Here is a 104,207-nt window from a genome sequence, read left to right as displayed (position 1 = left end):
TGCATTCTGCAGTGCTTACATGTCACCGTCTGCAGGGTGGACTGTCTACTGCCCCCTCAGAGGAGTCTATCAGCTCCCCCACCCTGTTTCACATATATTACAGTGATAGACACCATAGCTTTGCTGTGTATGTTACTTTTCAGTATTTGAAGGAAAACAATTTTAAAGTCTTATGCAGATGATGCCTTTGGTGCACTGGGGGTGGGCTCTGACCCTGGGAGGAGGGTACATGCCACAATGGAGTGTGTAAAATCAGGTGCTGCTTGGTATGCTTAGGCGCTAATAGTTGGCGCTACGTACCTCGCCTGGGACAGTGTGCGCCACAATTAATTAAGCTCCACCTACTCTGACTCCACCCATACCCATCCATTTCTCTCTGTGCCTCCACAACAGTATAACACACACACAATATTACGTCACTTTACTGGTATTAAACAAACATAACAAAACCTTATACCTCCCATTGATCCCCTGCTGTTTTTGTTACTGGATCCATCAAGGAGCTGCAGGCGCATTGCGTGACGCCACTAGATTGCGCCTCGTACTCCGACTTTCTACTTCACCATTCTTGTATTTAACTCATCTGCATGTGAGTTGATACCAGGACATACCTCCTGCAGAACAGCACTCTGAGTTTGGGACAGTCCCGCCGAATGCGGGACAACTGGGGGGTACAGTGCTACCTCATTGTGACTGTTAGTGTGTTGCAGCACCTGCTGTATCCACATCAAACTAGGCTGGTTAGTGTTGTATACAGGAGAAACAGTTAGTCTCTATTTGGACCACACAACACGCAAAAATGCTGAGGCTCCTGGTGTATTAGCTGTGAGGTGGTGATGGCTGCAGATCGCCAGACTACACAACTAACACTGCAGGAGACAATGCAGCACCACCTACCGGATCCACGTCTGTTTTTGTGCATTTCACTCTACAGAAACATCTCTTACAAAAGTCTCCAACGATCTCCTGACAGCTTATTCTTCTGGATCTCTCAGCAGCATTTGACAATGTATTGAATAAACCATCAGCAGATTTGGCTTTCAATCTCATATTTATGCTGATGATACCCAGCTATATACCTCATCCCGTGACATCACTCCTACTCTACTACAGAACACCAGTGACTGTCTCTCTACTGTCTCTTACATCAAGTCTTCTCTTTATCTGAAATTGAGTCTTTCAAAAACGGAACCTCTTGTGTTCTCCTTCTACTAACCAACTTAAAGAGGACCTTTCACCATATCCGGGCACAGGCAGTGTTATATACTGCCGGAAAGCTGACAGTGCGCTGAATTCAGCGCACTGTCGGCTTTCCCGATCTGTGCCCGGTGTGAAGAGCTTACGGTCCGGTACCGTAGCTCTTCTATGGTCAGAAGGGCGTTTCTGACCATTAGCCAGAGACGTCCTTCTGCCTCGCGGCGCCTATCGCGCTGTGCTGTGAGAGCTGGGAGGAACGCCCCCTCCCTCTGCTCACAGCGCTCGTCCATAGACGAGTATTATCAGGAGAGGAGGGGGCGTTCCTCCCCGCTCCACAGCACAGCGCGATAGGCGCCGCGAGGCAGAAGGACGCCTCTGGCTAATGGTCAGAAACGCCCTTCTGACCATAGAAGAGCTACGGTACCGGACCATAAGCTCTTCACACCGGGCACAGATCGGGAAAGCCGACAGTGCGCTGAATTCAGCGCACTGTCAGCTTTCCGGCAGTATATAACACTGCATGTGCCCAGATATGGTGAAAGGTCCTCTTTAACCCTGATATCTCCATTTCTGTCTGTGGTCTGACTACAACACCAAAGCAGCATGCCCACTATCTTGGAGTTTTAGTTGACTCTGATCTCCCTTCACCACACATATTCAAACACTTGCACACTCTTGTCACCTGCACCTCAAATACATCTCTAGATTTCCATCTTTCTCACTGTGGAAACATTCAAATCCCTAATTTTTGCTCTGATTCTCCATCTTGACTATTGCAATTCTATTCTAATTGGGCTTCCTCTTACTAAACTCTCCCGTCTACAATCTGTCCTGAATGCAGCCACCAGACTCATCTTTTTGTCTGGATACACAGACGCATCTACCTTGTATCAGCCACTGCACTGGTTGCCCATCCATTTCAGAATACAATATAAAATTGCCGCACTAACTCATAAATTCATCCATAGTGTTGCATCCCCCTACATCCTTTATCACTATCTGCCACCCTAACTGTCCTCTCCGTTCTGCTAATCACCTTAGACTTGTGACTTCTGTTATCTGAACATCCCACTCCCGTCTCCAAGACCTTTCTCGAGCTGCATCGGTGCTCTAGAATGCTTTACTCCGGGCAATTACATTAATACCCAACTACAGCAGCTTCAAAACTGCCCTAAAGTTACATCTGTTTAGACAGGCTTATTACATGACCTGATCACATTGTTCTACACCTTCACACACGACACTAACATTTGTTATCCTAAGCTATCCTTCCTATTCTATTCCTCAGAACCTAACCCCTCTATCTAGAAGTTGCCCTTTACTTCCTACATTTAGTATCTGTATATTCACAGATACCAGCTGGTGACTGATTCAAACAGCTTCAGTTACATAACCTTATTTATTAAAAGATGGCTGGATCATTGTACCAGGCAATCCCTCTGACCTCTTGTGTCTCCTTATTTCCTCATAGATTGTAAGCTCTTGCAAGCAGGGCCCTCAATCCTAGTGTTTTATAGTCTAATTTATTTGTCACATCGTAACGTCTCATTGCTCATTGAAGAGCAAGCAAACTTACCAGGTTGCCGTCTGTAAGTCACTTTATGTGTTGGTCACATCCAATAAAAAAGGGCATGGAAAGCAAAGGTATTACCTAGTGGTATGATGTGGCCACATACACTGGGGCATGGCTTTGCCTAGCAATTTTAATTTTCACTGAAATAGCCAATCAAATGTAGGCAGGTATGGTGAGCACAGCTTTCTCTATTGACCACACGCCTCTGTACAACTTTATTCCATCTCTTAGAACAAAGCAGTACAAGGACATGTTTTCAAAAGAGAAAGCTGTGCTCAGGAATCACTGGGAATGGCTCCTGTGCTCAGAGTACCTAATTTGCATAATTAAGAAAACATCTATTTTTCTGCATCCATGGGACTGTGAAACATAATCAAGGTATGATATGTAAGAATGTTATAGTGCCTACAGCACTACGGTGGCAGCCTGAAAGGATTCAGCAAGGTGATAGATTCCCTTAACTGCATTTGTTGCTCAGGAATGGCAGAAGCTAGAGAAAAATCAGTAGAGTTGCGCCTTTGAACAGATGCTAGGAATTAAAATTGGTGGAGGTGGTGAAAAGTCAAAATATGCAATAGTTCCCCAAAAGATATAATTGTCTAACAGTTCCTGCCAGAGAGACAGCTTCTAAGGATGATATCTTCCATGTTATTTGTAGCTCATCTTAGACTTATTTGATATATATAATATCACACACATGCACAGGGGAAAAAAGTAATTGACTGTAATTGACATCATAGGTTGACCACAACTATGACGGCCCCTTCATACGGCGTAAGCGCGCCGCTCATTTAGACACGTATACATATGTCCGAGCGCGGTGCTTCAAAACAGAGACCATTGATTTCAATGGGAAGCGCATGTATATCGGCATATACGCACGCTTCCCATTGAAATCAATGGGCTCTGTTTTGAAGCACCGCGCTTGGACACGTGTATACGTGTCTAAATGAGCAGCTCGCTTATGCCGTGTGAAGGGGCCCTAAGAGACAAAATGAGAAAACAAATCCAGAAAATCACATTGTTTGATTTGGAAAAAATGTATTTGCAAATTATTTTGGAAAATAAGTATTTGGTAAATAACAAAAGTTAATCTCAATTCTTTGTTATATATCCTTTGTTGGCAATGACAGAGGTCAAACGTTTTCTGTAAGTCTTCACAAGGTTGGCGCACACTGTTGTTGGTATGTTGGCCCATTCCTCCATGCAGATCTCCTCTAGAGCAGTGATGTTTTGGGGCTGTCACTTGGCAACACGGACTTTCAACTCCCTCCAAAGGTTTTCTATAGGGTTGAGATCTGGAGACTGGCTAGGCCACTCCAGGACCTTGAAATGCTTCTTACAAAGCCACTCCTTTGTTGCCCTGGCGGTGTGCTTTGGATCATTGTCATGTTGAAAGACCCAGCCACGTTTCATCTTCAATGCCCTTGCTGATGGAAGGAGGTTTGCACTCAAAATCTCACGATACATGGCCCCATTCATTCTTTCATGTACACGGATCAGACGTCCTGGTCCCTTTGCAGAGAAACAGCCCCAAAGCATGATGTTGCCACGCCCATGCTTCACAGTAGCTATGGTGTTTGATGGATGCAACTCAGTATTCTTTCTCCTTCAAATACGAGTTATGTTTCTACCAAACAGTTTTAATTTTGGGTTCATCTGACCATATGACATTCTCCCAATACTCTTCTGGATTATCCAAATGCTCTATAGCACACTTCAGACGGGCCCAGACATGTACTGGCTTAAGCAGTGGGACACGTCTGGCACTGCAGGAGTCCCTGGCGGCGTAGTGTGTTACTGATGGTAGGCTTTGTTACATTGGTCCCAGCGCTCTACAGTTCATTCACTAGGTCCCCTCATGTGGTTCTGGGATTTTTGCTCATCTTTCTTGTAATCATTTTGACCCCACAGGGTGAGAACTTATGTGGAGCCCCAGATTATCAGTGGTCTTGTATGTCTTCCATTTTCTAATTATTGCTCCCACAGTTGATTTCTTCAATCCAAGCTGGTTGCCTATTGCAGATTCAGTCTTCCCAGCCCGGTGCAGGGCTACAATTTTGTTTCTGGTGTCCTTTGACAGCTCTTTGGTCTTCACCATAGTGGAGTTTGGAGTCTGACTGTTTAAGGGTGTGCACAGGTGTCTTTTTATACTGATAAAAAGTTTAAACAGGTGCCATTACTACAGGTAATGAGTGGAGGAAAGAGGAGACTCTTAAATAAGAAGTTACAGGTCTGTGAGAGCCAGAAATCTTGCTTGTTTGTAGGTACCAAATACTTATTTTCCACCATAATTTGCAAATAAATTCTTTCCAAATCAGACAAAGTGATTTTGTCTCTCATAGTTGAGGCCTACCTATGATGTCAATTACACTGCTCAAAAAAATAAAGGGAACACTCAACACATCCTAGATCTGAATGAATGAATGACTGAATGAATGAATGAATGAATGAAATATTCTCATTAAATACTTTGTTCTGCACAAGGTTGAATGTGATGACAAGAAAATCACACAAAAATCATCAATGGAAATCAAATTTATTAATCAATGGAGGCCTGGATTTGGAGTCCCCCCCCCCCCCAAAAAAAAAAAAAAAAAAAAAAATTACGGTGGAAAAACACACTACAGGCTGATCAGACTTTGATGTAATGTCCTTAAAACATGTCAAAATAAGGCTCAGCAGTGTGTGTGGCCTCTACGTTCCTGTATGACCTCCCTACAACACCTGGGCATGCTCCTTATGAGGTTGTGGATGGTCTCCTGAGGGATCGCCTCCCAAACCTGGACTAAAGCATCTGCCAACTCAAGGACAGTCTGTGGTGCAATGTGACACGATGGAGGCTCTACCAAGAGACAAGCCAGTAAACCAGGAGACGTGGAGGGGGCTGTAGGAGGGCAACAACCCAGCATCAAGACTGCTACCTCCACCTTTGTGCAAGGAGGAACACGAAGAGCACTGCCAGAGCCCTGCAAAATGACCTCCAGCAGGCCACAAATGTGCATGTGTCTGCACAAACGGTTAGAAACCGACTCCATGAGGATGGTATGAGGGCCCATCGTCCACAGATGGGGGTTGTGTTCACAACCCAACACCATGCAGGATGCTTGGCATTTGCCACAGAACACCAGGATTGGCAACTTTGCCACTGGCGCCCTGTGCTCTTCACAGGTCACTATTACCAGTAAAAAACTGTAGCAGCGAATTTAGGTACTGCAGTGCTGTCCGATTGAAAACTATGCGGCAGCGCTACAGCAGTACCTAGACTCACCCACACAGTTTATACAAGTCAGCAGTGTGACTTGCAATATGTAAACAATACTGCAAACTGTACTGTCTAGGTACCAGTGACTTGCGTGGGTCTCAAGAATCACACCCTGCAGATTTAATATTGATGGCCTATCCTAAGGATAAGCCATCAATGTTAGAAACCAAATAACTCCTTTAACACTGGTGTAAGAAATGGCAGTCTTAATAAATTCTCCCCACTATTAACACTGTCCCCAGTAAGACTCACAACCTAAATTCCCTATCAGTATGTCTTTGGAGTGTGGAAGGGACCCGGAGTACCTGGAAGAGACTTATGTAAACCCAATAAGAACATACAAACTCCACACAGGGGTTGCAGCAGCAGAAAATTGCCCTCCAGCGTAATGATGGCCGGGTCTCTACTGCTGTGCGGTTCTACTTCCTCTGCAGACACTTTGGTATCCACCACTGTTTTTTGGTGTAACTGTTTCTATGGCCGGCCATGCCACCCTTGCATGATGACTCCTATACATATTTTCAGTCTCCTCCTCCCTCATATCCATACTGAATGGGCTGCATAATTGTCCTCCTCCCCTGGTGGTCTCTGCACTGCGGTTATTGCTCTTTCTGAGCCATTTTGGAATCCACCATTTTTTTAGGGGGTACATTAGGATCTGTGCTCGGCCATGCTTCCTTTATACAGTACCCTACAGGAGTATTCATTCCCTCATCTATGTCTTCACTTATGGTCTCTGGTTCTGCCTCCATGATGTTCTCTTCCTCATTTGTATCTGGATCAGAACAATCTTGGAATATTATCTGGCCACTGATCTTTTCTCCAATCTCCTCTATATCCTCCATTATAAGCTCCTCATCTTCCTCCTCAAATATAGTCTCTAGGTTAGGCCAACACGAAACCTCTCTATACCGAAAAGGCTTGAATGCTGGCTCAGCGTTCTTCACATTTTGTTTCCAAATGTCATCTGGAAAGTCTCCAAGCTCCTCCATACTGAATATTTTGTCACTATTTCCTCACCAACTCTGCAATCTCTGCACCATCAACTGTAACCCTCAAAGGAATGTCAGCACGGTGCCCCCTTATATAATGTGCATGATGTCATAACATTCTGCAGAACTAACAATCCGCAACATTCCATGACACCTGCAGCTTTTTTTTTTTTTCAACATATCTTTATTAGAGATGAGCGAACACTAAAATGTTCGAGGTTCGAAATTCGATTCGAACAGCCGCTCAATGTTCGTGTGTTCGAACGGGTTTCGAACCCCATTATAGTCTATGGGGAACAGATACTCGTTAAGGGGGAAACCCAAATCCGTGTCTGGAGGGTCACCAAGTCCACTATGACACCCCAGGAAATGATGCCAACACCTCTGGAATGACACTGGGACAGCAGGGGAAGCATGTCTGGGGGCATCTAACACACCAAAGACCCTCTATTACCCCAACATCACAGCCTAACAACTACACACTTTACACACTCAATACCACCTCTCTGACAGTAGGAAAACACCTTGAAACATGTGTATTTGGCACTTGCAGTGAGGAGAGCTTGTCACCAGCAGTGAATTTGGCCCTTGTAGTAAGTTGAGGTTGGCACCAACATTTGTTTTGAAAATCAGGGTGGATTGAGCCTCTAACCAGCAGAGTTTGGGCAAATTCATGGTGGAGGGAGCCTCTAAAAACCCCAGTTTGGACCAATTCATGGTGGAGGGAGCCTCTAACCAGCCCAGTTTGGGCAAATTCATGGTGGAGGGAGCCTCTAAAAAACCCAGTTTGGACCAATTCATGGTGGAGGGAGCCTCTAACCAGCCCAGTTTGGGCAAATTCATGGTGGAGGGAGCCTCTAACCAGCCCAGTTTGGACCAATTAATGGTGGAGGGAGCCTCTAACCAGCCCAGTTTGGACCAATTAATGGTGGAGGGAGCCTCTAACCACCCCAGTTTGGACCAATTCATGGTGGAGGGAGCCTCTAAACAGCCCAGTTTGGGCAAATTCATGGTGGAGGGAGCCTCTAAAAAACCCAGTTTGGACCAATTCATGGTGGAGGGAGCCTCTAACCAGCCCAGTTTGGACCAATTAATGGTGGAGGGAGCCTCTAAACAGCCAAGTTTGGACCAATTCATGGTGGAGGGAGCCTCTAAAAACCCCAGTTTGGACCAATTCATGGTGGAGGGAGCCTCTAACCAGCCCAGTTTGGGCAAATTCATGGTGGAGGGAGCCTCTAAACAGCCCAGTTTGGGCAAATTCATGGTGGAGGGAGCCTCTAACCAGCCCAGTTTGGACCAATTAATGGTGGAGGGAGCCTCTAACCAGCCCAGTTTGGACCAATTAATGGTGGAGGGAGCCTCTAACCAGCCCAGTTTGGACCAATTAATGGTGGAGGGAGCCTCTAACCACCCCAGTTTGGACCAATTCATGGTGGAGGGAGCCTCTAAAAAACCCAGTTTGGACCAATTCATGGTGGAGGGAGCCTCTAAACAGCCCAGTTTGGGCAAATTCATGGTGGAGGGAGCCTCTAAAAAACCCAGTTTGGACCAATTCATGGTGGAGGGAGCCTCTAACCAGCCCAGTTTGGACCAATTAATGGTGGAGGGAGCCTCTAAACAGCCAAGTTTGGACCAATTCATGGTGGAGGGAGCCTCTAAAAACCCCAGTTTGGACCAATTCATGGTGGAGGGAGCCTCTAACCAGCCCAGTTTGGACCAATTAATGGTGGAGGGAGCCTCTAACCAGCCCAGTTTGGACCAATTAATGGTGGAGGGAGCCTCTAACCACCCCAGTTTGGACCAATTCATGGTGGAGGGAGCCTCTAAACAGCCAAGTTTGGACCAATTCATGGTGAAGGGAGCCTCTAAAAACCCGTTTGGACCAATTCATGGTGGAGGGAGCCTCTAACCAGCCCAGTTTGGGCAAATTCATGGTGGAGGGAGCCTCTAAACAGCCCAGTTTGGGCAAATTCATGGTGGAGGGAGCCTCTAACCAGCCCAGTTTGGACCAATTAATGGTGGAGGGAGCCTCTAACCAGCCCAGTTTGGACCAATTAATGGTGGAGGGAGCCTCTAACCACCCCAGTTTGGACCAATTCATGGTGGAGGGAGCCTCTAAACAGCCAAGTTTGGACCAATTCATGGTGGAGGGAGCCTCTAAAAACCCCAGTTTGGACCAATTCATGGTGGAGGGAGCCTCTAACCAGCCCAGTTTGGACCAATTCATGGTGGAGGGAGCCTCTAAAAAACCCAGTTTGGACCAATTCATGGTGGAGGGAGCCTCTAAACAGCCCAGTTTGGGCAAATTCATGGTGGAGGGAGCCTCTAAAAAACCCAGTTTGGACCAATTCATGGTGGAGGGAGCCTCTAACCAGCCCAGTTTGGACCAATTAATGGTGGAGGGAGCCTCTAAACAGCCAAGTTTGGACCAATTCATGGTGGAGGGAGCCTCTAAAAACCCCAGTTTGGACCAATTCATGGTGGAGGGAGCCTCTAACCAGCCCAGTTTGGACCAATTAATGGTGGAGGGAGCCTCTAACCAGCCCAGTTTGGACCAATTAATGGTGGAGGGAGCCTCTAACCACCCCAGTTTGGACCAATTCATGGTGGAGGGAGCCTCTAACCAGCCCAGTTTGGGCAAATTCATGGTGGAGGGAGCCTCTAAACAGCCCAGTTTGGGCAAATTCATGGTGGAGGGAGCCTCTAACCAGCCCAGTTTGGACCAATTAATGGTGGAGGGAGCCTCTAACCAGCCCAGTTTGGACCAATTAATGGTGGAGGGAGCCTCTAACCACCCCAGTTTGGACCAATTCATGGTGGAGGGAGCCTCTAAACAGCCAAGTTTGGACCAATTCATGGTGGAGGGAGCCTCTAAAAACCCCAGTTTGGACCAATTCATGGTGGAGGGAGCCTCTAACCAGCCCAGTTTGGACCAATTAATGGTGGAGGGAGCCTCTAAACAGCCAAGTTTTGGGAAATTCATGGTGGAGGGAGCCTCTAACCAGCCCAGTTTGGACCAATTCATGGTGGAGGGAGCCTCTAAACAGCCCAGTTTGGGCAAATTCATGGTGGAGGGAGCCTCTAACCAGCCCAGTTTGGACCAATTCATGGTGGAGGGAGCCTCTAACCAGCCCAGTTTGGACCAATTAATGGTGGAGGGAGCCTCTAACCACCCCAGTTTGGACCAATTCATGGTGGAGGGAGCCTCTAAACAGCCAAGTTTGGACCAATTCATGGTGGAGGGAGCCTCTAAAAACCCCAGTTTGGACCAATTCATGGTGGAGGGAGCCTCTAACCAGCCCAGTTTGGGCAAATTCATGGTGGAGGGAGCCTCTAAACAGCCCAGTTTGGGCAAATTCATGGTGGAGGGAGCCTCTAAAAAACCCAGTTTGGACCAATTCATGGTGGAGGGAGCCTCTAAACAGCCAAGTTTGGACCAATTCATGGTGAAGGGAGCCTCTAAAAACCCGTTTGGACCAATTCATGGTGGAGGGAGCCTCTAACCAGCCCAGTTTGGGCAAATTCATGGTGGAGGGAGCCTCTAAACAGCCCAGTTTGGGCAAATTCATGGTGGAGGGAGCCTCTAACCAGCCCAGTTTGGACCAATTAATGGTGGAGGGAGCCTCTAACCAGCCCAGTTTGGACCAATTAATGGTGGAGGGAGCCTCTAACCACCCCAGTTTGGACCAATTCATGGTGGAGGGAGCCTCTAAACAGCCAAGTTTGGACCAATTCATGGTGGAGGGAGCCTCTAAAAACCCCAGTTTGGACCAATTCATGGTGGAGGGAGCCTCTAACCAGCCCAGTTTGGACCAATTAATGGTGGAGGGAGCCTCTAAACAGCCAAGTTTTGGGAAATTCATGGTGGAGGGAGCCTCTAACCAGCCCAGTTTGGACCAATTCATGGTGGAGGGAGCCTCTAAACAGCCCAGTTTGGGCAAATTCATGGTGGAGGGAGCCTCTAAAAAACCCAGTTTGGACCAATTCATGGTGGAGGGAGCCTCTAACCAGCCCAGTTTGGACCAATTAATGGTGGAGGGAGCCTCTAACCAGCCCAGTTTGGACCAATTAATGGTGGAGGGAGCCTCTAACCACCCCAGTTTGGACCAATTCATGGTGGAGGGAGCCTCTAAACAGCCAAGTTTGGACCAATTCATGGTGGAGGGAGCCTCTAAAAACCCCAGTTTGGACCAATTCATGGTGGAGGGAGCCTCTAACCAGCCCAGTTTGGGCAAATTCATGGTGGAGGGAGCCTCTAAACAGCCCAGTTTGGGCAAATTCATGGTGGAGGGAGCCTCTAAAAAACCCAGTTTGGACCAATTCATGGTGGAGGGAGCCTCTAACCAGCCCAGTTTGGACCAATTAATGGTGGAGGGAGCCTCTAAACAGCCAAGTTTGGACCAATTCATGGTGGAGGGAGCCTCTAAAAACCCCAGTTTGGACCAATTCATGGTGGAGGGAGCCTCTAACCAGCCCAGTTTGGGCAAATTCATGGTGGAGGGAGCCTCTAAACAGCCCAGTTTGGGCAAATTCATGGTGGAGGGAGCCTCTAACCAGCCCAGTTTGGACCAATTAATGGTGGAGGGAGCCTCTAACCAGCCCAGTTTGGACCAATTAATGGTGGAGGGAGCCTCTAACCAGCCCAGTTTGGACCAATTAATGGTGGAGGGAGCCTCTAACCAGCCCAGTTTGGACCAATTAATGGTGGAGGGAGCCTCTAACCAGCCCAGTTTGGACCAATTAATGGTGGAGGGAGCCTCTAACCACCCCAGTTTGGACCAATTCATGGTGGAGGGAGCCTCTAACCAGCCCAGTTTGGACCAATTCATGGTGGAGGGAGCCTCTAAAAAACCCAGTTTGGACCAATTCATGGTGGAGGGAGCCTCTAAACAGCCCAGTTTGGGCAAATTCATGGTGGAGGGAGCCTCTAAAAAACCCAGTTTGGACCAATTCATGGTGGAGGGAGCCTCTAACCAGCCCAGTTTGGACCAATTAATGGTGGAGGGAGCCTCTAAACAGCCAAGTTTGGACCAATTCATGGTGGAGGGAGCCTCTAAAAACCCCAGTTTGGACCAATTCATGGTGGAGGGAGCCTCTAACCAGCCCAGTTTGGACCAATTAATGGTGGAGGGAGCCTCTAACCAGCCCAGTTTGGACCAATTAATGGTGGAGGGAGCCTCTAACCACCCCAGTTTGGACCAATTCATGGTGGAGGGAGCCTCTAAACAGCCAAGTTTGGACCAATTCATGGTGAAGGGAGCCTCTAAAAACCCGTTTGGACCAATTCATGGTGGAGGGAGCCTCTAACCAGCCCAGTTTGGGCAAATTCATGGTGGAGGGAGCCTCTAACCAGCCCAGTTTGGACCAATTAATGGTGGAGGGAGCCTCTAACCAGCCCAGTTTGGACCAATTAATGGTGGAGGGAGCCTCTAACCACCCCAGTTTGGACCAATTCATGGTGGAGGGAGCCTCTAAACAGCCAAGTTTGGACCAATTCATGGTGGAGGGAGCCTCTAAAAACCCCAGTTTGGACCAATTCATGGTGGAGGGAGCCTCTAACCAGCCCAGTTTGGGCAAATTCATGGTGGAGGGAGCCTCTAAACAGCCCAGTTTGGGCAAATTCATGGTGGAGGGAGCCTCTAAAAAACCCAGTTTGGACCAATTCATGGTGGAGGGAGCCTCTAAACAGCCAAGTTTGGACCAATTCATGGTGAAGGGAGCCTCTAAAAACCCGTTTGGACCAATTCATGGTGGAGGGAGCCTCTAACCAGCCCAGTTTGGGCAAATTCATGGTGGAGGGAGCCTCTAAACAGCCCAGTTTGGGCAAATTCATGGTGGAGGGAGCCTCTAACCAGCCCAGTTTGGACCAATTAATGGTGGAGGGAGCCTCTAACCAGCCCAGTTTGGACCAATTAATGGTGGAGGGAGCCTCTAACCACCCCAGTTTGGACCAATTCATGGTGGAGGGAGCCTCTAACCAGCCCAGTTTGGACCAATTAATGGTGGAGGGAGCCTCTAAACAGCCAAGTTTGGACCAATTCATGGTGGAGGGAGCCTCTAAAAACCCCAGTTTGGACCAATTCATGGTGGAGGGAGCCTCTAACCAGCCCAGTTTGGGCAAATTCATGGTGGAGGGAGCCTCTAAACAGCCCAGTTTGGGCAAATTCATGGTGGAGGGAGCCTCTAACCAGCCCAGTTTGGACCAATTAATGGTGGAGGGAGCCTCTAACCAGCCCAGTTTGGACCAATTAATGGTGGAGGGAGCCTCTAACCAGCCCAGTTTGGACCAATTAATGGTGGAGGGAGCCTCTAACCAGCCCAGTTTGGACCAATTAATGGTGGAGGGAGCCTCTAACCAGCCCAGTTTGGACCAATTAATGGTGGAGGGAGCCTCTAACCACCCCAGTTTGGACCAATTCATGGTGGAGGGAGCCTCTAACCAGCCCAGTTTGGACCAATTCATGGTGGAGGGAGCCTCTAAAAAACCCAGTTTGGACCAATTCATGGTGGAGGGAGCCTCTAAACAGCCCAGTTTGGGCAAATTCATGGTGGAGGGAGCCTCTAAAAAACCCAGTTTGGACCAATTCATGGTGGAGGGAGCCTCTAACCAGCCCAGTTTGGACCAATTAATGGTGGAGGGAGCCTCTAAACAGCCAAGTTTGGACCAATTCATGGTGGAGGGAGCCTCTAAAAACCCCAGTTTGGACCAATTCATGGTGGAGGGAGCCTCTAACCAGCCCAGTTTGGACCAATTAATGGTGGAGGGAGCCTCTAACCAGCCCAGTTTGGACCAATTAATGGTGGAGGGAGCCTCTAACCACCCCAGTTTGGACCAATTCATGGTGGAGGGAGCCTCTAAACAGCCAAGTTTGGACCAATTCATGGTGAAGGGAGCCTCTAAAAACCCGTTTGGACCAATTCATGGTGGAGGGAGCCTCTAACCAGCCCAGTTTGGGCAAATTCATGGTGGAGGGAGCCTCTAAACAGCCCAGTTTGGGCAAATTCATGGTGGAGGGAGCCTCTAACCAGCCCAGTTTGGACCAATTAATGGTGGAGGGAGCCTCTAACCAGCCCAGTTTGGACCAATTAATGGTGGAGGGAGCCTCTAACCACCCCAGTTTGGACCAATTCATGGTGGAGGGAGCCTCTAAACAGCCAAGTTTGGGCAAATTCATGGTGGAGGGAGCCTCTAAAAAACCCAGTTTGGACCAATTCATGGTGGAGGGAGCCTCTAAACAGCCAAGTTTGGACCAATTCATGGTGAAGGGAGCCTCTAAAAACCCGTTTGGACCAATTCATGGTGGAGGGAGCCTCTAACCAGCCCAGTTTGGGCAAATTCATGGTGGAGGGAGCCTCTAAACAGCCCAGTTTGGGCAAATTCATGGTGGAGGGAGCCTCTAACCAGCCCAGTTTGGACCAATTAATGGTGGAGGGAGCCTCTAACCAGCCCAGTTTGGACCAATTAATGGTGGAGGGAGCCTCTAACCACCCCAGTTTGGACCAATTCATGGTGGAGGGAGCCTCTAAACAGCCAAGTTTGGACCAATTCATGGTGGAGGGAGCCTCTAAAAACCCCAGTTTGGACCAATTCATGGTGGAGGGAGCCTCTAACCAGCCCAGTTTGGACCAATTAATGGTGGAGGGAGCCTCTAAACAGCCAAGTTTTGGGAAATTCATGGTGGAGGGAGCCTCTAACCAGCCCAGTTTGGACCAATTCATGGTGGAGGGAGCCTCTAAACAGCCCAGTTTGGGCAAATTCATGGTGGAGGGAGCCTCTAAAAAACCCAGTTTGGACCAATTCATGGTGGAGGGAGCCTCTAACCAGCCCAGTTTGGACCAATTAATGGTGGAGGGAGCCTCTAACCAGCCCAGTTTGGACCAATTAATGGTGGAGGGAGCCTCTAACCACCCCAGTTTGGACCAATTCATGGTGGAGGGAGCCTCTAAACAGCCAAGTTTGGACCAATTCATGGTGGAGGGAGCCTCTAAAAACCCCAGTTTGGACCAATTCATGGTGGAGGGAGCCTCTAACCAGCCCAGTTTGGACCAATTCATGGTGGAGGGAGCCTCTAAACAGCCCAGTTTGGGCAAATTCATGGTGGAGGGAGCCTCTAAAAAACCCAGTTTGGACCAATTCATGGTGGAGGGAGCCTCTAACCAGCCCAGTTTGGACCAATTCATGGTGGAGGGAGCCTCTAAACAGCCAAGTTTGGACCAATTCATGGTGGAGGGAGCCTCTAAAAACCCCAGTTTGGACCAATTCATGGTGGAGGGAGCCTCTAACCAGCCCAGTTTGGGCAAATTCATGGTGGAGGGAGCCTCTAAACAGCCCAGTTTGGGCAAATTCATGGTGGAGGGAGCCTCTAACCAGCCCAGTTTGGACCAATTAATGGTGGAGGGAGCCTCTAACCAGCCCAGTTTGGACCAATTAATGGTGGAGGGAGCCTCTAACCAGCCCAGTTTGGACCAATTAATGGTGGAGGGAGCCTCTAACCAGCCCAGTTTGGACCAATTAATGGTGGAGGGAGCCTCTAACCAGCCCAGTTTGGACCAATTAATGGTGGAGGGAGCCTCTAACCACCCCAGTTTGGACCAATTCATGGTGGAGGGAGCCTCTAAACAGCCAAGTTTGGACCAATTCATGGTGAAGGGAGCCTCTAAAAACCCGTTTGGACCAATTCATGGTGGAGGGAGCCTCTAACCAGCCCAGTTTGGGCAAATTCATGGTGGAGGGAGCCTCTAAACAGCCCAGTTTGGGCAAATTCATGGTGGAGGGAGCCTCTAACCAGCCCAGTTTGGACCAATTAATGGTGGAGGGAGCCTCTAACCAGCCCAGTTTGGACCAATTAATGGTGGAGGGAGCCTCTAACCACCCCAGTTTGGACCAATTCATGGTGGAGGGAGCCTCTAAACAGCCAAGTTTGGGCAAATTCATGGTGGAGGGAGCCTCTAAAAAACCCAGTTTGGACCAATTCATGGTGGAGGGAGCCTCTAAACAGCCAAGTTTGGACCAATTCATGGTGAAGGGAGCCTCTAAAAACCCGTTTGGACCAATTCATGGTGGAGGGAGCCTCTAACCAGCCCAGTTTGGGCAAATTCATGGTGGAGGGAGCCTCTAAACAGCCCAGTTTGGGCAAATTCATGGTGGAGGGAGCCTCTAACCAGCCCAGTTTGGACCAATTAATGGTGGAGGGAGCCTCTAACCAGCCCAGTTTGGACCAATTAATGGTGGAGGGAGCCTCTAACCACCCCAGTTTGGACCAATTCATGGTGGAGGGAGCCTCTAAACAGCCAAGTTTGGACCAATTCATGGTGGAGGGAGCCTCTAAAAACCCCAGTTTGGACCAATTCATGGTGGAGGGAGCCTCTAACCAGCCCAGTTTGGACCAATTAATGGTGGAGGGAGCCTCTAAACAGCCAAGTTTTGGGAAATTCATGGTGGAGGGAGCCTCTAACCAGCCCAGTTTGGACCAATTCATGGTGGAGGGAGCCTCTAAACAGCCCAGTTTGGGCAAATTCATGGTGGAGGGAGCCTCTAAAAAACCCAGTTTGGACCAATTCATGGTGGAGGGAGCCTCTAACCAGCCCAGTTTGGACCAATTAATGGTGGAGGGAGCCTCTAACCAGCCCAGTTTGGACCAATTAATGGTGGAGGGAGCCTCTAACCACCCCAGTTTGGACCAATTCATGGTGGAGGGAGCCTCTAAACAGCCAAGTTTGGACCAATTCATGGTGGAGGGAGCCTCTAAAAACCCCAGTTTGGACCAATTCATGGTGGAGGGAGCCTCTAACCAGCCCAGTTTGGGCAAATTCATGGTGGAGGGAGCCTCTAAACAGCCCAGTTTGGGCAAATTCATGGTGGAGGGAGCCTCTAAAAAACCCAGTTTGGACCAATTCATGGTGGAGGGAGCCTCTAACCAGCCCAGTTTGGACCAATTAATGGTGGAGGGAGCCTCTAAACAGCCAAGTTTGGACCAATTCATGGTGGAGGGAGCCTCTAAAAACCCCAGTTTGGACCAATTCATGGTGGAGGGAGCCTCTAACCAGCCCAGTTTGGGCAAATTCATGGTGGAGGGAGCCTCTAAACAGCCCAGTTTGGGCAAATTCATGGTGGAGGGAGCCTCTAACCAGCCCAGTTTGGACCAATTAATGGTGGAGGGAGCCTCTAACCAGCCCAGTTTGGACCAATTAATGGTGGAGGGAGCCTCTAACCAGCCCAGTTTGGACCAATTAATGGTGGAGGGAGCCTCTAACCAGCCCAGTTTGGACCAATTAATGGTGGAGGGAGCCTCTAACCAGCCCAGTTTGGACCAATTAATGGTGGAGGGAGCCTCTAACCACCCCAGTTTGGACCAATTCATGGTGGAGGGAGCCTCTAACCAGCCCAGTTTGGACCAATTCATGGTGGAGGGAGCCTCTAAAAAACCCAGTTTGGACCAATTCATGGTGGAGGGAGCCTCTAAACAGCCCAGTTTGGGCAAATTCATGGTGGAGGGAGCCTCTAAAAAACCCAGTTTGGACCAATTCATGGTGGAGGGAGCCTCTAACCAGCCCAGTTTGGACCAATTAATGGTGGAGGGAGCCTCTAAACAGCCAAGTTTGGACCAATTCATGGTGGAGGGAGCCTCTAAAAACCCCAGTTTGGACCAATTCATGGTGGAGGGAGCCTCTAACCAGCCCAGTTTGGGCAAATTCATGGTGGAGGGAGCCTCTAAACAGCCCAGTTTGGGCAAATTCATGGTGGAGGGAGCCTCTAACCAGCCCAGTTTGGACCAATTAATGGTGGAGGGAGCCTCTAACCAGCCCAGTTTGGACCAATTAATGGTGGAGGGAGCCTCTAACCACCCCAGTTTGGACCAATTCATGGTGGAGGGAGCCTCTAAAAAACCCAGTTTGGACCAATTCATGGTGGAGGGAGCCTCTAAACAGCCCAGTTTGGGCAAATTCATGGTGGAGGGAGCCTCTAAAAAACCCAGTTTGGACCAATTCATGGTGGAGGGAGCCTCTAACCAGCCCAGTTTGGACCAATTAATGGTGGAGGGAGCCTCTAAACAGCCAAGTTTGGACCAATTCATGGTGGAGGGAGCCTCTAAAAACCCCAGTTTGGACCAATTCATGGTGGAGGGAGCCTCTAACCAGCCCAGTTTGGGCAAATTCATGGTGGAGGGAGCCTCTAAACAGCCCAGTTTGGGCAAATTCATGGTGGAGGGAGCCTCTAACCAGCCCAGTTTGGACCAATTAATGGTGGAGGGAGCCTCTAACCAGCCCAGTTTGGACCAATTCATGGTGGAGGGAGCCTCTAACCAGCCCAGTTTGGACCAATTCATGGTGGAGGGAGCCTCTAACCAGCCCAGTTTGGACCAATTCATGGTGGAGGGAGCCTCTAAAAAACCCAGTTTGGACCAATTCATGGTGGAGGGAGCCTCTAAAAAACCCAGTTTGGACCAATTCATGGTGGAGGGAGCCTCTAAACAGCCCAGTTTGGGCAAATTCATGGTGGAGGGAGCCTCTAAACAGCCCAGTTTGGGCAAATTCATGGTGGAGGGAGCCTCTAACCAGCCCAGTTTGGACCAATTAATGGTGGAGGGAGCCTCTAACCAGCCCAGTTTGGACCAATTCATGGTGGAGGGAGCCTCTAAACAGCCCAGTTTGGGCAAATTCATGGTGGAAGGAGCCTCTAACCAGCAGAGTTGTGGGAAAGCAGGGTGGAGGGAGCCTCTAACCAGCAGAGTTGGTGGAAATCAGGGTGGAGGGAGCCTCTAACCAGCAGAGTTGGGGGAAATCATGTTGGAGGGAGCCTAGTATTAGCAGAATTGTGCAACGCTTATGGTGGATGAGTATGAGGATGCGGAGGAATTGGAGAGGTTGAGTACAGACATGGAGTTTCATGTTGGGGTGCTTTACACAGGTGGGCACAAAAATGAAGGCTCTATCCAGTGGTGGTTCATTTTTATCAAAGTGAGCCGGTCGGCACTCTCAGCTGACAGACGGGTGCGCTTGTCAGTGATGATGCCACCGGCTGCACTGAACACCCTCTCAGATAGGACGCTGGCGGCAGGACAGGACAGCACCTCCAAGGCATATAGGGCAAGTTCAAGCCACAGGTCCAACTTCGACACCCAATACGTGTAGGGCGCAGAGGGGTCGGAGAGGACAGGGCTGTGGTCGGAAAGGTATTCCCGCAACATGCGCCTATACTTCTCACGCCTGGTGACACTAGGACCCTCCGTGGCGGCACTTTGGCGAGGGGGTGCCATCAAGGTGTCCCAGACCTTAGACAGTGTGCCCCTCGTTTGTGTGGACCGGTGAGAACTTGGTTGCCTACTGGAGGAACTGCCCTCCCTGCCGCCAACGTCACATGCTGGAAACATCTCCATCATATTCTGCACCAATTGCCTGTGGCAAGCATTGATGCGATTGGCCCTCCCCTCTACCGGAATAAAAGACGAGATGTTGTTTTTATACCGGGGGTCAAGGATAGCAAAGATCCAGTACTGGTTGTCCTCCATGATTTTGACAATACGCTTGTCGGTTGTAAAGCACCCCAACATGAACTCAGCCATGTCTGCCACAGTGTTAGTTGGCATGACTCCTCTGGCCCCACCGGAAAGTTCAATCTCCATTTCCTCCTCATCCTCCATGTCTACCCATCCGCGCTGCAACAATGGGACGATTCGAAGTTGCCCGGAAGCCTCCTGTATCACCATCACATCATCGGACAACTCTTCTTCCTCCTCCTCCTCCTCCTCCTCCTCCATTAAACGCAGTGAAGCGGACAGATGTGTGGACCTACTCTCCAGCTGTGACGGATCGGATGCTATCCCTAACTCCTCTGTGTGATCTGAGTTATCCCTGATGTCAATCAGGGATTCTCTCAGAACACACAAGAGCGGGATTGTAAGGCTCACCATCGCATCCTCAGAGCTCACCCTCCTTGTGGACTCCTCAAAGACCCGTAGGATGTCACAAAGGTCTCTCATCCATGGCCACTCATGGATGTGAAACTGAGGCAGCTGACTTTGTGGCACCCTAGGGTTTTGTAGCTGGTATTCCATCAAAGGTCTCTGCTGCTCAACCACTCTATTCAACATCTGAAACGTTGAGTTCCAGCGTGTGGGGACGTCGCACAAAAGCTGGTGTTGTGGCACATGCAGGCGTTGCTGGAGAGATTTTAAGCTAGCAGCGGCTACTGTCGACTTGCGAAAGTGGGCGCACATGCGCCGCACTTTCACCAGTAGCTCTGGAACATTGGGGTAGCTCTTTAGGAAACGTTGCACCACTAGGTTGAAGACGTGGGCCAGGCATGGAACATGTTGGAGTCCGGCAAGCTCCAGAGCTGCTACCAGGTTCCGGCCGTTATCACAAACGACCATGCCTGGGCCCAGGTGCAGCGGCTCAAACCATATTGCCGTCTCATCGAGGAGGGCATCCCTCACCTCGGAGGCAGTGTGCTGTCTGTCCCCCAAGCTGATCAGCTTCAGCACAGCCTGCTGACGTCTACCAACGCCAGTGCTGCAACGTTTCCAACTCGTAGCTGGGGTCAATCTAACAGCGGAGGAGGAGGCGGTGGCGGAGGAGGAGGCGGTGGCGGAGGAGGAGGCGGTAGAGGAGGAGGAGGAGGGGGGTGTTCTTCTCGTGTCCCTGCCAGGAATGTTAGGCGGGGAGACGAGGTACACCGGGCCAGTTTGGGAAGCAGTCCCAGCCTCAACTACATTCACCCAGTGTGCCGTCAGTGAAATGTAGCGTCCCTGTCCGCATGCACTTGTCCACGCGTCGGTGGTCAAGTGGACCTTTGTGCAAAGCGCGGAACTAAGGGCCCGCCTGATGTTGAGTGACACGTGCTGGTGCAAGGCGGGGACGGCACACCGGGAGAAGTAGTGACGGCTAGGGACGGCATAGCGAGGTGCCGCAGTTGCCATCAGGTCCAGGAAGGCGGGAGTTTCAACAAGCCGGAACGCCAACATCTCCTGGGCCAGCAGTTTAGCGATGTTGGCGTTCAAGGCTTGCGCGTGTGGGTGGTTAGCAGTGTATTTCTGCCGCCGCTCCAATGTCTGAGAGATGGTGGGTTGTTGTAAAGAAACGCCTGATGGTGCCTTTGATGGTGCAGGAGAAGGAGATAAGACAGGACCAGGGGAGGATGAGGTAGAAGTCAACAAAGTGGCGGAGGCAGATGAAGTGGTGTCCTGGCTCGTCCTCTGGAGTGCATCGCCAGCACAGTCAGCAGTGGCAGTGGCAGAGGCAGAGGCAGTGGCAGAGGCAGTGGCAGTGGCGTGAACGGCAGGCGGCCTTTGTCCTGCCGTTGCTGCCTGCCACTGATTCCAGTGCTTGGATTCCAAATGACGGCGCATTGAAGTGGTGGACAGGTTGCTCTTCTCAGAGCCCCTAATCAATTTCGAGAGGCAAATTGTGCAGACAACACTATATCTGTCCTCGGCGCATTCCTTGAAAAAACTCCACACCTTCGAGAAACGTGCCCTCGAGGTGGGAGTTTTTCGGGGCTGGGTACGAACTGGAACATCTTGGGAGATTCCGGGTGTGGCCTGGCTTCGCCTAAGCTGCTGACCTCTGCCTCTGCCTCTAGCTACCCTTTTTGGTGCTGCACCTGCCTCAACATCCACACTACTTTCCCCGCTTGACATCCCCCCTGTCCAGGTCGGGTCAGTGTCCTCATCATCCACCACTTCCTCTTCCAACTCCTGTCTCATCTCCTCCTCCCGCACAATGCGCCGGTCAACTGGATGCCCTGACGGCAACTGCGTCACATCATCGTCGATGAGGGTGGGTTGCTGGTCATCCACCACCAAATCGAACGGAGATGGAGGAGACTCTAGTGTTTGAGCATCTGGACACAGATGCTCCTCTGTTAGGTTCGTGGAATCGTGACGTGGAGAGGCAGGTTGAGGGACAATGAAAGGAGCGGAGAACAGCTCTGGGGAGCAGGGACAGTTTGGGTTATTGTTCTGTAAAGCTTCGGAATTTTGGGAGGAAGGAAGACAAGACTGTTGGGTAATAGGAGGAGAGGAGGCAGAGTCTGACTGGCTGCTGGACAATGTGCTGTAAGCGTTCTCTGACAGCCATTGCAAGACCTGTTCCTGGTTCTCGGGCCTACTAAGGTTTGTACCCTGCAGTTTAGTTAATGTGGCAAGCAACCCTGGCACTGTGGAGTGGCGCAATGCTTGCTGCCCCACAGGAGTAGGCACGGGACGCCCTGTGGCTTCACTGCTACCTTGCTCCCCAGAACCATTCCCCCGACCTCGCCCACGGCCTCGTCCACGTCCCTTTCCGGGAGCCTTGCGCATTTTGAATTCCTAGTTAGAAATTGGCACTGTATACCAGTAGTAAAAATTGTGGGTGCACGTAACCCCAATATATTCTTTGAATTCCCAGTCAGACACTGGCACTATATGGCAGTAGCAAGAAATGAGGGTATTTATAACCCCAATATATTCTTTGAATTCCCAGTCAGACAATGGCACTGTATACCAGTAGTAAAAATTGTGGGTGCACGTAACCCCAATATATTCTTTGAATTCCCAGTCAGAAACTGGCACTATATGGCAGTAGCAAGAAATGAGGGTATTTGTATTCCCAATATACTCTTTGAATTCCCAGTCAGACAATGGCACTGTATACCAGTAGTAAAAATTGTGGGTGCACGTAACCCCAATATATTCTTTGAATTACCAGTCAGAAACTGGCACTATATGGCAGTAGCAAGAAATGAGGGTATTTATAACCCCAATATATTCTTTGAATTCCCAGTCAGACAATGGCACTGTATACCAGTAGTAAAAATTGTGGGTGCACGTAACCCCAATATACTCTTTGAATTCCCAGTCAGAAACTGGCACTATATGGCAGTAGCAAGAAATGAGGGTATTTGTATTCCCAATATACTCTTTGAATTCCCAGTCAGACAATGGCACTGTATACCAGTAGTAAAAATTGTGGGTGCACGTAACCCCAATATATTCTTTGAATTACCAGTCAGAAACTGGCACTATATGGCAGTAGCAAGAAATGAGGGTATTTATAACCCCAATATATTCTTTGAATTCCCAGTCAGACAATGGCACTGTATACCAGTAGTAAAAATTGTGGGTGCACGTAACCCCAATATATTCTTTGAATTCCCAGTCAGAAACTGGCACTATATGGCAGTAGCAAGAAATGAGGGTATTTGTATTCCCAATATACTCTTTGAATTCCCAGTCAGACAATGGCACTGTATACCAGTAGTAAAAATTGTGGGTGCACGTAACCCCAATATATTCTTTGAATTACCAGTCAGAAACTGGCACTATATGGCAGTAGCAAGAAATGAGGGTATTTATAACCCCAATATATTCTTTGAATTCCCAGTCAGACAATGGCACTGTATACCAGTAGTAAAAATTGTGGGTGCACGTAACCCCAATATATTCTTTGAATTCCCAGTCAGAAACTGGCACTATATGGCAGTAGCAAGAAATGAGGGTATTTGTATTCCCAATATACTCTTTGAATTCCCAGTCAGACAATGGCACTGTATACCAGTAGTAAAAATTGTGGGTGCACGTAACCCCAATATATTCTTTGAATTACCAGTCAGAAACTGGCACTATATGGCAGTAGCAAGAAATGAGGGTATTTATAACCCCAATATATTCTTTGAATTCCCAGTCAGACAATGGCACTGTATACCAGTAGTAAAAATTGTGGGTGCACGTAACCCCAATATATTCTTTGAATTACCAGTCAGAAACTGGCACTATATGGCAGTAGCAAGAAATGAGGGTATTTGTATTCCCAATATACTCTTTGAATTCCCAGTCAGACAATGGCACTGTATACCAGTAGTAAAAATTGTGGGTGCACGTAACCCCAATATATTCTTTGAATTACCAGTCAGAAACTGGCACTATATGGCAGTAGCAAGAAATGAGGGTATTTATAACCCCAATATATTCTTTGAATTCCCAGTCAGACAATGGCACTGTATACCAGTAGTAAAAATTGTGGGTGCACGTAACCCCAATATATTCTTTGAATTACCAGTCAGAAACTGGCACTATATGGCAGTAGCAAGAAATGAGGGTATTTGTATTCCCAATATACTCTTTGAATTCCCAGTCAGACAATGGCACTGTATACCAGTAGTAAAAATTGTGGGTGCACGTAACCCCAATATATTCTTTGAATTACCAGTCAGAAACTGGCACTATATGGCAGTAGCAAGAAATGAGGGTATTTATAACCCCAATATATTCTTTGAATTCCCAGTCAGACACTGGCACTATATGGCAGTAGCAAGAAATGAGGGTATTTGTATTCCCAATATACTCTTTGAATTCCCAGTCAGACAATGGCACTGTATACCAGTAGTAAAAATTGTGGGTGCACGTAACCCCAATATATTCTTTGAATTACCAGTCAGACACTGGCACTATATGGCAGTAGCAAGAAATGAGGGTATTTGTATTCCCAATATATTCTTTGAATTCCCAGTCAGACAATGGCACTGTATACCAGTAGTAAAAATTGTGGGTGCACGTAACCCCAATATATTCTTTGAATTCCCAGTCAGACACTGGCACTATATGGCAGTAGCAAGAAATGAGGGTATTTGTATTCCCAATATATTCTTTGAATTCCCAGTCAGACAATGGCACTGTATACCAGTAGTAAAAATTGTGGGTGCACGTAACCCCAATATATTCTTTGAATTCCCAGTCAGACACTGGCACTATATGGCAGTAGCAAGAAATGAGGGTATTTGTATTCCCAATATATTCTTTGAATTCCCAGTCAGACAATGGCACTGTATACCAGTAGTAAAAATTGTGGGTGTATATAGCCCCAATTCTATTGCTAGGGGACTTGCAGGGTATTTCTGGGGTGAAGGTGGGGGGGCACACCGTTGGAACGGGTATCGGGGTATATATCGGGTATACGGGAATACACTGACAGTGTATTCCATTCAGGATCCTGGGAAAGCTGGGTTGCGGCGATTGAGCCCGTCAGTGCCACGTTACACTGACAAGCTTCTCCCTGGAATTTAGCTCTTACAAGAGCTGTTGGTTGTCTTCTCCTTCCTATCCTAGCCTGTCCCTGCCTACCCAGAATCTAAGCCCTAGCTAGCTGGACGGAAACCTCCGTCCTCGGTGAATTGCAAGCTCAGAATGACGCGAACCTGGGCGGCGCTGTTCTTTTAAATTAGAGGTCACATGTTTTCGGCAGCCAATGGGTTTTGCCTACTTTTTTCAACGTCACCGGTGTCGTAGTTCCTGTCCCACCTACCCTGCGCTGTTATTGGAGCAAAAAAGGCGCCAGGGAAGGTGGGAGGGGAATCGAGTAATGGCGCACTTTACCACGCGGTGTTCGATTCGATTCGAACATGCCGAACAGCCTAATATCCGATCGAACATGAGTTCGATAGAACACTGTTCGCTCATCTCTAATCTTTATATATATATAATAAAAGCACGTCAGTTACATAATACACAAAAAAAAAAAAAGGATTTTGTAGTGAAAGGACACAATGAAGACAACAGATCATATCAGTGCAATAAGTAAAGCAGTCAATGAAATTTTATTAGATAAAGGTTCCAGCATTTAAATGGCTTGTCATATCTATCTATCTATCTATCTATCTATCTATGCATATATAATAATATATATATATATATATATATATATATATATATATATATATATATATATATATATAAAGAGCTCAACGGAAAAATGGCCTAAGTCCACATTTTGTCATATTTCAAATTATTACCTAGAAAGCTTCTTTGTACCTCGTTCTATGCATTGGGTTTACAAGGTACCTAGGATTAATGACCTAAGTCCATATATTTCAATGCAGAAGAATTTACATTCAATGGAATAATGGCCTAAGTCCAATACAAACTTACTTACTTCACTCTCGTTGGTCATTTTTTCATTGAAATCGTGACTTCCGGTCTGTTGTTTATATTAGTGTAAAAACTTTGTCTTATTGTTTAAAAGGCTCTAAATCGACTTTTGCACATATTTAGCGCCGAAAAGGGAGGCAGGTAATTATTATTCTTCATCGTTTAATAATAGTAGTAATTAATTAATAATATTAAATAAATAATATTTATACATGAAGCTGCAATTTTTTTAATAAATAATACAATTTATGATTAGGATTAACGGTGTTCATTAGCTGATTACATTGGATAGATATATTCCACAATAATGCCCGTTTGCTTTAGGCTAAAACTTTAAATTTCGTTTTTCTCACAATATTGATTTTTGGACTTAGGCCATTTTTCCGTTGAGCTCTTCATATATATATATACAGTGGGGCAAAAAAGTATTTAGTCAGTCACCAATAGTGCAAGTTCCACCACTTAAAAAGATGAGAGGCATCTGTAATTTACATCATAGGTAGACCTCAACTATGAGAGACAAAATGAGAAAACAAATCCAGAAAATCACATTGTCTGATTTTGTAAGAATTTATTTGCAAATTATGGTGGAAAATAAGTATTTGGTCACCTACAAACAATCAAGATTTCTGGCTCTCACAGACCTGTAACTTCTTCTTTAAGAGTCTCCTCTTTCCTCCACTCATTACCTGTAGTAATGGCACCTGTTTAAACTTATCAGTATAAAAAGACACCTGTGCACACCCTCAAACAGTCAGACTCCAAACTCCACTATGGTGAAGACCAAAGAGCTGTCAAAGGACACCAGAAACAAAATTGTAGCCCTGCACCGGGCTGGGAAGACTGAATCTGCAATAGGCAACCAGCTTGGATTGAAGAAATCAACTGTGGGAGCAATAATTAGAAAATGGAAGACATACAAGACCACTGATAATCTCCCTCGATCTGGGGCTCCACGCAAAATCTCACCCCGTGGGGTCAAAATGATCACAAGAACGGTGAGCAAAAATCCCAGAACCACGCGGGGGGACCTAGTGAATGAACTGCAGAGAGCTGGGACCAATGTAACAAAGCCTACCATCAGTAACACACTACGCCGCCAGGGACTCCTGCAGTGCCAGACGTGTCCCACTGCTTAAGCCAGTACATGTCCGGGCCCGTCTGAAGTTTGCTAGAGAGCATTTGGATGATCCAGAAGAGTATTGGGAGAATGTCCTATGGTCTGATGAAACCAAACTGGAATTGTTTGGTGGAAACACAACTCATTGTGTTTGGAGGAGAAAGAATCCTGAGTTGCATCCATCAAACACCATACCTACTGTAAAGCATGGGGGTGGAAACATCATGCTTTGGGGCTGTTTCTCTGCAAAGGGGCCAGGACGACTGATCCAGGTACATGAAAGAATGAATGGGGCCATGTATCGTGAGATTTTGAGTGCAAACCTCCTTCCATCAGCAAGGGCATTGAAGATGAAACATGGCCGGGTCTTTCAACATGACAATGATCCAAAGCACACCGCCAGGGCAACGAAGGAGTGGCTTTGTAAGAAGCATTTCAAGGTCCTGGAGTGGCCTAGCCAGTCTCCAGATCTCAACCCTATCGAAAACCTTTGGAGGGAGTTGAAAGTCCGTGTTGCCAAGTGACAGCCCCAAAACATCACTGCTCTAGAGGAGATCTGCATGGAGGAATGGGCCAACATACCAACAACAGTGTGTGCCAACCTTGTGAAGACTTACAGAAAACGTTTGACCTCTGTCATTGCCAACAAAGGATATATAACAAAGGATTGAGATGAAATTTTGTTACTGACCAAATACTTATTTTCCACCATAATTTGCAAATAAATTCTTACAAAATCAGACAATGTGATTTTCTGGATTTGTTTTCTCATTTTGTCTCTCATAGTTGAGGACTACCTATGATGTAAATTACAGACGCCTCTCATCTTTTTAAGTGGTGGAACTTGCACTATTGGTGACTGACTAAATACTTTTTTGCCCCACTGTATATATATATTAGCTGGTACCCGCGACTTCGTCTGCGGTGATTGTAGAAGTGGGTATAGACAGGCATGGGTAAGGTTTTCGTACTGTGTATAAGGGATGGGATATGAAATGTAACTTTGTATCTTGTTTTTACTGTAATTCAGAGAATACGTGAGACTTTTGTGTTGAAGTTAATTTGTATTTGAGCTGCTATACGGTGTTGTGAGAAACTTTACATAGTGACTTTGGGACAGAAGTATTTGAAGTTAACCCTTTCCCGCCGATGGCATTTTTTGATTTTCGTTTTTGACTCCCCTCCTTCTAAACCCCATAACTTTTTTATTTCTCCGCTCCCAGAGCCATATGAGGTCTTAATTTTTCCTGGGACAAATTTTTCTTCCTGATGCCGCCATTATTTATTCTATATAATGTACTGGGAAGCAGGGAAAAATTCAGAATGGGGTGGATTTGAAGAAAAAATGCATTTCTGCGACTTTCTTACGGGCTATGGTTTTACGGCGTTCACTGTGCAACCAAAATAACATGTCCCCTGTATTCTGTGCTTCGTTACGATTCCGGGGATACCAAATTTATATGGTTTTATTTACATTTTGACCCCTTAAAAAAAATCCAAAACTGTGTTAAAAATTATTTTTTGAAAAGTCGCCATATTCCGACAGCGGTAACTTTTTTATACGTGCGTGTACGGGGATGTATAGGGCGTCTTTTTTTGCGGGACCGGGTGTACTTTGTAGTTCTACCATTTTCGGGAAATGTTATTGCTTTGATCACTTTTTATTCAAATTTTTAGCAGAATCAAAACAGTGAAAAAATGGCGGTTTGGCACTTTTGACCATTTTTCCCACTACGGCGTTTACCGAACAGGAAAAATATTTGTATAACTTTGTAGAGCGGCCGATTTAGGACGCGCGGATACCTAACATGTATGTGTTTCACAGTTTTTAACTACTTTTATATGTGTTGTAGGGAAAGGGGGATGATTTGAATTTTTAATCCTATTTATTTTTTTTATATTTTTTTTACTTTTTTTAAACTTTTTTTTTTTGCATTTATTAGACCGCCTAGGGGTATTGACATGGGTGGGCGGTGTCGCGGATTGTCAGAGTGGTGGGGGTCGGCAAACATGGCTGCTCCGGAGCGTTAAAGAGAGCCTCCTGGAGAATCGTTAAGGTGAGGGGCAAAGTGGTAAAGTATATGTATATAAGATTGTGTGGGGTTAGGGGCGAGGCTGTAGAGGGCAATATGAATTTTGTGGCTTGCTATGGTCCAAAGTGTGTGAGATTGCAGAGATGGTGGTGTGAGTTTGGGTTTTGTGGGAGTCCTGGCACAAACTTATGTGCGCTATTGTGACGAAAAGTAGCCTATTGTTTAATCGGGTGTATTAACTATGTTTGTGGAAAATTTCAGCCAAATCGGTGGAGCGGTTTTTCCGTGATTGAGGAACAAACATCCAAACACACAAACCCACAAACTTTCACATTTATAATATTAATAGGATATATATATATATATATATATATATATATATATATATATATATATATATATATATATACACACACACTGTACATGTAATACAGAAAGTGAGTATGAACAGCGTTACGTACAAAAGGGAGCATAGACACCTGTAAAGGCATTGTTATGCCTTGAAACAAGTCAGGCTGGGGGCTATAAATGCTGGGTCTATACTGCTTTACTGCTCAGATTGAGCCCCTGCCTGTTATATTTAGATGCCAATATGGCTCCCTTGCAGCAAGATCCTGAAGCACGGACTGCCGGGAGCCTTTGGAAAAGTTCCCTTGCCTTTGGTTAGCCTCAAGAGTTATTCAGTGATTTTTCCATAGATTGCAATATAGTTGCATCTATAATCATTAGTATGGAACATCAGAGACCCCCTCGGACAGCACAAGGGGCCTTTTGTTTCAATGTATAGCCTATTGACTTGCCTGAATATTCATGTTCTTGGTGGGTGTCTGTTCTTTTATTATATATATAGACCGAGAATGGGAGGTGAGGTCAGTGTTTGAGAGAGGATGTTGTTCAATCCTCTCTCCCACACTGACCTCACCCTCAGGGAGGGTTCACACAGTGTAACGTGCCGCGGGATGTGGCACGTCAACGCTGCGGGACCCTTTGCGGGCCGTACACGCTCCCATTGATTTCAATGGGAGCGGGGATCGTATGCACCACGCTAGTTTGTGGCCGTGATGTTGCGGCCGCAAAATCACGGCCGCAAACTAGCGCGGCGCATACGATCCCCTCTCCCATTGAAATCAATGGGAGCGTGTACGGCCAGCAAAGGGTCTCGCGGCGTAGGCGTGCCACATCACGCGGCACGTTACACCGTGTGAACCCTCCCTCACAGAGCAATAGCTGCTGCTGTGAGGAAGGGCGTTCCTGACAGACTATCAGAAATGCCCTTCTGACAGTGAAGAGCTACGGTACCGGCACTGATATCTCTTCACCGGGGGTGGGGCACAGAACGGCTTTCTAGCGGTGTATTAAACCGCATGTGCCCCAGGAGGTGAAAGGTCCTCTTTAAGCACAGTGTAGTAGTGCCACGTTGCAATTACTTTCCAACTTGAAACCAATTAATTTATTCACAAAAAGTACTGTCAGTATCATTGCAATATGACAAGCTTTTAATTCACCAAACCTATTCGAGAAAGCTTACCTGAGAATTGCACCAGCTGTCATCGTGACCAACATTTTGTGCTCCATTAAATGACTTTGTAGCCAATTTACTTTATGGGAGTCTCAGTTGTAACTACACTGGGAACTCTTCCAAGCTGTGCAGGCATCAGACTTTGACCTCAAGAGCTAGCAAACTGGTTTGATATGTAGATAGGAATAGATAAAACTGAACTAGCAAAGAAGATACAGTTGCAAAAAAAAAAAAAAAAAGCTCAAAGTATAAAATATATGTATATTTTGTTCCTGTGAGTTGTGCCAGACTGTCACATTGACCCTGTAGTGACATAATGTACTTGTACCTGTACATTATGGAGCAGATAAATAAATATGCAACAGAATTCTTGGCATAATTTGAGCTGAAAACTGGTGTACATGCTTTACACCTCATTATCTATTTCTAATTAGTCACTAACTGTGTAGGTGAAGCTAGTTAGAAAGGCGGGGTGGCTTAAAGGGGCTCTATCATTGGCAAAAGTCATATTTAATCACATCCTTGCATAGCCTTTAGAAAGGCTATTCCACACCTACCTTGTGTATGTAAATTGCCTCAGTAGTGTTTGAATAAGTTTATTATTTATATGCTAATTAGCTTCTCAGTGCACAGGAAGTTGTCAGCCAGCTCTTCTCTCTATGCTGTGTGCTGTGTGTGAGAGCAGGGAGGAGGAGTCAGCAGCAGCCTTTGCTGTATATACAGAAGACAGTACACAAAGAGAATTCCGGGGTGCACAGAGAGGTTAATTAGCATATGAATAAAAATTGACTTATTCAAAATTTACTGAGGCAATTTACATACAAAAGGTAGGTGTGGAATAGTATTTCTAAAGACTATGCAAGGATATGATTAGTTAAAAATGACTTTTTCCAATGATAGAGTCCCTTTAATATGCAGGGAGACAGAAATTAAACCAAATTTTAGAAAGTTGAAAACGAAGGGTACGTTCACATTAGCATTGTGTGACCATTCGGGGACTCTGTTCCCATTCTGCGTGAAAAATGCAGAGAGAAAAGTACTGTAAGCAGGACTTTTCTCTCTGCCGATTTTGGTGGGAAACAATGGCAGACCCCATGGGATTTCACAGGTAACCATTTTTTAAGCAGATAGGGTTGCTAGATAGGATGGACCCGGTAAACGATAACTTAAATGATAGTGTGTACCTAGCGTAAAGCCTACTAATAAATCTGGTTTAAGATTGTCTAGTTAACTTTGCACTGTCTAAAAGTTAGACGTTTTTAGTTGCTGCCCCTATATGTGCACAAGGAGGCTCAAGAGCTGAGTCTGCTCTTGCATCAGGGTGTCAGCTAAGTTATACAGTTCATACCCACTTGCAATGACTGGGATCAGAGATAAATCCAATCCTAGCCACGTCACCCATTAGGTTCCACAGTCAAGAGCGACTAGGACATCTATGCTGTTTGAGGGAAGTTGCTCATGTGTCACTCCTTCACCTCTTTCCGAGAACAAAACTGCAGGTTACAAATCGTTTGTCATAGTTATAGGTATTCCTGTTATGGCCTTCTGAAGGCAGAGCTTAAAGAGATTCTACCATTAAAACAACTTTTTTTCTAATTACCACGTCGGAATAGCCTTAAGAAAGGCGATTCGTCTCCTACCTTTAGATGTGGTCTCCGTCGCGCCATTCCTTAGAAATACCGGTACACTAATGAGGTCTCGGCAGCTACGGGGGCGTCCTCATTATATATATATATATATATATATATATATATATATATATATATATATATATATATATATATATATAAGTGAAAAAAGGACACATTTATGTTATGGTGAACACTTTAGCAGGAATACAATTTTAAGTTAGACTATAGTGTTTTTGGCCGATTCCTCTCTTAAAGAGGACCTCTCATATCCTCGGACACTTGCGGTTTTATATACCGGTAGAAAGCCAACATGGCGCTGAATTCAGCGCACTGTCAGCTTTCCAGTTATGTGCCCCGGGGAAAGAGTTATTGGTGCAGTTACCGATATCTCTTCACTGTCAGAAGGGTATTCTTGACAGTCTAGCTGGGCTGTGAGGAACACCTCTCCTGACAGTACTGTCCATAGCCCTGTACTGTCTGAGGGGGTGTTCTTTACCGCCCAGTCATGACGCTGAACTATGAGGAACGCCTCCCCCCCTCCTAATAGTACTCCTCCACAGAGTACTGTCAGGAGGAGGGTCCTCATAAGTTTCCTGAAAAACCTCTCTAAAGTTCCTGCCACTAAAAGTCTCCTTTCTAGCTAATTTCATGTTCACAATTTTGTTACCAAGGAAGTCCGTCAGATAAGGGCAAGATGGAACGAGAGTGAGTGTAGGGGGCCATCCTTTTTTCTTTTGAAAGTGTTCCTTTTCAAGGTTCCTGGATCTCCTATATTATGGTCACTTGGGATTTTCTCAGCTATTTGTTTGCAACTGTATAGTTACTCCTGGCAGAACTTTATCAGTTTTGGTTAGGGGAGGAGGAAGGGGAAACAGACTACTCTTTATTGTACACACCCATGCTTGAGACACAAATGTAAAACGGTGTTTTAACCATAATGTGTTTATTAGCAGCAGAAAAAAAAAACGTGAAAAGGACATCATGTATGGAAGCCTATACCTAATAGCTTGAAGCTTACCTAAATGTTCAAACAACTTTTGTTTTTCTGCCAGCGTTTGTGACATTAATAAGTTTTATATTACACTGCAATGACAGATTTTAACTTCTTTTCATGAAATCCTGTGGTGAAATCCAGTTTATGTCTTATTCTATCCTGTTTATTGCCACCAAAAAATCCTCACACTCCTTCTGTGTATGGGCAGGTTGGCTCCTGTGTAACTCATAAGAACTAAAGCTCGGGGGTAGATGTACTTCAGATTCAGTCATATGCCACCAATATCCCTGTTCTACAAGCTGAAAGCAGTCGGGATAAGGGTTTTATAATGCCAGAGACATAATCTGAAGTGACCCTCCTTCGGTCTCATGGAATAAGCAGATGGATATGAACTTATAAAGCATAAGAATGACAGTGAACAATTGTTGAGAAATCAAAATGTCTTTATTAGAAGAGATATTACATTGTGCAGGAATTGCAAGTTTTATTCACAGTTTTCATAGCTTTAAGCTGGTGTCACAGGTATTCTAGAAATGTATGCATTTCCAAAATGAAAACTCAGGATCCCAAGCCTAGCCACATTCAACAAGGGTATGCACCCACAAATACAAGCATTTTTTTAAAAACTTTTTACGGCTGCGTTTTTTTTGTTTTTTTTTTATATTCCTACTTCGTACATAAACAAAAAGATCTTGAAAACTGATTGATAGCAGCTTTAAGGTCAGCAGATCATACTTTACTTCAGAGGGTCTCTCACTAAGCCAAACTAAATGGATGTCTATTTTTTTTTATCGTAAAACTCACAATCCAGAAATTTGTGACTTTTTACATTCTATTTGCATAAAACTTTTTCACATAAATGGCATTTTCTTTTTAGATCATCCTTGTTCCTTCCTCAAAAGCGGTCCTGGGCATAGCCAAGGCCATCAGCCCCAGCAGATTTGTCATCATTTACAGTTTCCTGTTGTAAATGTTGACTTAGGCTAGATTCACACCTGCACCCTGTCTTTGTTTTGGGATTTCGTCCCCTACCTCCTTTAAAGATGTGGAGAGAAAAGTCCTGCAAGCAAGACTTTTCTCTCCATATTTTTCTGCCCTTTTTGGGTGGAAACCCAGCAGGCCCCTTTATAGTCTATGGAGTCTGCGGGTTTCAGCGGCTAACCACTGTGGTGGAATATTGGATATCAAGACCAAAGATAGAGACACTGGTCGGTGTATGAATTTCAAATGCTGTCATAATCTGAATGAAAAAACAAAGACTGATAAAATATCCAGTATATCCTCCTCAGCATGCATACAATATTTCCATGCCGCCAACATGGTTTGGATTATATTTTGAAAGCTAGCCTACAGAAAAACTGTTATACCTAGCAAGAAGCAATATTAGAATGCCTGTACAATACATTTCATAGTTACAAGTTAGAAAGCATTCCTACAAAGGTTGTCTAGCCATATAAAATTCATTCACAAAATTGGTAAATTAATAGAAGTAGTAATAGCTTACCAGTCTCCTGTTGCTGTGGTTCACCCACCAGTCTCTGTATCCTGGCCTCCAGTGATGTCCCACAAACTAAGATGGCAGCAGTGACTTACCACATACAGTACAGCGGTTCACTTATCTGGTGTCTGATCACCTTTACATGTCAGGATTTCATAAATAGAGACCAGGATATAAAAACTGTCCGGAAACTAGGTAGTGATGTAAGAGGAGTTTAAGGCCAGGGACACACACAGGGTAACCCCCGGGAGTAGCCTCAGTGAAATTACATTTTCAGCATAATGCATGGGATTCAAAAAATCCCATCCACATGCTGCATGAAAAAGGCTACAATGCAAGTTGACCCACAGCATTTTAGTTATTTAACCCATAAATTTTGCTATGTGTGCCTAAGGGGGTATTCCCATGTTGGCTATACATGCCCAATATGGAAATAAACGACTCCTTCTCCAGACCAGCTGGCTGACAGTTGCAGGAACAGCTGAATTCAGTTTCTATAACTCTTATAGTGGTAAATAGGAGTTACAGAAACATCATAGTACAGTTCCTTATAAGGGTTGTCTGGGAATAAAGGTTTATTTTACAGGAGACCGGAGGTGAATTTTTTTCTTTTTTTTAAAAAAAAAACCCACACTCACCTGTCCCCAGTGTGGTCCTGTCCTACTGCTACAGCAAATTCATGACATCCAGTGTCCTTTCCTGAGTCAGCTGATTGGCCTCAGCAGTCATGTCTGCCAATACAAGACACTGGAGCAGAAGGACCAAACCACACTGGGAGAAACTGGAGCACTTGGGGAAAAAAAATGTCACCTTCTACAGCCTCATATAAAATAAACATTTATCTCAGAAAAACCCTTTAACACAGTTACAGAAACAAAGTACCGTAACTTGCTGTACTATGCTGTTTGCATAACTCCTATTTATATATAGTAGCTACAGAAACAGCATAGAGCAGCCATGTTTGTCTGTCTCTGTAAATCTTGAACACCTCAGGGATGCAGAGACAGGGCAAACATGAAAGTGTGAGACTGCAAAAACTTTCTTTGAAAAAAAATTACATGCCAGGACAATGCTTTTAATCCAGCATAAATCTTTCTGAAAACAATGCATTTTGTAATTTCTGTAAGCAATTTTAAATTTTTCATCATACCCAGACTAAACTAAAAAAAAATTGATAAAAAAAAGCCTTCCAATAGGAAAAAAAAATAAAAAGATTCTTCAATTTATGCATGCCTGTAAAATTGCAGTCAGTCAATCTCCCACATTATCATGGCCACAAATTCTGGATATACAGATGTAACAGTTCCCCCGAACTTGATTAAACTGCTGCAGGAGAAAATACAAAACAATGAAAAAAGTCATTGAAAAATGTTTTCGCAATGACTTTTCATTGCTTTTTGTTTTCTTTTATAATGTGATCTCATTCTGTAGCAGTTTAGCTCTGCTACAAATGTTACATGGGAGTAGAACTGCACAAAATAATCTGTACCTTGTTGAGAAGGTGGTGGTCTTCTGTAAGAGCAAAAAAAAATAGGCAGTGTAAACACACACTTTTGCTACATCAGCAATGACATTTTGGATACTTGGATTTTTCAATGGCAAAGAAAATGCATCAGACTGTAATAACTCAAATCCTGAGACTGAAGAAATGTATGATAAAATACGCAAGCTTTGCGTTTTAGAAATAAATAGAAGCCCCACTTTAATTGTACCCTTTCAGCAGCTAAATACATTATATTTCACATTTACTAAGACAAAGGAGGTAAATTACATATGACTATCTGCATGGATCTACCCAGCTCTAACATAAAAGCAAACCCGTCAGGTCATTGTTGCTGCCCTATTATTCTCTGTTCTTTGTGTAACAGAAGGAGAACAGCTGATCTGTATGACATTTAACTTCTGTATTATTTGAAGTAAAGTGAGTTTCGACAGGGATCCTGCTTACCCCACTCACAGTGAATGACAGCCTTCTGATACACGGAAAACTGTCAATTACTGTGTGGGCGGAATAGTTAGGACTCTCTCACCCTCTATGTAGGAGTCCTATCACGTTTTTCTCACCTTTTACACACAAACGCTCGGCTCCAAATTATATTAACAAATATAGAGACCAGTTTCTCTGTCTGAATCATAAGATGCTCCCAGAATCGGCAGCAGAAGTCACCAACAGGATAACTTTTATACATGCAAGCAGCTTCATGCTCTCTTCTTACAGAAAACCTCTAGTTTATTATGGGAGTTTTCATAAAATATTGCAAAAATTTAATAATGAACAGCTTCTAATATACAGCTGTTAGGAGAATCATAACAATTGAAATGGACAGCTAGGCAAACGTCAAAATTCTGGTGGTAGCCTCAAGTTCCTATTACGAAGCAGACTACATACTGACAGTTCTAGAGATAGAGCCGTTTAAAGGGATTGCTCCCTCTGCAGTTTCACTGAGCGTATCCTACTTAGGGTAAACTGTAATGTACTTTTCACAAACTCTGTGCAGGATAGATTAAGAATTATCAAGGGGTTAAAGAGAACCTATCATGTTGATGTGGGACACTAAGTTACCCCAAATCCTAATAGAACAAGGAAACTGTGTCTGAAATTACCCTGTTGCTGTATTTATATTATTTTTTTTTTTTTTTTTTTTTTTTTAAATCCTTTATACTTAGAGATGAGTCCCATGAGATTCATCAGACTCCTCTCTGGTGCTCCCAGGACCTGACCTGCACAGTTCTTCACTGAAGCAGAGAACGTACCCCCAGCTTCACTGCCCAAGGTATGGCGCATGTGCACTGAGGTCGACTACTCTGGCTTCAGTGAAGAACTGTGCTGGCACAGGAAGTACAGTAACAGGGTGCGTATAAAGCTTTTTTATTTTTATTGCGGGCACGCATGGCTTTGAAACAGGGTGACTTTGAACGTTAAGCCACAGACACATGAGCACCTGTGGGTGGTTTAGGGTGTCAAATCGCATTGACTAGTTCCCTTTAAATGATGGAGAAAATAGGGTGCATGACCACTGCTACATTGAAACATCTCCTCACTGCATGACTGGGGGCTTGGGTACCTTTTTGTTTAGATAAGTGGAGTATTCCAGTCATCATTTATCCTGTGGATAAGTAATAAAGGTTTATCGCTGGATAACCAATTTGAAGAAATTCTGCTCATACAGTTCCCTAAATATTGTGAATAAAGTACCTATAAACTGGAGAACTCGAGCATACGGCAATTTCTTCATGTTGCTCAGTGACATGAATACCAGTTAAAGTAAACTACTATATAGGTTTGTGATTATAGTGAATAGAGAAAGGTGCTTTGTTGTGTGTGTGTGTTTTTTTTAAAATAACCACACAGACATAAGACAGAATAAATAAACCGAATAAGGTGGTCAGTAAAATATCTACATAATCTGCTAAAAGATCACTTTGTACCAACACTAGACATACCTTCAGACTAGACAATCAGCAGTATCAAAGCTTACAACAAAATAGCTGGAGTGATTCACATACAAACAAAGAATATATGTAGAGAACAGAAGTAAAAACATTGTAATTAATGGTAAATATTTTCTAAACCAGGCTACAAATCATTGCCAAGAACCTCCCCAAGAATCTGCTTCCATCGGACACAATGCTGTGTTTAGAATCCCAACCCTAATTCCTTCTCTTTAATTTATAAATTCAATCCCTATCCTTAGATCACTTTATAAAGATACATATCTGATTCATATACATTCTTTGGTTTACCTCAAAATAGGCAGAGTAACATAATGCCATAGAATAAAATACATTCCTTCTCAGTTGCTTTAGAAATATTGAAGTAATAAAAAAAAAATCTGCAAATGCATTTTTTTTTTTGTACATATTGTTTTTTTTTGGCCATGGCAAAGGAAGAGAAATGCCATCCAGGAAAAACATTAAAACATCATATAAATTAAAGACTATACAGTAAACAGTTGTAAGAAAGTGTGCTGTGCAGATTGACTTCTCCTTAAATACTGCCACCTGATAGTTAAACAGGCACTCTGTTTTTTTTACAGTTTGTATAGACATTTAGGTTCCAGTTTCACAAAGACTTAAGAAAATAAAGACATAAGGAGTAAAAATTGGTAGTGCAAATACGGAAAGTATAGAACATTAGAACTACCGAAGCCCTGACCAGCTATGAAGATAAGAAGCCCATCCAGCTGGACGCGCTGCAGTCTCTTCTTCGCCTAAAGGACACAAAAAAAAAAAGAAAAGAGAAGAGTATTACAATAAAATTACTAACCACACATTTGTGACTGGAGGAAATAAGGACAGAAGCCCATAAATATTTTGGAAATTTATAAAGCATGTGCCAAGTTACAAATGTTTCCAAGTTACACAAAATGTGGCAAAGACTAGGATGCACTGCCTGCAAGAAGGTAGAGCAAGTTTCAAAATGCACCAAATTTCATAAGATATGCAGGATTTTATATTCCTGCACTCCAATAACATAAAAGAGAAATGTGTGTAAAATTCATAAGTTGTCTCACTCACCATTTTTACAAATATTACATAATTTGCATTAAAAAAATAAATAAATAGGAAGCCAAGCCTAACTTCCCATCTGCGCACAGCTCTGCGTCATTCAAGTCTGCTGGGGGACCCAAACTACGAAGAGCAAGACCACTAAAAAGCCGCGGTTACCTGCGGACTTCTCTCTCCACTGATTTCTGCGGCAGATTCGGAGGAAACGGAGACTGTGACGCAGAGTTGAACTTAGACTTCTATTTACAAATCTTTCCTGCCCCCCACATATCCTACACCACTCGTAAAATTTACGATTGTTATCACACTACTGTCCTACCCTGAGCAATGGCAAACAATTTTCCTTTCTCTTCTGGACTCAGTTGCAACATTGTATCGATGACTGGAAGAAGACGCTGCCTTTCACTGCCCGCTTTGAGAAAAATGAATTGTAGTAGGACGTTCTTGAGATACTCCAAATTTGCAACAGATTTTTCTCTTTCCTGATTCCTTTCTAGACGCCGGATTTCATTCTTGAGGAGCTATGACAATAAAATTTGGAATGGAATTGGTATAAATGTATTAAAGGACAAAAAAAAAACAACCACCTTGTTTCAGAATATCACCTGATTTGGAACCATCTGCAGAGAGGCAGACTGCTACTATTACCAGGGTCATGGTTTGCTATACATTTCTGCTGCACCAACATTGCAATGTAGTACTACATGCCATCCATTCAAAGTAATTGTATACCTGGACAGGAGATCAAGTTTTCACAACATAATGGGTGCTCTGAATGGTGGAATTTTCACTATGATAGTTGAAATGTAAAGATTGAGAGTCCTCAGTAGTTGATACCTTTGTTAAAGAGGACCTTTCACCATCTGGGGCACATGCGGTTTAATACAACACTAGAAAGCCAACAGTGCGTTCTGTGCCCCCGTTCAGGGAAGAGCAATCTGTGCCGTTACCGTAGCTCTTCACAGTCAGAAGACGCCCCTTTCTCACAGCAGTGTCTATAGCGCTATACTGTGAGGGGAGTCGTTGCTTACCACCCAGCGATGGACACGTACTATCAGGAGGGGAGGAGGCGTTCCTCACCACTCTCACAGTACAGCGCAATAGACACTGCTGTGAGGGAGGGCGTTCCTGACTGACTATCAGAAACGCCCTTCTGATGGTAAAGAGCCATGGTACCGGCACCAATAGCTCTTCATCGGGGACACAGAACGGTAAAGCTGATAGTGCGCTGATTTCAGTGCACTGTTGGCTTTCTAGCAGTGTATTACATCGCATGTGCCCCAGATGGTGAGAAGTCCTCTTTAATGGCTATCAAAAAGTGATGACAGATTTGCAAGCTTTTGGGACTGCTAGGTCCCTTCATCAGGCATGGTATAACACAATATCTGTGCTTGCTGTGTATTGTGTTATACCATGCCTGATGAAGGGACCTAGCAGTCCCGAAAGCTTGCAAATCTGTCATCATTTTTTGTTAGCCATTAAAAAAGGTATCAACTACTGAGGACTCTCAATATTTACATTTCATATCCACTGGCTAATACGGTACAAAGATATATTTTTTCTTATGACAGTTGAGGCAGACCATTTAATGAACACAGTCTACTTTCCAATGAACCTGAAATACCAACTTAAATAATAATTTAGGATATCAACTTCTAGACAGTTTAATATCGGTATTTCAACAACATAGTATGTAAACCAGCTAGTGTGACCAACACTTTTGCCATGTAGCTTTACTACTAGATATTTAGATAGGGCAGGCTTCCACATTTTACAGCTACCAATAAACTTTCTACAGAAAAATTCAATTCAGATGTGAAAAAACCTACTGTTATTTGCTCCATCAGCATGGCATTGGTTGCCTCCGTTTCATGCAGGAGACAACTCAGATGTTCAACGCTCTTTGATGAAGTGTTGAGCTTCTCGGTTAATTCTTCCTTAGAAAGTTCTGGCTGCCACTGAGGAATGTCTGCAGCTGAAAACAGGCACAATTTAAAAGCAAACAATAAAAAAGCATCAGTACTTAAAAGTAAGAAGTTTTCAGAGCTGCCAACACAGTCAAAAGGAATAGATCTCAGGTCAGCAACTGGAGGGGTGGGGCCATTTAACTTAAAAGCATTCAATGGAAATGCACCCTTTTATAGCCAACATAGAAAATTAGCCAAGACATAAAACAGAGATCCTTAAAAAGTGAATATAACATAAGATAAAACTCTCCTTTTTGTGGAGATATAGATAATTAATATATATATATATATATATATATATATATATATATATATATATATATATATATATATATATATATATATATATTATTTATTTATTTATGTGTGTTCTGGCTCTTCTGACATGTCTAATTCACTAACTATTCCACCTTAAAATATCAATTCTGGGGCATATTTTCAGTGTGTTCCTCTGTTATTCCTCCTAACCGTTAGAAATGAATCCACAACTGTTCATTACCTGTTGGGGGTTTCCCTACACACTCTCTCATATATTATTCAGTATTATGTACTATGAGCTCCACATGTTAGCCATTACAAATCGAGAATGCCATCAGGGGCATCTTCCAGTTTCTGTGTTCCCCTAAGATGGGATTGGTTCAAACTGCTGAGATAGTGACACTCCATGTTTTTGGCTTCTCCTGTCTTATGTCATTTATGTAAGTTTAGCAGTCCAGTCCTAGCAAAAATGAAGACTTAAGTTTTATTTGTGTCAGCTCTTGAACAGAAACACAATGGTTACCTGTTTTGGATTCAGGACTACTGAGGAGTTGTTCTAATGTAGCTACATGTGTGCTGGCAGAAGACACAGATTCATTATCTGTGGTCTCCATTCCTTCTCCTTCCTCCCTGGCAATGGAGTATAAATCCAGGATATGAAGATCAGCTGGTCTTCTTTCCCGTGAGTTTTTCAGAGGCTGCTGAGAACCTGAGGGACCTTAAAAAAAGAAAACAAAGAATACATGTTGGAATGCATAACTAATAATAACAAACATACAAAGTACAGCAGGGAAAGGTCTTTTCCTTCCTACACCTCTCCTCTTGACTTTAGAATTAAAAGAAAGAGCACACATATACTTCATATTAAAGGGTTGTCCATTATTTTTTTTCTCTTAGGATAGGTAATAATTAACAAATACTTATGGGCAAACTCCTTAATTCACAATATGTTAATCCCATAAACTTCTTTGAAAAAAAAAAAAAAAGCAAAACGGTAGTTACAAATATATTTTTTGGTTAACATTTCATCCAGGAGGGCTCTATGTTGAGGTTCTCTATTGTTACATGTTTAAGGACACAGTTCATGCTGGTTCTTGCAGGGGTGTAGCTATAAGGGGTGGAGAGGTATCAATCGCTACAGGCCCAGGAACTTTAGGGACCCAAAGACCTCTCTACAACAGAAGACAAGACCAGTATAGTAGATATAACATGGTAAATAGGGGCTCTATCGCAGATTTTGCATAGCGGCCAGGAGCATCAACTTACATCTTTGGTTACAAGGGAACTCCTTATACATTTGATTCTGAACATTTCATCTCGTCAGCCACCATTAATTTTTGATTATGGATTTAACCGTAAACTACTTGATTTTTCTTTACAATGTTTTTGCTAGAGCACATATTAAAAAAAAAAAAACACATGCAACTAACTTGCCATGTGCAAGTGACACATTTCTGAAACAATCCGCACACACTTGTGAAATTTGCTAATCTGTATGTCTGCAAACATATGTTTGTTCTCATTTGTCTCCCACACAGTCCCCAGCTGAGTACACATGTTACTACAAGAATAAATTATTTTACTGACAAGGTGAGAAAATTCAGTTGGTACAATACAGAAAATAAGAGCTAGTGAAGAAGATTTATCGATATATTTAGATTAGCGTTCTGGAATAAATCCAAGGAATTTTTCAGGCTTTTAAAATTGTTGACATAACCTTAAAGGGTAGAATACCAGTTTGAATGGGCCTAGGACTTGGTGAAATCCACAATTGGAAGGGTTCCACAACACTGATCCCCACTAATCTAGAATTGATGGTCTATACTAAATATAGGCCATTCATTTTGAAATGCTGGAAAAACCCTTTTTGCATTAGAAATAAGGCTTACACCCAGGTACCATATCTATAAAGTTTACAATACTTTTCATACACATATATAAAGATGTTGAAACACATTTCTATTTTCTAAAGTGACAGCTAACAGTGCTAATTTAAGCTCTGCACCAGTGGCGTAACTTTAAGTCTTGTAAGCCCTGGTGCAAAATTTTGTTCAGGGCCCCTAACCCCTTCCCTACAGCGCATTCTTGATAATGACGGTTATGGTTACTACATCAGTATCTCAAACACTTAAAGGGATATAACTATAGTACTTACAACTGCAGTTATCAAGAATACGGTGAGTGATCAGTGCATTACCCAGCATGTAAACAATACTGGGAGCTGCATGCTCTGGGAAACAGGTGATTTGCAGGATCATAACAGTCTTAGGCTGCATTCACACGGGGTCCTATGGTGAGGCATTTTTAGGAGGAGGAATTTGAGTCAGTTTCCTGACCAAAAAACTCCATGTGTACGCAGCCTAAGAGATCAGTGTGGGTCCAACACTCAGGCTCCCTGCTGATCAACTGTTTGAAGGTACTGGGGTGATTTTGCATATATTCAGTATTTCAGGGTTTATATGAAACTTACTTGTAATAGCAACCTCATTCTTAACTTGGAAAAGTTGAGCTTCCACTTTAGACAGCTGCTGCTGTAAAGTCTCCACAGTCTTCCTATGATCATCCTGCAAATGTCTAACTTGGTCCCTGAAACTGTTCCTTTGTGCTTCATTTTGGGCACTCAACTGACTGACTACTTGAGCATGTTCGGTCTTCAAAACCATGTTCTCTGACTGTAAAGTGCACAGTCTGAAAAAGAAAAAGTCATATAAAAGGGAAATGTCTATAGATTGCAAGAAAGGTCTGAAGTGCTGAGAAAGTGACAATAGGCTTAAAAGGGTTCTCACATGAAGACTAAAGTTACTTAGGTTTGGAAACAGAAAATGGTACTTTAACGACATTTGCTTAAGAAAATCTCTCAAGATGTATTGTAACATGCAAGACACCTTTCATGATACATATGTACAGTATCATTGTACTCAATATTCTAGCATTACAACACAGCTGTATGTTTATGTTGTCAAACCGCTGAGCATGCATGTGTATTGGCAGGCAGCTGAACTCTATCTAAACTGCATAGTCAGCTTTAGGATAAGGCTCCACGTTGCAATAAAGCTGCTTTTTTGTTGCAGGATTTGCTGCGTTTTTTTGAGTCAATACCTATTTGAGGGTACTCAGGGAATGGGAAATATAAAGGAAACGCTTAGACTACTCCAATCCTCTATATTCTACATATTGGACATATAATTTATTGATTACAAACTACATAATCACAAAGCATGGCTCCAAAATGTCTACTGAATTTTTTCTATTATATATCTGCTGACATGTCGTATTGAAAAGCTTTTCAGAACTCAATCTTCCATCTATAAGCCCAAAGAGTCAGTGGGGACCCATGTATAAGCAAAATTACCCCATTAATGTTACCCTGATATGCCACAAGACAGCTAAAAGCAGGAGGTATACACTTTTTAGACACAGTCTGCTGTAAAATGACGAAGCTTACAGAATAACTGGCTCAAATTTTTTTTTTGTAAATGAATAGTTCAGATGACTATAAGAAACTTATATATCAGAGGAAAGTGCTCTGAGATCTGCTGTTATAAGCTGCTCTCCTGCCTGATAAACTGTTCAGTTCACTGATCAAAGCTTTCTTCCTTGTAGATGGGTTAGAGACCATAAGGATGTGTTCACACGGAGGAATTTTCTGTGGATTTGAGGGTGGATTTTGCGCCCAAATCCAGAGCAGATTCCTCCTGGAATCTGCTTCCCATTGTTTTCAATGGGAAGCAGAGATCACAGCACGATGCAGAAAAAAGAAGCTTTCTGCTTGATCTTGCCGCAGATTATGCCCGTGGGGTCTGCGGTTCGACACGCTCTCCTGATTAGGCCCATTCATCCGGGCCTAATCAGGAGCCAAATGCAGCAATGCAATGCTGAAGCACTGCATCAGCATCCCGTCACGGCTAGACTGCAGTGAAAATACTGGCGGTGGAAAATGAAGAGGAATTCATTTTCATTTTCCGCCGTGTGAACATACCCCAAGACAGATCAGGTTCCATCTATTGAGAAGGGGGGCGGGGGGGGGGGGAGAGTTGGAGGGGCAGCCCAGTGAAAGAGAAGCAAGCACAGACACAGAAGTTGCCAGGCACAAGATAACAGTGCTTAGCAGATTTCTAGTAGTTTTATAAGTGTATGTTTGTATGGGGAAATCCACCACAAAATCAGCACCAAATGACTCACTTTTCCCTCAGTTCTGCCTCCTTTGTCACAGTCTCCTGCAGCATCTTATTATGCCTTTCCAGCAGCATGTCATGTTCTGACTGAAGTGACTGGAGCTCCGCAGTATTCATCTGTAAAGTGTGCTGAGTCTCCTGGAGCTTGGTCTTCACTTGATCTAGCATGGTTTGCAGGTGCTCTCTAAAAGGCAAGCAAAGAAAGGGCTAATATGTGCAAATACTTCGAAATACGGTTATAAAAATTGTGTAAATATACTTCTTTTCTTCTCTAATAATTTTTACTTCATTTTGTTCTAAAGCTAAACTTAGTGTCATTTTGTTGAATATCCTTTATATTTAAAATCGCTCCTAAAGGAATTATTCCTATGTAAAGTTCCCTAAGGGCTGGGAATTCTCTCTAAAATGGCCCTTAATAGAGCATACTGTACTTGTGCTGGTCAAGAACATGTAATAACCATACTACATAATATGGCCACTTTTTTGCACTTATACAACTCTTACATTCTTTTTGTATTCTTATACATTAAGTGCAGTATCTCTATTTGTGCTAGGAGTTCTCAACCAATAACTTTTGTATTCTTTCCATTTATATATAGGTTCCAATCCTTGGAGCATGAATAAAAGGAATTTATGTTAATTTCACTAATAACTAATTCATTCCACACTGTGGCCTTGCTCTGTAGGTGCCCCCAAAGATTTGTCCTGTGACCCCTACTATTCTTCATCTATACCAGTGGTTCTTAACCAGGGTTCGATCGAACCCTAGGCCATATGCACGGTTCATTTTGTGTATCAGTAAAAAAACATATACCTATGTCTTCAATTTGGAAATCATATTTGATTTATCACTAAAGAAGGGTTTGGTGAATGTGCATATGAAACTGGTGGGTTCGGTACCTCAAACAAGGTTAAGAACCACTGATCTATACCCTTTTTCTGGGCCAACTCATTGAGTTCCATGGCTTTCAATACCACTTTTATATTGAAAACACTCAAATATATCTCTGGCTCAAATACTACAGCTCTGCTATTCAGAGTTCAGAATGTGTGACAGCTATTTTTTCAAACTTTACATGGAGAACTTCAGCATTCCCCTTCCCCCCACCTCACACAGCCCCCCTACTTTCCAAGTCCTACAAGCTTGTTGTCTTAGGGTAACCTTTGATTCTGCACTGTCCTTCAACACCTTCTGCCACCTCCAACTCATTTATCAAATCCACTCTTTCCACAACCCAAAGACTACAAAAAGACTACATAAAGGCTAGTCTATGCTCACATCATCTCCCGCTCAGACTACTGCAACACCTTTCGCTGACGCCTCCCAGCAAGTACTGTCGATCCCCTCCAGTCCCCCCTCAACTCTTCCGCTTGCACAGCGATTGGATTTTAAATGAAGACATATGATGCCATCCACAACCTGTCCACTCTATACACTTCTGGCCTAATTTCCCAGTATTTCCCCACATGTAATGTGCAATCCTCTCACCATCATCTTCTTCACTTACCCCGTTCTTTACACAAACGCCTTCAAACTTTATCCTGCAGTCTCCCCTATACTATGGCATGCACTGCCACGATACATAAGACTGTCCCCCACAATCACAACCAAGCCTACAACATTCAGTAACCCTGCTGCCACCACACCCCCATCTGAATGGATTCTACCCTTATGCATGGTCTCTGTCCCACTTCCCTTAAAGATTGTAAGCCCTTGCGGGTAGGATCATCCATCCCACTGTACCAGTCGGTTGCTAAGTGCTTGTTTTTGTACTAAGCATGTAAAGCCTCTTCAAATGTGTAACATCATGGAATTAATAGTGCTCTATTAAGGGCTCGTTCACATCTGCGCCCGGTCTCCGTACTTTAGGTTTCCGTTTCCTGCCTAAAACAGAGGCAGGAGACGGAAACCTGCAGGAGACTCTCTCACCCATTCATTTGAATGGGTGAGAAAGCTGTCCGGCCGTGCGCGGCAGTGAGCGTTTTGCACCCTCCGCCGCGAAACCGGGTTTTATAATCCGGACACAGAGTCGGACATGCAGTACTCTGTGTCCGGATAAAAAAATCCGGTTTCGCGGCGGAGAGCCTAAAACGCTCACCGCCGCGCACGGCCGGACCCGGTCTATGGTTTCCGTCTTCTGGCTTGCAGAAGATGGAAACCATAGAACGGAGACCAGAACGCAGGTGTGAACCTAGCGTAATCAATAATAATAATAACAACAACAACAGCAACAACAACTAAGAGCTTAGTTTTTCACTGAATAGCCTTAAATTTAGTTTAATGTATGAGAGGACAGAAACATTACCTTTCTTTTTGGAAGGCCTCCTGTTCAGCTTGTGATGCAGATTTATTCTTCTGTTGCTTCAGTACATTATGAACACGGACTTTGTAGCTTTCGAATTCAGCAGAAACTGCAGCTTGTTCAGCCTTTAACACACAGAAAGAAATGAGAAATAATGTGTCAAAAATCACTATTTTTACCTTCTAATCAAAACATCTACACCTTTGCACACATCATAAAGAACAACTGTGACCTCTGCTTTGTGTCTTTTTTTTATATATATATATATATATATATATATATATATATATATATATATATATATATATAATGTTCTGTTTGGAAACATGACCAACTTTCACATATATATTTAAAGCCTTCGAACATGCCTTCTTGTATCTACATTATTGATAGGTTTTTACTGTGTTTATTTTGATTGACCATTAGAGATGAGCGAGTAGTATTCGATAGAGTAGGTATTTGATCAAATACTACGGTATTCGAAATACTCGTACTCTGTCGAATACCACACGGTAAACGCAGTAAAAATTTGATTCCCCTCCCACCTTCCCTGGCGCTTTTTTTGTTAAACGAATAACTATGCAGGGGAGGTGGGACACGAAGTAGGACAACGCACGCATTAAAAAAAAAAAAAAAACGTATACATTAGAGATGAACGAGTAGTGAAATATTTGAAAATTCGATTTGAGTAGTCCTCAATATTCGATCGAATACCTATGCGATCGAATACTACTCGCTCATCTATATTGACCATTTTAAGATACTGGAGGTTTTGTCTTGAGGGTCAACTTATACATTATATTCATTTATCATTTCCTGAATGTTGTTCCCTAAATGGTTCTCATATGTGTAGTTGTGTGCCTGGCACTTTAAGTCTTTTAGACTTTGATGAGCTGTTTTTATGGCTCAGCCAATCATCGCCCACTATGGTGCTACCACAATGGATGTCATGTCACTGCAACAGGCTGTGGCTGGCTGGTCTGCTTATGTGACATGTGGTTCCTATGGACTGTACAGCATGACTTTGCCATAGAAACAAAGATATGGCTGGGATCTTGAACATAGGTGATGGGTAAATGGTGAAGATACCCAAACATTAAGTATCCTGACATTATTATTGTAACAATCTGTGTTCTGTATCAGTATGGGCAGCCACAACTAGTTATCTATACAAACATTAGTGGGCCCAAATTCTGGAGCAACATACACACAATTTTCTCTTCAACAGCTACAGAACCTCATAGCATTCTACAAAATCCCTCACCAATATACCAATCCAGCAATTAAGCTAGTTATATACTTTAGCCAATCTGTCTCTCACTCAACCCTGTGCACATGCACACTCTGCCAAGTCTGCATGTGTTTCAAATGGGAAGAGGAGAGTAAACCATTGCCAGACAGAGTTTTGGTGGCTGCTTAGCTCCTCAGGAACAACAGAATCAGGCCTATTGAAATCCAAGTGCCCAACCCCATGTCCACTGACTTCTGCCCTTACGAGAAAGTAAGGAGTCGCCTCATACACATTAGTAATGAGGGGAAAAAAAAAAAAAAAAAAAAAAAAGATTGCTTTAACCTTTCAGTTTAAATATCCATCTAGGAGTTTTTTTTTTTCTTTTAAATAGATAGGAGTGACATGTAATATGTAACAGAGAAACTCAGTGTCTTGGTAAGGGTTCACATTCTTACATGGGGGAGTGGAAGACAGGAAGTGTCACTGGTTCAAACAAAGCAGTATACAACAGGAAGCATAAGGTCAATGGGTAACAGATGTGAGCAGTGGGAAACTGCAAGCACAAGTTACTTCATTCAGCTCGCCAGGCTGAGCGCCAGCATCACAGAGGACTTCCAATTATATGTACTAGATTTCATTTTGAGAGGACTCATCAGAAATCCTGACAAGCTTGTTTTACTAAATACATTTATTTCTTATTATATAACTATTCTACAGCATTTTTTCTGTGTTGTAATGTTTTTGTATTATTCCTCCTAGAAATGTACGGATAAAATGACAGCTAGAGGTTACCAATTTCCAATCAGTGCTGGCATTGTGACTGTGCCAGACTGGTAGAAACACACCCCTTTGACAATGGGAATGGTAACATCCAGATGTTAATTAGTGCACATATTTCTAGGATCAAAGGATCACAATGCAAAATAGTAAAAAAAAATATATATATATATATATATATATATATATATATATATATATATATATATAATTTTTTTTTTTTTTTTTTTTTTAAACCCACAGGTAAATATGCATTTACTAAAACAGACATTTCTAGGATGCTGACAGATCCTAAGACTGGATGATGCAGTAACTACATAAAAATACAAAACAACCTAATGCTAATCTAAAGCTAAACTAATGCCCTAAGTATTTGTCAGAGAGAGTCTGCTGTATACCTCTACTCAATGCAGTATGTAGAGATGCAGCATTTACAAGAAAGGGGATGGCCAAATCAAATGACTATCTCCGGTTTTATAAAACTAAACAATGGTTCTAGTGGACTTCTACATATTCCAGACAGCGATATCTTTAGGATATTTTAAAGCTAATACTGCAGAATGTCAGCTTTCATATGATACTATAGCAATTTTCCTAGGTTGTATAAAACTGGAGATACAGCCAAGTGACCATCCCCCTTTGGTAAGTGCTACAGCTCTACATATTGGAACTACAACTGTGTACAGATTTCCCTCATATCAGCTCAGTTAGAGAGTTGCTAGGAAGAATTTTAGAACCTGTTTTATATAAAAGAAAAAAAAAAAAAAAAAAAGAAAGGGAAGGGAAGGTAGACAGGTTAACACCTTAATGCTGGTGGCATTTTTTGATTTTCATTTAGGACTCCCTGACTTCCAAACCCCATAACTTTTTTATTTTTCACGTTCCTAGAGCTACATGAGGGATTAATGTTTGCGGGATAAATTGTTCCTCATAACAGTACCATTTATTATACTATACAATCAGTGGCGTAACTAGGAGTGGCGGGGCCCCATGGTGAACTTTTGACATGCCCCCCCCCCTCCTCGACCGACCCCTCCTCCGCATTCCTGCGCGCTCCATTATGTCCCTTAGTGGCCCCTGCACACAGTATTATGTCTCTCAGCGGCCCCTGCACACAGTATTATACCCCATAGTGGCCCCTGCACACAGTATTATGTCCCTCAGTGGCCCCTGCACACAGTATTATGTCCCTCAGTGGCCCCTGCACACAGTATTATGTCCCTCAGTGGCCCCTGCACACAGTATTATGTCCCTCAGTGGCCCCTGCACACAGTATTATGTCCCTCAGTGGCCCCTGCACACAGTATTATGTCCCTCAGTGGCCCCTGCACACAGTATTATGTCCCTCAGTGGCCCCTGCACACAGTATTATGTCCCACTGTGGACACCCATAAACAATTATTATACTCTGGGGTCTTTTCAGAAACCAGAGTATAATAATCAGAGACCCGGGGGAATAAAAACATAAAAAAAAACCACTGTTGCTTACTTGTCCCCTGGCTCTGCCGCTGTCGGCCTTCTTCAATGACGTCGGACGTCACATGACCCAGGATGCAGGCCGTGTTCATGTGACGTCAGAGACGTCAGACAACTAGGCCTGAGGCCTGCCCGGATCGTGGAAAGGTAAGTAACAGTGTTTTTTATATTTCTTACCTCTCCCAGGCCTCCGATCATTATACTCGGGGGTCTGAAAAGACCTCAGAGTATAATAATAGTCTTTGGGGGCCCGCGGTGTCACTTACCAATCCTGGCCCAGCCAGGATTGGTAAGTAAATAGGGCCTGTTACCGGCTGGAGTAACTTCAGCCGGTAACAGCCTATTCAAAAAACAAAACTGCAGCGGTAGTGGCTGTCACAGGGCCCCCTAATGTCCCGGGCCCTGTGGCAGCTGCCTCTGCTGCTATGGCGGTAATTACGTCCCTGTATACAATGTACTTGGAAACTGGAAAAACTGAGGGGCCAGGGCACTGATCGCGGGCATTGGCGCTGGGTCTCTGCTGTATAATACAGCAAGGACACGGCAGCAATGGCGGCCGATAATTTCCTGAGCGGATGCCATATTTAGGGTGCATTCACACTACGTTTCCTGAAGCTTATTCTGAACGTAAATCACGTTCAGAATAAGCGGCGTATAAAGCAGCTCCATTCATTTCTATGGGAGCCGGCATACGAGCGCTCCCCATAGAAATGAATGGGCTGCTTCTTTCACTGCGAGCAGTCCCATTGAAGTGAATGGGAAGTGCCGGCGTTTACAGCAAGCTCTGCTCATGCCGAGCCGTACACGCCGGCACTTCCCATTCACTTCAATGGGACTGCTCGCAGTGAAAGAAGCAGCCCATTCATTTCTATGGGGAGCGCTCGTATGCCGGCTCCCATAGAAATGAATGGAGCTGCTTTATACGCCGCTTATTCTGAACGTGTTTTACGTTCAGAATAAGCTTCAGGATACGTAGTGTGAATGCACCCTTAAATATCCGATATCCGTAGTACTATTATGATAGGTGTCTGGAAGGAGTTAATTACGTATACTCCTAAAATGTTCTTCAAACAATACTGACGCTATAGAAATAAATATAAAATGAAGCTACACTTTAAATTTTCACTCCAATTCCTAATAAGTACATGCAACTCTCAATCAGAAGACATTATAATGTAAATTCACACAAAGCAGATTTTTATCCGGAAATTTATCTCACAGTTAAGTATCTGTCAAAAACACTATACTATGACTATACTTTGTTTCCTATCATGGCTTAGGATTGCACGCAGCATGGTCTAGCCTCTCAGTACAATTACATTTAATATTGAATTCTTATGGCATACTACACAAGGAAACATAATTATACTTCAGAGAAAAAAAAAAAAAAATCAATGCTAACAGATTTTCTAGTTGCTATGACCTTGGGAATACATTTCAGTCTGAACACAGAAAATACCAAACAATGAGAAAGAAAACACACAAGAAAAATAGCAGAAGAATTTAGCTTTCCATCCCAAATCAAAGCATTATTCTTCAATAGTCATGATTTTGTCAGTTGTTTTTGTAATAAAACACAACAGTACACTGGTATGAGTTTCATTTTATATTACATCAATGCCGGTAAAGGCTATGGACACCTATGTGGGCATTTTCTTTGCTTAAATGCATGTGGAGTCAGAGTTCAGACCAATTTTGAGTGGAATCTGAAAAAAAGTTACAGACTACGCCATCAAAATAAATGGCTACAGTGCGATGGGAACATGGAGGTAGGTGTCGCAAATGTTGATGACCAACCGGAATACTTCCGTCTCCAAGGATACCACCACTGTCCGCAGAGATTCAATGAGGAACCTGCGAATATGGATGAACCAGATGAGCCCCTTCAGTTCCAGGATGGGGTAAAGGCAGATGAAGGGGCTCATCTGGAAATTTGATGGAATAGCCTGTCAATACCACTTATAGGAACCAGGTGTCACCACTGGCAAGCAAGATCCCTGGGAAGAGAGCAGCCATCTTCCCCACCCTAGGAGCCCCGAGTGGAAAAGACCTTCATGCAGAGGAAGGCTTGGGAGCAGGAGGCTTGGAATGCTTGCTGTGGAACTGCCAGGCAGTTCTAGTCTTGATGGAGGACTTCTTGGAACAAGAGCCTCGGGAAGACTGCAGTGAGAGGTTGAGCAACAAAATGAGCGAAACGCTGAGAACGGCTGAAGGAGAGAGGCTAAGACGTAGAACACCTCAGAGGATGCCCCTTTCAGTGCCCCAGGGGTGGGCAAATAGTTGAAAAATAATCGGAATTGAATATCAGCTCAATTAATTGATATGAACTTGCTGATATCAATCATTTCAATTATTTAGCATCTGTGCAATCCTGTTTCACACTGCCACTGGCTAAAGGATATCTCACTAACTTTATGGTATCTAATTAGAATAGTTGATAAGTGAATAACCAAACCAGTAGCATCACGTGGCGTGCCAGTGGGTGTAATATGTAAAAACAGGAGTAACCTAAAATAAATCCATCATCAATTGGAATTTCAGTAAAGGGTCAACTAATGGTGACTTTAATTTGGGTCATAATTGTCCAACCCTAGATAAGAAATAAATGTCTTTAATGGCACAACTCCTTGAAGCCAAGTGAAGTGTTTTACACACTACATTGCTTTATCTATTTTCTTCCATTTATCACATACATATGAATAAGTCTCCTCATACAGCCCATTGCCTCGGTTTCAGAACAACATTTTGGTCGAGCCAATGACTCAGTCCGTGTTCCCAGTCACCTATATTCTCTGCCTTTTCTGTCTGTCTGCAAAGTGTTCTGAACTGTTGAGCCCTGATAAGAGCTAGAACAGTGTCTTGATCAACGACCTCCATTATCTCTGGATGCAAGCCCAGGCAAAACTGTGCAATTTAGGACAAGCACACTATTGATAGCAAAGTACCTACAAGTACTGGATCCCCATATTGAGATACTGTCAACTATCCCAACAATATATAAGTCCATGATTTTTTTTTTTGTTTCTAAAAATAATAATATTTCTTATAAATACCCATTTTTATATCCACAAAATACAGTTTACTTTTACTTTACAGTTTACTTACAGTGGGTAAGTAAAGAGCCTTCTTACCTTTGCAGCAGTGCACTCCTCTTGAAGAGCTAGTACTTTTTGTTGGTACATATTAGCTGCTCGTTGATGCTGCTCAGTTAATGCCCGGAGTTGTTCTTGTACTTTGTGCTTCTCTGATGTCAGTTCTGCTACCTGAATCTAAATAAAAGATGTAAATCAGCTGAAACACTGCAGAAAGGACTTTATCATAGATTGAATGTGCCACATGTACAGGTCCACTGGAAGAATGGAATCTAGATTCTGATTTGTTGTAATGGGCAACAAGGGAACTACTCTTTATATAGGATGCATAGTATATACTAATGGATAATTATATTAAAAGGGTCTAACAAGTCCTTTTGTTCGAACATGCCATATTTACATTGGCGAGATCCTACTCTTGGCACCCCCAGCAATCCGCTATGTGAAGAGGTCTTACACTCAACTGAGCACTGCAGCCTCTTCAAAGTTTACAGCAGGTTGTAGGCTGGTCTATACTCAGCAAGTATGGGGTGTTCAGTTTTCAGCTTTGAAGGCATGCTATTCAAGTGGAATTAGTTTATTTCCTATAATACAAACCACATGTAAAGGTCATCTATAGGTCATCTAAAGGCCTAAAGGTCATCTTACAGGAATAACAAGAATTCATGTCCAGGTTAATCGCTACCTTATAAGCTTCCACATGTTGCTGACTCGCCTCCAGTTCCCCTTTTAGTGAAGCCTGGAGTATCAAATGATCTGATTCCTGGGACAGACAGTAAAATAAGGTAAAGGTAAGGTTAAGATAAATACATGACAAATTCTAAATACAATATGCAACACCAGTATTTGTGTACTTACTGCCTGTTTAGAATCGGAAAGTTCCTTTTTAGTCTTAACCAGCAATTGCTTCATCTTTGTAATTCGCTCCTCATTATGTATCAAGGTTGACTGTAATGTCGCTAGAAATTAGAGACAAGAAATCTAATTTTATATTTTACACGAATTGACAAAAAATAAAATAATGCATCAAATGAAACTTTGTATGTGTGAAGGTAATGATGATATATGGAATTACAATATTAAAGCGAATGGTTTAATGGGGAAAACTGTACAACTAAAAGAAGGCCCTAGTACCCTGTTACGCCACCTCCAGCTTGGATACAAGATGAGATACGATTGGACCTGGAGGCTTACAATTTCAATATGGCATCCAGCAGCACATTTACCCACCAATGTTGTAGAAGGGCCTGTAGATCCTGCACACTTGTATGTTGCCAAAGCTTATATTCCAGCTAGTCCCCATAAATGCTCGATTGGCGACAAATCTAGCGACAGGGCAGGCCAAGGAAATGTCAAATGATTTATTCTACTGCTGGTCTGTCTGGGCCATCAGGAGCCTGTTTGCCGTGTCTGTAAGTATCCTTCCAACCATTGTCTAGATCAGAATGGCTTAGATAACATTCAGTTTGTCAAAACAACCATTAAACTTCTCTCAATGATGTGATATTCACTGATGTGCCTCTTCTCAAACTGGGCAAAATGTCTTTGTGAACTGCGATACATCTGAACGAACCACTCAATCACTCACCAATAGGTACACTACCCAAAAGTAGTCTTTGAGAACCTTTTTATAGGGGGGAATCACTTTTACACCCTCTTGGGGCAAGATCCAGTATCTAAACGTATAATCATTTACATATTTGTCTGAGACATAACTGTATACCATGATTTGCAGCAATGTGACACCTCTAGCTGGGTGTATTCAATAAGTGTAGCTTAAGAAAATAAAATGCAGCAACTAGTTCATATATTACTACAATTTACTGACACACTTAAGAAATGTAAAGTAAATGGTCACAGGTCTGTCAAAGGGAATTAGAATAGGTTTTGTACTGTAGTCCGCTATGATGATGATCGTAGTATAGCATGTGACCAGAGGCCAAAGATTAGCTGCTGCAGTCATGCGCTATAGATGGCCAGTAACCTGTATCAAAGATCAGCAGGGGACTACAGGAGCATCATCCCTGCTCATCCGTGCAATCACAGATTTATGACCTATCCTAAGGACAGGTCATAAATTAAAAATTCCTGGATAACCCCTTTAATTCTTTGATATTGTGTCTATTATGTATAGTCGCAACCAGGCAGTCGCTCAAAATCTATCAATGGGTGAAAGAACAATTGAACTACAGAATAACCTGTATCTTGCTTTGTACTGGAGACAATAAATGGTTTTTTTTTTTGTATTTAGTTTATTGAAACTATTCAGTAAGCAATAAAACAAAAGATAAAGATGATCATGATTCTATGCAAAAAAAAAGTACATATGGCATATGCTTTCCACACAACAATATGCAAAGATCAATGTGTAACTGTAAAGGGTAAGAAGGAATGGCTTGTCATAACAGGATGAGATGATGCCTAATGTAAACAGTGCATTTGTCTTCAGATTAGGAAGAATATGCTTACATATTTCTTCTTGTAGAATTTCCTGTTTCTGCTTCTGAACATGGACCTCCTGCTCCAAGTCCTGCAGCTGGCTGTTCTTGTTGGTAATCTTTTGGTTGAGCTCTTTGACCAAGCGCTCGTAATCTGCTATTTCCATGTCCATCAGTGTGCTTTTTTGTGCATCCTGGATTAAACAAAGACAGTCAAGACAAGAAATATATTTTTATAAAACCCTTAACGGAAAAGCTATTTGCTGATAAATACCTTGCTGATGGGGTTTCAGTAAGGATGACTACTTCTCTTCTACACCCACAATTTCATTTTCCTTACACATTTTTTAAAAAAAATCTCTTTACATTCCTATTTATGGCGTTTCTTAAAGCAACACTCCAACTTTTGCAAGGCAGTCATCAAAATATCTTCAAAACGTGCTAATGCACCTGCACCCATGTCTAGTACTAGTATTTGTCTCTATATCATCTGTCTGCAAAACAGTGCATAGCTAACACTAAAATGCACCGTCCAGGACCTTGCACTGTCAAAAGTCCTTGTAAAGCTGCACCAACTGCTACTGATAACATTGTTGCAAAAACATTGACTTGAGGCGACCCCTGTGTCATTCCGCCAGGTTTCCATCCCAAGCCCCGGAGAAACTGGACAGGGGGCAGCTTCCCGGCGGTCAGTTTTAAAACCCATTTATTTGAATGGATTTCAAAAGCAAACCGCCGGTGTCCACTTACAGGCTCTCTGCAGGGAAACAAGTTTTTGGCCGAACACAAAGTCCAGGGCCGAGTACAGAAACCTGGCGGAATGACACAGGGCGCACAGGGGTGCAAGTGTGAATGCCCCCTGAGGCCCGGTTCACATCTGTGTTCGGTATTCCCCCCCCCCAAACGGAATACTGAACGCATTAAAAAAAAGCAGTGAGCAATGAGAGCACACGGACCCCATAGACTATAATGGATTCCTTTTCAATGCGGTGTCCGCACGAATCAAGCGGAGAGAAAAAAAAAAAAAAAAATGATTTGTGCGGACACCGCATGGAAAACACACGGACCCCATTATAGTCTAAGGGGTCCCTGTGCTTTCAATGCTCACCGCTTTTTTAATTCATTCGGTATTCCGTTTGGAGGGTCCCCAACCGAATGGAGATGTGAAGCAGGCCTAACTCATGTAATAAAAGTAGATAAATAGTCACAATTCAATACATAAATATAATCACCTAGGAAACTTTTTCAAGAATCAACAATGTTTATCTGGACACTGAGGAGCAGCAAGACATTTCAGATGGAGAGATTGTGCTGTTACGATGTGCACGACACTTTGGAGGCAATGCTTCCTTGTCAAGCTTGAAAATGCTTTGTCTATCTGGAGTGATGTTTTGCTGATCCTCAAGAAGATAGAGACTGTAATTCCAATGGACTCCAATGATTCTTGAAAAAGCTTCCTGGGTGATCATATTTATACATTCAATTGCGACCATTTATCTACTTTATTACATGAACAAGTATGGTGAGATATTATTGCAATAAACATTGTGGAGGTGTGGGAAGTGAGTAAATGATCGACACATATATAGGGACTACCAATTCTGTGTTGGCCAACCTGCAATACTTGTTGATTAATAAGAACGTCTTACACTATATTAAAATAAGAATTGATTTCCTTTATAACTGTAATGCATCAAAACTTGTATTTGCATTATTTTATATTCTATAATGTCTGCTGCCTCCTAATGCTGAGTTATGGCTTTTCTTATAGCCCCAAACAGCACTCACAATACTTTAGGGTAGGTTTGATGTCTGCAGAAACACAAAAACTAACAATCATTGCTGCAGATTTTATATCTTATGCATTGCAACGGGTAAAATCCACAGTGAAAATCCTAAGCATGATCTGACATCTTGTGCATTTTGCTGCTACTGCAAAAGCCCAAATCTAAAAATCAGCAATGTGTACGTACAAATATACCCATGTAAACATACCCATAAACTTCAAGAGTTGAAAGTATATGTTACAAAATGGAGAAACGCTTTCTGTTAACTTAACAACATTAGTACAAAGATAAAAACTATACTAAGGCTTCCTACATTCTAGATCTACAAAAGATTTACCTTTCTCACAAGTTCAAATTCTTGAGACACTTTCTCAAGCTGTTTTTTCTCTTTCTGAAGCTGCATTTGGAGGTCTTCAACTTGTTTTAGGGTACCGTTATGATCCTAAAGGGAAGAAATGCAACACATTTTAATCATTGCTTAAACTGAAGAGGACTCTCGGCAAGAATATTTAAATAAACCAATATTATAATGTAATCTTGCATTCCCACTCTGATTTCATAGCCAAATCAAACTTGAGTGACAAGACTGAATTTCATATCAGTGAGGATTTAGGTTACACGCTGCCCAAAGAAGTCTATGAAGAGAGTCAGCTGCAGGAGGGAGGCACAGAGACAAACAGGGATTTGGCTGCAGCTTCTACTATGTATTCCTTACTCCAGTGCTCAATTCATATCTGTACTGAACAGTATTTATCTATAACGTACTCCAAGCTCCTACTGTTTCTCTCTGTGTAAGAGTATTGCCTCTTCCCTATGCACTGTGCATTGGAGATATCATAGGACAGTGACGGCGAACATTTTAGAGACTGAGTGCCCAAATCTACAACCCAAAACCCAGTAATTTATTGCAAAGTCCCAACACAGAAATTTAACCTTAATACTGTATGGATGCACAATTGAACAGGTACAGACCTACAAAATAAGGTCTTGTGAAAGGAACTTTATATAGTTTTCAATGATACAAACAACTTTGCAATGAAACGTAGAAAACTGCATTTGGTAACTTTTGAACAATTGATGTTCACTATTTACATCGCACAGGATCTGTTTTATAGTGACAGTGCAATGTTATTACAGATTGTACTAATACCATATGTTTGCTATACAACAGATACTGTGTGATATAAATAGTGAAGGGCCCCCAACATAGTACAATTTGCTCCACAGTGGCGGCCAACACAGTATAATGTACTGTGTGGGGCCAATGTGGAACATAATATACTCACATGCTTCTGTACTTATCTGCACTCCCATGAAGAGCAGCCAGACGGCCTATTTCTACCGCAAAGCAGGCGCTGATGAATGACGTCATCGCGCCTGCATCAGGGAAGGGGTAAAATCCTCTGTTAGTGTAAGGTGCCTGTACATTTGCACATACAACTGAAAATATCGCTGGATGATCTGGAACAGCTGTTCTGGATGCCCCGTTGGTGAGTGATCCAAGAGCCTGGCTGGGGTGATGGTACGTGCCCACAGAGAGGGCTCCGAATGCCTCAACTGGCATGTGTGTCATAGGTTCACCACCAAGGTCATAAGAGCTAGTCTAGTCCACATATATTGAGCTTTGTGGAAACAGGACCTTGCAAAGGGGAACGTTTGTGAAAAACATCATATCATATGAAAGTCATATTACATTCAGATATAGCTACTTGTTACACACACACACACACACACACACACACACACACACACTTATTCTGGAAAAAAGACAAGCACATTTTAAATTCTTCCAATGCAGACTAAGAGATTCGGCAAAACCAAATAAAATGATTCATACATTTATTCACCAATAACTAAATAATTCACTTCTTACATTTTAATACATTGCACACACTTCAACTGTACCTTTATTTTTTGCTCTTTTATTAATCTTTCAGCTTCTAGCTCTTTCTCTAATGTGGTTTTAGCTTTCTGAGTTTCCAGTATCTGTGTTTCAAGTAACTTGTTATTGGACAGCAAAGTATCCAAGCGAGCGACTAGGTCTTCATGTGCAGAGCTCATTTTTTCTTGCTGAAATAAAATATGAATTGGTTTACAAAGACAAACCTATGTACCTTTTTAGCCTTGATATCTAATCTAGATCCAATTCAACAGGCCTTCTGTGCTCGAACTAGGAGCTGGCGCAGATTTGAGCTATAATTTATGCCAGTTTTGGTAGTAACTATAATAAATCAGTCGCCGCACACAGCCACAACATAACAGCTGCGTTCTAAAAATTGTGACATTTTTATGCCTATTTCTAGCATAAAGGCTTTACTAAAGGCCTCCCGATGAGTTAATAAAAAAATAATGACAACTGGTAATTTAACTTAATTACAGAAACCAAAAGAAAACATGGCATTGCCTTAAAGAGGACCTTTCACCAACTCCAACTCTTTACATCATTTAACCCCTTCCCGCCGATGGCATTTTTTGATTTTCGTTTTTGACTCCCCTCCTTCTAAACCCCATAACTTTTTTATTTCTCCGCTCCCAGAGCCATATGAGGTCTTAATTTTTGCGGGACAAATTTTTCTTGATGATGCTACCATTAATTATTCTATATAATGTATTGGGAAGCAGGAAAAAAAATTCAGAATGGGGTGGATTTGAAGAAAAAATGCATTTCTGCGACTTTCTTACGGGCTTTGGTTTTACGGCATTCACTGTGCAGCCAAAATGACATGTCCCCTATATTCTGTGTTTCGGTACGGTTCCAGGGATACCAAATTTATATGGTTTTATTTACATTTTGACCCCTAAAAAAAATTCCAAAACGGTGTTAAAATTTTTTTTTTCTAAAAGTCACCATATTCCGACGGCCGTAACTTTTTTATACATAGGTGTACGGGGATGCATAGGGCGCCTTTTTTTGCGGGGCCGGGTGTACTTTTTAGTTCTACCATTTTCGGGAAATGTTATTGCTTTGATCACTTTTTATTCAAATTTTTATCAGAATCAAAACAGTGAAAAAACGGCGGTTTGGCACTTTTGACTATTTTCCCTGCTACGGCGTTTACCGAACAGGAAAAATATTTTTATAGATTTGTAGAGCGGGCGATTTCGGACGCAGGGATACCTAACATGTATATGTTTCACAGTTTTTAACTACTTTTATATTTGTTCTAGGGAAAGGGGGGTGATTTGAACTTTTAATACTTTTTATATTTTTTTATATATATATATATATATTTTTTTTTTGCATTTATTAGACCCCCTAGGGGTGTTGAACCCCAGGGGGTCTGATCACTAATGCAATGCATTACAATGCTAATGCATTGCAAAAAATCATCATCTCTTTTGCAGGCTGCATACACCAGCCTGCAAAAGAGAGAATTTGCAGACCGGCTGGGAGCCTTTAACAAGGCTCCCGGCTGTCATGGCAACATGACGTCGGCCCTGGAGCATGCTCCAGGAGCCGGCGATCCCTGCCAAAATGGCGGCGCCCATGCGCCGCCAGGAAAATGGCGCCTCCGGCGCCTTTGACAGCAGCGCCGGAGGGGTTAATGAGGCATTAGAGCCGGTTGTCTACTGCTTAAAGCAGTAGACACCCGGCGGCTATGACGGCCGCCCGGCTCCCGGGCGGTCGCCATAGTTACAGACCCGACACGCGCCGTACTATTACGGCGCATGTCGGGAAGCGGTTAATAGATGCTGTTACACCAATTCCAGAACTGTTGGCATTTTTTCCCTTACCCTCCCCGTTTCCAAGCAATGACCAATATGTTATTTTTGCTGTGTACCATGAGAAGAATGGTGTCAGACAGGAGCAGACAATGGGTGCGATTCTGAGCTCTGACACTGGCTGCCTCTAACTGGAGCTCTGAATCACGTCCCCTGCCTGACACTGCCCTTCTGACAATACAGGGTTAGACAGCATAGCAGGCATCAAAAATAAATGCACTTGTTACTTGGGAATGGTGGGGGCTAGAGAGACAATTCCAGTAGAGCAGCACCTATTAACAAATGCTAAGAACTTGAATTGGTGGAGGTGGTGAAAGGTCCTTTTTAATATATTTTTACTAAAATCAATTTAATAAAATTATCTTCTAAAAGTATACTGTAAAGTGTCCTCACATGATGTTTTCAATCCCAGTCTTAATCCATTTGCCTGCTTGCATATCTCCAGATATTCTGTGTGTCTAAACTGAAATATACGCTAGCTAGGGGCAGGCATAGATTTCAGGTATAACTCACAATGGCTTCTTTTAAGCCCATCTTTATCATCCATTCTAAGATTAGAACAATAGACTGAAAAACTGGTATAATGATGGATGCACACAGGGCATACACATTTCAGTGAATGAGGGCTGTTAAAGGCAAAATGTGCCCCATCTGTATCCATCATTCTGTCAGCTTTTTAGTCCATTGTTCTGATACTATGGCAGATAAGAACAATGGACTAAAATAAACCAGTGTGACAAACCCATAAAATAAATGGAAGGACTGAGGTATCCCCGCTCAACATTGATGCCCACATTGCTCTACTCAGTACATATGGTAAACAAGATGAAAAAAAAATATCAAAGTGGTCAGATTCATGCCGACACAGTGACGCATCTTTGCCACAATATGAGCAATGCACCAAAAATGAAGCCATTTCAAAACAGTTTTCTGGCATAGAAAGCTTACAAAATTCACCCCAACGTGTTTGTTTCAGAGTATTATAGATGGAAGGAGCAAATCACTTGCACTCAAGCAAGTGGATTTCTAGAAATAAACTGTAGAACCAAAGACAACATAAATTTTGCATCTCAAGATGGCTCTGGATTCAGTCAGCAGTTTACAGATTATTGGTTATGACAGTTTATACTCTGCATATAGGACACAAACCAAGCCTCGGCCAAGACATAGTGCAGCAACACTAAAGAGAAAACGCATTTTCAGTCTCAGGAAACATCAACAGACAATTTTACAGACAATTTTGCTTCATCACCACTAATGGACTAGAAGCAGACAGTGTATAACATGTCTCTCACTCAAAATGCAGTGGATGTAGGAGCACTTGGGAGTCATCTGTAGTCGGCTGCTTGAGTCTCTGGTTCAAATACATTACGCGTACTTAGCCAATGAGTGGGCCAAATAATTATTCAGTAGGAAGTATAAAAGATAAGTTATAAGTAATATAATTATGTGTATCAAGAGAAAGAGCTTGTGTGCACACAGAAGCAAAGAAACATTTTGAAACAATTTAGTTACAAGAAACACAGTTTTATAGTCTCCTTCTCCACCGCCCAATTTTATTCCTTTCACACATTTGGCTCCTCTTAACCTTTTTTAATTGTTAAACTGACTACAAGAGGAGCCACTTGTGCAGCTGAACCCATGGCCCAGACATAAGTATATTTAGCCTGCCAAATTACACAAGCTCAGGCCGTTCTGTCCTCGGGTCTGCATGGCTGGATTGCTTCCAATTTATTGCAGTTTATTAGCACATGATATAATGAGCACATGATAAAGAAGTTATGTAAATTCATTCTTTGTTGTGCTTAATGCCATTTCTTCGTTGTAATAGGATCATTACTGTGCACACTGACAGTTGTTTTAATGAACATTATATGCTCTAAAGCAAATAATGTAAAAAATATAAGTATGTAGAATTTACAGATGCTCATATAGTAATTTTATATAATATTCAATATCTATATGAACATAATGTAAGATTACGTGTTAGGCTCCAGCATCATGGCTTCTGTTTTTGGTAGAGCCTCATCCTTTTTAACTTACCTGCTAAATTCACAGACACCCCAAATCTGTGAACATAGGCAAACCTCTCTAAAGCCAAGAATATTGCTGCAGAATATAGTAATTAATGCAAATAGAAACAAATGCAAATGTGAACTAAGCATTGGTAAAATTAGTAATGTTTACAAAGGCTTCACCTCTAGAGCGGCACTTCTCAGCTGACATGACAGTTCTTCCAGCTGGTGCTCTGCTGATCTGACTTTCTCCTTCTCCACTTCCAGCAGCTCCTCTTTTTTGTCATACTCTATTAACAGATTCTACAAGAATACAGGTATAAATGAAATGGAAACTTATCCCCTGTTCTGCAAATGTTTTAACATCATACCGATTGATATTAGAGGTCCTACGACCCTGTTTGAAGAGGTGGCGGTTGTGCATGTGTGCTGGTGCTCCATTTATCAGGGCACAACACTCAGCTCGCACAAGCAACTAGTTCCACGGAAGCAAATGCCACTCCATTCAAATGGGAGCTTGTAGGACCCCTGTTCTCATGCTCATTGGTGGTTCCAGTGTTGGACCCCCCACCCCTCTGCTAATCAGATAACACTTATTTGCTATCTTATAGGAATTTACAGAGCAAATCAATACTTATTAAAATAAAACATCAGAACTTTATATACTCTGAAAAATGAAACATTACAAATATATGTGTGTTCTATACCTGATAACTCTCCGCAGATTGAACCACATCCTTCATGGAAGACGACAGCTGTTGCTTTTCTGCTCTGACCCGCTCTAACTCATCTTTAATTGACTGGACCTAAAAGAAAATCAGTATAAAGCAAGAGAACAGGTTTCCGGAAGATCAGAACATTATATTAGGTTAATATTGTTTATGCTGGATTTCATATCATGCAGACTTTCTGTCGAAGAGGTACAGTGGTACAACATTCTCAAAGCATTGAATAAACATGACAAGTGGTAAATTTTTTTCTGGGAACTAGAGTGGCACATTTTCTTGCCAAGTGACATGCCTACTAGCTCTCATGACCCCACTGTGAAATTTATGGTTCTCCTGTATGACCCAAGATCTCTCAACATCCTCATGCTCAGATAATGTTCCTGGAATAATCAACTATCACTGAGAAAATAGAAACCTTTATTGCAACATCTAGAATGAGCAAGAGAGCAACTACTTTCTTGCAGCCACAGATGCTAGAAGACGTCTGGGATATCGACCTGAAGGGGTCAGTATGGTCTACATTCTGGCTTGCAACTAAACCTCCAACATATGTGTAAATATGGATTAGTTATTCCAATAAAACAAGCGCATAGCAGTAATCAGATTAAACAATAGAACTGAAGTCACCAGCATGCACCAACTCTACACATATCAAACTGCATAGAAGTCAAAATGGGAACAGAAGAAAGCATTAGGTGTAGCTATAGCACACAGGGGAATCGGTCAATATCAGGGAGATCATAGCAGTATTAAGTCACCCAGTAAGTAAAACCCCAATATTTGCTTGTGGTTACACATTCTTTACCTCCTTTTTATTGGCATCCAGCTCCTTCTTTGCTTTAACAGCAACTGCTTTAATCTTATTACACTTCTCATCTTTTTCCTTAGATTCTCGCTCTAGATTTTCTAGGATTAAAGAAAAAATATTAATGTCTTGGAGATACCAAATAATTGGGATTTCATATAAGCGTAGGCTGTGAAATTGGCATCTGCAAAGTGAGAGCCACTCTAAGCCACCAACTTACCTCATCAACTGAATAATGCACATCGTTATTAGATAGCTTTAATCCTATAATTATTATTTATTACTATGTAAGATCTATGCAAAACACATGATTGTACAATAACTCTGATTCATTCTCTCTTTCTTTAATTTTTTTCATAAAACCTACTATAAAATCTTCTTTTTCTATCTTCACAATCTTCCTCGCTGTCTTGTGTCTGTAAAACAACTGACTACAGCAGGAGCCTCCCAACTCTGCTCATTCTATAGTAGGACATATTAAGGATTCATTTATGCTAGTTTTCTTGCATACAAGGCATTAAAAAGCAGTTTGCTGGCCTGAAATCTAAGCAAACTCCTAGTAGGCAAGTGCATGACCATGCTGGAGACATAGGGATTATCAAAACTGGAGTACTAAATACGGGTGTTTATAACTCTCACCCTCCTCTACAACTGCTAATGGTTATTGTTAATATCTTAATATCAACCAAATATGAAGAGTGAACCAGAGTTTGACAGTATAAATTCATGTTGGATGTTATAATCCGCAGCATGATGCAGAATTTACAGCTTCAAAGGGAGAAACTGGAAACTTCCACCAGGAGAAGATAACTTAGCAAAGAAGGATTAAGAAAGAAATGTGAGAGTCTATAAGATTTTATTTTAGATGGTTTCTGCCACTAACTTATGATACCTAAAATTCCAGAACATTTGACATTCTGGCATGAGGCACACCTCTCAGTTAATTTTTATGTGTATGCTTTTAGATTCAATTTCATTTGGTATAGCTAGGAACACACGCATAAACGAAAACTAAACACTTGTAAACAGTACGTAGTCCATTGAACTCAGCATGAACAAATAGCAAGTGCATTTCTGTACCTATTTTACTTTGAAGATCTGCTATAAGAGATTTCTGCTGAAGATCCAATGATTTTGAAAGTACATCCTAAAAGAAGAAAAACAAAAATAATTTCTAAGAGGTTGAGACAGGTGTTAAAATGAATGTGAATGTAAATCTGCAGCTTTTCAATAAATAAAACCTGAAAAGCCATTAACATTTAGACTTTTTGAAACAAGCAATAAACACTATCTCTCAGCTTTTAATAGCTTAGAATGCATTCACACTGCAGTAAGTGGTAATGAATTTATCCTTGAAGTAAGTGGCATTCATAATTCCAAATGCAGGGACTTGTCTTGTGCTTTATCTTATACAATAAAGAGGACCTCTCACCAGGTCTCAAAAGCCCGATTGGTACTGTCCTCCATTCAGCTGTTACAAAGACATGCAGTAAACCCGCTTAGTGTTTATGCAAATTAAGCCAGGGCTACATGTTGAATTGGAAGCAACTTAAATATTACCAATCCTCCCCCCCACAATAAAAATAAAACTAATCACTCAATATCTTGCTAACAGACAAGGCACACACAGAATTCACGAAGCTACATAAATTAAAAAAAAGAGTCCCACTGCAACCTAATCATAACATTTTTCAATATTAATGAAAGTGGCATAAATACACTGACAAAATTCCCTTTAGCCTTCAGTTTAAAAAATTCACTTCACTAAAAAAAAAAAATTTAAGCATCTGCAGCCATCACTAGGGGGAGCTCAGTGCAAGGGAAGTTATACATCTGTCATACAAGTTGTAAATAAATCTTTATGTAATGAGATTATGGAATTATGTATCTGAGATTATGTTATTTATATAAATCTCTATGTAGCGAGAGCCCCCTAGTGGCAGCAACTAGAATATATTTTCATTTTGCTGCAAAGCAGAAGTTCAGAAACAGGCCTCTTGTCGAGCACGGGCCCCATATCAGCAGTCAATGTTGCCTTGTAGCCCTATCCTTAGAGCCAAATAGCCAAGTGGGCAATAACATTGTGGTTTCTCTCAAGGTGGAGTCTCTGTGTGCAATATGTCATTCATCCAGTGTTATGACCCACTTGGCTAGTATACCCTAATTTGCACCAACACTAAAAGGGCTTATATCTTTCTAACAGCTGAATGGATATGGATAAACAAACCACCAAAATACTCAGTATGACAGTGCCTTTAACCCCTTCCCGACATCTGCCGTACTAGTACAGCGGATGCTGGTTGTTTAACTGTACCATACCTTTCTTAGGTTTCAGAGCCCCAGGGATGTGGAGTAAAAGCACTTTTATTCTTTATTCAAATGAGGATCTTGGAGCACAGGGGGAGTTTTCTTCTATCACTGAGCACTGCTGCATCATCACTAAACACGCCCATCCTGCATTCAGCTCCTCTCCCTGGGCAGTGTGATTTGATCCTCCCAGTTCCAGTTGATCCTCACACTGCCCAGGGAGGGGCTAAATGCAGGATGGGCATGTTTAGTGATGATACAGCAGTCATTACACCTCTTACCAACAACGATCAAAAAGCAAATGAAAACAGCAGCAGTAATGTAGATGCTGTACTGACAAAGAGATAATGGAAGAAGCATTAACCAACAAGCTTAAATTATAGAATTTTACAAGTAACATAGATATGTCTTACCTCACTAGTCATTTCTTGAGTACCTCCTTCATTCTCCACCTTTGCATCCTCTTGTGCTTGCTCAATAGATTCTGTGTCATTCTTCTGCTGTGCTTGATTCAGATCAGAAGTTAAACTTTCTATACGAGAAAGCAAGTCTTGGTTATCTAGTTTAGATTTTTCTAGTGCATGCTTCATCTCTAGCAGGTCTTTTTGGAGTGCTTCCTTGTCCCTAAGTGTTTCCTCCAGTTCTTCTTTCAAGAGTACCTTTTCTTTAGAGTGGTCACTTATCAAAGCTCTTAGATCTGAGCACTGCATTTCATATTCTTCATGGAGCCTCTCTAGCTGCACAGATGTCTCCCCTTTCTGTGAAAGTAGATTTTCCTTTTCTTCCTTTAGCTGGAGAACAGATTTGTTAATATTTTCAAACAGTAGAACAAAATCTTCACCTGTGCACTCAATGGTCAGTATATCCTGAAGAATACGCAGATGTTGTTGAAAGGTCTCTGTATGTTGCTCTTTACTCAGAAGCAGTCTTGTTACTTCATCCTTCTCTTCTGCCATCAGTTGTACTTTTTTTCTCAAATCACCTAACTCCTCACTAGAAGACAGACAATGATTGTGTTCAGAACCAAGTCGATCAAATTCTTTAGAAAGAACTTCCTTTTCTTCGCTGAGTTTTAACACTTCATCTTGCCACCTTCTGGAATCTGCCTCAATCTTCTGTTTGTCAAGTAGCAAAGAGTCTACCTGCTGCTGGAGATTTTTCATCTCCTCTAAACCCTGCTCAGTGGTGCTCAGTTTCTGTGTCAATTCCTCAACCATGTGCTCCAACTGTGCAATGAGCTTAAGATGACTTTCTGCTTTCTGCTGGAAGTTTAGTGCCTTTGTCTGCTCACTCTTGAACATTTCCTGAAGTTCAAGAAGTTCTTTACTTGCATGCTGTATCCTAGAAGATATCTCAATGTTTTGCTTGGTTGTCTCCTCTATTTTTAGTTGGAGATTTTCCAACTGTTCTTCCTTTTTACGCAAAGTAGCTGTGACCTCTTCATTTTTCTGTTGCCACAAAGTAATCTGCAGTTGAGGATCTTCACAGTCACTTTGACTGGCTGGCACAGAATCTTGGAGCTTTTGTGTGAGTTCTTCAATGGTTTTCCTCAGTTGTGCGTTAAGCCCAGCCTGGCTCTCCACCTTTTGCTGCAAAGACTCCACATTGACTTGCTCACTCTTATACATTTCTTGAAGCTTACGGATTTCTTCATGAAGAACAGATATCTCAGCAGTTTGTTTGGAATTCTCACTTACTTTAAGTTGAAGCTCTTTTACAACCTCCTCCTTCTGATGCAGGGATGCTATATACTCTTCATTACTCTGTTGCAAGTTGGCGATCTTAAGTTGAAGTTCTTCATATTCAGTTTCCTTTGAGGACAACAAATCAACTTTATTCTGGAGCTGATTCACAGTTTCTTGGAAATCATTTTTGTCTTTGTACGCAGCCCTCAATTTTTGTTGAAGTTCGTGGACATCTGTGGCCTGCTGATGCTTCATGGACTGAAACTCTCGACTGATCTTACCAGCAGAATCTTGAAGTTCTGCCTGGAGGCTGACAAATGTCTCCCGCAAGTTCTCATAGCTACTTACGGCTTCCTCTTTTTCTTGATGAAGCTTTTCACACTGCTCTTTTAAAATCTGTATTTCATGGAAAAAGGCCGATTTTTCATCCTTATAATGGGATGTTACTGCTTGTTTAAGGTCTTGGATCTCTTTCTTGTGCTGATCTATCATGCTTTTAATATCTGTGGCTTTTTGCTGGGCCAGCTGTTTACACTCGGTTTTTGTAGACTCAAGCTCTGCCTTTAATTTTTCTATTAGACTGTTATATTCTTCTATTGCAAGCTGGAGTTCATTTATCTTAAATTCTAATTCCTCTCGTTCGTGGAAATATTCACTTTTTAAGTGTTCGACTTCCCTCTCCAGTCTAATCTTTATGTTGTTGGTGTAGGTGAGTTCATCTATTAGGAGGCTTTGTTGAGACTCTAATTCTTTCACAGCACATTTTAACTGCTGAACTTGATCATCCTCATTTTGAGATGTAACATTAGGTACATCACTACTAGCCTTTTGGTCTGATATATTATCATCTTGCAATATTTTCTCTTTTTCAATATACTGATTAATTCGATCTTGCAATGCAGTTTTCTCTTTATCAGATTCCTTGCTGGAAGTTTCAAGCTCATGCATTAAGTTTGTTACTTCATCTTTGTGCAAAGCCTGTAATTCCAATATTTTTGCATGAAGGTCTTGGATCTCGCTAAAGTATTGCTCTGAATCTGCTTGAGCATCTTTAAGTTTAGTCATGGCATGATTCTTTTCTTCTGTAACAGAATCTAAGCCTTTCTGCATATTAGATAGCCTTTCCTCATAGTCTTGACGCATATGTTGAAGCTCTTGCACCAGTTTTTTTGTGTGTGCATCTTGCTCTTCTTGTTGGCTCAGTCTTTCAGTAGACTCTTTCTGTTTCATAAGTGCATCTTGTAGTTCTTTCTTTAAAGTATCTACATCTTCTTTGTGATTGCTGTGGGACTGTGAAAGCTTGTTCTTTAATACGGATATTTCTTCTAAAAGATCCCTGTTTGACTGTTCTAGATGTAGTTGTACTTCACTTGCTTTCTTGGCAGCAGTCTATAAAAATAATTGCCAACATGGTTACTATATCGTATTAAATCTATTTTTTTAATTCATTGAGAGGTATCACAGAATATGTGTGGTATAACAGTGTTCCAGTTTGGAACACTGGAGAGCTTACTACACAGATGTGAATGGTACAATTTAAGGGTAACTAGTATGCATCAAACCATTTTGTTAATAAAATAAAATCCCGAGAAACCCTTTATCCCCTCCCATACAAACCAGTAAATGTATTCCATCATTCCAGAAAAACTATATTCTAACAGGATGAGAGAGATCAGATGCTTATCTCCCGTGGGGGCTACCCGATCCTTAATTTGACAAGATTAAAGAAAATCTGATCCCATTCATTAACATGTATGGACACGTTACCAGAAGACGGCACCCTCAGACTGCATAAGTGTATGTTAGGTCAGAAAAAAAGCTATTTGAAGCCAACATTATACATAACCTGGACATCTAAGGAGGTTTTCTGCATTTTTAGAGAAAGTTTAAAAAATAAACACCGCTGTGTAATGATATAAGATGGCAATTATTTTTTTTCAGATTCAATTATTTTTAATATTATTATTTTATTAATATATTATTATTTTTTTTTTTTTCAGATTTCAATTATTCATTTCAGAGATAACCTTACCTGAGTAGCTCCCTTACCTGAGTACTCCAAGATGGCATCTGTGCCCACACAGGAACAGTTTCAAGAGGACCTTTCACCATCTGGGACACATGCAGTTTAATACACCGCTAGAAAGCCGACAGTGCGCTGAATTCAGCGCACTATCGGCTTTCATGTTCTGTGCTCCCGGTGAAGAGCTATCGGTGCTGGTACTGTAGCTCTTCACTGTCATCCCTGGGCAGTAAGCAACACCCCCTCTCACAGTGCAGCGCTATAGACGCTGCTGTGAGGAAGGGCGTTCCTGATTGACTGTCACGATAGCTTTTCACTGGGGGCACTGTATTACACCGCATGTGCCCCAGATGGTGAAAGGACCTCTTTCAATGCATGCACAGTACATAGCACTGCCACCATCATGGAGCACCTATGAATGTGTAGCTCTGCTACAGTGTTACCCAGAGGATGGGGTTTTTCTGTGATAGATAAAGAAAGCCTAATGTAAATAATTAGTTTCTTATGCCATTGCTCAGCAAAATGTATGGCATTTAAAGAATTTGAACAGAAAGCAACCAACCCCTCAAAAGGAGTTGCCCACTTTCAGAAAAAAAATCTTATTGTTTGTATAATGAAAAGCCATGCAATTTTTCAAAATACTTTCTGTATCGATGCCTCATCGTTTTAGAAATCTCTGCTTGCTATCATTTATTCTGTTTTCTCCCAGTGGATAAAAATCAGTCCATGGTCATGTGATGGATACACAAGTGCACAGCTCGTTACATGACAGAGCTCTCATTACTGTGTTGTGACTTCAACATGCTGTGCACCTTTGTGTCTTCTTAAATGTATAAACATGTAATACTATATAGCAGTGTGATTGGTGAAGTTATTTTCAGACTGCTGCACCTCAGGTCTGATTTCTTTATCACCCGGGGAAGCTTCATGTACCCAGTGATTAGCAGCAGAACATGACAACCATTCAATTGTAAAAAGTTGACCATGTAATAAATTATGGGAAGAATATGCAAATCTGCCTTCCATGATGTAATTAGGAAGACAGTTGCTGCCTCAGTATTGCAAACCAATAGAGGGCGCTCACTGGAATGTGCAAGCCTGTCTTAAGACAGGATTCCAGTGAAATAACCCAATAATGGCTGCTCCCTTTAGCCTCATGCCCGACCTTCCAAGAGGCCTTTGTTTTGCAATAAGGCTGGGATTATTACCAGGTATAGTCTCTCAATTGAGGACAGCTGTTTCGATCTGGTTGGATCTCTTCAGCCCGATGTAGAGAGGACTATAACCTGGTAGAGGTGAGAGGCTTAGACAGGGTTCGGGGGATATTGACGATACCTGGTAATAATCCCAGCCTTATTGCAAAACAAAGGCCTCTTGGAAGGTTGGGTATGAGGCTAAAGGGAGCAGCCATTATTGGGTTATTTCACTGGAATCCTGTCTTAAGACAGGCTTGCACATTCCAGTGAGTGCCCTCTATTGGTTTGAAATACTGAGGCAGCAACTGTCTTCCTAATTACATCATGGAAGGCAGATTTGCATATTCTTCCCATAGTTCCTTGCAAAGTGGAGTGCTAAAGGCTTAACAAGTCTCCACACACCTATATGGTGGTCTCTCCCTAAGGAGTGACAATATCCCCCGAACCATGTAATAAATTGTAATACTGGGTCTGCATTACTCCTCCTTCCCCCTCCCCCCAACACTGACTCTCATCTAGCTCGTACAAAAGGTTCCTAACAGGGCATGCGGAAAGGGTTTGTCAAAACTGATCAATGCACTTAAAGCATAGACTTTTCGAGTTTCTTTATTTAAAATAAATAAATAAAAAAATTACCTCAGATTCTTCTTTTGCTTTATGTAACTCTTTCTTCAGAGAAACCAGCTGTTGATGAGTCTCTGCTTTTTCCAAAAGAACAGCATCTAATCTCTCAGTAAGAGCCTAAAAAGGAAAATAAATACAAGGTGATTTCTACTCACATAATTAAGATTTAGGTTAGAAACCTTGCATTTCCAAATGTGTTTTTTCCAAAACACAAGATGCACAGGAAGAATCACACTTCAGATGAACAAAGTTACTACTACCACTAAACTTCACTTTCAGTAAGACAATAAGGTCCTTTATTTAGCCTCCTGGTCGCACAATATGAACACGGTATCATTTTGACTTATATGCCTTCGCATTAAAACCAGTAGGCACAGCATCATTACTAACTGTGGCACCCATAGAGTTACATGGGGGTTCACAGTTGCCCTCTCGTGATTCCTTGCACAACCACTGAACTTGACACATACTATAATGTGTTTATGTCAAAGAGACTAACGGGATCGGGCAAGGTTTTATTGTATTTTTTTTTACTGTCTAGATGCTATTCTGCCCAGCAAAAAAAAATACCTTACAAGACAGAAGCAGCCATATATAACAAGAATCAAAACGTCTTTACATTGAAGTCTATGGGCAACGGACATATAATGGACAATAACCGATAGTCATCAGTTACTGTCCGTTTGTGTCCGTTAAGTTAGGTGTCCGTTTTTTTTACCAAGCGGACACCCACGGTAGTGTGAACCCTACCTAAGAATGCTTTTAAAAAAATGGAACTGTTACATTATTTTTGTCAATTAATAAAATGCACAGTGAATGAACCAAAGGAAAATATAAATCAAATCAATATTTGGTGTGACCATCCTCTGAGGGAGGAATCCTAGAATCGATGATGTGGCCCTCAAAGAGCTCCGATTTCAACGTCATCCAGTCTCTTTGGGATTACATGAATAAACAGGACAATCTGTGGTTAGTTCTCTGAGATGTCTGGAACAACTTCCCTGCGGAGTTCCTTCAAAAAGAGTATAAGGATACCTAGAAGAATTTATGCTGTTATGAAGGTAAAGATTGGTCACACCAAATATTTATTTGATTTAGGTTTCTCTTTGGTTCATACACTTTGCATATTAAATTATTAACACTTCTATTTTTTAAATAACTTTTACATTGCAGCATTTTTTTCACACCCGTCTAAAACCTTTGCACACTACTGTATCAACACATGTTCACTTGTGCGTAGAATACTCCATTAACCATGATGTAATTAAAATATACCTGTACAACATCATCTGCCCCTACTGGAACTGGCTTAGCTTTCAATTCTTCCACTTCCTTTTCTAAATCTGCAAATAAGTAACAATGATAAGACATGACAATCACATTAATAGCCAAAGAGGAACAAATGGACAAAGTGATCAGCTAAGAACTTCAGCCTCTTTGTTTTAGAAGTCAGGGAAGGTCTCAGCACTTAGAACTCCACCAATCAAAACCTCTTTAATTGTTAATTCTAGACCTCAATGACCAAGTGACTTTTTTTTGCATCCTAACAATTATAACTTTTTTTATTTTCCCATAAAGTAGCCATATAAGGGGTTGCTTTCTTGTGGGGCAAATTGTATATTAAATGGAATAATTATAGGGTAAACATAAATATATCAGATTTTCTTTTTTGGGTGGGGATGGGATAAAATCTGTCTATTTAGTTTTGTTTTATGGCATTGAATGCAGAGACAGACACAGATAGTAGAGGGTTCTTATGAAGGAACAATATATGGACCCACATTTATTCCATATTGTATCACAGAGAACCACAGTTATTTCCTTCTAATTGTTATTTTATTAGGGAAGTAAGGTGGATAGTTCTTCTGGATATAACAGTCCCATCAGGCCTTAATGAGGCTGTCAGTTTTAAGCCCTTTTTATCTATATATTAGCGCAACTTATAGATACGGGGTATATTGTGTTTTATTATTCTAATTTAGTCTTTTGTATTGTGCTTTGTTTCATATTTAGGTTGGCGCCTCTTTCTATGTGTGGCCTTGCCATGATTTGTGATCCCTTACAGTTATGCCTGGATTTGTCATCCTCATTATCTTCTTAGGTTATGAATCTATGAACATTTTTTTTTGTCACATATAATATAATAGGTTTTGGGGGGGGGGGTTTGTCACTAATTATAGTGATTTGTCACTTATTATCTCACTATTTTTTAATTAGCTCATTTGTATTACCGTATATACTCGAGTATAAGCCGACCCGAATATAAGCCGAGGCCCCTAATTTTACCACAAAAAACTGGGAACTTATTGACTCGAGTATAAACCGAGGGTCAGAAATGTAGCAGCTACTGGAAAATTTCAAAAATTAAAATGGTCGGAGTTTTTGGGTGCAGAAGATGCTGGGAAAGGGGAAAGGGAGGGGGTGTTTTGGTTGTCTGTGCCTGCAAGGAGGACTTTTCTTTCCGCCAATTTGAGTATAAAAAAACGACAGAAACAGGGTCAACTCCATTATAGTCTATGGGCTCAAAGAGTTTCCACAGGTAACCTCTTTTTAAGCAGATAGGGTTTCCGTCTTTCGAGTCCCCATGCGGACCTGAAAAACAGAAACCCTAACGCTAGTGTGATCCTGGTGTTAGTGTGTTATTTTGGTCTCTAGTGTTCTGCACTATTAGGCTCTGTGCTAGTGCTTAATATTGCTCCCAGGTACGGCAGACCTGGAAGCTATTGTTATGATTCGGGTTGTCATGGCACTCTATGATCTCTCCCGCTACCTGCCCACACGTAACCTCAGATCTTCCAATGACCTCCTACTCCGCTCTGCTCTCATCCACTCCTCACACAACTGTCTCCAAGATTTCTCCCGTGCATCCCCCATACTCTGGAACTCCTTACCACGACACATAAGACTGACCCCCACAATCACAGGCTTCAAGAAGGCCCTGAAGACTCGCCTATTCAGGAAGGCCTACAACCTCCAATAACACTATCACCACACTGCCATCTGTACAGTCTCCCCCTCTCCTTCTGTCTCTACCCCCCTTCCCTCACAGACTGTAAGCCCTTGTGGGCAGGGCCCTCTACCCCACTGTGCTAGTCAGTCATTGTTAGAATTATATCTACCTGTATATTCTGTGTATTGTATGTAACCCCCAAATGTAAAGCACCATGGAATTAATGGTGCTATATAAATAAATAATAAAAAATAAAAATAATAATCATAACACACAGGTGCCAACTGGATGTAGATTTGGTGTTCTGTGCTGAACTCCCTGAGACATGTCCTTGAAAATGTGTATTAGGAAGTTTTATCTCCTTAGTGACCAGGGATAACAGGCATATGACAGTCAATATGATAGGTACATTTCAGCTATACACAATATGCATTCAAGTCAATGGGTTGTCTGTGTAATACAGCACAGGTCATGTCTTCCATAGATACATGTATGCAAAGCACATGAGATCTCTGTGTTCCCTTCTGTCCCTATATACAGATCACTGGTAACAGTGACCTAACAAACAGTTCATTGAATTATTTGTATTAGTTATCTGTATACACAGATAAGCAGAGACAACACAGATCACATTCAAAGCAGTTTTCTGGGGTGTCAATATTGATAACCAATTATTAGGACATAAATGACAGATTGGTGAGGGCACCACTGCTGATAAGCTGTCTGAAGGGACCACGGTGCTCATGTTCGTGGGTCACATGGACTTTCTGCAGATCAGTCCTATTCCAGTGAATGAAAATCAGCTGTAATATGAGGCAGCGCTGCTACACAATGTATAGCACTTTGCCTGATATGGAATGAAAAGGATACAGCACTGCAGCCCCTTCAGGCTGACCTTCAGGGTTCCTGGGAGTCCAATGCCCACCGAAACTGATACTGATGACTTAAAGGGAAGTATTCAATATTTAAGTTCCATACAATCCCTTTAAACATGTAACGTTGGTACGCTCATGTAGTACAGATTTCTGCCATGATTTGTAGGTTACTGACAGCAGAACTGAGAAATACTTTTTTTAAATTCTGCTCTGTTTGCCTATCTTGTATATCCTTTGTTTCAGATCCTTCAGCAAATAGCTGAGGAGATACTGCTGCCAGAATAAATGCTAAGCATCACTGCAGGGTAAAAACAGCATTACACAGCATCCATTGCAGCCGCCTATGTCATGCTCTCCAACATGGTGTCCAGCATATAGTAATAATTCATATTCCCTGTAGCTGCCCAGCAAATCCTTTAGCAGACTAGAGTATACAGAATTATTCCTATTGCAGAGCATACAAGCTAACATATGATATTCCTTAATATGCCAACAACATACCTGTACATCTTGATTTGACTTTCTGAATAAGCATCATCTGCTTCTTTGCAAATTTGATGAGATCTTCTTTAGGCAGAGAGTCCAGCTATAAAACAGTTTATATGAAACATTATTGTGATCTGTGAACATGTAAAATATATCCCATAGCACTGAAAGTGTAAATAGCAATAGCTGGCGCAATAGAGGTGGTGTGTTAACTACAGCACAAGGCAGATGTCACAGAAGGTAAAGGAGCCGTTCCCCGCAGGAGGAAGTCTGGAAGGAAGAGCGGTAAGTATGATGGGATGGAGAAAGGGGGTAGTAGTGACGTTCCGTTTCTGAAACAGGGAAACGGATCGTCACCGGATAATCAAAAATTCTCCCTGGGGTGGTCACATGACCGCCCTACGGATATGGGTAAACATACATTTTTGCTATATTAAGTAATTTAGAAAGTAGGTAGGGGGAGGGTGTTTAGATTAGTGTAGGAATTCCTATTTATCCTGGACAACTCCTTTAAGTATTTACAGTAAAAGTTAAAACCATTTAACAGTGTGACCACCAGGATCCTGCCGTGTGGATGTTTGGAATTATTCAATTATTCTTGCTGTTGAGGCTGAATATGTTACCTATAGTACAAACACCTTGCTACAGGAAGTAGAAAAATATGAATGTGAGTCAGCAATAATTTACACAACAGATTAAGGTCACACATTTTATGACTACACTCAATGAACCAGTTTCTGTTAATTGGATTGTAGAGTGGAATGTAGAATAAAATGTAATCCTATTGACAGCATGTACACACATACCTTAGACTTCCCTGTTCCTGGGGTGGCTGGTGATGAGGAGACATCTTGTCCAGTGTCCTAAAATAAAGTAGCAATCCTAGTATACATTTATATACAACAACAAGTTATTTTATATTGATTTACTTTGACAGTTGTTATTCAATAAGCATATACTGGTTTCTGGAATTTTTAGTTTTTACAATTCTACAGGCTTGAGACCTTAATTTCCCATTAATTGTTACTTCAAGTCTATTCAGAGTGCACTATGGTGATCTGCATTATTGGCACTGCCATCTTGGCACCTGACACTAGAAAAGCAAATTGCCTGCCTCATTGCACTGTAGGAGCACAGCCCATCTATCATGCTGTCTCTGACAACAAGCTTATTGTCTGACAAACAATGGAATTGTCAGGCCATTCATGCTTCAGTACAGATGGTGCTGATGTCAGAGGCAAATAAGGGTGGATTTACAAGTTCCTTAGATACACTGGCTCAGCATTTCATATCATATTTCGTTTCCACTTCAGAAACCTCATGTATTTGATTGTCATATAGTGCTGAGCAGTGTTTGGACATATCACCTTCTAGTAAAGTTTTGGCTTGCTTGGTAACTAGTTTAGACTAAGTCCCCACATTGCAGAAATGCAGCTTTTTTTGTTGCAGATATTGTTGCTTTTTTTTTTTTTTTTTAAAGCCATAGCCATGAATGGCTATGAAAGAAATGAGGAATACATAGGAAGCTTTTATACTTCTTCCTTAGGCTCAATCCACTCCTGGCTTGGGCTCAAAAAACCTCAGCGAAATCTGCAACAACAAAAAAAAGCTGAGTTTGCGCAACGTGGGGCTTTAATCTTAAAGCAGGAACTAAAGCAGGCCAAAGAGAGATGAAGTGATCTAGTGCCATGGAATGGAAAAGGGATTTTAGATAGCTCTCCCAGTGGTTTCATTCATTATATGTCAGGCTGTGGTGATCTGCGCTCCTCTTACAGTGCATCACACATGACAGGCTTAGATACACCAGCCCAGGACGCTGGCACTTTGTTTGTCATCTGTGTGCTGCTCATGTCTCCACCGAACCACTCACTGAGCTAACTGGCCCGAAAAACGAACAGGAATAGGAGCTGTCCTGAGCTTTGCCCCAGGCTCATGGCCTCATACACAGGACCTTGAAATCACACGCTCATGTGTATAGTGCCTTAGAAATGAATGGATCATTGTTTAGCCTTGCACAGGGACAATGCATAAGATTGTGTGCACGAGGCCTTAGATACATGTCCCAGCATTCCAGTGAGGACAGTCAGTACATGACAGTATCTATGCTGCTGTGTGCCCTCTTTACACAGTATTACACGACAGGTTTAGATACATCTGCCCAGCACGTTAGTAACAAAAGTTATTACACAATAAGGGGATGCATTTAATGCTGTGTGCTCTAGTCAGAGCATCACACATGACAGGCTTAGATACACCTGGCCAGCACTCCATGTCACTGAGCGCTCTCCTCACAGAGTATCACACACGACAGGCTTAGATACACCTGGCCAGCACTCCATGTGACTGAGAGCTCTCCTCACAGAGTATCACATATGACAGGCTTAGATACACCTGGCCAGCACTCCACATCACTGAGAGCTCTCCTCACAGAGTATCACACACGACAGGCTTAGATACACCTGGCCAGCAATCCATGTCACTGAGCACTCTCCTCACAGAGTATCACATATAACCAGCTTTACTCTGCCCAGCCATCTCCAATATAATACATGCCAGGTGATGTATGAGGCACTATGAGCTGTCCTCACAGAGTATCACATATAACCTGCTTTACTCACACCTGCCCAGCACTCCAGTAATACAATAGAATATATGGCAGGTGATGTAGGAGCTGTCCTCACAGAGTATCACACATGGCAGGCTTAGATACACGTCCCAGCACTCCTGTGAGGACATTTATTACATGGGGAGCCTGTGCTACGTTATAACATCACTGACAACTATGAGAAGCAGGATATACAGCGCTTCCTGGATAGAGATGTAAGAAGTACAATATAGTATCCACACAGCACTGAGAAGCCACCATCGCCCCGGCATATGTGCCCGCTATACTCGTACATAACTCGGGTCCTGTGTGCTGTGAGGTGACTTCCCAACCCCCCAAATTCTCACCTCCATTTCCGCAACTATTCCAACACTATAACTGCTAGATCCTGGCCAGGTGAAGGACCTTTGATGATGTCATGATCATGTGATCAGTCACATGCTTGGGAGGAGTCTGGCTGAGTGCTGTGCTGGATAGTGAAGTGTCAGCTGGTGAACAAACAGAACCGGTGACACTGCATGATCCCGGATACCGGGGAGACTGGTTACCGCTGTGTGTGTGTAATATGACCGCAGCAGAGATGTGTGTGTGTAATATGCCTGCAGCAGAGATGTGTGTGTGTAATATGCCTGCAGCAGATGTGTGTGTGTAATATGCCTGCAGCAGATGTGTCTGTGTAATATGCCCGCAGCAGAGATGTCTGTGTAATATGCCTGCAGCAGAGATGTGTGTGTGTGATATGCCTGCAGCAGAGATGTGTGTGTGATATGCCTGCAGCAGAGATGTGTGTGTGTGTGTGTAATATGCCCGCAGCAGAGATGTGTCTGTGTAATATGCCTGCAGCAGAGATGTGTCTGTGTAATATGCCTGCAGCAGAGATGTGTGTGTGTGTAATATGCCTGCAGCAGATGTGTCTGTGTAATATGCCCGCAGCAGAGATGTGTGTGTGTAATATTCCTGCAGCAGAGATGTGTGTGTGTAATATGCCCGCAGCAGAGATGTGTCTGTGTAATATGCCTGCAGCAGAGATGTGTGTGTGTAATATGTCTGCAGCAGAGATATGTGTGTAATATGCCTGCAGCAGAGATGTGTGTGTGTAATATGCCTGCAGCAGAGATGTGTGTGTGTAATATGTCTGCAGCAGAGATATGTGTGTAATATGCCTGCAGCAGAGATGTGTGTGTGTAATATGCCTGCAGCAGAGATGTGTGTGTGTAATATGCCTGCAGCAGAGATGTGTGTGTGTAATATGCCTGCAGCAGAGATGTGTCTGTGTAATATGCCCGCAGCAGAGATGTGTCTGTGTAATATGCCCGCAGCAGAGATGTGTGTGTGTAATATGCCTTCAGCAGAGATGTGTCTGTGTAATATGCCCGCAGCAGAGATGTGTCTGTGTAATATGCCCGCAGCAGAGATGTGTCTGTGTAATATGCCCGCAGCAGAGATGTGTCTGTGTAATATGCCCGCAGCAGAGATGTGTCTGTGTAATATGCCCGCAGCAGAGATGTGTCTGTGTAATATGCCCGCAGCAGAGATGTGTGTCTGTGTAATATGCCTGCAGCAGAGATGTGTCTGTGTAATATGCCTGCAGCAGAGATGTGTCTGTGTAATATGCCCGCAGCAGAGATGTGTCTCTGTAATATGCCCGCAGCAGAGATGTGTCTGTGTAATATGCCTGCAGCAGAGATGTGTGTGTGTAATATTCCTGCAGCAGAGATATGTCTGTGTAATATGCCCGCAGCAGAGATGTGTGTCTGTGTAATATGCCTGCAGCAGAGATGTGTCTGTGTAATATGCCTGCAGCAGAGATGTGTCTGTGTAATATGCCCGCAGCAGAGATGTGTCTGTGTAATATGCCCGCAGCAGAGATGTGTCTCTGTAATATGCCCGCAGCAGAGATGTGTCTGTGTAATATGCCTGCAGCAGAGATGTGTGTGTGTGTGTAATATGCCTGCAGCAGAGATGCGTGTCTATATATGTAAGATGTCTACAGCATAGTTGAATATCTGTATATGTAACTCCTAACTTTCAAAGGACTGAACAAGGGTCAGAATGTGCGGCGTGCTATGAACGGTGAGGTGACTTTAGCTCCAACAAATTTCCAATTTGAGCCTGTCCATCCCATCAATTTAAATTTTCCTTTCGCAAAGTATAATTCCCCTATAATCACCCCGACAAGGTAAGCCCCCGCATTATAATGTCCCCCTCCAATTGCTCCTACAATATAAAGTCACCTTGTAGTGGCATACCACAGAATAAACACCTTCTCCTGGTGTACCCACTGTATAATGTCCCTCTCCAGCTACCCCCATAGAATAATCTTCCCCTCTGGTTGCCCCAACAGTTTAATGTATCCCTCCAGTTTCCCCCAGTATACTGTCCCCCTCCAGTTACCCCACAGTCTATATCTGATTTAGCCAAATTTCACTAACAACATGTTGGAATAGCCTTTAGAAAGGTTATCCTAGCCCTACCTTTCTTCATCTATTCTTCAAAGCCGTTTCTTACTAAAACACTGTATTCTTATGAAGCACAGGAGGACATTCCCCCTGAGCTCCGAGTACAGTACCGTCATCTCCAGTATTCTGCCTCCTCTTGCTTTGTTACACTCCATTCTTCCCTGCGTCAACTGCAACACTCCTCAGTACAGTGCATGCAAATCCCACACATGAACTGTACTCTAGGTCCGATTACATAAAGCAAAAAATAAGAAGAGAAGGATGCCTTCACATGAAGGGACTTGTAGGAGGAGGTGGAATACTGGGGATGACGGTGCTGTGCTCAGAACACGGGAAACAAACATAATTTGCATATATGAATAAAGTATTTTATTCAAAAACGACTTTGATGCACACATGGAGAAAGGAAGGACTAGAATAACCTTTCTAAAGTCTAGTGCAACATGTCATTAGTAAAATTTCTCTAAATCAAATGATAGACTCCCTTTAATGTTCCCCTGCAGTTGCACCCATAGTGTCAAACAAAAATAAAAACCACTGATACTCACCCCTAACCGCTTACTACTCCTGGAGCAGAGACAGGGGCCAAATGGTTAAGCATTGAGTGGATGGCTCTCTGCTTCACCATTGTATTCAGGGCGCAACTGACACTAGGTTCACACCTGCGTTCTGGTCTCCGTTCTGTGGTTTCTGTCTTCTGCAGGTAAGAAGACGGAAATCACAGACCGGGTGCGGCGGTGAGCGTTTTATTCTATCCGCCGCGAAACCGATTTTTTAAATCTGGACACGTAGTACTGCATGTCCGACTCTGTGTCTGGATTAAAAAACCTGATTTCGCGGCGGAGAGCACAAAACGCTCACCGCCGCTCACGGCCGGACATCTCTCTCATCCATTCAAATGAATGGGTGAGAAAGACTCCTGCAGGTTTCCGTCTCCTGCTCTGTTTTATGCAGGAAATGGAAACCTGCAGAACGGACACCTGGGCACAGATGTAAACGAGCCCTAAGTTGAAACCGAGACAGCACTGAAAATCTGGTACTGTCTCGCTGAATGCGGAACAGTTAGCAGGTATGTCTGTATATGTGAGATGTCTACAACAGACGTGTGTAATTTGCATGTAGCAGAGTTGTCTGTCTGTATACTTAAGATGCCTGCAACAGAGTTGTGTAAGATACTTATGTTTCCATATTTAGGTTTTTCTTCAGTCCTCTCCAGTTTTAGCTTCAAAAACTGCATGCAATAAATTAATTATTTAAAAATACCCTAAGGAGATAGTGAATTGAGTTGAAATCAGGACATAAAATATTTATGTGCCAGGTCAGGAGGCACTGGCCTTACCACTGACATACTTTGTCGTTTGAATGGATTGCAGTTGGAGAGTGATATGTATTTGGTAACATGCGACGTGGAGTCCCTTTATACATCGATCGACCACGACCAGGGCCTCCGAGCATCCCTTTATTTTCTGCGTTTTTTGGACTTAGATCCGGATTTAACATCATTTATTATTGAGTTACTGGATTTTGTTTTGAGACGTATTTTTTTTATTTTCAAGGACCGCCTCTTCCTGCAGCTCCAGGGAACAGCGATGGGGGCGGTATGTACCCCATCATATGCCAACTTGTTCCTGGGGCTGTGGGAGAGGGAGGTGGTCCAGCATATTGAGGGATGTGAGGGGGTCCTGATGTGGTCGAGATATATTGATGACATCCTGTTTATCTGGCAGGGCTCCACGTCGCAGTTGGATTTGTTTTTGTCCTCTCTTAACTGCAATGACCGAAATATACGATTGACTAGTGTGGTCAGTTTTTATCAAGTGGATTTCCTGGATATTTCCATTAAACGGGATAGTAATGGTTTTATTATTACTGATGTCCACAGGAAGGAGACATCAACCAATTCTTTGCTTCACGCCTCCTCCTCCCATTATCCCAAGGTCAAACAGGCCATCCCAGTTGGCCAATTCCTAAGAATGAAACGTATCTGCTCCAATGACACGATGTTTGAGAAACAGGCCTCAGATCTGACCACGAGATTTTTAAATCGGGGATCTTATCGAAAAACTATATCAGCGGGTTATGAGAGAGCACAAAGTACTCCCAGAGATCAATTACTGGTGAGTAAACCTAAGAATAAAAACGATAGGACTTTCTTGCATGATATACGTTTTGTTACGAAATTTAATTGCCAGTGGAGAACTCTTCGAGATATTTTATGTAAACACTGGAATGTTTTGCATACAGATCGTCATTTATCACAAATTTTACCACCTTATCCCCAGATCACGTGGAAGAGATCTAGAAATTTGAGGGACATGTTAACCTCAAGTCATTATGTACCAAATACCTCAAAGTATATTTTCGGAAGTCGGGGTCCCATTTGGGACTCATTTTGTTGTGGGGGGTGCACCGCATGTAAGTACGTGCTGCGCACCTCCACTTTCAAAAATTCTAAGGGGGACAAAGAATTTAATATTGTTCAGCATATTACATGCAATACAGAGGGAGTCATCTACTATGCCACATGTCCCTGTGGACTAATTTATATTGGAATGACTAGTAGAGCTCTCAAGGTTCGCATTTTGGAACATGTTGGCAAAATCGCGGCATCTGCCAGGTCCCGTGATTTTGAGAAGCTACAACCCGTCCCCAGACATTTCAAAGAAGTACATCAAAGTGATCCACGAGGCTTCAGAGTACGTGGTATTGACAGGGTACACCTAGGAAGTAGGGGTGGTGATTTGCGCAAGGCATTATTGCGCAAAGAAACCCGATGGATAGTAGAATTGGACACTTCAAGCCCGGCTGGGCTCAATGAAGCAGTCAGCTTTAAGTCCTTTTTGTAATTATTTGTTTTTGCGCAAATTTTAATGATTTTTTGTCTTTGTATATGTCCTTTGTTGTTTACTAATTTATATTTATAAATATATTTCTTAGGTTCATCTGTATTTGGATTTTCTTTGCCTCATCTGCGATTCGCTTAGGATGTTTGGAGAATTGGGAGCAGCTTCTTGGTGCTTTTTGGATCTTCTGTTTTTTCACGTTTTTTTCACATTTTTTTCTTATTTTTATATTTCCCATTTTTTGGGGGATCTTATTCACATACATTTATATTCTCTGAATAATTGGGGATCTTATTAATATTTTTTCACTGTGTGTAAATGTCATATGAATAAAATTTATATATGTGTATACTCTATATTAGGGGTTATTTTATTAGATTGTGTGAATACCTAGATGTATTGCCTATTTATTTTTAGCTATTTTCTTACTAATATTTGTAGCTTTCCCTTTAAATTAACTAGCAACATCCTATATATGCATTTTGGCTATTCTTATTTATATTAATTGGTAGCCCTTTGACTGGTCATTTTTTGTGTATTGTAACATGAGATTATCTTTATTATTATTAAAATTGTTATTATTTGGGGGTTTCCTATATTTATATCTTTAAATTTTACCTTTGGGTAGTCACATGATTTCCCGGTGGCCATTTTAATGTAGTGCAGCATGAGAACAGCTGCCTCTACCTTTTGGATTCCGGCCGATGCGTGTACGCGTGCGCATTCGGCTGGCTTTATTTATTTAATGATGGGCGTGGTGGCGTCACCGCGTGACGCGTGCGTGGTGACGTCATCACGTACCGACGGCTACATGCGGAAATGCAGTATTACACAGGGGCTTTACACATGAATCGTTTTACAGGTGAATCTTGTTTTGTTTGATATGTGGGATATATATATCGCATCATGGCTTAGAATTTCTTGCCTCTGATGAAGCCACGCTAGGCGAAACGCGAGTCAGGCATTCTTCTTTTGTCCCACAAGTGGCACCCTGGGAGTTCCCCTGTGCATAGTATTACGCTGTCAGCATGTCAATTGGTATGTATTGTTATTTATTATGACTGGCTTCTTTGTTGTAGATATTCTTATCAGTGTTATCTTTGTCTGATCCTTTCGGTGTACATATAATGCCGTGGCAAACATTATTTATAATTCGGACTAGTCACTATATTATATTGTGGATATAGGATACCATCTGAATGTTATTTCTTTAGGACAGTGTATATATGGACATATCTCCATTATAACCTACAATTGTTGGGGTCTCTATATATATTGTGTCATTTTTTTGGGTTACTCCCAGTTAGCCATTTGTGGGAGGGTTGCGGTATTTGTCCACCTAAAAACATCTAGGTGGATCCTCCTCTGTTGTCCTCCAGTGTCTTATATGTTTTTTTTATTTTTTGGAGTATTTAATAAAAAATTTCTGAAATTTTTATGTTACTTTATTTGGTTCTGTGTTTTTTTGTTTGTACTTATCAAGTTGCCGGCCTGTAGTAGCCTGTCTTAATGCTACAGCCATAGTTATGCGTAGGCATATAGACCTTTGGTTTCGCTAGCTGTACAGCTTCAAACTGAGCTTTTAACCTCTAATCGAATTTTTGTTCTCATGATCTATCCACAGGACAAATCATCTGTTCTTGCAGTCTGTGGGTGGCAGAGCTGCTAGTGGATGGGTGGAGCTGTCATGGCTGGCTTCAACACCCGGGCAAGTGCCAGGGCCCCAAGCTTCTGAAGGTCCCATTCGGTAGTGGTGTAAGGCACGGGGCCTGCAGCCAGCTAGAAATGGCTGGGGACCTGTACCACCATGATGGCGGTTGAGGAAAGCCTGGTTCCCCATATACATACTGCTAATGGAGAGGGGTCCTGGCGATCGTCAGGCCCCTTTCCATTAGATGTCAGCCCAATAAAAAAAAAAAAAAATGCTTATACTCACCAGTCCTGGGCTCAGCATCCACTCTGGAGCTCTTCCAGCTGGAGACTGAAGTCCTACTCCCCAGGCCTCACTGCTGGGGACTGTGATTGGGCCCCAGCAGTCACATGGAGCGCGCCAGCGTAATTATGTCATCGCGCCTCATGTGACTGCTGAGGTCCAATCCCAGGTCAGAGCAGTGATGTCTGGGGAGCAGGACCTCAGTCGCAAGGAAGAAGAGAAGCAAGGATTCCCAGGAGATGTGAGGTAAAGTGAGTATAAGTGTTTATTATTTTTAATCACTTCCCCTGGGCCTCTGATTATTATACTCTGGAGTCTGAGGAGACTCCACAGTATAATAATAGTACCAGTTCTGGGAGTGAGGTCTTTGGAGTATAAAATATAGTTTTTTTTCTGTTTAGGTTGTGAGCCCCATATAGGGATGTACATTTTTCCCCCTATCAGTATGTCTTCGTAGAATGGGAGGAAATCCACGCAAACATGGGGTGAACATACATACTCCTGTTGTTCCTGGCGACATTTGAACCCAGGACTCCAGCGCTGCAAGGCTACAGTGCTAACCACTGAGCCACGCGTTGCACCCGGAGCATATAATATTGTGTGGAGGTTACTGTGGATCATATAAAACTGTGTGGAGGACACCCGGAGCATATAAAACTGTGCTGGGGCCACTGTGAGCATATAATACTGTGTGGGAGCCACTGTGAGCATATAATACTGTGTAGGGGCCACTGTGGGCATACAATACTGTGTGGGGACTTCTGTGCAGTATATAATACTGAGTAGGGGCCACTGCGGAGCATGTAATGCTTTGCGGGTGCCACTGAGGAGCATGTAATGCTGTGTGTGGGCCATAGTGTAGCATGTAATGCTGTTTGGGGGGCACTGCGTAGCATGTAATGCTGTTTGGGGCCACTGCAGAGCTTATAATGCCATGTGGGGCCCACCGCAGAGCATATATTGCCATGTGTGGGGCCACTGCAGAGCATATAATGCCATGTGGGGGCCACTGTGGAGCATATAATGCTGTGTGGGGGCCACTGTGGAGCATATAATACTGTGTGGGGGCCAATGTGGAATGGTACTAAGGCCCTGTTCACACAGTGGAATCTGGCACTGATTTTGCAGTGGATTGGAGCAGGAAGCCATAAAAAAAAGTGTCCTGCTGAATTTTGGCGAAAGACCTAATTTTATTTAATAAGGGGAAATTGAAAAAGGGAATAGTAGTGGAGATACACTGACATGTAAAAGGATAACAAAGTTTTGAACTGTTGACTTTCAGGCTGCATATCTCACCATGCACTACATCTTCAAATGTGAGAATACCATAATTTTCTAGACAATCATCTACTGTTACTCCTGTTACTGTTATATCTGAAGAAGAAGCCAAAGAGCTTCGAAACGTTATATTCTGTCATCATTATTAGTTAGCCATTAACCGGTTAAGGACCAGGCCCAAAAGTATGTTAAAGACCAGGCCTTTTTTTTCAAAATTGACATGTGTCACTTTAAATGGCAATAACTTTGAGACAGTTTAACTTACACAAGTGGTTTTGAGACTGTTTTTTTCGTAACACATTATACTTCATGTTAGTGGTAAATATTAATCAATATTTTTGTATTTATTTATAAAAAAAAACTAGGAAATTTGATGTAAATTTGGAAAAAATTGCAATTTTCAAAATGTGAAATTCTCTGCTTTTCAGGCAGATAGTCATACCACCCAAATACATAAATAAATATTATCTCCCATATCTCTGCTTTATATCGGCATCATCTTTTGATTGTCTTTTAATTTATTTTGGACGTTACAAGGCTTACAAGTGTAACAGCGATTTTCTAGATTTGCAAGAAAATTCCCCAAACCAATTTTTTAGGGACCGCTTCAGTTCTGTAAGGAATTATAAAGGCCTGTATAATAGAAACCCCCATAAATCACCCCATTTTCAAAACTACACCCCTCAAATTATTCAAAACAGCATTTGGGATGTTTGTTAACCCTTTAAGTTTTTCATAAGAATAAAAATAATATGGCAGTGAAATTTAGACATTTTATTTTTTTTCATTAATACATTCATTTAGACCTAAAATTAACACATTCACAAAGGGTTAAAGGAGAAAATGCATCTCACATTTTGTTATGCAATTTCTCCCGTGCACAGAAATACCCCACATGTGGGTGTAAACTGATTTTTGGGTACACAGCAGTGCATGGAAGGGAAGGAGCGACACTGGGTGTGTGAACAGCAGATTTTGCTGGAATAATTTTCAGGCACCATGCCTCATTTGCAGAGCCCCTAGAGTACCAAAACAATGGAAACCCCCCAAAAGTGACCCCATTTTAGAATCTACACCCCTCACAGAATTCATCAAGGGGTATAGTCAGCATTTTGACCCTACAGTTGTTTCACAGATTTTACTAACATTGGGATGTGTAAATGAAAAATTACTAAAATGTCACTTTATCCCCAAAGTTTTAATTTTCACAAGGGGATAAAGGACTAAAAGCCCCCCACAGTTTGTTACACAATTTCTCCTGAACACGGCAATACCCCATGTGTGGCCATATTCTGCTGTATGGGTACATGGCGGGGCTTGGAATGGAAAGAGCGCTATTTGGCTTTTGGATGGCAGATTTTGCTGGAATAATTTTAGGTGCCATGTCTCATTTGCAGAGCCCCTAGAGTACCAATACAGTGGAAACCCCCTAAAAGTGACCCCATTTTGGAAACTACACCCCCCACAGAACATATGAAAGGGTATAGTGAGCATTTTGACCCTACAGCTGTTTCACAGATTTTATTAACATTGGGGCATGAAAATGAAAAATTACTTTTTTTCCAATAAACTGTCAATTTAGCCCCAAATTTTTCATTTTCACAAGAGGATAAAGGGGAAAAAGCTCCATAAAGTTTGTTAAACAATTTCTCCTGAACACAGAAATGCCCCATATGTGGTAATAATCTGCTGTATGGGAACATGGTGGGGCTCAGAATGGAAAGAGCGCTATTTGGCTTTTGAAGGACAGATTTTGCTGGAATATTTTTCAAGTCCCATGTCGCATTTGCAGAGCCCCTAAAGTACCAATACAGTGGAAACCCCCTAAAAGTGACCCCATTTTGGAAACTACACCACTCATAGAATTTATCTAGGGGTATACTGAGCATTTTAGCCTCACAGCTGTTTCACAGATTTTATTAACATTGGGACGTAAAAATGAAAAATTACTTTTTTTCCCAATGAATCGTCCATTTAGCGCCATATTTTTAATTTTGCAAGTAGTTAAAGAATTAAAAGCCCCCCACAGTTTGTTACAAAATTTCTCCTGAACACGGCAATACCCCATATGTGGCCATAATCTGCTGTATGGGTACATGGTGGGGCTCAGAATGGAAAGAGAGCTATTTGGATTTTGGAGGGCAGATGTGGCTAGAATAGTTTTCAAGTGCCATGTCGCATTTGCTGAGCCCCTAAAGTACCAATACAATGCAAACCCCTCAAAAGTGACCCCATTTTATAAACTACACCTGTCAAGCAATGAATCAAGGGGTATTATCATTTTGTGCCTAAAATGCTGCCAAAAAATGAATGTCCAAAATGAAAATTTAAATTTTGAAAGAAATATGCCATTTCGGTGCCCAATACGTTGCACCCACTTTGTGTTGTCAGAGACCTGCACTCCTAAAACTATTAAGGGGCCATCCCGAGGGGCAAAAAATATATATATGTGGGTGTAAACTGCTGCTTGGGCACACAGGAGGGCTCAGAAGGGAAGGAGCACTGCGCTTTTTAGCTTTTGGGGTACAGATTTAGAGGGACTTTCTGGGGGCCATGTTCCTTTTGGAGAGACCTGGAGGTAACTGTAACCCCATTTTGTAGGGGCAAGTTTAGGGTCTCTGCAAAAGTGTCATGGCATCCAAAAACCAAACCTTCTGCGCTCCAAAAACCCAATAACCCTTCTTCCCTTCCGGCTGTGCCCTAATATCAGTTTATTCCCACATATGACATTACGTCCGATATAACGGGTACACCAGTGTCATACATGTGCCCTAATATCAGTTTATACCCACATATGACATTACGTCCGTTATCCCGGGTACACCAGTGTCATACATGTGTCATACATGTGGCATAAACTGCAGTTTGGGCGCACAGCAGGGCGCAGAAGGGAAGGAGCGCGATGCGGCTTTTGGAGTACAGATTCAGATGTTTGGTATCTGGACGCCATGTCATGTTTGTAGAGCCTATAACATACCAGAAAAGTGGATTCCCCAAAGGAGTGACCCCATTTTGAAAACTGCACCCCTCAAAGAATTTCTCAGAGGGTGTAGTGAGTATTAGTATCCCAGACATGACTGCACAGCGGATGGCGAAGAGGGAATGTGTAAGCGGTGCGGAGTACATTGCAGACACCAAATTCCCTACTATGTCCCAGTAGCTCCTATGATTGGGGGAGTCACTCTGGGGTCATTTTGGGGGTCACTTCTGGTGTCTTTCCCTTGTAAGCTGTAAATCTGGGGTGTCTCCTGAAGTACACTGACACAGCTTATACATTCCCTTCCTGACGCCGCCAGTTGTATTCTAATAATTTGGCGATTTTGGTTTTTTTTGTCTTCACATTGGTAGATGCTATATTTTCTTTATTCTTTTGGTGATGCGGCCATATAAGGGCTTGTTGTTTGCGGGATGTGATATATTTTGTAATTACACCATTTTTGGGTGCCTACAACATACTGAATACATTTTATTAACTCTTTCTTGCTGGATTTTAAAAAAAATAAATCAATCCTGGCATTGAGTTGTACCCTTTAAATTTTTTGCCATGCAGCGCACAGTAAAAGTAACATGTTCCCTTTATTCTGCGGGTCGGTACGGTTACGGCGATACCTCATTTATACTATTTTTTTATGCGATACTAATTCTGCACAACAAAAACACATTTGGGGACATAAATCAGTGAGTTTTGCATCGCCATCTTATGAGAGGCGTAACATTTTTATTTTTCGGTTGACAGTGTTGGTTGAGGGCTTATTTTTTGCGGGACAACCTGCGCTTTTTATTGGTACTGTTGTGGGGTGCATATGATTTTTTGATCACTTTTTATAGCATATTTTGTAAGGTGATATGGTGAAAAATCACTACTTCTGGCGGGTTTTTTCCGTTTTTTTTTTTCAGATGTACACCGTATACATTAAATATTATTTCAGTTTTATTGTACAGGTTGTTATGGACGCGGCGATACCAAATATGCATTGTTTTTATTAATTTTTAGTACTTTTTTTATATAGTTCATTTTGTATAGAGAAAAAGGGATTTTTGGGCTTTATAACTTTATTACTTTTTTCATACACTTTACTTTTTTTTAACTTTTTTTTTTTTTACTTTTTCATGTGTCCCTTTAGGACACTTGAATCAGTTGATGCTTTGATGAAAGCACCAACTGATTCTGTATAGTAGCTTGCAGGACACGAGCAGGACATGAGCCTGCTCGTATCCTGCAAGCAGCAGAGGAAGTGAGACACATCGCTCACTTCCTCCATCGGTCGGCAGGATCAACCAGGTATGTGGGGGCTCCGGTAGTCTGGGGTCACTGGCCAGACCCCAGACTACCTTTTACTGACATCGGCACCCCCCAATCTCGCCGCGGGGGGTGCCGATCAGCTTCAATCTGCGGCGGATCCCTTTCGATCGCGCCGTGATGTTTCACGGCACGATCGAAAGGGTTAAAACGTTCAGTCGGAACTGAGTCTGCCCTCCCCCCGCCCCACCCCCTGCCTAGAGCGTCTCTGAAGACCGGCCGTAAATTTACAATCGGCTGGTCTTAGAGACCAGGACTGCTGCCCGTAAATTTACGGCCAGCGGTCCTTAACCGGTTAAAAAAGGTATCATGTACTGAAGACTCTCAAGTTTTTTGTTTTTTTTATATTTCATACCCACTGGCTAACACGGTACAAAAACAAATATTTTCTTCTTGTTACTCCTCAGGCAGGTCGTTATAAAATAAGCGATAAACACTGTGATAATCGTTATGTAGCGATTCTTTGTTTACCTAAACAGCTGTTTCAGTAACGCACCCTTAGGGTATGTTTACATGGCGGAAAATGGATTCCGTGTGTGAACATACCGCACGGCTAGCCACATGCCACATTGAAGTAACTTGTTTATAATACATGTGACAATCATAGAGTACCTATTGCTTATTTTATAGCGATGGGTTTATACTACCTTAGCCTCTGGTGAGGTCTCCGCAGTTTATTGAGACTAAACTCCACCATATATGAATATTTATAACATCATATATGCAGTTTATTGAAGGTCAGAAATTTGTAGTGTTCACCCCTTGAAACTCTCTGGGGATACTGTCCCTACTATCCCCATACTTTTATCTGATATCATCATTTTTGTCTTTTTTTTACCTCAATTTTTGTTGTGATTTGTTATGTTGGTTGATTTTAACCATAATCAATAAAATATGTGTTAACCTTCCTGCCTGAGGAGTAACTCTCCTACATGTTTATACTAGCTTCCTTTTTGGGTTTGCTAATTTATTTTTGTATCTTCAATACTGATCCTTGATTTGAACCAGTGACCAGTGAGAGGTTGTAATTTGTAGAATACAAGAAAAAAAGATTTTTCTACCACCAGGAGCAAAACAGTAACAATTCAGTTCCATTACGAGACTTGGTATAACTAATCATATGCTAAATAGTTGGAAGTCAAATTTATGTATGAGATAGCCAAGATGATTTTATTTTACTAATATTATAAATGTGAAAGTTTGTGTGTTTGGATGTTTGTTACTCAATCACGCAAAAACGGCTGAACCGATTTGGATGAAATTTGGCACATAGATAGTTTGTAACCTCAATTAAAACGTAGGCTACTTTTTTATGTTCATATACTACTGTATATTAAACTTCTGTTGCCAGCAGGACACTCTTAGCTAATTGTAGGTTTCTGATAAAGCTGCTCTGTTATCTCAGTATGTAAACACACAGATAATCACACAGAGTCCATTGTGAACAAGTATTTGCATATTATCTGATCTCCTCTAAGCAGCTCCTTTAATCCAAATTGGCATTTTCACAATTTTAAACATGTTGGGGAAAAGAAATTCAAATTTGTCACAAAATTCTAAAACCACAAGAACTATGAAGTTAACCAGAAGTCACAGACTTCTCCTCAAGTGGAGCTCAGGGGGATTAAGCAAACTAGACGTCAAGTGGCTCTTAGAGCAGCCAAAACGCCGATGCAGGCGGATCATCGAAGCCAACAACACACTCATGATATGGCGTCCCAGTGAGCTGCTGAGATGCCGGAACAATCACAGGCACGGCACCAAGAACATGTTCAACAGCAGGACAGCTTGAGAACTGCTAAAATGCCGTAGCAGACAAACTGTCAAAAGCAGCAATTTGCTGAATATAGGCGGGTCACCAACGCCAACAACACGCAGACGAAGTCGCGGGCAGAGACTAGTTGTCTATAAAATGATGGTAGTCTCACATCCGAAGCTGTAGTGGATGGTGAGATATGGAGCCTTAAAGTCACAAGTTCAAGACATTGTTACCCTTTTGCTTGTCAGTGTAGAGTGCTATGCTAGAATTGAATGGGGACTCTTTATCCCCTATGTCCTAGAATCTGAGAAAATATAGCAGATCGGTAATGCTGTTATGCAAACAATTTTGGCAGGAGCTCCATACTGCCTATTATTTATTCCTTATATTCCTAGAATCATTACCTACGTACTAGAGATGAGTGAGTAGTATTTGATCGAGTAGGTATTCGAAATACTCGTACTCGACCGAATACCACGTGTTAAACGCAGCAAAAATTTGATTCCCCTCCCACCTTCCCTGGCGCTTTTTTTTACACTAATAACTGCAGGGGAGGTGAGACAGGAACTAGGACAACGTAGGAATTGGAAAAAAAAAACGTATACAGTCATTGGCTGGCTAAAACAGTGGCAGCAGCAGCAGCAATAATAATAATAATGCAGTGACTTGGGCATATTAGATGCACCCAGACATGCTTCCCCTGCTGTCCCAGTTGCATTCCAGAGGTGTTTGCATCATTTCCTGAGGTGTCATTGTGGACTTGGTGACTCCAATTGGTCGAATTTTGGTTTCCCTGAAACAAGCATGTTTTTCCCATAGACTACAATGGGATTTGATATTCGAACGAATAGTCGAATATTGAGCTCCACTTGAATCGAATTTTCGAATATTCACTACTCGCTCATTTCTACTACGTATACATAATGAACCCCTAATGTGGCCATTTGTTTATATATGGGGGGGATGCATCAATTCATAATTTCCTATAGGAAATCACTTATTTAGAATTCAGGACCTTATAAGTAATAGAGGAAATTGTTTATATCTATGCTTATAGCAGAAATTTTCAGATTCCCCATATCTTCTCCCTGAAATATTTTGGGAGGTGTACATATTGTAAGCCGATGGCTGGTCAGATCATGGAGGGGGTGTCCATCTCACCCAGATTACTCAGGTGGGTGAGATGAAAAACTCCAGAAAGAATGGTTCATAGCAGATAACTATTGTCTGCTGAGTGTTATTTCAAATTTCTGTTTATTGGGCTGGATTTTTTAGGAATGGCAGGTAGGTTGGCAATGGGACCTGTCATTCCTCCCCCCTCCAGTCCACACTTAGTGGTTGTTCTTGCAGCATCTCAGCTGTTTAGAGTCTCCTCGTCAAGGGAGCTTAAGAAGCCACCTCCAGCAGCAACACTTTGGGCTTGTGTCCTGAATGATTCTACTGGCTTTTGATTTCTGTTATTCTAGGTGAGGTAACCTATTCTATGATTAGTTAGAGCCTAGCCGGGCAGGTATTTATTTTTGTATTGTTTCCTTTTGTTGCTTCACTACCTTTTTGAGTGAAAATAAACTCTACCTTTGTTTTGGACTAAAGAATCTGGACTTTTGTGTCTATGCCACCCACCTAGCAACTCCAGACCCTGACAATATATATGTTCAATCGTAGCAACAAATTAGTTCCCATACCAGAAGTGAACACACGTATTTGGCAATAAACACCCTGGAAGGCATTGACAATATCATCCACTGAATTTGGATGTGGGAAAATCCTGATATGTGTAAGAAAATTGACAAGATGCCTTGTTTTTAATTATATTCAATAAAAGATATATATATACATATATATATATATATATATATATATATATATATATATATATATATAAAGGGGCAGCGGTTAGGAGGTGAGTGTTTCTGTCATTATCATTATGAAAGAGCAATGAATGAGAATTCTGGACTGTTGGTGACTGCAGTCTGCAATTTCAGTATCCCTGCACTATGCAGAGGGTAGCTTCCTTTGCCAACTTTAGACTATAAGGTACAGGCACTTTTTAACAAGGTTATTCCTTGCAAAAAAGTGTGTTTTATAATAAATGGTAATTAGATGTGAAGAAATATGTAAATGGTAATTTTATTATTTTTCTTTAACCAATATTACACATCTTACCAATGTGCAGAAATACCACCAAAGCCAGATCTTAATTTAGACGCCCTAAGTGAACCAAGTAATGATTTCCCCGAGACCCACAACTTTATTGCTATATTCTGGGCAATGACTAATGCTACATTTTTCATCCTTATAACTTCATGCTAATGTAAAATCTACCTTAAATTAATTTTGCAGCATACCATGAGCTGCATACATAATTTGTGGTCGGCCAGTATAATCATTTCATTTCTTGTGAATCGATTACATTTGTCAGCACAACTTTTCATCATACTCTATAATTACCAGCCTTGTTCATTAATACAAGTACTTTACGCTGAGTTTACACAGTGCTTTATTCCACAGAAACGCAGGTAAAAACATATTTTTGTAATAATGAAAAAACATGTGTTTTTAAATGCATTTGAGATGATAAAATAATGCATCTGGAAACCCAGCCTAAGGCTGAGGTCCCATGCTGCAGAAATTTTTTTTTGCAAGTTTTGCGGCATTTTCTGAGTTAAAGCTTCTACAGGAATGGGAAACACATAGAAAGCACTTATACATCTCCCTTATGCTAAATTCAGTTAAGGATTTGACAGCAATAAAAGCAGCTTTTCTGCAACGTGGGGCCTTTGCCTTATGTCTTCTTTTATTAATTAGGGTCAATTATATATCTGATTCTCTAAACATCTAAAATGTTAAAACTTTAATGGAGACTATCTTCTTTCAGTCCGGGGCCCTGATGCACACCCTCTTGCTCTTCTGTGACACTCTTCTGTCAGCTGGGCATCCCTCCCATACCAGATCTTGGGACACAGACCTCAGCTTGCACCTCTCTTCTGCTGATTGGGCCCTGTCCTGGTCCTGCTGGGTCATCGCACCTGCGTCAGGAAGAGGTCACACTCTGCAGTCAGTGTAGGCCTACACGCATTTTTTGGCGCGTTTTTACACGTGTAAAAAATGGCATTGAAGTCAATGGGAGTCTGATTTTTACAAAAGTATTTTTTACACGTGTAGTTTGTCACAATGAGCTCGCGTTTACTTCGTGTGAACGGCCCCAAACTTTTAGTCTAAAGCCTTACATGATGTCCTGAAACAAAAAAAGCCATGCAGGAAAAACCACGTTAGCGATGTATCGTGTTTTTCTCGCAGCTTTTTTTCGTAGGATTTTCTGCTTTAAGAATGGCAGCATGTCTACTGTGCGAATTTTACCGCAAAAAGGGTATGGGATTCATTAGATGGGATTTTGGAAATTGCAACACATCTGCTGTGCAAATTTTACCGCAAAGTGGGGTTGGGATTTGTTAGAATCTACTTTGCTGTGACTGTACAATGCCGCAGTTCTGGGGTCATGGCCCCAGGTGGATGTTCTATGACTAGCTATGACATGGAGAGGCAAATGGTTGAATGGAACTAAAAGAAATTACTATTGCCCCTCCCTGACGTTCATGTATACCATTTCATCTTCCGAAGCCTTGATATACAGGTATATGTATCATTGCTACAGGCTATGTTTTTTTCCCTGGTATTGAGCTTTTAATAAATGATGCAGTTTATGAAATCTATGAGAATGGGAGTCTAGGAACTGGGTTGCATTGTTCAGTAGCTCTATCAGACAGTGAAGCAGTAATATGTTGTTAGAATCTGTTTTTTTATGAGTTTTTGCTCTTTATGATACACTTTTGTTTTTAGCTTGAAAAAATACATCACAGAACGTGTGTCCTATGGCAGCAATGTTGTGGGTTGAAACTATAGTGCTTTCAAACTAAGGTTTCCTGATCTAAATCTATCAAATGTGTTCTCTATTTGTATGTTTATCCAATAGAGAACACAGGTGTTTCCAGCATACATTTCTACTGTGTTCGGTAAATACACTGAACAAAGTGTGAATAAAAGGAATATCCTATGAGACATTTCATACCTCCAGGATTTTTTTTTAAAACAATTCCCTCTCCATAGAGTTCTATTGTACAGATTTGATCAGTGACAGAAATAAGTGAAGAAACAGGCATTTTTCTTTTATGAAGTATGATTTATGAAAATAAAAGAAATGTTTAGTTACACTTGAATAGTTTAGTAAGCTTTGCCCTTGCCTTTACTATACATTTGTATGTCTCTTATGTCATGGAGTCATACAAAGGAGTTTTTATGTTGTATTCTCTATTAATCCAATTAGATAACAAATTGGGGCATTGTATTTCAGATTCTGTATATAAGAATGTGATTTCTATCTACATACAGCACAATAGCCTGTACATACATGCTGTAAATGCTGCATGCATATCAGGATTTCACTATCCATGAGGCAAGGAGAGCCTTTGGCCTCACAATGCACTTTTCCAGGACTCCAGGCATGGCAATTCACTCTGGTGTCTTGCACTCCTGCATTTACCAGCAAGACAGCTCTCCAAACCTGAGCCAATCAGTATTAGACTACTTCTTGCATTGCCCCCGACTCAACAACAGCACATGAGCCTACCTGTGCTTAAAGGGGTTGTCCCATGAAAAGCATTATATCTATACTGCTAGTTTGTGTGGATTTAGGATTTTGTCTAAAGACATTGCTTTATTGAAACTGCTTTGTTTGGCATATCTATCTTAATTTATTCACTTCATTGTTGACACTGCATTTCTATGGCCACTGGGCTTATCTGCTCATTTCCAAAGTGACATAGCTGCCTGCTCTCAGGGGGGAGAGGGAGGGGCTGACAAGCAACGGAGCTCCTCAGATAGGGGGGGGGGAGGTGAGAGCTCCAGGATTACTGTGCTGTTTATCTTCAGCTCTTCCACTTATCAGCCAGTTTAATTGAATTTGGCTGATAAGGGCTGAGATAAGGAGTCTTATCTTATATTCTCGCTTAGAATTTATAAATGGTCCACAGTGACCACGGCTGTGAATTACAAAAATTAGGACCTGTAAGCACCACCCATCCCAATTGGGACCACCCACTTTCTTACAGAATTTGTACTAACACCACCCCTTTCAGATCATGTGGTCTAACCCTGGAATAAGTACGGTGGTGCAAGAGATTCACTTTCAGAAGTTCAGAGACGTAACCTGCATCGGCATCTGAAACAGATATATACACTATTCTTTCTTTTCTATTCCTTTTCTATTCTACTTCATTTAGTATAAAATGACAGGCCCTAGAAAGATCAGAATGCTTTGGATTGTAGTCTCCTATTAACTGAGACTTAAAGGGATTCTACCATTTAAAATTGTTTTTTTCTACAGTATGCTCCTGTAGTTCTATGGAGTACAGAGCATAGTGCGCATGCTCGCATAAGTGGCCACAAAAAAAAGGTCCATTGTGGACAGCCATTAACAACAATCAGACCCTAGAGTATAATAATCGGAGACCGAGAGAGGGATACAAATATAAACACTGTTACTTACCTATCCCTGCGCTCCTCACTGTCGGCTATCTTCAATGACGTCAGGGACGTCATGTGACTGGGAGTCTGCGTCACGACGCATAAGGACGCAGGCCCCGGTCATGTGACGTCTGAGACATCCCACAAGTAGCCCCCGAAGCCTTCGTGGAGCGATAAGTAACACTGTTTGTTATGTTCGCTTACTCTGTAAAGACCCCTGAGTATAATAATGATGTTTGCAGGGCCCGCGGTGTCACTTACCGATCCCGGCCCCTGCCAGGATCGGTAAGTAAGTAGGGCCCGTTACCAGCTGGAGTAATGGCGCTGCTTCCCTGGTAGTTACGCCACTGACGTGAACAATTAAATGGTGTATCCCACAAAGCGAAAATCAGAGGACCTTCCTCGTGCTGCACATTCAGCATGTATGCAGTTTGGCAGAATTTGGCAGTGACTGGTGGTGGACAACTCTCCAATTAATTTCAGGAGTGTCAGAGACAGTCGAAGTATATCTGCTCTTATTCAGGGGGAAGGTATTATGTGGGGTGGGGGTAAACCTTCTCACTTTTAGACTCAAGCAGCAGAAAGACTAGGTGTAGCCCTTATCATGAACATATATTCTTCAGTCCTAATTTAAACCACAGATTTGCTATACATGTATATTTTTAGCGAGCCATGCTGGTTTACCTGGGTAGAAGAGGTGATCATCGCTCTTTTTTGTTTGACTGAAAAAATGACTCCAGCATGAAGTCATGTGGCCACATGTCTTGGAGCAGTATCATAAAACATATTAACTGCTTCTTATAATGGATTGCTATAGAAAGTGACAGCTGTCGATGTATCTCAGGAAGCTTGTCTGCCATGATGTAGCGATTCCATTTTCTCATCTGATACATACGAATTGCAGGGAGATTGTTGTTATTCTGGCCTGTTTTCTGTCTGGGTTTCACATAATAAGTTAATTACATAGCTCCAGAAGCGGATAATCAGATGGAAACTACCACATGGGTCTAAATTAACACACAGACAATGAGGCAAACAAGTACAATTTACAGTTCATTCTATAATTGTAGAGTACTGAGAATACACTATGTGAAAACACATGATACTGACAAATAGTTTCCTACGTCATGATAAACATTCTTATATATTTAACTGTTTCCTGTTGCTCACATAGCACCAACATATTAGAAAGAGTGGTACAGAAATTGTCATTATTTATTACCGCCCAGTGATGACGCTGAGCAGTGAGGAACACCTCCCCCCCCCCCCACTCCTGACAGTACTCGTCCATAGGGGGGTGTTAAAGGGGTTATCCTGTTTATAAAAAATATTGTCCAATAACAGGAATCCTCAATATAAACAACATAGGGTGAGTTCACACCTGCGCCTGAACTCCGTTCTGCAGATTTCTGTTTCCTGCCCGAGAAACTGGACAGGAGACGGAAACTGGCAGGCAGTTTTCAAACCCATTCATTTGAATGGGTTTGAAACGTGTTCGGCCGTGAGCATCGGTGAGCTTTTTGTGCTCTCTGCGGTTTTTCTTAACCGGACACAAGGTCGGTCATGCAGGACTTTGTGTCCGATTAAAAAAACAAAACAAAAACGGTGTCGCCGAGGAGAGCAAAAGCTCTCACCAGCGGGCAGTGAATGCAGGTTTCTGTCTTCTGCCGGCAAAAAATGGAAACCTGCATAACGGAGTTCGAACGCAGGTGTGAACCCGCCCTTATTTTCATTTAAATTTTATACTGTTTTGCTCTTTACATTATGTTTTTCCCTGCAAGCACTGAGGTAAGGAAATGTGACCTGATTGAAAACACTCACCCTTTGTCTCTATTCCTCCCTTTCCCTTACATATTGCAGCACATTTGAATGAAGCTAATAGACGCAGCATATGTCCCTTACTCCACCCTCTTGGCTACTGCAACGTCCTACAGGCAGGGCATAACCATTGCCTTTTACCCCTCTCCATTGCATATTGCTGTGGCCATGTGTACGGCCGTCATAGAGGCAGTGTACAAACATTGTCTCTTATTCCTCCTCCAGCCTATTGCTGTGGTTCCAAGAAGAAAAGTGAAGGGAAAGAGTGCCACTGACGTTGGAGGGGAGCAGTGAGCGAGGTACAGCAGGGACTGTGGATGTGACTGCCTCTATGACCCAGGTCCAAGCAGCTGCAGCAATAGATAAGGGGGTGGAGTAAGAGGAATTAGGTGTACACTTCCTCTCTCAAGTCTGTCTAAATGGCAGGGACATAGCTTTAGGGGGTGCAGTCGCATCGGGGCCCAGGAGCCTTAAAGGGCCCATAAGCACTGGCATCAGTATTGAGACTGCACCTTCCATCTGGCTCATAAACTAAGGAGCCCCACAGATTACTCTAACCACACTAAGGTTGATTAATCTCCTTAGTGCACATGACCATCACTATCAAGAATTCGCTGTAGGGATGAAGTAGGGGAACCCCGGACAAATAATTGCACCAGGGCCCACAAGACTTTAGTTATGCCACTGTCAAATGGTGAGTTAGGGGTAGTTCACACGGAGTAAACGCGCGCTCATTTTTGGAAAATACACGTAGAGAAACAAGACTCCCATTGACTTCAATGACATTTTTTTACACGTGTAAAAAAAACACATCAGAATACACATGTAAAATGTCATTGAAGTCAATGGGAGTCTTATTTTTACACGTGTGTTCTTTACACGTGTATTTTGCCAAAATCAGCGTGCGTTTACTCTGTATGAACAGCCCCTATACTGCTTGTTAATGTGGATGTAAGGCTTTTACTAAATACACTGCTTCAGCAAAACTGCTTTGTTTTTCCGCTATCTTACTTTATTCAATTCATTGTTGAAACAGCCCTTGACTTATCTGCTCAAAAGTCAAGTGATGTATCTGCCTGCTCTCAGGGGGGAGGGAGGAGGGGCTAAGTGCACAGGAGTGAGCCTGTGTATCTAGCTATTCCTGTGTCTACACCACGTGGTCTGCTATCAGATAGAGGAGAGGAGCTGCTTTCATTTCTGAACTCGTCTTCTGTTCTCCCAGTTATCAGGCTAGCTAATTCAATTGTGTTCATTATGGTAGAGACAGGCAGTCTCTGTATGTAACACAGAATGGAGTTGCTTCTGCCTGTACTTCATAGTCCAATATTGTGCATATAGTGTTTAAGGACCTTTGATGACATCACAGGCCCTTCAGCCGCCCCATAGGATCACGCTATGCGGTGGGCAGAGCTACACGCTATTTTGGGGGCGGAGCTAAATGGCAGGTTGCATGTGAAACCCCGCCCACCAAATGATGCAAGAAACCAGGAAGAAAGAAGATTTTACAGCAGTGAAGACTAGTGAGTATGTGACGT

The 104,207-nt window shown here is 42.3% G+C and overlaps 1 protein-coding gene and 1 long non-coding RNA gene across 2 annotated transcripts; one reads left to right on the top strand and one right to left on the bottom strand.

Moving 5' to 3' along the window:
• Positions 1 to 33,648: 33,648 nt before the first annotated feature.
• GCC2 (GRIP and coiled-coil domain containing 2) lies at positions 33,649 to 81,312 on the bottom strand. The gene is made up of 23 exons (XM_075265101.1): positions 81,107 to 81,312; positions 78,961 to 79,017; positions 78,170 to 78,254; positions 75,119 to 75,186; positions 73,856 to 73,960; positions 68,729 to 71,389; positions 67,089 to 67,155; positions 66,009 to 66,109; positions 65,183 to 65,281; positions 64,659 to 64,778; positions 60,643 to 60,807; positions 59,075 to 59,179; positions 56,982 to 57,144; positions 55,371 to 55,471; positions 55,198 to 55,275; positions 54,552 to 54,689; positions 47,940 to 48,061; positions 45,641 to 45,817; positions 43,929 to 44,146; positions 41,982 to 42,176; positions 41,063 to 41,208; positions 39,553 to 39,754; positions 33,649 to 38,935 (listed from the first exon to the last, which is right to left on the bottom strand). Exons 1-23 carry the CDS (start codon positions 81,110 to 81,112, stop codon positions 38,865 to 38,867), a joined length of 5,250 nt encoding a protein of 1,749 aa, XP_075121202.1. The 5' UTR covers positions 81,113 to 81,312; the 3' UTR covers positions 33,649 to 38,864.
• LOC142195402 (uncharacterized) lies at positions 81,231 to 86,360 on the top strand. The gene is made up of 3 exons (XR_012715089.1): positions 81,231 to 81,267; positions 85,101 to 85,335; positions 86,156 to 86,360. It is a non-coding gene; the product is annotated as an uncharacterized LOC142195402 (long non-coding RNA).
• Positions 86,361 to 104,207: the final 17,847 nt, after the last annotated feature.

The sequence above is a fragment of the Leptodactylus fuscus genome, chromosome 2 (genome assembly GCF_031893055.1).
Source record: "Leptodactylus fuscus isolate aLepFus1 chromosome 2, aLepFus1.hap2, whole genome shotgun sequence".
Classification (NCBI taxonomy): Eukaryota; Metazoa; Chordata; class Amphibia; order Anura; family Leptodactylidae; genus Leptodactylus; species Leptodactylus fuscus.
This window is presented reverse-complemented; position numbering and strand designations above follow the sequence as displayed.

Excerpts from the sequence above, each read along its gene's own strand:
- GCC2 (XM_075265101.1), bottom strand. Across the intron at positions 41,209-41,981 it reads TAGTCCTGAATCCAAAACAG|CTGCAGACATTCCTCAGTGG; the intron begins GTAACCATTGTG and ends GCCTGTTTTCAG. Across the intron at positions 38,936-39,552 it reads ATTGTTTGCCATTGCTCAGG|GCGAAGAAGAGACTGCAGCG; the intron begins GTAGGACAGTAG and ends TGTGTCCTTTAG.